At 42.7% G+C, this 144,179-nt stretch overlaps 1 protein-coding gene across 2 annotated transcripts; it reads right to left on the bottom strand.

Moving 5' to 3' along the window:
* Window positions 1-28,419: 28,419 nt before the first annotated feature.
* On the bottom strand, window positions 28,420-129,153 carry PARM1 (prostate androgen-regulated mucin-like protein 1). Of its 2 annotated transcripts, XM_081239121.1 has the most exons (4): window positions 129,026-129,153; window positions 60,690-61,394; window positions 40,396-40,474; window positions 28,420-28,608 (listed from the first exon to the last, which is right to left on the bottom strand). In XM_081239121.1, exons 1-4 carry the CDS (start codon window positions 129,066-129,068, stop codon window positions 28,524-28,526), a joined length of 912 nt encoding a protein of 303 aa, XP_081095247.1. In that variant the 5' UTR covers window positions 129,069-129,153; the 3' UTR covers window positions 28,420-28,523. The 2 variants fall into 2 exon arrangements, with proteins under 2 accessions (XP_081095247.1, XP_081095248.1); XM_081239122.1 differs by lacking the exons at window positions 28,420-28,608; window positions 40,396-40,474 and adding an exon at window positions 43,859-44,177.
* Window positions 129,154-144,179: the final 15,026 nt, after the last annotated feature.

Here is a 144,179-nt window from a genome sequence, read left to right as displayed (position 1 = left end):
TTTTTTTTTTCCCATATCTCCCTCCCTGCCAGGCTTTAGGTTGGTAGTGGTCGAGTTCCCTACCAAGGCCACAGTTCCTGTCAGGTGACTGTCCAATAACTACAGGTCTTACTGCACTCTGCTAACTTCTCCATTTCTTTAGACCTAGGTATGATAGTCAACCTCTTGTTGCTAGCCCTGTGGTTCTTCACCATTCTTGTGCATTACTACCACACTTTTGTCAATAGTGTCTTAACTAAACTCTTCTCCATTACCGTGTTTGAATGTGCCATCTGTATCCTGACAGCACCCTAAATGGATTACATAATTGGTACCAGGAGGGGCCCCTGTAATGAGCTTTTAGAATGGGTTTCTGGAATTGAGAGTCTGACATATTTGATGAATATATGAATAAACTTTTTCCTTGCTTGCGGGGGAATGGGACATTGGTAATCCATAGTATGTGGTGCCATCATGATTACTCAAAGTATCACCAGTAGCAGCATATGATGGAATACAGATGGAGGGCAAGGTACTGGGAGGCCAAGTTATCCAATTCTCCCAACACTATTTATTGAATAACCTATCTTTCTTACTGATTGAAATCGCCTTCTTTACCATAAACTAAATTCTTTTGTGTACTGAGGACTGTTCCTGGGCTGTCTATTTTGTTCCATTTATTTGGGTAAGTCTCACATGATCACTTTATTTTATTGACCCTCTATGTGAGTCAAGGACAGAACACTGATTTGTAATAATAATACCTTCCACTTCGATAGTGCTTGTACCAGGCACTGTTCTAAGTGCTTTAGGTATATTAACTCATTTCATCTTCAGAACAACTCTATGAATAGAAGCTGTTATTATCTATGTTTTGCAGATGGAAAATGAGATACAGAAAAGTTAAGTGACTGGCACCAGATCCCACAGCCTGAAAGCCGAGGAGCTGAGATTTGAGACTAGGAAGTCTGGACTCAGAGCCTGCACTCCTAACAACTATCCTACACTACCTCTAACCATGAGTGAGGGCATCTCTTTTGGGGACTACAAAGATACAGTCCAGGTGCCCTGCTCCTGGTGATTTAAATTAATCAGATAGAACTTAGATAACCTAGAAAAATTGGTAGTTATGATATCTCCTAGACTGTCTCTTTCAATTATCTGTAACCTTCTAGTTACTGTCAGACTTCATCTGCATCAGACTAGCAAATCAAGTCTAAAACATTTTACACTTGCCCATCTTCCCTGCTGTTCATATCACTGAGTTAGCCAAATAAATTCAACTTTTTTCTACGGCAGGTTTCTCACAAATTGTGACTGGCATCTGTATATTTATGAAGTTTCTATTGCATTGTTAGTTTCTCATTGTATTATTATAATAGATCACAGATTGCCAGGATGAGACAGTCCATTTTTGATGGGGTAAAGTTCTCTTTAATTTTCCTGGTCTATAAAACAAGGATTAGAAACAACTGACTCATAGTGTTGGGCTGCATATTAGAAGATCATGTATGTGAGTGCAATTAATAGTGTCTGGTGTATGGTAGGTATTCAAGTAATGTTGGTAGAGTCTGAATCGTCAGAGGCTACAGTTATTATAGGGCTCAAGCTAAAAGCAGAGAGGAGACGTGGAGTGAATCATACTTATTGAGCATTTTCCATAGTCCAGGCACTATGCTTGGTGGTTTATATGCATATAGTCTGATATGGTGGAATTGGTAGGTGCTTTTATAAGATGACATCCCCACGTAGTACAAAATTATGGTCCAAATATTATGTGCTACTTTGACATCTGGTGAAAGAAGAATGCAAGGGGGGCCCTCAAATATCCTAACCACAAGTTCCCTTCAACTCCTCAGGTAAGCTTCCCAAGCCAAACAACCCTCTTTAATAGCAAATAGACTAAGTACAGTTCCCATTTATCCCCAAGTAGCAGGTTTCAGTTCCTGGTCAGCCCACAGAATTGTTCAAACAAGCCAATTGCATCTTTCAATGGGAAACAGAGGGTGCATCACTCTCTTGATACTAAAAGCTTATCTCCCAGAGCCCCTGGTTATTCATTCTGTCACTGAGTACAACCCCCATGTGGTCTGTGAGGCATGTGATGTCTTCCTGCATCTGAGCTCTGAGTGTATGTGACTAACAAACTGCTGTGATTCATCTGTCCAGTGTTGGGTGTTGGCCATCCCCATAGCCTTAGGACCAGAATTCCTCTTTCACCCACAGAGTGAATAGGAGGTGGTCAAAAACCCTAGAAGAAACTAAACTGAATGAGTTCTACTGATTGCCCTAGATCATTGCTTCTCAAACTTTAGTGTGGAAACAATGACCTGGAGATCTTTTTAAAATATCCATTCTGACTTAGTAGGTCTAGAGAAGGTCTTACATGGGGCCTGAGATTTTGCCTTTCTAAAAATCTCCCAGGTGATGCAGCTGCCCCTTAGACCACATAGTAAATAATAAAGCCCCAAGGGAAAGAGACTCCAGGCCAGGGAGACCTGGAATGTTCACTGCATCGCTCATCAATGACCTTGCAATCATCTGGGAATCTGGCACATCAAGGAATGATGGATAGTACCTTCTAGGAACTGGGATATTCAGCCTGAGGGATTGGAAACTGACTAAGATCTGTGTAAGATGGAACAATCCACTGGAACCAGAAGAAAGAAACTTCTTAGAGGTCACATGGCCAAGAGACCCACATGTAGCTGCGAGAAAGGGACTTATCAGTCTCTGCCTTGCTCTGGCCACTCTGTGATCCAATACTATTGCTATTTTAAAGATGGAAATACTGGTCTCCGTAAAGCTTATCACTGGACTTTTTAGTTCTTTAGGATTAAAGAACTTTGCTTATTTCTATTAGTTTTTTTTTTTTTTTTTAGTAAGTTTCATTGGGAAAATGTCTGATTCAGCGAAAGGGGGAAAGGAGACAAAGGATTTGTTGCAAAGGGCCCTACTAACAAGCAAGACAGATACTTGTCATTGAGAAGGACAGGAGGAGAAGGAGAGAAGCAGAAGAAGAAGGGCTGGATGAAATCAAGTCATGTTTTCTCCAGGAAGCCTGACCTCAGTGAAAATCCAAAAACAGAGGCTCCCAAGGAGTCCTTCTGCTCCCAGGAGACAGTGCAGATTAGATTGGTTTTATGCTTAGCAGACAGGCCTTGATGCTAATTTCTCTTGACCTTCTCATGTGATTCTTGTCAGCCTGGCCCTCATTTGTTAAGCTTGCTTTAATTATGTGCATAATGGCTCATTATTTTTTATAAAGGAAACAGCAAAGGGAACAATTATGCAAATGAATGAGGTTTGTTGTTTATCCTAAAGTTGTGGGCTAATTGGGCACTGGTACAAAAACACCATTGTCAAACACAGTGCCAGAAATAATCCCACTAATCTCTACCTCTGAGATCTGTTCCAGCACATCAGTACCTACAAGATAAACTTAATGTCCAAGAACAAATATGAAATGCCAGAAGAACTCATCTAGTGTAGTCAGATAGGTCAGGGGGGTCCCCAGAAAAAGAGAACCAGACATAGCTTTCTTGACATAAGAGAAGCCATTTTGGCCTAGGCCATTTTGGGATCTAAGCCTGGCTACAACACCTTCCCTTGAACAGGTCTCAGTAATTAATGACCTTGGGGAACAAAGGAATGCAGGAACAGAGAAAAGGCAGTCAAACAGGAGTGCAGTGATAAAGCAGAGTCCTAGTTCCTCCTCAAGGAGGAGCACATATATATAATAACAGAATGATGATATTGACCCTCCTGACTTCAGTCAACTAAAGCTTGGACTCTGTTGACCTTTGTCCTAATTCCATGCTGAATTCTCCTCTGCTCAAGCCCCTTCATGAATATGCATGTTCCCTTAGCTTGAAACGTCCCCAGTTTTGCTGTTTGGGGAGGCACTGCTTCGGGAAGGATCCCTGGTGTTCTTCTTACTTGCTGCAAATAATAAATCCTTCCTTCTTCTGATCTTCGGCTTCATTGTGTCTATTGGCCTGACACCCACCAAGAGGCAAACCCGGTTCTGGGGTAACACTAGGGCAGGGGCTTTAATCAGAACAGCTACCCTTCCTTGCTAAGGCTGAAGGCTTACCAAGCTGTCCAAGATCACGCTTCTTCAACTAGCACCTCCTGTTTGGTTTGGTCTTCGATTGTTGTCAAACAGAAAAGATTTGTGTGTTTGGACCTAGTATTCTTTCTTCTGGTCTCTGCTTTGGAATGTCTCATTCAGTCACTCATTCATTCATTCATTTTGCCTGTTTTAGTTCCACCTAGTTAAATCTTTACCTGAAGACCCCTGCATTTGGCTTCTTCTTGTCTTATCCAATGTCACTTCTTTTTGACACAGCTCACTCATTACAGGTGGCCTTCTTTCAGCCTTAAATATTCCAACCTTCTTTGATCTTTGGTCTTTTACCTATAATGGATTAATTTCCCTCCACCCTCATGTAACCCCTAATTCTGATTTATTAGATTAGATCGGGAATAGATGTCATATGTTCCATGTTACCCTGTATTTCTCCCTTAGAGCATTTATAACATTTGAAATTAATTGCTGTTGTAAAATGACTTGGGCTGACTTGGTCATTTACAATTATTATATCTTCTCCAGAACTCACAACCAGCAGGGATAGTACACTGAAGGCAAGTCCTCAAATGGATTCTGCACAACAAATATCATCGAGCAGGCACAAAACACATCACACAGCCTGTTCTGTAAGCTCAATGAAATCTTAGCACTCTGTCTTTTCATGCACCCAGATAAGCTCTTAATTAAAAGGTTCATTTGAGGCAAATGTGAAAATATTCTAGCAGCAGGACTCAGCTAAATTTCTACTCAGTATCAAATACTGCCTAAATGGTAGGATATGGAACCAGAAGAAATACCAAGGCCTAGGGCATCATTTCAAAAGATATAAGGCTACTAGATTTGCTAGATTCCTAGGTTTTTTAATGTAATGGTGGTAGAGTCTATACAATATTCTTAGCCATTTCCTAAAACTGGAAGATCATTTATTTCACCAAAGAAAAATTATCTCCAACATCCGTTATACCAAGTAACATTTTCCGCTGTTGATAAAATATTAAGGTAACTGTAGTTTTATAGTAGCTGTCCTCGGAGGGTGGATTTTGATTAGAGTCTTTCAAATACCACCCCTGGAATGTGTATTTCTGATTAGAGTTGTTCAGATATTAACCAACCACCCCCAGAATATAAATTAAAATGTCCATCTATATATCACACAGTATAAGTAATACAAAGTAAATTGCAGACAATATAGCAGTTGTTAAATTTGCAGGTTCAGGGCTTCCCTGGTGGCACAGTGGTTGAGAGTCTGCCTGCCGATGCAGGGGACGCAGGTTTGTGCCCCGGTCCGGGAGGATCCTACATGCCGCGGAGCGGCTGGGCCCGTGAGCCATGGCCGCTGAGCCACGGCAGTGACAGGTCGGCATACCCCACCCCCCCAAAATTTGCAGGTTCATGTCTGGTTTGCTTACTGGAATATAAGTTCCATGGGGGAGGGGGGTGACATTCATATCATATACCCAGAGTCTGTGCACTTCTAGACCCAGAGCAGGCGACCAAGAAATGTAGTTGGAATAAATGGAGCTCATTTGCCAAACTTTCCCCCTTCCCTCCCAATTCTGCCTTTTTACTTCTCATTTTCTTCTATCATTCTCTCCTTCCTTCCTTCCTTCCTTCCTTCCTTCCTTCCTTCCTTCCTTCCTTCCTTCCTCCTTTCCTTCCTTCCTTCCTTCCTTTCTTCCTTCCCTCCCTTCCTCCTTCCCTCATTTCCTTATCTCTCTCCCTTTCTTTCTTCTTCTCTCTCTTTTTTCTCCCTTTGGGTCTCTCTCATCATCTTCCCCTCTCCCTTTCTCTTTTTATTTGTGTGGGAAAGTCACGTGGCTTCTTCAGAATTCTGACTAAATATTCTGCCATTGAAGAACTAGTGTTTGAAGACTGGCTTTAGCTTGATTTAGTTGCTCTGAGGCTTTGTACTTTCTTTGTTTCCTAATCTGTAAAAGGAGAATAGCAGTGATGCCTCAGTCAGGATGTTGTTTTGAGAATTGGTGGAGTATTGCCAGCACACTTAATTCTCTCCCGCCACCCGCCTCTAATTTAGACTTAGCCCCTCCTTTCTCATTAATGATTAGATTACTTTAATTTCCTTATCCATGATGTCATTCACTTCTTTCTCCAACTGGCCTTGAAAAGGTGAAAGTGTACCATCTTTGCTGGCTGTGTTCGTGCGTGAGGTGTGTGGGGCAGGGCTGGCAGTCAAGGAGAAATGTTTTGCTCCACTCTTCTTTCTTTCCAAGCTGAGTTCTCTTAGATGCGTCAGTTAATCCCTTTCAGCTTTTGTTCTCCTATCTGTGAGAGGGAGTTATGATGCCCATCTCACATAGATGTCATGAGGATAGAATGAGATTAGTACACGTGAAGACAGCTGGTCCAGATAGATGCTCAGCAAAGGTGAATAGAACTGAAACAATCCTTTCTAACCAATTGTAATATCAGGGTTCAACCAGGAAGCTGACTTCTCTGAGCTATGGGTAAGGAATAATTACAAGAAGCGGACCCTATAAGTTGTGGGAGGCTGGGGAAGTGAAGGTGTGCAGGGTGAGTTGGAGGATCACAGGAGACATCAGTCAGTCAATCTGAGAGCTAGGCATATCCAGCTGCCAAAGTGAGACTGAAAGGGGAGCTGATGGGAGGGCTGTAGGGAACTATTCTCTCTGGATCCACAACCACGCACCTTTTGAGGAAGATGAGATCTCTGTTAAACAGAGGTGAGCAGTCAGGTGGAAGAGCTTGACCTTGAGCGGAGGAGAGTGACAATAATGTGGAGCCCACTGGTACCTGCCTCTGTCTGTCACTCATGTCTAAACTTGATGACCTTAGAGATAATGGCTGATGCTCTATTTCCATCTTCCAAATCTCATGTAAATCCCAATTTTGACCAACTCTAACTCTGTATAATACCCAGAATTCTGGGAAATATAGTTTCAGCTTTACCAAGTTGACCTGGAAAAACCACCATACCAGTGTTTTCCATTTTACAGCTAACTCCTTTTGGCTTTGATGTAAATTACTTTTTGGGGGGGGGGGAAATGCTAAAAATACTCCTTAACCATGATCTTAAGTTTATGGAGATACATAAAGTAATATTCTAATTGGGTCAGGCCTTCTACTTTGCACTTGAAATGCAATGTCACATAGGAGAAGGATTTTTAATGTAACCTGTATTAGTTTCCTTACAGATGGGAAAGGGAGATTTTTATTGAGTATAATTTGGGTTTAAATTTCAAATATACACTAGTAATGACCATATCTAGGGTCTGTAAATTTTATTCATTTGTTTGTTATTTGACAAATTTAAGTTTTAAGTTAAATTTAACTTAAAACTTAAGATTTTAAGTTTCATTGTCTTAAGATTTTAAGTTTCATTGTCTATCTTGCCATCTCTTCTCTGAGCCTCTTGGGACTGTGACATGAGAAACCTGGTCTCTTTCAAACCTGTTCTTTTATACCTCCAGTGGGCCCAGAACACTGGTATGTAAAGACTAAAATAATAAATATCACCTCTAATTTGTTGAAGAGAAATAATTGTTAAGGCTCTTAAGTACTTAAGGTTAGGTCCTTAAAATTTTCTTAATATAATTTTCTTCCCTTTCTCGAGGCTAATAGCACACCTGTGAGGCTACTTAGTTCAATGTAGTTTAAAGCATTTATCATCTTCCTTGTTAAGCAATGGAGACTGGAAAGAGGAATAAGATGCTGGCACTGTCTCAAGGGATTTAAACTCTGGTGTGTTTGGAGGGAGGGGGAACAAAAATGATAAGAAAACTTTATGAGTGAGGTACTCTGGAGGAACACATGGCCAGTTCTTAGGGAGGAGGGGGCAGAAATCAGGGGCAGCAAACCAGTTGTCATTCCTCTAAGATTTCATTAAGCATTAAGCACACTAAAGAAAGTAGGCAGGGTGTTTATTTCCAGTAGAGGAAACTTAAGGAGAGCTGAACATTTAATTAACCTTTTAACAGCCCTGGTTGAGTGAACTGAGACGTTTCATTCTTATTTTAACAACTTAAAGTCTGACAAGCATGGATATGGTAAAAGAGAGAGAGAAAGCAAAATAGAATGAGTAAATGGTTAAGGGAATGAAGTTTATTTCTAGCATCACCATTTATCTCCCCCTTTGCACTGGGGTCTCAGTGACCTTCTGCTGTCTCTGGTCACTCCCCCTGCTTTGATGACATTCCTTTGACTCACCAGGACCCTTTCCACCATTAAACCTTACTTTACCTTGTCAATTGCATTATTATGAACTTTCATCAAATCTTTAACCGTGGTCATTTTTAAGTCTTTTGTCATTTACAGACAGTTCTGGGTGTACTCTGATGCTTATGCAAAAATGTTCCTATAAAAGGGTTTCATCTTCAAGGAATTCATGGAAAAAACTCGGACAAGTACAGGTTTCTGGTAACTGACTATACTGCTGAACTGAATGAAGCATTTTCAGAACTCTAATGGAAAACTGATGAATTCATGAAAGTGCTAACAAAAGATCAAGATGAAAAAAATTAATTACATGGGACTGAGTGAACTGATGAGGATGATTATAATTTTTGTGACTTTCTGTTTGAATAAAAAAAAAATCCCACAAGGACTCAGAGGCAAAAAATACACAAATCAATTTTCACTGCAAAGTAAAGGAGCTGTTACAGTGGAGGATTACTGGACTGACTGTCAATATTATGACATAGTATGAGTGTGTTTCATGTTTGGTAATTGCAGTCATTGCTGCTTTTGTTGTGGTCATCCATTTACAATGCTTGGTGTCAGTTTATTTATCTCTTGTAAAAATAAAATACAGTATGTGTTTGTGAAAAAAAACAAAAACAAAAATAAAAAACCTTACTTTACCTGTCTTCATCTTATTCTTTTGAAGCTCTGTTTATTAGAGTACCTCTTTACCAGGCACTCACTATCATCATTCAAATACCTTACATTCGTAGAGTTCCTTAAAGTATTCTAAGTGTTTTTAAGTATATTACATCATTTAATCAACTTATTTGAATGGATTAATATATTAACAAATAGGTCTCCCTAGGTAACATATTGATATGTTAACACGGGACTACTGGAAAGAGTACCATACTCTCCCAGGTCCCTTAGATTTGCATAGTTTTTTATACTTTGTAAAGTGTTTTCCATCTGTTTTTGATAAGGCTCTGTGGTAGTGGGAATGGGGCACTGGGGAGATTGGAAGAGAAGGTTCTTAAGGCAGAGGGTCCTTTGGGGCCAGAGCCACCGCATTGCACAACCCCAGGGCGTGCCATTGATGCTGTTGACCCTGGGATGGCACCCTTGCAGCTGTGCAGGGAACTACCTGTGAGTAGCCAGACACAGCAGCTCTGTTTGTGGTCTTCAATTCACTCCCCTGGTGCCTCTGCCCATGCCCCAAAATGTTGGCTTACACCTACCAGCCGGTAATGACTAGGAAGGGGCTGGATGGAGGGAATCCTAACCCTATACTTCCCAGGATGGAATAACTAAAGCCCCCATAGTATGCCCTTCTTCCAGGGACAGTCATAAAACTATGCTTGGCAGAGACATTTTTCTCTCAATGCTCATAGTAAACTTTCCTGGAGTTACAATTAGAGCAGAGGCCAGACATATAAATCCATATAAAGCACAACATGATTTTTTTCCTTTTAAAATACAATCCCATCTCTTAGGCAGCTGTTGTTTACAGCCCAGCTACTACGCTCATGTTGCCAAGGACCTGCACACAGGCTGCTGCGATTTTCAGTTTTCCTGATGAATTCAGAAGGTACCTGCGCTTTAGAACTAGTTTGTTTGAGTGCTATGTACTGGCTATCAGAGTCCCTTCTTATCAATCTTTCACACCAAAGTAGTATTTTCAGGGCTTCTTGGTTCTTCTGCTATAAACTTTCTCACTGTAACATTTCTGCTTCATAGGGTCGGGAGGTCTGAATGGGCTCCCCAGACCACTGGTTGGCCCAGCAGTTTATCAAGAAGTCTTCAGAAAGTGTGACACCTTTACAGGAAAAAGCAATAAACATTTTGTCCATATCTATTTCACATATTTGCAATGTAAGATTAATTATAGGCTTCCGAGAGATCCTGTTATATTCCTAGCAAACCAAAATAGTCTAAAAGCATTGCTTGTGTCAAAAGGTCATGTGAGTCAGCTGTCCCTGCTAACGTTTGGTTCATCTTCATTACTGTGTTTGTGCTGGGTGTGAATTTCACAAAGTTTGCAAGCACTGCTTCACACACAGACAGATCTTGACCCAGACCACAAAAGGACCAAAAATAAATGGCAGAAGCAAGAGTTCTTTAAACATTTAGGCATCCCCTCCTTCCCACACCTCTCTTTGCCAGGGTAGAGGATATAGAGGCATGTGACCTTTTCTTAATCTAGGCTGGAAGCATGGAGACCCACGGAGATAATGTGATAGAGCTATGAGGGGCTTATAACAAGTGGATACAGCAGATGCTCCTCACGTATACTTAAGTGGAAAGTATCCATAATGCCACTTGATTTGAGGGTGGTTTTGAGAGTTTGAAGGGAGGAGGGCCTGTGGTTGTAGGATCCTGACCTGTAGTCCCGGGTGCCATAGCCTTGGCCAGAATGGAGATTCCATCCTCCTCTATCTGTTCACAACTGTTTTCTTTGAACTGTACTCTAACATTCAATTCCTGTGAACACTTAAATGGTTTTTACTTAATATTACAGATTGAAAAGTATGTAGATATTATCTTAGTCATCAACTTCTGATCAACATTCTAATTACTGTCATTCTTTGTCATCATCTTAGGTAGTTTACAGAGGTGAGCTTATATTACACACATGTGCATACCTTTGTGCACTCACACCAAGAACTTCTTACTTTACACTTGTCACACTCACAAGCTCTCTATCCACCTTAAACCTAAACTGGACGGGAGACCATTACAAACTATTATGCATAGAAAACATGGCAAGTTGAATGTTTTTCCCCAACCCCTCTTCACAATTGCATTTTATTTGGTGTTATTGATCATGTTTGTTATTTTTGATTTTCCAACCTCTCTTTACAATTGCATTTTATTTGGTGTTATCGTCCACGTTTGTTATTTTTGATTTTGGCTGTTGCATGATATCTTGATTTGACCAAAATAGTGCAAAGGCTTAAAAAGACTTATCAAAGTATAAATATAATGATAACAATAGCCACATCGATGCTGTAACTCAGAATATATGAACAGAACTTCTCAACAGAGACAGTGAATATCACGAACATACACTGTGAACTTCTATCAACCAGGACAAGAAAATCCATGGGAACAATGAATTTTCACACACATAAAAATGTATTGTTAGAAAGCATAACAATAATTATCTGAAATTGGAGTGCTACTGGCCTGACAATTTCCTCTAGTACTTAGTGTATTATATATTGAAAAACATCAAATAGAGACATGAAGACATAGTAGCCTTTGCATCTTTTTAAAACAAAGTATTATAATATATCCACTAGGAATAATTTCAGCTGGATTTAAGAAATTAACCCCAAAATAACAGTAGCTTGAATGGAAGGATATTAATTCCTTTTTCTCAAAGAAGTCAGAGGGCAAGCAGTCTAGGGTTTGTATAACAATCACATGGTGTCATCAGAGCCCCAGGCTCTTTTCTCTTTATTCTACCATCTGAGTGCCTAGCTCCTGTTCTTACTGTTACTTCATGGTCAAAGATAGCTGCTGTAGTTCCAGACATCACAATCCTACTCTAGCCAGCAAAAAAATGTAAGGATAGGCACACCTGTTCTCTTTCAAGGAGACTTCCCAAAAGTCCTACACAAACACACCTATTTATATTTCACTGAGTGGAACTTAGTCACATGACCATCCTGGCTGCAAGGGAAGTGGGCAGGTAGTCCTCCATCTGAGCAGCATAGCGTCCATCTAAAATGTGAGGTTCTGATACTAAGGAGGAAGGGGAAAATTGGCATCGTATAGCAGTTTCTTCCACAAATGACCTCCAAAGCAAATTAATACATTTTCCAAGGATAAGCACACAATGATGCTTTCTAGTATAATATCAACAAATTTTGTTGCTAAAGGCAAAGAAGAGACCAAAAAGGAAGAAGAATATTTAAAGTAGTACTACTCATGACAAAAATGAGCATTTATTGTACAAATCACAGGAATTTGTAAAACTAGTCACAAAGTTAATAAGTATTATGTTTGAGGGTTATTAGTAAAATTCCTTTATGACATGGTTCTGTTGTGTATTGCTCAATATCAATAAAATGTAATGTGAAGGTGCAATTACTATCACAAGTGCACAATAATAATAAATATCTTGCTTTGCAGCTCTATAAACCACTGATTTCAGAGTTTTAAAAAGCCCCTGACATTTGTCACATTAAGGGACAAGTGAGGGAAAATTGCTTGACAAGTTTTCGTTCTCTTTATTCCTGAAAACCTATGATGTAGGGAGGATTTTGTTCCTTTAATTAGTAATAACTTTGTAAGTCATGATGTAGGGAGGAAAATATACATTGAGATTAGTTCTGAAGGAGGACTAGTCATGTTTATAGCTAGTAAAAGGGATGCCATTGAAACATGAAAACACTTACTGTTTTATTCACCTGGAATAGTTGGCCGTGAAGTAGGCCACAGGTTCTAATTTTAAAAAGTAAAGTGAAAGTCGTAAATACAAATAGTGGCTACTTAGTGCATTAAGTTCGGTGTATTACGCAAAAAATTGGGCAGCAAGTAAAACCTACTGATGGTAGGCAGAACACAGAGAGCCTGTTGCGTGTGGTGGCAGAAGTATTGTTCAATGTGTTAACAGTGGTGATATGGGATGCTACGTAGCTGACACCATGACTTTGGCCCCCAAGCAGAGAATCCAACTGGGTCTGCCTGTCTTCTGACCTATAGAACTGGGTGTTGTTTTAAGCTGTTAAATTTATGGTAATTTTTTACAACAATAGAAAATGAATACAAATGAATACAATTTGTTCCAGAGGGTTGGAGATAAACCCTAAGGAGATTCAGGGGCCCACAGCATCAATGTAATTATTAGTCTAATGGTCTGAAACACTCTGGAACATTCCCTCTAGTTGTGGGCAGATTATTGCCTCTTGCACTTCCCACCACCATGAAAGAAGACAATGCCTGATAGGTGTCTCTGATATCTGGGTGCAGCACACTGGGAATGCTGATTCAATCCATTTATGGGGTGACATGGAAGATGGCCAGCTCTGTGTGGGTCTCAGAGCAGACAAGGGATCTGCAGTTGGTCCAGGCTCACGGGCCCTTTCACACTGGGTTTGGCACCTATTCCAAACATGGGTTTGCCTTTTCTGCTGGCAAGGCCTCGGCCAGCACCACTGACCGAGGCTTACGAAGTGCTTGATCCATAAACGTGGGGTCCCACATAAAATTACATTGGCTCAAGAGACCAACACTATGCAGTAAAGGAGGTGAATGGTGGGCATGTGACCATGGTGTCTACAGTCCTATCACATACCCCACCCCCACACAGGCTGCTGGACCAACAGCACACCGGCACAGTCTGTTGGAGGTCCAGCTGAGGTGCCATCTTGGAGAGAACACTCTGTGCATATGGGACGCTATCCTCTAAGATGGAGCAGATGCCTCAAGTCATTACATATTATATGGTGCTGTGTTTGCAAGATGTGGAATGTATGGATCCTGGAAGCAAAAGGTGAAAATAGTAGTGACTTTGCTAACATCAGCCCCAGTGGCCCCTTTGGGGGGTTTGTGCTTCCCTTCTCCGCAACTTTGGATTCTAACGTTTCATTGTCTTCGTTCTTAAAGGGATAATGGGTCCATCAAGGAACACAGCAAGACCATATTAAGGTCCTTAACAGGATTAAGCTCCTGCTCAGTTACTTAAAGATCTTTCTCCAAGAGACCAGCAGGCAAAGACAGTAGTCACCATACTGGCAGGAGTAATTGACCCTGACCATCAGGCAGAGGTAGGGCAGCTAGTGGCAGGAAGAATATATCTGACACTCAGGTGATCCACTTGGGATGCTCTTGGTAACTGTTTGCCCAATTTTGATGGTAAATGTAGCAGCAAACACAGCCTGGGAAGGTCATGGTGACCAGTGGCCCATGGCCACTCTCTTTTTAAAAAATGTATTTTATTGAAATATAGTTGAATTACAATGTTGTGTTAATTTCTGCTGTATAGCAAAGTGATTCAGTTATACATATATATACATTCTTTTTCATAGTCTTTTCCATTATGGTTTATCACAGGATATTGAATGTAGTTCCCTGTGCTATACAGTAGGACTTTGTTGTTTATTCACCCTATATTTAATAGTTTGAATCTGCTAATCCCAAACTCTCAATCCATCTCTTCTCCCCGTCCCTCCTCGGCAACCACAAATCTGGTCTCTATGTCTGTGAGTCTGTTTCTGTTTTGTAGATAAGTTCATTTGTGTCGTATTTTAGATTCCACATATAAGTCATATCATATGGTATTAGTCTTTCTCTTTCTGACTTCAATTAGTATGATAATCTCTAGGTCCATCCATGTTGACGCAAATGGCATTATTTCATTCTTTTTTATGGCTGAGTAGTACTCCATTGTATATATGTACCACATCTTCTTTATCCATTCATCTTTCGATGGACATTTGGGTTGTTTCCATGTCTTGGCTATTGTGAATAGTGCTGCTATGAATATAGGGGTGCATGTATCTCTTTGAATTGTAGTTTTGTACAGATATATGCCAAGGAGTGGGATTTTTTGGATCATATGGCAACCCTATTTTTAGTTTTTTGAGGAACCTCCATACTGTTTTTCATAGTACTGTAGCTGCACCAATTTATATTCCCACCAACAGTGTAGGAAGACTCCCTTTTCTCCACACCCTCTCCAGCATTTGTTATTTGTAGATTTTTTAACGGTGGCCATTCTGACTGGTGTGAAGTGATACCTCACTGTAGTTCTGATTTGCATTTCTCTAATAATTAGTGATGTTGAGCATATTTTCATGTGCCTGTTGGTCATGGCCAGTCTTATCCAGAGATAGGTGTCTGTGTCATCTCTGTAACCTAGCCACCTAGACCAGCAGAGGTGCTAGTTGAGGGCAGAGAGATTCTAGTATAGGTGGTAGAGGACAGGCAGAATGAGTGTCTGTTACTGCCTGTTCAATGGCAGGGATGGAAGTTTTTCTTACTAACCTTCCTCTTGTAAGATTCTCCTAGGAAAAGAAGCCAAACAGAATACTGGAAGATTTTCTTCCAGAATTTATTATATGAAGCAAGTGGATCCAAGGGGAGCAAGGAGTTGTCTACACAGGATGCCACGGTGTGCCACCCAGATCCCCCTCCAGCTTGTTTCATTCATTCCTCCAGCTGGTAAGAGTGTTGGTGGCAGGTAACTCTCAGAGAGTTTCCTTTCTGGGACTTTCTATAGGATGGAGAGAGCTGCCTTGTGCAAAGTTATGCAGAGGAGAGCCTGTAATTAATACCTCAATTTGAGACAACTTTGGAGGATCACCTCAGCCCCAGAGCTTCCTGTGGGATTGACTGAGACCTTTGTTGCCATGGTATTGCAATTCCAATTCACCTCTCCCCATCCCCAATAAGCCTCCTGCACACAAATCTGTATCTGGGAGTATGATTCTTGGATTTCTGACCTGTGACAGAAGGATTGTGCCAAATTATATCCTACTAGAAATACATGAAATAATAGTTTCATTGCAGAATTTCTGGTATTGGATACCTTGGTTTTTAAAGTTGAGGATTTTTTTATTGTGTTTATCTAAACTTATGATGCAATATGGTGCACTAGTTTTATTTAGAATTTAAAAAATTATTAGCAAGGTTGAAAATATTCTTACACGTTCATTTGTAAAATGTTTGTAGGCATGACTACTATTGGACCTGGTCTTTATACGTCATCTGGGTCAATGGCCATTTCTTTGTCACTTTCCTACTTCTTTCACATGGCATACAGCAGAAGATTTTGATGCATACTGGTCTTGTTTACCATCAAATAAGACACTACTTTGTCCTCCAACTTCGCAAATTCCTAGAAGGGCAAATCCATGAAATTGGCTTGGGAATATGCTCAATATAAATAAGTTATTTATTAAAGGGCTGTAAACATACCTCATGGCTTCTCTTTGTTTAAGCTTTTCAAGCTTGTGACTTCAACTCTTCCAAGGCTAGGCTATTTTCTCTGGATTCAGGGCTACATATTTTAGGGCTAAATGTGCAGAAATGTCACTCAGCATCCATGGCTCTGTACTGGGATCCCCTTCAGACTGACAAAAACTTCAGCTTTTATCTAATTTCATTAGGAAAGATTAAACAATATTAGGATATTTAGAAGCCTTTTCAAAAGTAAGAAATACTTTAATAACCCTCCAAACTGTACTGACATTTAAAAACTTGATTATGCAAAGAACTTCGTCTCTGGGACATAGGATTACTGACTGCCAAAAATAATTCAGTTGAGACCTGGAATCTTTTTTCTAGCTCCAAGAGAAGCGCTGCTAGTAGGATTAGTTAACAGACCTGAATCCCCATTTTGAGCAAAGACATCATATGTGATTAATGTAATATTTGGAAACAGATACCCCATAACTTAGGATGGCTTAACTTGAGAAGTTCAAATCTTTACAGGCTTATCATAAATAGCACTTTAACCATAATGAACAAACTTTGTATTTATGAATACCTAATAGCTGAAGCTGACGTGCTTTTCGAATAGACTTAAGTCAATGCAAATAATCAGTGACAACACAATGTGGTGTGTTGATTTTTTTTTTTTTTTTTTGCGGTACGCGGGCCTCTCACTGTTGTGGCCTCTCCCGTTGCGGAGCACAGGCTCTGGACGTGCAGGCTCAGCGGCCATGGCTCACGGGCCCAGCAGCTCCGCGGCATGTGGGATCCTCCTGGACTGGGGCACGAACCCATGTCCCCTGCATCGGCAGGTGGACTCTCAGCCACTGCGCCACCAGGGAAGCCCGTGGCGTGTTGATTTGAAAGGTGAAAACAACTTTTGATTATATGAATTCATGATTGGCTAAAGAGCATGCATGCTCTGAACTGAGCTATAAATTCTTAGCTTATCAATAAGGCATTGGTTGTCACTTTAAAAAAATCTTAGAACAGAGCTTGGGAAACCAAGAGGAAAAGGTGGTAAGTGGAGTAAAGGATGGGTTAGTCATTCAGAAAGATACCTGGCTGGCAAATTTCAGATTTCAGGGGAAGCTGAATGGGCTCATATAAAGACAGGGAAGGCTTCTCTGGAGAAGTGAGCTGATGTCTTCAAAGATGAAGGGTATTGTTAAGATAGGTGCTTCATGCTTTTGAAAAAGGAGCAGGATGATCTCTGTAAGAGAAGTCACCTTTGAAACTCCTCCCTTAGAGTTGACCATTCACACTCATTCACTCATCAGTGGAAAATTTTTCCCCAAGAGAACCAAATATTGAACACTTCCAGGGTCCCTAGAGCAGTGAAAACTGGTGATTCTGATTACTAAGAAAATTACCAGGAAAAGACAACATCTTCAGTCCAATTTTCAGGAACCAAACAGCCTATGCCCACCCTCACTCACCCTCAAGATATTTTAAAATATAGATTTATATTCTGTGTTTGTTTTTACATATTAAATATGTTTGTCAAAGTGTGTATCCAAAGCGAGGGTTTTTCCCCATGATTATTTTATATTTTAATGATATGGAATGGATTTTATGGAGTGAAAGTCCAATTCAAGAGTCAACTCTGGGACTCTTCTAGCTGTCATCCACAAACTTTATTGTATATCATGGGTCAATAATATTTGCATTTCTAATTCCAGTTTGTCATACCTTCTGAGGCACGGAGAAAGGAAAAGAAGAAATGAGGGTTAACAGCCATTGAGCAGTGCTCAGTTTGCAGACAATATGCATAAAGGATCTTACTTAGTCTTTATAAGCACCATTGCCAAGTAAGTAATATCATCTACGTTTTTTTAGGTGAGGAATCTGAGGCTCAGGGAGATTAAGCAGTGTGTCCAGGGTCATCGAAGTTCGTAATTGCAGAACTGAGACCTAACTGCAGGTTTATTTTTGGAGGCTGCTTTTACCAATAATCTATCCTATAAGAAGATAAAGATATGGCATTACATCATTAATTTGAAAGTGACCTTTGTGACTTTTACTTCTTTTTATCCAAAATATGCCTAGCTCCGTGCTGGGTACACAGTAGAAGACCAACGGGGGTAGGTGAGGAAATGGATAAAGTATGACATTTGGAACTGTAGCTCTCAGGCTCCAGAGCCAACCCCCGGGCTCAATTCCTGGATTCACCACTAAACAAATACGTACCCTGTGGCAAGTCTGTTTATTCATATGGCAAAATGGGGATAATAATACTTATCTTTCAGGGTGGTTGTAAGGATTAATTGAGTTGATGCTACTAAATTACTTAAAATAGTGTCTGGTACATAATCAGTTCTCAGTGAATATTAGTTTTTATTATGATTGATCAGATAGATTCTGTCAGATTGTAGGTACGTGAACTTGGGTAAGCCTCAGTTTCCTCATTTGTAAAATATGGAAAAATAATTTGTCTTGCATGGCTATTTTATTTAGCAAGCATAGCTTTTGTCTGCATTCAGCAGGTATTAATTCACTTAACTTTTATAGCAGCCTAAAGAGGCAGGTACCCTTCTGATCCCCATTTCACAGATGAAGAAACTGAGGCACTGAGAGGGTAAATGTTTTTTTCAAGGTAATACAACTGGTAATTAGTTGAATTGAGATTCAAACCCAGACACTCCAGCTCAGAGTTTGAGTTTGTAATGATGACTCAATGCTACAGATGCAATGAAATAATATTTGTAAAGCACCTGTCCAGTTCCTGACACATAGCAGAAGCTTAGTAGGTATCAGCTCTTCTCCCATCTTCTCAATAAATACCTTTTGAAATTCTCATGGAATGCAAAATGATGTGAATTTATCAGCTGGTCTACTTGCTTTCCTAACATGTCCAAGCTTGTGTGATAGCAACATCTCTGTGCTCTTTGGGGGTACCCAGAAATATGTGAACATATTTCTTTCAGATTAGGCCCATCTTAGATCATCTATTCTGTTAACGCGTTGGAGTTCCAGGAAGAAAGACATCAACGTGCACTCATGCGTGTGCAGTGATATCCTGGAGAGCAGCTGTCAGCGATGACAGTTTGCAGCAGAACAGCTGGAGGGCAGAGCTGATGTTTCTAATGACTGAGAACAAGTAATGGAAGTAAGGCAGCCAAAGAGATGGTGCCCGCAGCAGTGCACACCGCCCCACGCTACTGTTCAGAGTTCCCTGATGAGGAAGCCGTAAGAATTCCAGGTGGGACAATTCTGTGCCATGCAGGACTGTCCTTAGAAAATCAACCTGGATTATTTCACACGTTGTCGGATTTGTAGAATTCTTCACTCTCAGATACGAAATGCCAGTAACTCCACTGTCATACCAACGACTAAAAATCAAAACTAATCTATGCTTCCACACATTGCTTCCCTGCTGTTAAGAGGTGGTGTGTCACCTCTGTTGAGAACTGCTTCTGGTCAGGCCCATGGGGTTCACCTGGGATTATGAGTAGAAGGCTTCATTTTATATTGCCTTGCAGCTTACAGTCAGGGGGCAGCCTGGAAACCTTAGCATCAGCGCCCCCTGGGAGCTTATTACAAATGCAGAATTTATGCCCCACCCCCAAACTATGACTCAAAATCTGCATTTTAACAAGATCCCCTGTGATTTGCATGCACATTAAAGTTTGAGAAGCATTATCATACTAAATAGAAGCTGGGCTTTGGCGTAAGAAGGACGGGATTGAAATCGAGACTGCCTCTTACTAGCTCTGTGACCATGGGAGGGTCACTTAACCTTTCTGGGCCTCAGTTTCTCCATTCTGGAAAAGAAGAGGCTGGCTAACAGCCAGGTGACGCTGGGAACCCTTGAAAGGCAACGGAAGTCTCAAAACTGTGCCCCCATGAGGAGGGCTGCTCAGTGAGCTTTTCAGAAATGGGTGTTCAGGAGGAGACAGCACAACCGCTCAGATAGCCTCTGGGTCTCAGGACCTGAGGTTCCATCACCGTTGGGGGTTACTTATCCCGTATTTCACCGATCACTTGTCAGCTCCAGAGCTTGTTTTCGTGGCTCAGTAAACCCATCTGCAGCCTGGAGTTTCCTCATCGGTGGGAGGTCGATTGGAGGGATGCGGAGGGCAGTGTGGCTGTTGGAACTGCCACGGTGAAAGTGAATAAATTAAAGGAAACCCTGCTCATCCCAGCAGGTCTCTTTATCATGCTCCAGCTTTCGGAAATCTGCATCCTTCTCCTCACAAGACCCCAAGCAGAGGCAGGGAGCTGGGAGCCATCGGTGGGTGGTTGCGGGCAGGGATGGCCATGTCTCTGCCTGCAGCAAGCAAAATGCTGAGGGGGGTTTTGAACCCTTTGTCTATCTTCTCCCCCCACCTTTTTTTTTTTTTTTTTTTTTTTTTTTTTGGCGGTACGCGGGCCTCTCACCGCTGTGGCCTCTCCCGCTGCGGAGCACAGGCTCCGGACGCGCAGGCCCAGCGGTCATGGCTCACGGGCCCCGCCGCTCCCCCCACCTTTTTTTTCTATTTGTTGGGAGTGGATGAGTGGGCTGGAGGGCTAGTGGGAGGGGAGAGGGAAGGGCAATGAAAGTAGGGAGGAGAGAGGATCTGGTACATTATATGCAATGTGAGCTGTTCTCTCTCTCTCTCTCTCTTCCGTGTTCATTTAAAATTTAGGTCAAGATAAAAATATATGCATTTTGTGGGTTCATAAAACTTCATTTACTGTATCTTTAAAGAAAACAGAAGTAACAGCAATGTATATAAAAGTAATGACTTAATGACTATAAGCAAGACAAAGCAATAGCATTATAAAAACAGCGTCCAGTTCAGTAGCTCCCTTTCTTTTCTCCAGTCCCCAAGGTGTACTCACATTTTGACAGAACATTTGCGTTGCCACGTAAAGAACCACGATCAGAGGAGATGGTGGCTGAGGATAAAAGGAGCCTGCGAGTGGGAGAAGAAAGCTATGGACAGCAACGTGTCACGTGACTAGCTGCAGAAAGGAAGTTATTTGTACCTATGCGTATTCTCCTCCTTGCTTTGATAGGGATATAGGTATATATATTAATCAGTTCCTTTTCTCTGCTTTCTCATGCCCCCTCTAGCCAATATAAAGCAGCTAACCCTATACTTTGGCATTTAAGTCACAGGAAAGCAAAGGAATATTGCATCTGAACTAGGAATGAATATTCTCGGAGATAAGGGGACATATGGGAGGCAGTGTCTTTCTTTTTCAGGAGCAGGTGAGTGCATCCTCAGTTGTGTAAGGGACAATTGTATCACATTAGGGATAACATGATGTTATGTCTTCTGGGGGAAGTTCTAATCTGGGGAAAGACGAATGGACTGTACTGTCTGTGTTCAGCTCAGCATCGTTACCACCCTGTGCTCTGCAATACAGAGGAGAGGGCAGGAACCACGCTTCTTGCAATTCCCTTTCCTGAAAGGTTCTGGCTAGAACTCGTCCGTAAGAGGTTCTCAGGTACAATATGGAAAAGGCAAGGCCATTCTCCAGAAACTGTCACCAGCAGGTGTGTGGGCAGCTGCGGCTCTCCCGTGAGCTCCTGAGAATGACCTGCTTCACTGCTGCAGCCTGAGACATTGCAGCCTCCCAGAGACCCAAGAATGTCAGCAGTTATCTGGCACGGCTTCCCTCACCTCTTCTCTTCCCGCTCTCGCAAAGCCTGTGTAAGACTCTCATTTCTATCTGAAATCCTTAACTTCATATTAAGATTTTAATATACATCCCAGAAATTCAAGGAAAAGTGTTTTTTGTTTTTTTTCCCCTGGTGAACCCTAGTTACAGGGCTGAATGTCCTGGCACAGGGGTTGAGCTGTGGGCGTTTGTGTCTCACACCACCGGACAACATCTGGCTTCTGACTGACTGGAACTTTTCAACACTCTGCCCAGCAGTGTTTGTTGCGGTGGTTTCTGTCCAAGTGTCAAGGGAGACATGGTCAGTGGGAGAATAGGAGGGCGGTCTGGACCATCTCACCATAGCTGCTGTGTGGTCTGGGGCCTGGGAAGGGTCAGCCTGGAGTCCCCTGCTGTTGATTACAGTGGTTGTCAGGTGAGTGACCTTGGCTGGCAGTGCCAGAATCTACACAGAGGCAGCTTAGAGTCTGGTCGGCTGGGTGCCCTATGAGTGGCCCCCTGGCTACTCTAGAAACCTTCCTATAGGTAGGGATCTTGCTTCTGCAGTGGTACCCAGCCTTGGCCTTGGGTTGTCCCACTGGGTTCACTGGGATGGCTGGGCCAGTGTACGTGCCAGGAACCTCTGGCACAGAGTGAGGGCTCTGTGGAAGTGGTCAAGAGCATGGACTCTGGAGGTCCACCGGTGACATTTGAATTCTGCCCCACCACTTACCAGCTGTACGACCTGGGGCAAGCTTCTAAACCTTTTGGCCCTTAGTCTTCTCATCTGTACCGATGGGGATATTCACAATAGCTCCTTCACAGGGATGTTAATCCATGTAAAATGCTTAGTATCTTTGACACAGTTAGTCTATGTGAGAATAAGCATTATTATGACGACACCAAGGAAAAGACGAGTTAGCGCAACGATGGAGCCTTCGGACAAGAGGGGGCAGTGACACCAAAGGCAGCGTCCCTAGTCCAGGCTGCTGTGGACTCACATCCGACTCCTGGGGAGAGCAGGGAGGCTGCAAGGGGACAATAAGGGAGAGGTTTTCACGAAAACGCTGGGTGACAGCGGGGGCCTGTGTTCTTGCAGAACTGGGGGGAGGGGAGGCAGTCTCCCCCTTGGCAGAGAACACAGCCCAGAAGGGCAGCAGGAGTCAGCAGAAAGGTGACAGTGCCTGGCAGGGGGTATGTGCTCAGGAGCTGACTGGGCTTGCTCTGGGCTGCATACCAGGCACCCTCGAGATGGCCCAAAATAGCTGAGGGGGACTTTGCAAGGGATCTGAGAGTCTTAAGACCTGGGTTATATTTACATCAGATACCAACCAGTCCCGTGGGTGGAAACGGCTCTGCTGACAGACAGACCTGGTTTGAATCCCACCTCTGCCACTTACTAAACTGTAAATGCTTGGGTAGCACGGGGCGTCGCATTCACTGTGGAGCACACAGAAGGATTCAGTCCATGCGTGAATGAATTTAATATCCTGGAACCTCAGTTTCCCCATCTGTAAGATGGCAAGAGTGTAATGACCCCTAAAGCTGATGCAAGGGTTACATTAGACAATTGCCCACAGGCACCTAAAATTCCTAGTGAGTATACATTGCTTCTTTTTTTTTAGCGGTATGCGGGCCTCTCACTGTTGTGGCCTCTCCCGTTGTGGAGCACAGGCTCCGGACGTGCAGGCTCAGCGGCCATGGCTCATGGGCCCAGCCGCTCCGTGGCATGTGGGATCTTCCCGGACCAGGGCACGAACCCGTGTCCCCTGCATCGGCAGGCGGACTCTCAACCACTGCGCCACCAGGGAAGCCCACATTGCTTCTTTTGTTTTTAGTAAATATTCGGTGTCTTGCTTAAATTGAAACACAATACATTTGTTGACTGGAACGGATTAATGCTATCTTAGTGAAGAAAATGTAGTCCATTCTACACTTGCCAAAGACTACATCCTTTAAGAGAAGAGGTCATACCTCTTACAGGTGTTTTCCCAATTTGATCAGTGTTTTTCAGTGTCATTCATGACTCAGTCCTTTCTGACAAAAATCAAAATATAGCTACTAGCTATTGATGCATACTATTGACTATTAGGAGAGTAGAAGATTGAAGATAGGTTACTCAGTGATTGACACAGATTATGACCTGACTTGGAAAAGCTATAATACAGGGAAAAAATTGATCTGGAACCAATAATTCATAATATGTAAACACTATACATTATTATTAGGCTTTTTCTTTCTATACACACTTAATGTGCTTTCCAACCAATCCTGTTCAGGCAAGCTTGGAATAATGGAGTTGTTACTTGCTTTCGTGCCCATGGCAGGTCTTCGAGAAATGACCGAATGGTCAACGGGGAAGGGTCTGTTTCACGTCTGGTTCTCTTTGTTCATCTTGAGTCTTCCCCAGCAATCCTCCATGCTGTGCCACTGGAAGCCAGGTACCTAAACATATTAAATCTGACCTCAATTTTAAATCCATCATCAAATCAACTTGCTCTAGTTTGCAGGTGGATCCACTGCTCTCCTATGTTGCAAGATACATGGGCTTTGTTATTGCTGCCTTCTTCACAATCATTATAGTCTTTGGTTGGCTTCTGGGGGTGGAAATTATATTCTGGATGATTGAAATTGCTTGCTGTTTAACTGTCAGATGGATGGGTATGCCGAATTTTTTGAAGGAGAACAAAGCAAGTATCAAATGTACTGCTACTGCCTTGGTGTGACTTATCATGGATCACTACCTGTTTATTGAATCAAAGTGTTTATTTTTATAACTATTTTATAAGGCATGGTATATGGTTAAGAGTAAAGTCATTGCTTGGAAAGTTTCTTCATTTCTGACATCCTTCAATTCTGTTTCAAGATCAGAGAGAACTTCCCACTCTGCAGAAAGTATTATTTATTGATGTGGGATAAATTTTCTCTAAGAACAAGCCAGGACTACTTAATCTGAGCAGTACTGAGCATAGGAACCGAATGGCTTGAAGAACAAAACATATCAAAATGTGAATCAACACTGTCAGATGCAAGCTTTTAAGAACTTTAATTGATATAATTATCATTAATATGCAATACGTCTTACAACAAATGTAGATACAATGAGATCAAATATCAAAGAAGTTGCAAGTTTTTCCATCTTGAAATGATGTTGGCTAACTCACCCCAAAAAAGCAATCTGGCATTGGTCTCTTGGTTAGCACTATCACCAATATCAACTAGCACTTTAAAATCAAAGTTGAAATGGTACATTCATTTGCCAAAAAGAGATAAAAGGCAAAGAAGGTGAATCAACGTGCAAATTAGCATCTGGCCCAGTTGCAAAATTCATTTCCCAGATGCGAGGGATTGAACCATGCACCCTTGCAAGCAAGATAAAGGGCAAACAGATGACAGTAAACCAAAATCAACTCCACAAGGAACTCAGAAAACTTTGGGATGGTAAAGGCCAGGTCTACTGCTGTTAGCGTTCAGGTATCCATATGTGTTACCCTAACTCAACAGTCTGTGAGACCTATGTCCTGGGCCATCCTTTCATTCAGGGATGGAAACCATCCTTCATGGTCCCAGGAGTCAGGCAGCGGCATTGGGGGTTAGCTTGGAATTGTAACAGCTGTCTGTATCTAGTTACTATACAGCTGTCATTTCATAGATTTAAGTAAAAACAACACATCAGTCAAACAAGAAACTGAGATTACTTATACATTTATGTAATACTTAAAACATCTATAAATATTTTTCTCCAGAAATTGAAAACACTGTGGACATGATTTCATTAATCCTCACAACACATTTGTGAGGTAGCATGGGGTGAGGTCCATAGGACAGCGTCACGCCCGACTAAGAAATGAAGACACAGACGTCCAGGGAGGGCAGGAGACTTCACTGGGGCCACGGTAAAAGAAAACAAACTTGAACCCCACTCTGTCATTTGCAATCTGTGACCTAGAAGAGGCTGCTGGCCTCTCTCCTGCTCTGACATTCTCTCTACTGCATTATGACTAGTCCGGTCCCTGGAGAGTATATGGTTGTTTTAGATCCACCGGAGCCATTTCCCTTAAGTAGGCCTGAACAGACTCGCTCCCTGAGGTAAAGGACGTCAGTTATTGGCATATATTTCAGGGGTGTGTGCGTGTGTGTGTGAGTGTGAGTGCGTTAAGCAATATTTGTTGAATGCAGTTGTTAACATTTTTGGCCAACTCAAAAATAGAAAAATGCGCTTGGCAAAATAAGGTTCAACCCACTGGTATTTTACACTAACACAACAAGGAGTGTTAGAGCGTTTATGGGAAGCTGTCACCTTGCTGAATGCATCTGCTGATCCCTCTCTTTACCCTAAGGATCTGGAAATTAATAAGAGCAACCAACCCATCAAGTGCTCTTGTACATCAGCAGCCTTGGTAGGGAAAGATGCTAGTTGAGTCAGGATTCCCTGGGAAGAGGCTGGTCCCTCTCACCCAGTATTTATGACTGAAGCAACACCCAGAAGACCACCTCTCCAAAGGTGCTTCATGGACGTTTTGTCAACACATCTGTGGCCGAGGGAGTAAAAAAATATATGGAATATCCTGTCATTATCGAATTGTCCTTTGCCGAACCGAAAGCCTATAAAGAGGGTGAGGGTAGGAAAGAGGGATAATTATTCAGGCCAAGCATGGTCAGAAGGGGTACCCTTGGTCATTCCTGGCCATTTTTCTGAGAATGTCCACTTTCTTTGTCCAATTTCTTTCAGAGCGGGGGATTGGCACATCATGGAAAGTGTCACCAGCCCTAATGTCTCTGCCACCAGAGAAGTTTAGCCCAGCACGGTAGCGGCTGTTTTCATGTCAGTACTTTTGCTGGGCCACAGTGAGTGACAGGAGGAGTTGAGGGTCAAGCTTCTGGAAACTAAACAGAGTCATGGCAGCAGGTCCAAGTTTCGAAATAAAATATGATGCAGTTTCAAGTTCTTTATGATAGCATAGGACACTATGACACATTCTGAAACAGAACCCAATGTATATTTTCTATGCTATGAAATCAGGACATAAAATGCCAGCTGCTAATACACAGGTGTTTCAGAAGGACAGGGTTAGAGCCATGAAATAAAACCATCTAGAAAACACACAGAAATAAAAAGGCAACCATGCATAGCAAAAACAACCCATCCGCCAACAAACTAAATACTTTTAAGATAAAAATTGAACGAATCATTTCATTTAGGTAAAAGTAAAAACCATCACTAACCTGGGGCATCTTGTTTTGTCACAACAAGCATCACCATAAATTAGGGTTTCTCACACTCGGCACTATTGACCTTTGGGGCCAGATAACTCTTAGTTGGGGTAGGCTATTCTGTACATCGTGGGATGTTTAGTGCCTCCATGGCCTCTACCCAGTGGTAGCACCCCCAGATTGTGACACTCAGAAAATATCACCAGGCATTTTCAAATGTTCCCTGGATGGGGGAGGGGAAGCAAAATTACCTGCTGCTGAGAAGCACTGCTGGAAATGGATGCCCACAAAGATGATCAGCTCTTTCTCAAAATTCGTGATGCAGGATTTTAAAACTATGTACCCAGGGGTGTCCACTTATCAAACAGCAGAATTAGTAAGATAAATGTTTGGGAAAAATAAACGGATTAATCACCGTGTCTGTACGGAAAAGCCTCACTGAGCAACTGCAGACAAACTAGTGCCTTTAAAAAATTAACAGCAACAAGAACAACACCAAGAACAGCCGGTTTACAGCCTTTATCCAACAGACAGTAAGGCAGTGAACCAGTTGCTTTGTGGGTAGAAAGCAAGGAGTCCACAGGCTCCTTCAGGCAGTGGATGTCTCTGGCAGTTACTGAGGGCTGATCTTACCTTCCCTAATGAGGTACGCGGTGTATGTTACACGCCCCTTCCCTCCCACCCTCCTCAACGCCCCCATTGCACACTCACTTCACACGCCTCTCCCTTTCTTTTCTACAGCTAAACTCATCTCACAGCCTTCTCCCGTGGAACCGCTGAAAGCTTGTGGGCTGGGATCCCAGCTGCGGTTGACTAGAACAGGCATCCTCAGCAGAGACAGGTGTCCTGGAGGGGAGCCAGGTAGCAGGCAGGCTGAGGTCTGACAGCGGCCTGCTACTCTGCCCCTCGGCCAGCTGGCCTCCCCCAGGGCACCTTCTAGGTTCCTCTTTCCTTAATTAGGCAGCTAAGAAACTGGCATCCAGCTAGCAGAGCCAAGCAGGTGTCCTGTGGGACACAACCAGATAAATTGAGATTAAAAAGGAATCTGAGAAACCCCTGCTTCCTTACCTGCAAACTCCTCCCAGCACTCATTGCCTTTCCCCTCATTGAGACTTAATGTAATCTCCTAAAGAAAAGTTTAAGAAATACCACACACTGAAAGTTCCCCTAAAAGTAACCCTTGACAACACAACTTGATCCCTCTTCCTGTTTCTTCTCGCAGTGGGACCGGCGCTGGGTACAGGCACCTCCACCGTGGCGTCCGGCCTGGATGGCTTAGGGTTGGCCCATGTCAGCTGCATGTCAGACTCCACTCACTTTTAAATAATTTTCTTTCTTTCGTTCTTTCTTTCTTTCTTTTTTTTTTTGGTACCAGAAAGGGGAAGTTGTAGCAGCCAGAGGAGAGGGAGGAAAACAAAACAACCAAACCAACAAAACAGGGCTTAGGATTGTCGCTCAATGCACATCAGGTACTTGTTATTAATTCTACTGGATAAGCACTGATAAATAAAGACAGTTATTCCTCATCCCAGGCCACCTTCCTTTGTTAGGAGTCGTCGTACAGAGGATTGTTGTAGTTCCCCCAGGACCCGTAGTCGTGGTCATCCAAGAGCCTTCCATAGGAGGAATGCCTGGTGGGAAGGAGAAGAGGGGTGTGGTTATTTGGAGAAGTTGCCCATCTGCGGACAGCCCGTGCCCTGGGGCCTGAACTGGGGAGAGGAGACACAATTCTTCACTAGGACATCCCTCGGTAGCAGACGCACCAAGCCGGGAGGCCCCAGTCCGCAAACACCTTGTAAGTTATGACTGATCCGCTGGGAGCCCAACTGGCGCCTTCTCTTGGGATCAGCTGGGTCCTTGTCTCTCTCCTTGACCTCCAGTGCTGGAGGAAGAGGCCCCTTTTCCATGGCTATTTAATAAGAAGTAATGGGAAAGGGAAGGTTGCATTCCTGGCATTTTTGGCTTAGGTCCTGGACTTCATTTTCCCTGAAATGATAACGACACAACCAGAACCGCTGTTGCTCTCACCACCCCCTCCTGACCTTTATATAATGTTTTATAATCTACAAAGTTCTTCTATGTTCTGTGTTCACTTGATCCTCAGAATAAAACCATGGGCCAGGTATTGTTCATCCTTATTTCTCCAATTAGGAGAATGGGACTCAGAGATGTTAACTGACATGCCCAAAGTCACCCAACTGAGCTATGAGTCGAACCCCCACCTCCGGGATCGGAACCCAGTTCTCTGAGCTCAGCTCCCTGGAGTCTGCTTAGCACCTTAGCTCAATGGCAATATGGGTTTATCCGGCTTTGCTGGCTCATTCTGGCAACCTGTTCCACAATTAATATTATTTCAAAAAGAAACTGAAATCAGATGCTTATCGCTCTTCCGTGTGAAGCCTTTAAGTGGCCCATCATCCCAGAGTCAAAGCCAAAGTCACTACGATGGTTTGCAAAGCCCTGCAGGGTCTGGCTCCTGTTACTTTTCTGAGCAAATCAGCTACTATGCCGGTGCCTTTTGCTCGGTTCCAACCACACTGGCCTCTTTGCTCTTTCCTCTCATGACTGACACACTCTTGCCTCAGGGTCTTTGCACTTACTGTTCCCTCAGCTTGGAGCAATTGTCCTCCAGATCTCCACATAGCTCATTCCCTCATTTCCTTACATCTGCCCAAATGTCACCTTCTCAGGGAAGCCTTCCTTAGGAGCTCTATTTAAACTTGTAACTCCCCGCCCAAAGCACTCCCTGCTTAATTTTTCTCATAGTACTCACCACCTTCTAACATGCGATACAATTTACGTATTTATTTTGTGACTGCCTCTCTCCTCGAATTAGACTATACATATGGATTATTTGCCTGTTTTGTTTGTTCTTGCCTCTATCTCCAGCACCTAGAGGAGTAAGTCCTAGATAAATGTTTGTGGCGGAAACAGTGATAGGAAAAAATACATCCTGAATATCCAATCTGTTCACAAGGTGGGAGCTTCCTGGAAAGGATTATGGCATTTTAAGAATAAAACCAATGAAAGGATTTGGAGAACACCACAAAATGAGCATCTGGTGCCTCTGAGGTTCAGGCTAGCTTGTGAATTGTGACACCTTGCCACTGGAAATCAGGTAGGCTATCTATAGTACAGATGAACATACCCACTTCCCCTAACTTTTTTCTCAGCTAGATATGAAAATTAAGCAAAATGAAAATACAACCCGAGAGGCACAAAAAGCATTTGCTATATACTTACTTCTGTCTGTTGCTAAACTAAGTGCTGTCACTCGTCTAAGCTTATTTACATCTGTCAGGTAGTTGAAAAGAGATGCGTGATGTGCTGGCTTCAGACTCTTAGCTTTCAAAATTCTGATTTCAGTCCCGAGGGCTGGCTCAGTTGACCCAGTCTATACACCTGGAAACTTCCACAATATAGTTTGTTTTCCCTGAAGACCCACACTCATTTCTGTGGGTGTGAGAATGAAAGAGGTCACAAATAACACACCACTGATCTACTAATCCGCAGGAATAGGGGAGGGCAGTGTTGGTAAATGAGGTCCCACCCATCCATCGCCAACGCTTCCCCCACACCTAAAACCTCCAATTCCAATCAAATTCTTTAATAGGAGGGTTGAGAAATGGAAGTTATAGACTGAACAAGTAGAAACCTAGGGATTACAAGACTGGAGCTGGGCCTAAGTTTCAGCATGACTTACTGTGACAAGTCTGGCCAAAAGGGACCCAATAAGCACCTTCTTTTACTGATAGGATACTCTGTCTCACCTTTGTATGCTTTCTCACAGCATTTTTATATCTATCATATAATTTGATTCTCATAAAATGTCAGTTGAGCCTACAGATGTATGTCCTTGAATATATTTTTAACTCCCTGTTTCTTCATCTATAAAACGGAGAAAGAAAAAAATTGCGTTAGGATTGGTGGGTGGGTTAAATGAGGAAATGCACATAAAAGACCTGGCACGTAGTAAATGCACAATAAATGTTGCCCAATATTGCTTTTTAATTTTTATGATAATGAAACTTACACAAGTGCATGACAGATCTGCAAATAAAAAAGGATACTGAGTGAAAAGTGCGCCTCCCTCACTTTCTCCAGGAACTCCTGAAACTATGCCTCAGGCATAGTTATAAAACCAGCTTCTTATATTATAACTTAAAAAAATATATTATCATGCTAGAGTGGGGTTAAAGGATTAAAAATCTTCTGGGCATCAGGTCTTACTGCTTGTGGTTATGGTAGGCAAGACTATTTGATCAGAGCTATACCTGAATCTGCTGTATTATAAGAGATGTCTACTACACACACACTAGTCAAATAAAGGAAAAAGATGGAGCTTTCATTTTTCTTTGTCTTCTCATTTGAATGAACTTGAGTTGAGCAAAATACTGGGAAATGAGGGAAGCAAAGCAAGAAGTAGAGATAAACCATGTTTGGGAGTGTACTGAACCTGTAGGGCATGTTTTAATGTAATAATGAGCCTAAACAAGAAGAATTGGGTGTGCTGGGATTCAAGCCAGGTTTGGATAAATCCTGTAATACTGTGGAAAGAGGAAGACAAACACATTTTGTGTGTGAGTGTGTGTGTGTGAGATAAGAAGAGAATCATTAATGATCACTTTAAACTATCTCTCTTGGTCAGAACCTCTTAAATCATGGCATGTTTTAGATGGAAATGGGGGAATTTTTCAGATTGGCATTTGTCAGGTCTAAAGTAGGGGAAAAATCTCCCACTCTCAGGGCTTCCCTGGTGGCACAGTGGTTAAGAATCTGCCTGCCAATGCAAGGGACACAGGTTCGAGCCCTGGCCTGGGAAGATCCCACATGCCGTGTGGAGCAACTAAGCCCGTGTGCCACAACTACTGAGCCTGAGCTCTAGAGCCCGCAAGCCACAACTACTGAGCCTGAGCTCTAGAGCCCGCAAGCCACAACTACTGAGCCCACGTGCCACAACTACTGACGCCCACGCACCTAGAGCCCGTGCTCTGCAACAAAGAGTAACCCCCGCTCACCGCAACTAGAGAAAAGCCCGTACACAGCAACGAAGACCGAACACAGCCAAAAATAAATAAATAAACAAATAAACAAAAAACCCTCCCACTCTCAAGATTAAGAAGGTGGGGCTTGGCCCAAGGGATCTGGAAGACTGTCACTGTGACATCCTGGGAGAGGTGGTACTAAAACTAAGGCCTGTTGGCTCTGTACTGCAATGCTGCTGCATTTAATTTCCATCTGAAGAGCATTCTGTATGAATGACATCCTCGTCATGTCAAGGCAGTTTCATTTACTCCATTTCTTCATAAAGACCGGCACCCAGCAAGCCAGCATAGATAAGTTTTCCATTTGCTGTAGGTTGGCTTCCTTAGACAGTAAACCTTCCGGGGGCAGACTACATCTTACTTAGCTTCTCATTTTCTGAATGTCTGATATGTTGCTCTTAATGCAATGGTACTTTTATAAATACTTGATAATAACTGCTTACATCCAGTAGCATATAAACAGTACACGGAGTAAATACACAGAGTTTACTTTGTCAGTACCAGCGGGGATTAATATGGCCTGTGGCAATGTGATGACATGGCTTTGAAGCACTCAGTATAGGCTCACAGTCCTTGTAAATCAATGACACTGTGCTTATTGTCACTATTAGCTAAAAGCAGAACCTGAGGGGACAAAATAGGGAATGATTTCTGTGAAGCCCTTGCCTCATTGCTTCCTTCTCAAGTGGTTTTGCTCTAACAAAGCAACACTCCCCACTCCCCGCAGTCACAATTGGTGATGCTTTGTTGGTGACAACTGGTAAATGTGGTAGTGACATTTGTGGTTTGAGGCCTTCTCCACAACTGTGAAAAGGTACCTATAGTATCAATACTTAATGGAACTCAATGCTCTTTGAAAATGAATGAGGTGTTTAACTTTTTTCTGTGTTGAGACAAACATATTTTAGAAAACACCTTCTCCTTTATAAGGGTCAACCCCAGCAGGTCTCCAACTTTGTTTATTACTACTCCTTCCAAAGTCCTCTCTTCTCTAGTAAAGTGAGTCTTGCCATTCAATCACTGGTGCTTATTATGTGCTAAGAAGGAGAGTTATAAAGATGAATAAATATGGCTTAGCGCTGGGAAAACACAACTGAACTTGCAGCTCCTTGGTCATTAGCCATTAGGCCTTAGACTCTTAATCATCCATTAGCAAAGCTAGTTTGGTGCAGCTGTCATTGTCTCCTTTGTTTTCGTTGGTGGCTTTCTTTTTCTGATTGTCATTTCCCTGCCTGGCTTCTTTCATTTATTCATTGAAAAGTTATCATCGATCAGTCCTTATGTTGGGATTTGGGGAATACTTCAGTGCAGTAAGAGACAGAAATCCCTGTCCTAAGGGGGCTTACATTCTAATGGGGGAAGACACAATAAATAAGACATGAAAAGTAATACGGCAGATGGTAATAAGTACAATAGAGGAAAATAAAGCAAGGAAGGGGAATGAGGGGTTCCATATGGGAAGTGGGGGCTGTAATTTTGAATATGGTGGTCGGGAAAGTCTCACGAAGATGTCATTTGAGCAGACACATAAAGGAGATGTGGATGACCCATGGGGATGCCTGAGGCAGACCCTACAGACAGAGAGAACAGCATGTGCAAAGGCTCTGGGGCAGAAGCAAACAACACATTTGTGTGGTAGCACTGAACTGTAATTAAAAAAAACTTTCTATATTGGGATGGTTTTAGATTTATAGAAAAATTGCAAAGATAGTACAAAGAATTCCCATGAGCCCTTCACCCAACTTCCCTTGACATTAACATCTGACATAACCATGGCCCATTAGTCAAAACTAAGAAATTAACATTGTGAACTACCAATTTGAAGCTAAGAAATCTGTGACCATTAGTGGTGAATTTATTTGCCCACAGTTAACCACTGCAAGTTAGTGGCAACAGTTCGAGTATCATAATTCAGTATCTTTAAATAATCACCTTTACTTTGAAGGGGCAGGTAAAATTTTATACTTTAAAATCATCTGCCAGTATCATACTGGCAGACACTCATCACAGAAAAGGCCTGCACGTCGGAACACCTGCCTATTTGTCAACAAGTTCAGAGTCACGAGATAACTAGGGGAAGTCTATGGTTTAACAGATTCCCATCGCTTCCCCTTCTCTAAACCTAGTTTCTCCTGATCTGGAATAAACCAACACTGCTGCCGCACCCCAAACTTTCTTACCCAGAATCATTCACTCAGCCACCAAGTATCTATAAAGCAACTCTTATATGTCAGGTATTGCCAGGGGCTCTCTGTCCTTCTAGTGGAGGAGACTGGCAGTGGACGCAATGATTCCAGTACAGGGAAGTGAATGGTACGAAGGAGGCATGGGCAGCATGAAACTCACCGTGGAGAGGGTGAGGGTGGGAGCTTCCCAGAGAAGATCTCTTTTGAGCTAGACAACTTGGAATTAGCTAGATAAAAAAGAGGTGAACCAAACACCTCTGGCCAGGGATCAGCATGTTCAAAAAAAACAAAGGCACGGAACAGCAGAGCATTATACCTGGGAAACTTTAGAGCCAAGTGTGTTTGGAGTGTTGGAGGAAAGGGTAGAGTAGGGTTACTCAAAGTCTGGTCCTTGGACCAGCAGCACTGGCATCACCCATGAGCTGGTGAGAGCTGCCAGTGCATGGGCCCCACCCTGACACACTGAGTCAGAACCTATGGGGCTGAGACCCAGGAAACTGTGTTTTTAACAAGCTCGTCCACTGGTTCTTTTTTTTTTTTTTTTAATAAATTTATTTATTTATTTTTGGCTGCTTTGGTTCTTTTTTGCTGTGCGGGGCTTTCTCTAGTTGTGGCGAGCAGGGGCTACTCTTTGGTGTGGTGCGTGGGCTTCTTATTGCGATGGCTTCTATTGTTGTGCAGCACAGGCTCTAGGCACGTAGGCTCAGCAGTTGTGACTCATGGGCTCTAGAGCACAGGCTCAGTAGTTGTGGCGCACAGGCTTAGTTGCCCCGTGGCATGTAGGATCTTCCCGGACCAGGGCTCGAACCCGTGTCCCCTGCATTGGCAGGTGGATTCTTAACCACCACGCCACCAGGGAGGCCCTCGCCCATTGGTTCTTATGCACATGGAAGTCTTGAGAATCACTGAGGTAGAGAATCAAGTCAACTAGACCTACAGAACGCCAGAAGCTGACCAGAAAAGGTCAACCTGTAGCTAACAAACACTGGAAGATCTTAGACTTCATGGCTGGCTCTTTATGGGCCTAGTTTTTCAACCTAACAACAACCAGGAAGAATCCAGTTGTAGAAAATGTCATCACTAGAAAGACTTAAAGCAAAACAGGTGACTTCTACAAAGATGTCCTAAGGGCCAGGCCCTGTTGTGTCTACAAATCAAGATCACATTTATTTTTGTGAAGGGAACAGCCGTGTTGTCTGTCTGGGTTACCAGCACACCTAATTATAGCAGCATCCACGTTGCTGGCGATAGCAGATATGGTCTCCTGCCCAGGAGATTATCTCGTGACTGAAGAGTTTTGAGCCAACTTAAACAAAACAGAACTGACTTACTTCACTCTTCAATCATCACTAATTAAAGACAACCTTCTGCTAGAGGCAGGCAGGGCTTTTGCTTTCTTTGAAAGTTGCCCTGGAATAAAGATTTCTCAGAGATAGCTTCTATTAATGAATGTATAATGTGGATGCCACTTCACAGGTGTTTAGAAAAAGCACAATTGAAATTGCCAAGATGGAACATGGAAGTCTGCACGTCAACACGTAATTAGAAAACTGAGCTTCTGTGCTGTCTTCCTCCTCCTCCACCTCTCCTCTCTCCTTTGAATCCCTGATGCCTATGGAATGGGGCTGCTGGTGGCTACAGTTTACTGAGCACCTAAGTAGGAAGCGCATGATGACAATTACAACGAGGACAGCAGTTGGCCCTTCCATGGCTCTCACTTCAACCCCGGAACTGCGTGTTTATCTGTATCATAGTTTAATCCTCATAAAAAGCCTGAGTTAGGTATTAGTATTCTAGTCCTATTTTACAAACAAGGAAACTGAGCGCAGAGTGATTAATGAACTTGCCCTAGAGTCCATATTCTTTACCACCATGTTATACGGTCTTTCCAGGTCATCTACATTCATTACTCCCCTTCATCTTCAAGACAACCTTGAAAGATAGGTGTTATCAGCTCTATTTTTGCAGGTGAAGAAATGAAGGATCAGGGAGATTATAATTTGCCCAAAGCCACCTAAATAGTAAGTAGAAGGGTCAGTATCGAACCTGACTGCAAAGCCCACGTTCCTCCCTCCACCCTACACTGTTGCCGGCTACGATGCGGGGGTGGATAGTAGAAAAGAGCCTTGGAAGGTTCTGGGCAGTTCATTTTTATAAATTGCATCCAAAAGTGGCTTAGGGGGCTTCCCTGGTGGCGCAGTGGTTGAGAGTCCGCCTGCCGATGCAGGGGACACGGGTTCGTGCCCCAGTCCGGGAAGAACCCACATGCCGCGGAGCGGCTGGGCCCGTGAGCCATGGCCAATGAGCCTGCGTGTCTGGAGCCTGTGCTCCGCAACGGGAGAGGCCACAGCAGTGAGAGGCCCGCGTACCACACACACACACAAAAAGTGGCTTAGGTTACAGAGAGATGAGGTCCTCCAGGCAGGAGATACTGTGACAAAACTAGGGGTCACGGATCCCTGAAGAGTAGGAGTGTGAAAACGGATGGCTGATCGGTTTTCTGACACCTTCAGAGGGAGCTAGAATTTAGGAAAGTGGTGAAACTCCTGAGCCACTGTTTAGCAGAGCTCACAAGGAGTGCCCTTTTTCTGGTGGTGAGGCTGCCCTTTCAAGTGGATCTTCTTTTGCCTTTGCCAGGACATCGGCTGGGCCTGGGGTGATAGGGCGTGGTTGCAGGCCAGAAGCTAATGGTTCCCTCATGGGCTGTGATTTCAGTCACTTGCTGCTCCAGCCAAGTGAGCTAAAAAAACCACAGACAACATACTTCTGTCATGTTATTGTTCTCAGAAATGTGGGACAATAGGAATGGAGGAAATTTTCAGCCAAGGCAAAACTCAACCTTAGGTACACACACACACCCATGCATGCACATTTGTCAATTGAGCCAAGTGTGTATTTTTGATGAATGATTAGTGGGGCTTTCCAAGAATCTGGCAAAATAACACGTGAAGGGGTTTTAGCACAGCCTTGAGATTCATGAGAGCTATTAACCTCCTTATGTTATCATTTTTCCAAAATAATTACCAGAGCAGCAGAAAGAGGTTTTCCTTAGGGGGTTTCTAAACAGGGGTCTGATCACTTTATCCATCCTTAAGTTTGTAGTGCCAAAGATAAATAACAATCTTATACTTATACCATGGGGGCCTTTCTACATTAAGAGGGAGGAACTACATTACAGGGGAGAGAAACAATGACTAGTTCAATTTAATCATTCACTGAATTTATCTAGTGTTGAGAATGCTTGGAGAAAAAATATAATTTAAAAAATTTTTAAAATCTAAATTAAAAAAATTTATTTAACTTTAAATAAATTTAAAATTTAAATAATTTTTTTATTTTAAAATTAAATTTTATTAATTTAAAAATTTAAATTTAAAAGTTTAAAAAAAATTTTAAGTAAAATGTTATACAATTTTAATCAGCACTCATTAGAACCAATTTTAATGGTATGTTAACAAAATTTTCCAAATCCAGTAAGTTCTGAGATGGCAGAACTGTGTCTTATGACTGATGTGACCCCATTGCTTGGAAGAGTTCCTGGCACATGGCTAATGCTCAGTAACTATCTATTGATCAGCTGTCCTACTGGCGTTCCTTCCAGCTGACCACTTTGATGATGATGATGATGATGATGATGATGGCAGTGCTATGTACTTGGGAAGCAGCATCCATTAATCCTTCCAACGATGCTACCAAGTAGTTAAAATTACGGCCCTCATCTTACAGAGGAGGGAAGTGAGGGATCTTGAAGCTCTGTTACATGCCCAGGTGATGGTAGAACCTGCTAGAAAGTGGTAGGGCTAAGATTGGAACTGAGATCTCCCTGCTCCTGGAGTCTGAATTCTTAGTCACTGTTCTAGTCTGCCTGTCTTATCATCAGTGGTAGGCTTCAGGTGGTGAAATTGAATTCTTGCCTGGAGTCAAGAAGAAGAGTCCTGAGGTTATTTTAACATCATTTCTGGCAAGTGTGTGGCGAGAGGGAAGTGTTTCTATTTTGTTCCATACTCTAAGAAGGCATTTTTGGTGACATAGCCCTTTGGAACTCACCACTGGTGATTCCAGAATGTCTCTAAAATTTCTCTGTAAGTTCCTTTCTTTGAGCCCCACCCCAAATCTCCCAAACACAAAGAGAAACTCTGTTACAAAGTGGGAATGAGGTACCCAGACTAGTTCATAAAAGCCAATTTAACTAATAATTAAAATACAGTGTATCTACCATGATAAACTAGTAATTAAGCCAGATGGAAAAGGGTAGCATTCAGTAAGCTATAATTCATAAAACTGTTTGATGCTCAAGGAAATATAGACTTAATGAAGAGAAAGATTGTTTTTTTAATTTGAAGACCTCTGGATCCTTTCATAAAGGCTTTTAGACACAGGTGATGCTGGCACTTTAATTCCGATTTCTCTTTGAAACCTGGCTTTCTTGTTCTTTGTACCCTAGATAGGGGTGATATTACAAGGCACTCTCATACTTGACACCAGTCATTAGATTGATTTTGTTCATTTGTAGAACAAAAGATGGAGGGAGATAAAAGGGAAGGGGGAGGGGAGGGTTCCCCAGTGGGCGCTGGTCTGGGCTGGGATGACAGGAGGAGATGAGAGGGGGCAGCAGAGGGGACGTGTGTGTAGAGATGAGAAACTAAATACATGAGCTCCACGTGGGGAACCAGGACACGCCTCTTAAGGGAGAAGCACAGCTATGATGAGAAAAAGTCAAGAGTGTGCATGTGTGCACAACCGTGCCTGTGTGATTGTGTGTTGTTACGTTCAGTTGTGCATTTATTCAATTTATCGAGCATCTTCTTTATGCCAGCCCTGTGCTCACAGATAAAGTCTGGGTCCTCAGGCAGTTTACATTTTTGTGGGGAAAAGAGACAATAGACAAGCAAACAAACATATTAAAAAAACAAATAAAATCACATACAGTGAAAACAGCCAGGATGAAACTAATTGAGGCACTAGGAGAATAAATAACAAAGGCACCAAACTGAAGGGAAATCTCCTGGAGAATGTGACTTGAAAGCCATGTGTGAGGAAGAACTAGAAGAAAAACATTTCAGGGAGAGGGACCAACAAGAACCAAGGGCCTGAAGAGACAAAGTACCTGGTGTGTTCTAAGAACTGGATGGAAAGCGTGTGACTGCAGCTCAGTGGTTAACAGGGAGAGAAATGTGTGATGAGCAAGAAGATGTGGCAGGGTGGGTCCATGAAGGAACTCACGCCAAGCTGAAGGGCCAGTTTAATTCTAAGGGCAGGGGGAAAGCCACTGGGGGCGTTTGAGGGAGGGAGTGACAGGTCGAAGCGAAGGAGCTTCCACAGAGATGGGCCTGGCTGTTGGGAGGAGAACGCATTGGGGGGTCAGGGACCAGTTGTGCTCATCATGGTGGCATGCGTCCTCCTGTCCCTGTTATAGGCACTGGGCAGACTGGGGAACCAGACAGCCACTTGCCTTTTGGCATTTTACAGCTGGAAGCACACTCAGTGTGAGTAACGTGGTTCTTGAGAGTTTTGATTTTACAGACGGTAGACGACAAAAGTGGAGGACTCACAGAGTACTGCAACTTTCTCTTTGGGTAAAGAAAGTAAAAACTCAACTACCATCTGTGACCACATTCTTTTCATAAGAGAAAGGATATTTTAAAACCCAAACTATAAGGATATAATCTCGGGGGGAAAAACCCAATTTTGTAGAAAACACTACACTTTCCTTGTATTTTCAACATTTTGCTTTAGAAGCGGTGAGAACCTCCTTCCAGGCTGGGTACACACTCCCACATCAGTGTTCAGAACATCAGTGTTTTGGAACCATTGAGCCTGCCTATCTCGCCCATTTCACAGGTGAGACAAGGTGAGGCTCAGGATGCATGTGGCTTTCTCAGGGTGATGATGTGAGTTAAGGGCAGAGGGCCAAGGCCCCAGTCCCCTCACTCCAGGTTCATTCTCCTTCCATTACATCATCACGCTGTATAGTCCGGATGATTTCTTCTGCTTTGCCAACTTTCAGATACTGCCCCATCTATTCCTGTCCAGGGTGCAGTATGCTGGCCATTTTCACTGCCCTGCCAAGATTTCTGAGAGCTGAGATACTTATCAAGAAACAAGAACTCAGCAAAACAGCTCACAGCCCAGAGCCTGATAAAAAGGAATTCCATTCTTTATAAAGAAGAGGAAGGTGCTGTCTTACCTGATCTTTAGATAGGCTGCAACTCCAAACACCAGCAATACCACAGCAATGACTGTCACCGTAATGGCGGCGATGCTGCCTGGGAAGGAGAAAAGGCACAGAAAGAAGATGAAGGAAAGGTGTTCATTCCAGATCATTCTGCAATGCGAAACCCAGGAGCTTAATTCTGTTATCAAAATGTTTCTCAGGGGCTTCCCTGGTGGTGCAGTGGTTGAGAGTCCGCCTGCCGATGCAGGGGACGTGGGTTTGTGCCCCGATCCGGGAAGATCCCACATGCCGCGGAGCGGCTGGGCCCGTGAGCCATGGCTGCTGAGCCTGGGGACCGGAGCCTGTGCTCCGCAACGGGAGAGGCCACAACAGTGAGAGGCCCGTGTACCGCAAAAAAAATAAAAATAAAAAATGCTTCTCAGGCTAGGCTAAGTTCGGTAAATGGTCAATATTTATTAAGACCGTTTGGCTGGCCTTGAGTTCAGAAAACAGTTCACAGTAATATTTGATAATTTTTTTAAGAATGCCACCAATCTGTTGCTGCTGCTGCTGCCGTCTGCAGGGGTAGTGGATTTAAAATCTCCTGAAGTATTATTTTCTTCTTTCATGTGCTTTAGCTTGTCTTTCTAGCATTTGCAAAATATTGGAAGACCTAGGATGCTTAGTCAAGGGTCATGACAAAATAATGCTGTTGATTTTTTAATAAAGCAGAACCACAGCGTTATGTCAGTAGTGTCCACTTCAAAAGGGTCATCTTGGTAGGAGATGCACTAATTTTAATGATGCCATCAAATCAAAGCATTTTAAAAAAACACCTCTTTGGGTCATGTGTCCAGTTTTCAGCCCTGAAAGGTGAATCTGATTTTGTAGAGGATAAAGTCAAGTTTGGTGTAGAAAATAAGGTCAAGTCTGGTAGGTAACGCTATGTTTTGTTTGTAGAAATAACCAGGTACAATTATAAAGTAACATGAATGTTTTATCGTGTAGTTTAAAATCTGTTTCCAAAGGCAACTATTAATGGGCAGTTAAAAAAAAAAACAAACAAAAAACCCTTTGAGCACATAGCCTTGTAAGAATAACCATACTGCTTCCAGAGATTACTACTTTGGGGCACAATGCTCTTTTTGTGTGAGTTGGTGGCTAATAATGTATATATTTCAGTTTTATTTCACCTCAGAAATACCAAGAATCAATTGGGCTTTTGTCTCCTCATTGTTAAAGTGACTTTTTGGCATTAAAGTTGGTACTAGGGACCCCATTTGCTCGTTCAGGCCACTGAGAAATTATTTTCTACTTCAACAAATGAATGGGGACTCTTAAACACATTGGAAAGAGCATCAGATCTGGAGTCCGAATATGCGGATTCAAGTGTGGTTCTCTCATTAGCTGTCTGACTATGGGCTAACTACTAAACCCTGTGGACCCATACACCACTCACCTGCTGTGACAGAGAAGGAAGAGCTGTTCTACCCACCCACATAAGTTGAAGAAAATTAAATGAGGTGCCCTGTGCACCAAGCCAAAGTCCGATCCAGATATACCTTCCTGGACCAGTGCCCATCTTTCATGAACTACATCGCAAAGGTGATGGATCTGTCCCACATGTTTGGAAATTTACTATTTGTGGATGATTTTGCCACTTCTCCTTCTATTTTTTCCCCCTCTCTTATGAATGGCTTTTGTATATTGTCCTTCTCATTAGCCCTTCCACCACAGGAATTAAAGCAGAGCTAAGAAGCAAATGAATCTACTCGTTAACTCTTCAGTAACTCCCGCAAAGGTCTGGGTGAAAGAAGGCTACAGGAGACATGCATGCCCCCGCCGGTTATAATGTCTAAAAGGCCAAGGAGGTATTGCTAACATTGAGACTAAGACCACAGTTGGATGTGTCTACACAGACCGACCATAATGTACCATTTTAGAGCTTCCACACTTCTGGACACTCACACGCCCATCTCTTTGCTCCTAGAGTCCTTTAGGGCCAGATTGGTATAATTATCAGTACAGTTCTCTTTCGTTTTTTACTATTGTCAAGGTAGAATTAAGGCACCGAACACTCAAATATGCAGACTGGATCACGTAGAGAAAGTTTGAGGTCAGTCCCCTTACGGATAACCTCTACTCTGCACTTAGCTTCTCAGCCTCCAAACTGCGCTGAAACTAGAACAATTCAAAGTTCACTGAAGCCTCTTAACAGCTCTTTTAAGAGCTTGTGAAATGAGGATTATTACTGCAAGGTAAGGTGATGGGGGTATTTCAAGATTCAAAAAGATACACTGATTGCAATTAGGAGCTTTGAAAACTGACCTTTAAATTTAATTTCCTCCTTTCAAAAAAATGGGAGGAGAGAAAAAATATAGTTGATTTCTCTATAAGACCCTTCTTTCTTGCCCCAGGATACATTTAATTTAGGAAATCATAGGTTTGTCCTTCAAAGTTTCTTCCCTAACTCTAGGCAGTTGGATCTCCTCCAACTCTGCGATTTACTGGATATATTTAAATACCACCTCTACTGAAGATAAAACAGGCAGTTCCCCAACTCCAGTGCTGTTTTTTTTTTTGAAACAGCAAGTAGTAGAATGACCGTCTTCCTCTCCATGTGACTGGTGGCTGTCTGGCTCTCGGTGTAGACCAGTCTTCAAACAGGGCTGTTCAAGGCCACCCTTCTTGTTCACAAAAGACAGCCGTGCAACAAGAGCTGGAATTAGCGGGTGATTCCCCCCATGGGCCCTTGAGGGCAGCTGAGCGAAGGGGCGTTTCTGAGGGTTCATATTGCCCAAAAGGAGGCCAAAACGTGTGAGGTGAAATAGATGGTACTTAAATATTCGGGCCACCTCCTTAACTATTCTGCCACCCACCAGCTCTTCTCAGAGGGTGCCATCACGGGGGCAAGGGTCTTCTGGAACTAGATGGGCTTCATCAGGCCCCCAGCCTGGGAGGGCTTGTGTCCTAAGCTCGCTTTCACCTCCACGGCAGCTGCCCCTCTCCGAAGCAGCCGGGAAGTTCATGCTGGGAAGTTCCACGCCTCAGGCCATCGCGGTTTGAGCATCTGAGGGGTTTGCTGAGCTGACGGTAGCCGAGGGTAGCAGGACTTTACGCAGGAACCGAAAAGGCCTGATTTCCTCCTTGTGAAAACAAATGCCATTTCCCCCTGAGTTCTGTTTAAAGTAAACTGGATACTTCATGAGCTTTTTTGTTTTCTCTTAGATTCCATATATATGTGTTAGCATACGGTCTTTGTTTTTCTCTGGGATACGGAGGGTGGGAGGGAGGGGGACGCAAGACGGAAGAGATATGGGGACAGATGTATACGTATAACTGATTCACTTTGCTATAAAGCAGAAACGAACACACCATTGTAAAGCAATTATACTCCAAGAAAGATGTTAAAAAAACAACAACAACACGGTATTGCTTTTATCTGTATTTTCATTAGCATTCAGTCAACTCAAAAAAGGTATTAATTAATTAATGACTGCATTTTGTATGTGTCAGTCATAGGATGGGTTATTACTAAAATAGTAGAAATTAAAATACCACTTATAAGGAAAAAAAAATAAAGTAAACTGGAATTCCCCTTCTTGTACTTCTTCTTTTGAGGCAGGGCAGGGAGAGGAAAGATGAGGAAGGTGTGGCCAGGGCAGGGAAGCTCTGCCCTATGAGGAAGGTGTGTACACTGGGTGGGCAGTGCCCTGGGGATGGGGGATGGGGAGGTGGCTGGCATTTCTGTCTTCCTCATCTTCCCTGTTGGCACGTGTGAGTTTCAGAATGGGTGTGATTCACGCTGTGAAGCCCTGGAACCAGAAGAAATTAAGAGAGAACCGGAGGAAATTTATATATTTTCTAAGCCGAGATGCCAGAATATTCCACTGTGCCAACACGTTCTGCCTGACCAGAGGGCTGTTGAAGAGCCACGAGCCAAAGCCTCCTTGAAGTCTGGGTCTCTCTGATGGGGTTTCTCAGGGGGTCATTTCCCCCACTTTCATAACAACTCAGAACCAAAAAACAGAACAGGCTAAAGAATGATCTGTTCTACACTTGTGGGTGGTTACTTCGGTCTGGTGCTGGGCCAAGAACGTTACAGCTCCCATCTCATTGAATTCTCTTTATGAGATGAAGAGAATGATTCCCATGTGATGGATGAGCAAGTTAAGAGAGATTTAAGAACTTGATTCAGGTTTTATAAGCTGGTAAATGATTAAGCTATCATTTGAACCCAGGACTATTTCTTAGGCTTTGCATGTTTAATCATTAATATACTGGTGACATCCCTGGCCCTTTTCTCAGCTTGGCCAGCTCCTACACTTTCTTTATGACAACTAAATATCAACCCTTCTGGGAAGCTTTCCTGACACCCCCAAGCAAGTTGTAGTGTTGTTGTGTGTTCTCAGCTCTTTGTGCCTGCTTCTCTTAAACACTCTGTGTTGTATTTATGAGCTTCCCCAGACAGATTCTAATCATATTCATCTTGCATCTTATCCCCCTTCTCCCTGAACTCTCCGCACTGGGCACAGTCTCTAGCCCATAGTGGGTATTTAAATTATTTTTTAAAATGTTGAATGATTAAATGTAATACTTGTAAAAAAAAATAAAAAAGATAACTGGCAGTTTTTGAGACCAGTCACTGTGCTAAGAAGGTCCCCAAGCAGCAGTCTCTCCACCTGTCCATCGTAGAACCCCTGCTGCAGGTCTTACCTCAGCATCTATTCCAATGACTCTACAGCTATGGTCCAACCACCCCAGTGTGGGCTCGCGAGTCCCCATGGACGACTGAGCTGGAGGAGAGTTATTATAGGACTCTCTGTCTGAATAAAGTCAGAAAATATCCTTGAAGTAACCAGAACAAAATCCCAGAAGCTCACGCTTCTGGTTGGACCTGGTCAGACTACCCGAGGGAGAGGGTTTCCCTGGAGGGTATCACTTGCCCTGCTTTGACTCTGTTCTGTGCCCGTGCAGTCCTGGAATAAACTATGACATCATTTACAGGCTCTCTCTGCCGCCCCCAACACCTGCCTCTGTTTACTACGCTTCGGCTAGTCCTTCGCAGACACAGGGCGTCCTCCACACTCAGAGGGGACCCTGCTCCTGTCCAGACTGCCTCCCCGTCACTTGTCCTAAAGGTGCCCTCCTGTCTTCCTGGGCTTAGCAATGTTCCCAAACCTCAAATGTTCCCCTGGGGACTCTTCTCATTGAGGGATTTTCCCCCCAGTTTAAACATCTGACCTCTTTGGCAGGATACTTGCCAATCATATCCAAAAATGAGAATGTTAGGATGTGATAGGATGAACCCGAACGACCTCCGAAAGAAAGAGCTTTCTTAGGCTCTTTAAAAAAGCTGTTATCGGGCTTCCCTGGTGGCGCAGTGGTTGCGCGTCCGCCTGCCGATGTAGGGGACGCGGGTTCGTGCCCCGGTCCGGGAAGATCCCACATGCCGCGGAGCTGCTGGGCCCGTGAGCCATGGCCGCTGAGCCTGCGCGTCCGGAGCCTGTGCTCCGCAACGGGAGAGGCCACAACAGTGAGAAGCCCGCGTACCGCAAAAAAAAAAAAAAAAAAAAAGCATGTGTCTGCGCATGTGCCAGAGGACAGAAGTGGGTGACTGGTGAGGAAAGGGGCTAGAGGGTTGACACCTGTATGTGCCCCAAATCCCTCTTTATTACACTAAGGAAAGGCTCTTCCCTCTTTACAGCAAGTCTCACATCACAACTCCTTTCTCCAAACAACAATGTAATAAACAACAACAAGAATAAAAATGATAGCAACCGACACTTTACTTGCTCTGTGCCAGGGACTGTTCTATGAACTTCACCTATTTCAATTCAAGTAATCCTCATGAGAGCTCTGTTAGGTGGGTCCTCTTATTATGTCCATTTTACAGATGAGGAAACTGAGGCACAGAGAAACTAAGGACCCAGAGCCCATGCTATTACCTGCTGGGCTCTCCGGCTGCCTGGACCCTAGTGTTAGATCCGAGTCCACTTGCAGATAAAACCCGCCACTCTGGCACATCCCGTCTGCCTTCCGCTGACTGTCCAGGAATCAGGGCCCAACTTGGGGCCGTGTGGGGTTTTGGGTCCTCATATGGGTGCTGGTGAAGGTGGGTCAAAGCTCAATGATTCTGGTTAACTGGGAGAAGGACTAGTTAGAAGCAGAAAACAGTCAGTACAGCCACCTAAGAAGGGCCATGTCATTGGTTTCTAGCGTGTGTTGTGGTCCAAAACACTGCTGGGAGTGTCACCTAAAGCTTACCTCGCAGCATATGCAATAGCACAGGATACATGGGGACTGCGATTTGCTTTGGGGCGTGTGTCTGTTGGCGTGTGCACGCATGCATGTGCATGTAGGCTGTGATATGGGGGAGAAAAAGTGAAAATGAAAGTCTCCATTTTTGAATACTGTCACCTAAGTGGATCCTAATTTTACCATTATGGAAGGTCGCTTTGACTTCTGGCCTTGAGTGCTGCTTTGATTTTACTCCTGTTTTTCCTCCCACTCTATCCCACACCAGAGGAAACTAAGCTTATCTCCCTTTGACCTCAAATCAATATCACAAGCCTCTCCTGACTGAGCTCCCCGGGCTCCTTTTGAGCTAGGATGGTGCAGGTGGAGAGAAGCAACAGGCAGGGCTCTGAGGTTTCACTACCCAGTGGCGGAGACAAGAGTCAGGCCTGGGGACCACACAGGGGAGTGTAGCATTGAATGGACAGATAGGTGGGTACTTAAGGTGGGAGGTGGGTGGTACCAAACTCTGTATTTCTGCCTCTAACTTGGGGGAGGATGTGTGTCTATAAAAGCCAGAGTAGGGGGCTTCCCTGGTGGCGCAGTGGTTGAGAGTCCGCCTGCCGATGCAGGGGACACAGGTTCGTGCCCCGGTCCGGGAAGATCCCACATGCCGCGGAGTGGCTAGGCCCGTGAGCCATGGCCGCTGAGCCTGCACGTCCGGAGCCTGTGCTCCGCAATGGGAGCGGCCACAGCAGTGAGAGGCCCGTGTACCGCAAAAAAAAAAAAAAAAAAAAAAAAAAAGCCAGAGTAGGGAAGAGGTGGGAATGAAGATGTTCTCTAAAGGATGGGCTGAACTTGGACAGAGAGCAATGAAATTTTAAGGCAAGAACCAGCTAGATGGAGGTACATATATACAATGGGATATTACTCAGCCATAAAAAGAATGAAATTGGGCCATTTGTAGAGACCTGGATGGACCTAGAGACTGTCATACAGAGTGAAGTAAGTCAGAAAGAGAAAAACAAATGCCATATCCTAACACATGTATATGGAATCTAAAAAAGAAAAAAAAGGTTATGAAGAACCTAGGGACAGGGCAGGAATAATAAAGACACAGATGTAGAGAATGGACTTGAGGACACGGGTTGGGGGGAAGGGTAAGCTGGGACGAAGTGAGAGAGTGACATGGATATATATATACACTACCAAATGTAAAATAGATAGCTAGTGGGAAGTAGCTGCATAGCACAGGGAGATCAGCTGGGTGCTTTGTGACCACCTAGAGGGGTGGGATAGGGAGGGTGGGAGGGAGGGAGATGCAAGAGGGAGGAGATATGGGGATCTATGTATATGTATAGCTGATTCACTTTGTTTTACTGGAAAAACTAACACACCATTGTAAAGCAATTATACTCCAGTAAAGGTGTTAAAAGAAATTAAAAAATAAAGGACATTAAAAAGAAAAAAAAATAAAAGAACTGATTCTTCTGAAAGTGTAGCTATTTATTAAATTGAACTTTATAAGTAGTTATGATGCAAAATTGAAACTCCTTTATAAGGCATACAGCTTGCATGCAAATATGATACAGAACTGTTTTTTTTTTTTTTTTTTTTTTTTTTTTTTTTGCGGTACACGGGCTTCTCACTGGTGTGGCCTCTCCCGTGGTGGAGCACAGGCTCCGGACGCACAGGCTCAGCGGCCATGGCTCACGGGCCCAGCAGCTCCGCGGCATGTGGGATCTTCCCGGACCGGGGCACGAACCCGTGTCCCCTGCATCGGCAGGCGGACTCTCAACCACTAGCGCCACCAGGGAAGCCCCCACCTGGAATTTTTTATAACTACCTGTTTAGGTCGCCCAACCCCAGCTCTCCTTTGACACCTGTAATGTAAACTAGGCTGGGTTTCTAAGACTAGCAAACAGTGCCCCTCATCCCCTTTCCCTATAGCATCCTGACAAGCTGATGGCCACACAGCAGCTTCCCATCAACATCACGTCAGGGAGCATTCCTCTCATTCAGTGCTCTCCAGACCAAAAGGAGCCCACGGGGAGTAAGAATTCTTCCCGAAACAGGGGTGACCCCTACATCTGTATGCTATTAACAGACTCTCCTTAAAGACTGAATTCAGTCTTGGCTCAACATCATTTCTCAGGGGACATCGCTAGTATTGTGCCAAGAACTGTAATAAAAGCATTAAGAAAAACAATCATGGTCATAGAAGTCTCAGTAGCCGTCCTTTACTGCAGTTCCCTGTGCCAGGCACTGAGCTAGGCAGAGTGGGGTAGGTATCTCCACTTAGGAGTTTAGCAAAAGCAGTTAACAAAAATCTATTCAACTGGTTAGTATGCAGAAATGGGATTCAACCTCTGAGGCTGGATTCCCCAAACGTATGCTTCTCTACTTTCTGTGACCAGAAGACCTGGCGTGAAGACTGGCTTTATACACGCACTAGCTGAATAGTCTTGGGCAAGTCGCTTTACTCCTTCGCGCCTCTATGGCCTCATTTGTGTCCCTATCTCTACCTGTAAAGTGAGAATTCGTTCAATCATTCACACAACTGATGTTTATTGTTTACTACGTGCCCAACTTTGATGAATCACTTGCTTCCTCTCAGAGTGCTTTTACAAATTAAACAGTGTATTTAAAATGCTTTGTCCATCATGAAGTGCATTACAAAAGTCTCAGTCTCTGGGCATCTCTTACCCATAAAAACTCCGAAGCCAGGAAGAAACTTGAATCCAGAAAAGATCTGAGCCAACCCTAGTATTCGAAATGATTGCAGATCTCAAGCTCAAGTTTTGCTTCCAGCCTGATCATGACCAATGGAATAATGTAATTTTACTGTTGAAAGGAAATTAAGAAGGTTCATTGCCTCTAACCCCTTCATTTTACAGATGATAACAAAGAAATTAAGAGATTTGGTTGAGATCAGACTGCATCAGTGGCAGAGCTGGGACTAGATACCTTTGAATTCCTGGTTTGTCTTCTTTTATATTTTCTACCCCTTGGTCTTATCCCAAGTAAAAGCCTTAAGGCACTGACAGCTGAGGCAATAAACAAAGACAAGACCTCATCCTCTATGTCACGACAATGTTTTCAAAATTCAAACATCTCTATATCACTCTCATGATTTTTGCCATGTCCACATCACTGATACTATTATTTTCTTAATATCTGTCTTTAAATTATTTTCTTTAGATACTGACTACATATAGCCACACCCTAAGCAATGATAGCTGTGAAATCATGAGTTTGATGTGCTATTTTAGTTTTTTTTTTAAATTCATATTGAAACAAAAGCATAGATTTATTAGAATGAAAAAAGGTTCATCCTCTTGCATACTACCTGTGTAGGGACTTAAATCATACTTTTGGGAACACTGCTCCCACGAACCAAATTTTCACAAAGAAACTCGGGGTGAGATGCTGGATTGGGGGTAGATCACAGCCCTCAGATCCCCTGGAGGAGGCCACGAAGAATGGAGGGCAGAGAGTCGGGGTCATCAGGGCCAGTGTCAACACCTGTCACTACTTTAGGGAATGTGGAAGCTTCATGAATACTGCTTCTTGGTGGAGGCCAAAACAGGGGAAATGTGGCACAGAAGGGACAGCTGTCCTGACTTACCCAACCCCCGGGGTAGCAGTGCAATGAACAGAGACTGTATTTCTAAGACCATGACGCTAACTAAGCCCTGATGATTGTCCCTAAACATGCTTCGTGTCAGTCTCTGCTGCTCATTCTTTCCTGAAGGGCAGATTCACAGTGCCTGGCTTTATAAGCTTATAATAACTCTTTCAAAATTACCTTATATAATAAATGTAATTCAGCCTGGGATGAATTATAACCTGTTCTGGGCTGAAAGAACCACACCTTGGCATGAGTGGGGATCTCAGCTCTGAGTCAGACCTACCCTAGACCTCTTGAGGGATGGAGGGACAGTGTTGGAGAGATTTCTGGGGAATAATTAAAAAAAAAGATTAGAGAATCCCCTCTACTGTTTGTCCTGGATGAGGAGAAGTCTCCTTCTCCTCTTGTGAAAATTCTGATCTATAGTGTGAGTGGATGAGCAGTATCATGTTAGGTCATCAAATCCTTTGACTGAAGGACAAAGATATTTCTATTCAGGAGTCAAATCAGAAAGAGGAAAAGAAATCCTGACATCTCTCTGCTATCGGAGTATCTTTAATGCAATTAGCCTTGAGAGTATCAAAAAGATACTGGAAACCCTGAAAACCTGGGGGTTTTCCAGTTGGGGACAACTAGCTGTGTGGCAGTGGGAAGGAGGAGGTATGTGTAGGCTGAGAAGTCAGCCTTTTGTAGCCTCTGACTTTCAACTTAAGGGGCCAAGTTGGGGATCTCAACTCTGAGGTCATCCCTTTGCAAATTTCCCCACAGAGAGGGGAGAATTATGTATCGCAGGTGCCATTTACCTCCATGAAGACAGAAAAAGAAGGTGTTTTGGTTGTTCTCTTTAGTATTTCCTCTATCTCTTCAGTATTCCAGTGATGAAAATGAGACATGACCACAGATAAAACAATACTGAAGGGGAAAATAAACCAGAAAAATTCGTATATGCCCTTTTTGAGACTCATCTAGTCTGCAGGTGAAGGCTCAGGCCCCTTTGAGGCTTATCAGCCTTGGCAAGTAAGGTCTTCCATGCTGGCATTTTCTTGGTTCCAAGGACACGGCAAGAAGGAAGGGAGGAACTTCTTAGGGCCCAAGACAGAGTCCTAACCCTGTTTGCAATGATAAACTTGCAGTGTGCAAGTTTATCATTTTTTAGTCATGGAAAAATGACTCTCGCTGGGGAGCAGAAAGTCAGTTTCAGGTCACCTGTCTCAACATCTTGACAAAGGGCAGTGACACTGTAATTCCTGCAGCCCGAGGACTCGGGGATCTCTGCAGAACCATTAGTTAATTTAGCTTTGCCTCCATGTAATTAATCACCTAGGCAAGGTAGGAACCTGCTTTTGGAGACTGTATTTTACCAAGCTTTAATCCCAGACTCAGGATCCCAAGGTTTTAGAGTTAAAAACTTTGGAAAGAAAATAATTTCCAAACTTTGATGCCAGTTAGGGGAAGAAGGCAACCTCCAGCTCTTAATCCCCCACCCTCAGGTGCAAGTGGAGCCTCGGCAAAATCCTGTAAGCTCAGCTTTTGTATCCTCCCTCCTCCATGATTTATTTTCTCCCAGCTAGAAATCTCTAGTTGTATGCACTCTTTAACCCGTATCTTTGGATTTTCCAAGTTTCATGAAAGTGCTACTATTTCCAATGTGAACATAGTTACTTTTCTCTTTCACACTTTTTGTATTATCCTTTTCTGTATTGTGTTATAGGCAGGTGCTAAAATGGATCTTGATTACCTAATACTTACAGTAATAATCCTTTTGGGAGTCTTGAAGTGTTGTCACCAACATTTTATTTTTTCAAGTTAAAAAAACCCAAAGTCTAGAAGAGTCAAATTCTTGTTGGTAACCACACTGAGAATTAGGGACCCAACTGTAATAATAAGAGCAGCCAACATTTATTTAGTGCTAACTATGTAAGGGACTCTTTATATACTTGTCTCATTTAATTCTAAAAAGAATCCTATAAGGCAATTATAGTACTATTATTACCCTCATTTTACAGATGAGGAAAATGTGACACTCACTGATGAATAAACTTGCCAGGTCATCCATCTAGTAAATGGCATTGGTGAGATCTGAACCAGGCAGTCTGATGCCAAAGTTCGTACTACAAGTAACATTCTTACCCTCCTAGAGCCTGGCTTTGAAATGACCCCATAATTCCACCAAACAGAAATATGGCAAAGTGTTTTTGATGGCCCACTTCATGGACTTACTGAGATTTTATGACTTTAACCTAAGTTCACCTTGAATTTTGAGCCTGTGTTCTATCCCTGAAGGCCTGTGGGTCTGATGATAAAAGCAAGATACTGTTAAATAAAACTCTGTCTCTTACTGGCCGATAATTTTCTTTCCCAGGACCGGAGGACAAGGCATACTGAGGACAATATCAACTTAGTATCCATTATGTGTTCTCCTCATGCAATACTCCTGACTCAACCCACTTCAGGGGGGGAGTTCTAGAACCTTTTCTGAGGAAGACAGTGGGTTAGTGCTGATCTGGTCTCACTTTCCTGTTATTGTTTTGAACAAAAAAGACATGCTCTTCTGAGTCAGAAGATTACAGTAAGTTCAGTCTGGATATGGAATCGGGAATATTCCAACCAGTTTTCCCAGTGAGCCAAAAAGCCATAGATTCATTTATGATATCAGCAGCTGTGCTTACAAGCTAAATTCCACTTTCTCAGTGAAGTATTTCCAAAATCACTTTAGTCATATGTGACTAGTGAAAATATTTGAAGCAGGAAAAAAAGAAAGTGTTCCATGGAGACAAATTCTCTAAATGTAATGAAAGGTGAGACAAAGTATCTGATGGAGTTGCATTGCTAGTAGATAACAATACCAGTGGTAACTAGCTGATTTTATTACCTTGCCATATATTTTTCAAAGGATATTTTGGAAATATTTTAAAACCAGATTAAGATTTAGGCAGTAAAAGTAAACCAAAGGAGAAATAAAAGTAGTAGAGACAAGAAGTTAGAATTATTTTTTACCTGAAATATTATCTGACCGTTGGAGCTCCTCATGGGAGTTTAGTTGGTGTAAGCAAGCTTAGAGGTTTAGTTTAAGTTTAAAGAATTGGGCACAAAAGAAAAAATGTGAGTGAGGATTTATAATCCATACGCTTGTCAGCCTTGCAGTCCATGTGGACCAAAGACAGGAGCCAGCACGAGGGGAAAAGAGAGATGTGGTGGGATATGGGAGCTTTGACATGAGAACAAGAGTGAAGAGAAGTGGGTGAATTTGGGACCTACTAAGAGTTCAAACCAACAGCTCTCAGTGATGGAAAAAACACAGAGAGGGAAGGAGGATTGGACTAAAAGATGTTGGAACCATTCACTGTTAGAGGCCACGCCTGGGCATGTCATGATTTAATATTTGTAAAACTGAGTCTAGGATAGATACAATATTTTTTAGGATTATTGCTTTCTGATATATTTTGGGCGATCTGGAAGAATATGATCAATAAACGTTTAATGTTCTTTTACGTTTTTTTGTTAAATCCTCATTTCCCCCTTTAATATATTTTGAATATATCATCAAAATATAATGGTCATTAACTTACTATTGTATTACTTACAATACATATATATATTTTTTATTCCTAAAATCTTTCTCTGTATACTTTAAAAATGATTCTTCCCCCTTTTCTAGGAGTTAATTCATTTTTCAAATCTATATCTATCCTAAGAGTTGGTCTGGAATAAGGAGGTGTTTTGACAGCTGAAAGTCCCTTGCAGGTATGGATGCAGAGAGGATTAGATATCTGTGCCTGCCTGGTGTCCTTTCTTTCAGGGTATTTATTAGCACAGTTCATACTGAATAAATCTGGAGTCAGACTAGCAAATTAAAGTTCAAAGGCCTTCACCCATTTTCACAATTATGAGTCCTCCTCTTTGTAATGGAAAGCATAGGACAGTATAAGACCAGGGGCCACTTGGATTTTACAGACAAAAGAGAATACCCGGTCTGCAACAAGCCGAGTGACTATAATTTTAAAGTTTGCATATGTAGGAATTGGGGACGATTCGAGTATAATTTGGTGTGCAGTATCAGTTCATCCTTTAAGCATTCACACGGCACCATTCAGTTCAGTTCAGGACGTCACAAACATACTGTAGTCATAGCTTCCACCCTTGAAGAGCGCCGATTTAATAACCCAGACGATCCATATTTAACACATCACATCTCTCTCTCTTTTCCTTTAAAAGCAAAACAAAAACTGAAAAATGAAAATGAAAACTCGTCTCTTCTGCACAGCTGCTTTTGGATGGCTGTGGCTACCACCTGCTTCTCGTCGCATCGGGAAGCTCCACCCCTCAGGCCCAGCTGGCAGCCCTGGGCGTTTGACAACATCCCATGCGGCTCATGACCACAGCAGGTCTGGAGGCCGTAGGTCCTTCCCAACTTTTCATTTCTACGAATTCAGCTATAACGGGTACAGTGGAAGGAAGACCTGACTTAGGGTCACTCAGGAGAACTGAATTTGAATCCTGGCCTGGTCACTCAAGGGAGGACTTAAGTCACTAAACCTCTCTGTGCCTGTTTTGTCACCTACAGCAGAGATACACCATCCAGCTCACCTTGCTGGAATATTCTGAAGATTAGATGGAGGGCTACCTGTGTGAGTCACGAGCCCAGTTCTTAGAACATGTATATTCTCAGTAAGCCTCATATGAATGTGAATCTCATTCCTTCTGCCTTGGATAATTCTAATAAACAATTTTTGTGGTATGATAAGCCAACAACAACAACAAAACCCCTGGAAGATTGTCTCTCTTGTGTTCAGTTTATAGTGAAGAGAGCTTAAAGTCAGAGTAGCTAAATGACATGGTCTGTCAGTGACAATGGCCAACTGGAAACCAGGTATAAACCGGTCTACGTGTTACCAGTCCTGAACTCCCTGCAGTTTACATCCATGTATTCCTGCCAGTTGAATATTCTTAAGTATAATTCTGAACACGTTCTGCCTCTGATCAGAAGCCTTTGGTGACTATCGATGGCTTGTCAAGTAAAGTAAGTTGTCTCATCCTGTTACTCAGGGTCCTCTAACACTTGTCCTGAAATCTTCCTTCTGGCTTCTTCTGCAATGTCCTCCTCCACACATCCTGGGATCCAGCCTGGGATCCACAGGCTACTTGCCATGCTGTGTACACACGACACTGTAAACTCCACAAGGGTGGTGACTGTCTCATTCATGGCCAAATCCCCACTGTCTAGCCAGATGCCTGACTCACAGTGAAAGCTCAATAAGAGTTTGTTGAAGATGATGGGCAGTCTTCATTATGATAAACACAGTAACAATGATAACAGCAATCACAATAGCAAAATAATAACAATAATGATGATGCCGATGATAGCGGTAAATAATAGTAAAATAACAAGCATAGACATCAACAGAGTCATTGCTCAACAGCCATTATGCTGTACATAGACCCTCACCGGGTCTCTCCGGTGAGGGTGTGGTGAGTCGTGAGATCAGTTACAGGGGTATTTAGTTTCTTATCTCAACTAAACTTTTTAATAACCCCATCATTTGGAGACTACCCTTATCCCACTTTATTGGTGAGAAGACCAAGGCCCAGAGAGATTAAATAGCTTCCCTGGTACTGGCTGATTGCCTCTTTCATACATTTATCCAGCAAGTGTTCTTTCAAGTCTACCGTGTGTCGGGCTCTGTCTCAGGGGTTGGGGATGTAACCTACATCTTCCCGTTCGTGAGCAACGTCCTTGCTTTCATGGAGCTGACAGTCTAGTGGCAGAAAGCAGACACCTACTCACCAAATAAATGAGAGAATGTCAGAAAGTTGTAAGTGATTACAACGAAAGTAAAGCAGGATTAAGGGATCCATGGTGATGCGGTTACTGTTTCAGAGAGGGGTATGAGGAAAGGCTCCTGAGGAGATGACAGCTGAACAAAGTCCTTCCTGATGAAAAGGAGCGAGCCACTGAAGACCCAGCAGGAAAATGTTTCAGGCAGAGGGAATGGTAAGTGCAAAGGCCCTGGGGCAAGAGTGTCTGCGGTCTGTTCAAGAAGCGGTAAGATTGCAATGTGTTTGCTGGTGAAAGTGGAAGCAGGTGAGAGCATTGCGGCAGGGCGGGTTCCGAGGGTGCTGAGCACCGCAGGCATGACACAGACTTGAGCTTTTGCTCTGATTCAGAAGGGCAAGCAAATGGAGTGTTAGAGCTGAGGAGGGACAGGATCTGTCCTGGGTTTTGAAGAGGGTCTCTCCGGCAAGGGTGCGGTGAGTAGTGAGATCAGTTACAGGGGTATTAAAGTCCCACATGTGAGAGAGGACCGAGGGGTGAGAGGAAATTGGGTTCTGAGGGACCAGATGCAGTGTATATGAGAGATGAAAGGAGTCTAGGATTATCCCACAGTTTCTGAGGGAGGACTGGACGGAGGTGTGAGGAAATCAGTAATTCATCTGATCCCTATGACATCTGAAATGCCTAAGAGCCACCCAAGTGGAGACCATGAGTTAGCTGACAGCTGGGTGTCGACATGTCTTTAGTTCAATGAAACAAAACAGGGATAGAATTTTACATCTCCGGGCTATCAGCATGTGGATGGCATTTTAAGTCACGAGACGTGATGAGGTCATCTCAGGAGTGAGTGTGGGGAGAAGAGGAGAGCGTGCGTGTGGAGAGCTGGGGGAGAGGAAGACAGTGTGGGCCCTGGGGTGCTCCAGTGTAGGAAGGTGAGGGGGTGAAGTAAGGCGACAGACACTGAGAAGGAGCAGTGTGACGAACCAAGAGAGACTGTCCTGGAGGTCAAGTGGAAACACTGCTTCAAAATGAGGGCAGTGACCATCCGTGTCAAATGCTGCTGCTAAGTCGGGTATGCCAGGACTAAGAATTAACCCTCAGAGCTGGCAGTGTGGAGGGTACCAGATACCCCGACCAGAGCAATTTCCGTGCTTGCAACTGCGGGCTGGATTCTGCACCCAGGTATGTGCAGCATACAGGTGCCTGAATCTCCCCTACCCTGTCTTCTCCTCGGGCCGCAATTCCCTTCATCTCCTACAACTCAGTTCATGTGCTCCCTCTATCATGAAACCTTCCCTAATCTCGCCAGTCAAATCTAACTCCCGTAACATTTACCTTGTTTTTGAATTATTTATTGGTGACTACGTCTGGATATTTGTTGAATGGATAAGTCCTTGGATTATAGAAATATGCTATGTGAACTCATACAGAATAAGACAATATGCTCAACAAAAGTGCAGTATGATTACTGCCACTATTAAGGCAGCACAAGAGTCTCTAAAACAAAAACATCTGCAGATAGTCACCTATGAGCACAGTGTCACAGGGTGCTGCCTAGTCTGCTGGGCTGATGGTGGAGCAGTGTGGCAATGCTGGTGCTTAAAGAAGACCCAGTGGTGGTTTAAAGGATTTGGGCTCTGGGCCCAGCTTTACCACTGGGCGGTGTAACCTTGGGTGAGTCACTCCAAACTTCTGGGATGCAATTTCTTCACCCTTGAAATGAATCGATTGTATCACATCTGCTCAAAGATCCTCCCACCCACTTTGGTTCATTCTCAGATCAGAAACTGAGTGGTGTTAAGAGTTACTTGTGTCCTTTCTTTTTACTTAAACTGTAAAATCTCAGAGGACAGGTCTTACGCTTATTAATACTTCTTTGCATCAAACACTGGGTCCTGGTGGATGCACAATAAATATTCTTCGATTTAACAGATCGTAAGGGATGAATCCCCTTGGGTCTATGAAATGTACACTGGCCATACTCAGTGATCTCCCTCTGACCTGTCACATCTTCCTCTCAAGTCAATCAACCTTTCCTTCATTCATTTACCCTGGAGTTCTTACTGGGGGCCATATTCCCTAGAACTATACAGTTCTGGTTCATGACCCAGCTCTGTCACTAATTTTGTGTCTCTTAGCCCTGCTGGCTTTGAGTTGAGGAAATCAAGACACATGGTCTAAAACACAAGCCAGAACAGTGAGTGGAACAGGGCTGTCTTGGATAATCTAGCCCATGAAACTGAGGGACTTGGAAAGAGTAGTAGGTTATGCCATATTAGGGAGTCTCTTGCATGCCAAGCTCAGAATTTGTGCTCAGTATATATTTTTTAAATTTTTTAAAATTTTTTTTATTAGTTTCTGCTTTATAACAAAGTGAATCAGTCATACATATACATCTGTTCCCACATCCCTTCCCTCATGCATCTCCCTCCCTCCCACCCTCCCCATCCCACCCCTCCAGGCGGTCACAATGTGCTCAGTATATTGATCCACCATGTCTACGGTAACCTGGAGGGGGCAGAGGCTGGAGGAAGGGAAACCAGTTAGAAAACTGAAAAAAGTAGTGCAGGTGGTGGTGAGGTCTGAACTAGGAAAGGGAAGAGATGGGGCCACTGCCTCAAGCCTGTTCTTGGATGGCACCTTTGTTAGTTAGGGACAGACCTGAGGACACTGAGTCAACACTCACTCTCCTCCAGGTACCGTGTCCATTCTTGAGATACTCCCTGCATGCTGGCAGCATGGAAAGTATCAGACAGAAAGTGGGGATGTGGCAGAAAGTAAAGACAGAAAGTACACATCTAAACACAGCGTGCTAAGTACTGGTCGGAGGCACAAAACAGGGCGCTAATTGGGGACGGGGCTACGCAGAGAAAGCTATGTTTGGACTGCGAGTGCCGGATTCCCTCCTTTTGCCTCCCCAGATCCACTCTCCACCTTTCTCCACTTTGCTCTCTGACTTGCCCTCCAGGAGGCTGAACTGTATGCACCACAACGGGCTTCCTTGTCCTTGGCTTCGGGCTGCATATCAGAGTAGGGGGGGAGAGGGAGGGCAGAGTATAGATTCCCTTCACTTCCAGAGGTTAACCTTGAGTTAGTTGTGTCCCTCCCCCAAGAGTCCCTACTCCTCCCAAGGTGGTCTATTCTACAAGACCCTCCTTCTGGGTTCTGGTTACTGTACTCTCCTCCTAGGTCTGACTCATGACAGCTCTGCAATTATGATCCCCTGTGGTTTTCTTATACACCAGCTGTACCTTTGTAATTCATTCCTTTATCCCAGTTTGATTGCGTCTGTCTCTCTTGTTGGGACTCTCCCTGATACACACTGGGCCTTTGAAATAATAATTTGCAATTCTTTGGGACCTTCTCCCTTAGTAAACTGTGGGGAGTTATGTCTTGTTAATCTGAGCTCTGTTTCTCCCCACCTCCACTGTTTACCAGAGTTTCCGGTTCATAATGGTTGTTTATCAATTATTTGTTAACAGATGTTAATTTCTCCTCAGTCACAGCCATTTCTTTGACCCCAGCTGGTGCTGTATGGCTCAGTCCCAAATACTCCCCTCTGAGTCCATGGCCCCTGGCAAGATGACTCAGGCGAGGGCCTAAAGCTCCATTTTCCCCTTCACCTGCTGGCTGCTCTCACTGTTTCTTTTTTTTTTTTTTTTGCGGTACGCGGGCCTCTCACTGTTGTGGCCTCTCCCATTGCGGAGCACAGGCTCTGGACGCGCAGGCTCAGCGGCCATGGCTCACGGGCCCAGCTGCTCCGCGGCATGTGGGATCCTCCCGGACCGGGGCACGAACCCATGTCCCCTGCATCGGCAGGCGGACTCGCAACCATTGCGCCACCAGGGAAGCCCTCACCTCACTGTTTCTTAATCAAGAGGCCAAATGTTCCTACTAAGGCCTTTTCCTGCCCAATGCCCTAAAGTTTCCAGACTTCACCTCAATGTCAGATGGATGTGACCTCAGAAAAGACCCTAAATCTCTCTCTATCATAATTTCCAAGACTGCAAAATCAAGATAAAAATAATACTAACTTTACAGGGCTGCTGGGAGAATAAAAACAAACGTGACATTCCACAAAAGTTGTTGTCTTTCCCATGATATATATCAGTGACTCTAAAGAATAAGCACATTCTCTCCACCCCCGCCCTACTTTCTTTGACTGTTTCCATGAGGTAAACACGCATTAATACATCGAGCAAAATCATAATAACAACTGACATTTCCTGAGTACTTACTCTCTGCCAGGAACTATTCTAAGCGCTTTATATGTCATTTCATTTAATCTCCACAAGAACCATGTATGATACAGCTTTCTTTATCCCTATTTTACAGATGAGGAAAAATAAGGACACCCTGATGAAGTAATTTGCCCAAGGTCAGAAGCCAGAACTGAAACCTAGGAAGCTCAACCCAAAGCCTTTGTTTAACCAGTCTCATTGGTTTACATACATGAAGACGTACGTGAAGACAAATTATAAAGATTGGCCACAATTAATGAACTATCATGGGGAAATTATTAAGAGACTAAAAGTAAAGTTTGCACTTGTGGAAATTCTTAGGAATTATAATTCAGCTAGGTGTTGCACTCCACAATTCAAACTTAATCCACTGTGTTTGGTTAACTGGAGGGCATTCTTAGCACCCCAGTGTCATCAAGGCCACGTGCTCTAGCCAGAGACTCACCTGAACTTAGCGCATGCTCCACTTCCTGCATGATCACCCCGGCGGGGGCAGTGGTGGTCTCCGTGTCTATCAGCATACAGGTCACTCTGGGGGGCACAGTTGCTTGGGCCGTGGTCTCGGTGGGCACTGGCTCGGCGGGGGCATGTGAAGTGGCTATGTGGCCAGAGCTGTGCTCCTCTGCTGGGGGCTCTGATGTGGTTAGAGCTCCTGTGGGCTTGGCGCTGGTCTCAGCGGAGTTATGGCTGGTGCTCACAGAGGCAGAGGGAACCTCCTCTGGTGGTGAGGTTGAAGGGGGTGAAGGTGATGAGGCTGGCGCTTGAGGGGAGGTGAGTGTGGGAGACTCAGCGGGGGGCTGCGACCCTGTAGCTGGCACCCTGGCCTCGGGAGTGTCTGAAGTGTGTTCCTCGAGCGTCGGTGTTAAGTGGACCCCACCACTTGTTGGTGAGGCGTCTGTGTCTGTGCCCTCCCAGTTGGAGGCTGGGCTGGCGGGTTCCTCTTCTCTGGGCTCTGTGGAGACGTTCTTGGCGGATGGAGATGTCCGGGCCGATGCTGTATCTGGGAGGACCGAGTTGCTGGGTGTTCCACCGGTAGGGGAAGCGGAAGGGCTTTGCGGAGAGCTGGTCCAGAAGGCTGTAGGTGGGCTGCTCTTTGCCGGAAGAGAAACAGGGGAGAGGGTTGATGCAGACGCGCTCTGTAGCCTCAGTCCTGTAGAAGAGCCAGTACAAAGGTGGTTAATGTGTGAAAACCTGCGCGGCGAGGCCGTTTTACAGTATTTTCACGTCTCTCTCATTTTACACTGTGCCTCTGTAATTGTGAAGGTGACTTTAAAAATATTTTCTTCCCACTGTTGCTCTCTCCTCCCTTGGTGACTATCAGTAGGAACCAGCCTGAGGCTCTGCAGGAGCAATTAGTGGATCAGTCAACACAAGTCCAGCCAGTACACAGCATGAACTATAACCTTGTCTTCTGCTTGCTGAAAACCATGCTCTTAAAAACCGAGACACTCTGCGGAACTGATTTTATGAGAAATGGTCTGGACGGTCGAGGGAGCTGCTGCACAACGCTTGCGGGGATGCCCAGCCTATGTGATGGGTGTGGGGAAGGCATGGTTGGTGAGTGCAAAGCCAACCACTCACTGATTGGCTCGTCCCTGTCAGAGGAGCTCATTGATTGGCTGTTCCCTGCTGTAGGAGCTCACTGATTGGTTGCTCCCTGTTACAGTTGTGAGCTCCGCGACCTTGCACAGGGATGCAAGGGTTATGGGCTTGTCCACCGCGGTGAATAAAGCTGTGAGCAGATTTCCTGTGGAGGAGTAAAGGGGGAGGTCCCAAATGAAAAGCTGAGAGGAAGAAGGAATCTGAAGTTTGGAAATACTTTCTTAGACTCGAACCTAGTTCTCCCAAATTCTAGCCCGGTGTCTTTACCATCATGTCATTTCACCAAATATTCTCTTTCATATTTTGTAAAATTTAGAGTTAGTTTCCCTTCTTCATTCCTCCCTACCTCCGTTTACCCATTCAGTTTCATTCATTCATTTTTTCATCCATTTATTCATTCAAGTATTTAATATAATAAATGGCTTCTATGTACTAGCACTCTGCTAGACCCTGAGTTTATGATTTCACTTTTTATGTAACACATCTCTTGATTGCCTCTCCACAGCCCTTACCATTCCCCAACTAGCTTTTCCTCTAGTCATTTGGATGGCAAGACCTATCAGTTACTCAGTTAAAAACCCAGATATCATCCTTAATGCATCTCTTTCCCTCACTGCCCCTCCTCCATCCAATCCATCAGCAAATCATGATGACTCTGCCTTAAAAAGATATCCCGATCCAATCTCTGCTCATCACCTCCCTTATTATCTCAACATCACCTGAGCCACCAGTCACTTGTCTAGACAACTGCCACAGTCTCTTAATTGGTCTTCTAGCTTCCAGATTTCTTCCTTTCCGTCTACTTTTCACATGGCAGCCGGTATAATATTTTAAAGTGGCAAATCAGATTAACTGACCGAAACCTTCCCAAGGTTGTGCTTAGAACAAAATCCAAAACTACTCCCCTATGTCATCATCCCATGTTCTCCTCATCATTCTAGTTGACCTCTACTCAAATGTCAGCTCCTCCTCAGAGGAGCCTTCCCCAGACAGTCCTAACCAAAGTCATTCCTACTCCTTCCCCTTGCTTATTTTTTAAAAGATTTTTTTGATTTTTTATTGTTAAAATATACATAACATTTTAACCATTTTTAAGTGTACAGTTCATTGGCCCTAAGTACATTTTCACTATTGTTCAACCATCACCACCATCCATCTACAGAACTTTTTCATCTTCCCAAACTGAAATCCTGTACCCATTAAACAATAACTCTCTATTCTTCCCTTTCCCCAGCTCCTGGAAACCACTATTCTACTTTCTATCTCTACGAATTTGACTGCTTTAGGTACCTCATATAAATAGAATCATGTAATATTTGTCCTTTTGTTTCTGACTTATTTCACTTATTAGCAAAATATTGTCAAGGTTCATCCATGTTATAGCACATGCCAGAATTTCCTTCCTTTCTAAGGCAAAATAATATTCCATTGTATGTATACACCACATTTTGTTTATCCATTCATCCACTGATGGCCACTTGGGTTTCTTCCACCTTTTGGCTATTGTGAATTATGCTGCTCTGAATATGAGTGCACAAATATCTGTTTGAGACCATGCTTTCAATTGTTTGGGGTCTATATACTCAAAAGTGGCATTAGTGGTTCATATGGTAATTTTATGTTTAATTTTTTGAGGAACTGTCGCACCCTTTGCTCATTTTTATTTTTCATAAAATAAATAAAATAGTTTCTTCTTGAAACTACATATTATTTATTTGCCTATTTTACCTCTCTTCTACCAGAATGTAAGCTCCATGAGGGTACAGGGACCTGGTCTTATTCATTGCTGTTTCCTCCAAGCCTAGAAGAGTGCCTAGGTCATCATAATTGCTCAATAAGTACTTGAGGAAAGGAGGAAGGAAGGGGGGGAAGGAAGGAAGGAAGAGAGGGAGGGAGGGAGGAAGGAAGGAGAGAGGAAAGGAGAGAGTAAGGGAGATAAGGAGGGAGGTAAAGAGGGAGGGTGGAAAAATGAATTAACCTAAGAACTTTATTTAAAACAATACCCCAGTATTTCTCTACTCCCTTCTACACATCCATCATAGCTGCCTGGGGGCTGGCTGCCTACCTGGTGTTATTTGAAGGCAGGAAACTTGCTTAAAGTGTCAACCTCTGTCCTTCCACCACAACATGCACTGATGCCTGATGTCTTGTTAGGTCTTCAACTATTTAACTCTCCAAACTCTGAGGAGATTTCCTGGGGGGTAGCATATAGGTAACAGCCAAACATGATCAAGATTCATAAGGGAAAAAAAAATGGGCCAGATTTTAGCACAAAGGAAGGGAGAAAAGAGGAATGCAGAGGGATGTAAGCATTTGGGATAAGATCTGCTCACTTCTTCATTCAGCTGCATGACACACTCAGTAGCTGATGGAAAATTGTGCTATAGAATTTAACCTGAAAACAGAGTTTTCTCAATATTTAACTGAATTTAACGCTTGGATTGTTATCAAAATGATTGGTTTAATTTTTTTTTTCTGAGAGGAAGTTACATTTTAATCAGTAAGTATCACGACAGAGGGACTTTTGTTAGCTAATTCATGATATCTGTGTATAAAGCAACAGTTTCCATCCATCCATGGGATCCTGAAAAGTTCTCTGTGTACTGACTGTATTTTCCAGTGGCTTATCATTTTAGCAATGTTGCGTGTTCATTTCTGATGGGCTTTCACCTGACCCCTGCCAAGCTTATTGGTTTAATTTTATTTAAAGGTGTTGGTCAAGACCGTAAACTACAGGAAAGTTACTCTCCTAGCAAACTGGGGGCACACCTCCCAAATTAGGCCACATAATAGTCCATGTTTCTGTGGTTGACTTTTGGCAGCTGTGAAGTGTCAACAATTTCAGGATGAATACAGGTCAAGAGGTCTTTGAAATATGGACAAAACAATAGTTGGGACAAATATTATGAAAACATCAAATCTTCATATGTGACCTTAGAGCATACTGGCTTTGCATCCTGGTAGCTCTCATAACTCATTAAAGATTCTGAGGCCAAAAAAAAAAAAAAAAAAAGACAATGTTTAACTACTGTTTATAGTACCATATAATAGGTGGGCAGATGGAGGTAGAGAGAGCCTTAGTCTGGCAGCTGAGTCAGAGTCTTTGGAATTCTGGGATGAATGAAGAATGAGTCATATGCAAAGGAGCAAGACTTCATTCATTCATTCAAGCTTTTATTGAGTAACTTCTATGTCCATGGCCTTACCCTCAAAGAGTTCACCATCTAACAGGACAGAAAGGACACACAACCTTCTGTAATATGATGTGATAAGCACCTTATGGAATTACAAGCAAGTTGTAATGGGAGCCCCAAGGAAAGATGAATAAATATTGTATGGGGACTGTGGAATGCAAAAATATACAAAGTCATTTTCAAATGACATTTAGAAAAGTCACAGAAGAGATGACATTTGAGTTGGTTCTGAAAGGATGAGACTACACAAGATGCCATTAAAGTGTATGATATTCAGGGCGACACCTGCATTGTCATTTCCAGTGGAGCTAAAAGCTGTACTATGGAAATCATTATAGTGCTGAAAATGACATGCTGCAAGAATTAGTTTTGTGGCTGGAGACATCCATTTTCTTGTTTAATTCTGACTTGTATACTTTTATAACTCCTACCCTTCCTGCTTCCAAAGAGGACTGAGGTGGTCATTCCCGTAGCTACCTATTTAGTACTTATTTAAAGTACTTTGCAGTCTCGTTCAGATAATTCCGACTCCTAACAAACAACAATGCATAGAAATTGTGGGACAACGCTGCTCATCTTCCCTTGAACAAGGCATTAAAAGCCTCTGCTTTGCCTGTTTGATAATACATTCCATATTGCTCTGAGTACATGAGGGTTGGTCTTCATGAAGATATCCAAGGCTCAGGCACCATGACTTTCTTCATGAAGATATCCAAGGCTCATGCGCCATGAAGATATCCGAGGCTCAGGCGCCATGACTTTCATCATGAAGATATCCAAGGCTCAGGCACCATGACTTTCATCATGAAGATATCCAAAGCTCAGGCACCATGAAGATATCCAAGGCTCAGGAGCCATGACTATACTAGAGAATGCTTGCTGTTCTAGTTGGCTCAGGCTGCCAGAACAAAGTACCACAGACTAGTTGGCTTTAACAATGGAAATTTGCTTCTCACAGTCTGGAGGCTGAGAAGTCCAATCAAGGTGTGGGCCAATTCAGGTTCTTGTGAGAGCTCTCTGTTCCTGGCTTGTAAGTGGCAACCTTCTAGCTGTGACCTCACATGGCCTTTCCTTGGTATGTGTTGGGGGAGGGGGTGGTGAAGAAAGCCCTCTGGTGCCTCTTCTAATAAGAACACTAATCTCATGATGTGGGCCCCACCCTCATCTAACCCTAATTACTTCCCAAAAGCTCCATCTCCAAATGCCATCCCATTGGCTTCAACATTGAGAATCACTGAGATAGCCTGAGGAAATATCATTTCTGCTTTATCATAGGTAGGACCCGTGTTTCCATAGGACTACCAAATTGATTAAGTCAAACAGCTAAGGATGTATCCCAGGATTTCAAAAAATTTTTTAGAGCTAGAGAGGGTCTAAGTGATGCATGATTACAGCCCCTCATTTGATAAATGAGGGAACAGACACGGGGAGGGGAAGTGGTATAACTGACCTTACACATCTAAGAGAAGAAGCTGGGCAGTGTTGCCTGGAACGAATCATGTAGAGACAAGGTCAGAGTTAGAATTCCCCACCAGCACAGTGTGCCCAGCCTCAAAAAGGCCGGTAGAACGTACTTTAGCAACCACCATTATAGAATAAGAAAGGAGGAGCCCATGTGAGACTGCACAGCTAAAGAAGTTGAAATAATGCACCAACAAGGACCTACTGTATAGCACAGGGAACTATACTCAACATTTTGTAATAACCTATAAGGGAAACGCATCTGAAAAAGAATAGGTATATGTATAACTGAATCACTTAGCTGTACACCTGAAACTAACACAATATTGTAAATCAACTATACTTCAAAAAAGTCATTAAAAGTAAAAATAAACAACCCCCCCCAAAATAATGTAGTGCCCCATACACCTTCCCACCCAAAGCAGAGCTACTGTATGAAGAAAAGAATTAGTTCTAATATTTCCTTGAGAAAATGGCAGAGTAAAGAGAATAAAGAAATTGAACCCATTAACCCCTAAATTAGAGGTGACTTTACCAGACATGGTGTCCCTGCCCAGGCAGTGACAGGCTCATGTGCCTGAAATGGAGTGACTCAAAGAAGGAAATCTCTCCGACTTGGCCCAAACGAGAGATCTAGGGTTATAAGGGCCAACTTAATCTGAAATTCCTCCTTGTAAATTTACAAATAGAAGTCTTTCCTGAAGTTTGGTCAAATTAAAGCTTTTATGTTGCAAGAATGGCTGACAGATTGTTGCTCAGAAGAAAAGCAGATTCTTAGGTGGCTAGAAAACGATTTGTTTCCATGTGTACTATCCTTTGATATGTGAAAAAAACCAGGTCTGGCTTGAGCCCGGGTTTCTTGCCTTGCTAGGAAGAGAGATTTGGGGGCTGATGGCTGGGACAGGTAGGCGAGTTCTCCCAGTGCTGAGGGGAGTTACAGGATATTCCAGGGTGGAGAGTCTGCGTTCTGTGCACGTGCTCCTGCCTCCTGCCCAACTGGGTGTCAGGAATATAGGTCTGCAACGTTGGCAGCCGGTGGACAATGAGTGCCCTGAACTGTTACGTCTTCCTGGGTTTTGTGAGCAGCAAACTGGGTCAGTGCCAGAGTCCCAGATGGCCTGATTACCTGTGTTGCTCACCTGTTCTCTCCCCCTAATCCCCCACAGCATGTCCTCTCCTGCCCTTGGCTTGTCAAGTGCCTGAGAAAACATGTGACAAAGCTTTGGCAAATTTGGTGAAATTCGATCAAAACACAGTCAAGCGCTCTCCTGGGCGGCCAAGTCAGCCCGAGTGGTGCCTTGGCCTGCGGTCTCGGGGGATCATGCCAGGCCTGCGTCGCAGAGGCCCGACAGCTGCTGAAGGTCTGCACGCTAAGGAACTGCTAACAGTCAAGGCCAACTGGACCATGTCACTCCCCTTTGAGGGTGGAGGGGAGGAAAGGAAGCCTGCACAGACGATAAAACTTCACATCCCCACGGAGGCCTAGAAGGCTCTTTGTGATCCAAGCCTAGTGTTGCCTCTTCAGCCTTGCTCCCCACCAGATCCCAGAACAAACCAGCTTTTTATTGTACTCTAGTCCTTCTGCCTCAACAGCTCTCCCTCTTATGCCTGCCTGAGTTACTCCGATCCATCTTTCCAGTGTTAGCTTAAGGGCCTTTGCTGATTCTTTTGCTAAATCCACCCCCTTCCTCCAGCCTCAACCCTTTATGTGCTCAGAGCACCTTGTATCTTAACTTCATAGCACTGAAATTGGCACGTAGCTAGGTAATCGCTTGTTTAATGCATGCCTCCCCCTGTAGACTCTAAGATTCACATGGAGCGGGGACTGTAGTGGATTTGCTCACCACATATCCTCATTGTCTGATCCATAGTTGGAATGCAAATATATACCTATATATGAATGAGAGAATGAGCTGAGGACTCTATGAAGGGCACGGTGCTGACCACTTTCTATGCATCATCTCATTCAATAGTAATATCTATTGTTATCTTGGTTTCACAGATGACAAAACAGAAGATCAGAAAAGTTAAGTAACTTCCCTAAGGTCACACAGCTAGTACCTTGCACAGCTGAAGCTTGAACCCAAAACTGTGGGGCTCCAGGCTAACCTTATAACCATTCCACTGTATTGTACTGGGAAATGCAAGGGTGTTTTGGAAGTCTGGGCCCCATGTTTGTAAAGTAATCAAGCACCAGTTTTCCTCTGTCTCCGATAATACATTCTCTAGTGTGGGCCAATAGAGTGGGCTTTAAAAAAATTACCCAACCATGTGAATGCTTTTATTCCCATTTATCCTGCTGCAGGCTCCATAATGGCCTCAGGATAAATTCTGAACTCCTTGGTTCAGCACATAACACCTTTTATGACTTCCCAACCCCATCCTTCATGAGCCTTGCGATTCTAGCAATCTGAATCAGCATGCATTCCTGAGCTATCTGTTGTCTCCCTCCCTGCATTTGCATCTGCTGTTTTTCCCACCCTGGCTCCCCTCTCCCCAGCCCAGTTCTGAGAACTCTGGAACCTCACCTCCTCTGTGAAGATTCACCAACTTGAAAGAGCCCTTCTTCTCTGTGTGGCCACAGCACTAATCGTAGCACACATTATCCTGAGCCATTTCTCCCCATGCTTGTCTCCTATCAGGCTGGGAGCCCTAATAACAGGGACTGCAGCTTATTGTTTGTGTCTTAGTGCCTGGCACAGAGAAAGTGCTCCCTAAATATTCATTCAGTAAAAACATGGATTTTTCTACCCTTTGAAAAACAGAAATATTCTCTGGCTTATATGCTGGGTCATGACGGCAGAAATGCATCTTCCCTTTGATATGTCTGTACGTTCCATAAAAACTACCAGCTAATAGGATATTTTGGACCAGTCTCTACACACACTTCTGCTATTTTTGCTCACTTGTTTCCACTTTGGAGACTGCAGGGATTTCTTCTCTCTGTGCATGATATAGACCAGAGTCACCAGCTATCGAAATGCTGGCCATCAATCAATCGGCCTAAACACAGGCAGGCCTTACCATCCCTGCACTGAATGGACTAAACTTCAGCAAGTATTTAAGAGAGGGAGAGAGTACAAAATAATCTTAAAATGATATGTATACTTGAACATAAAAGCTAGGTCTTAATGTTGTTTAGGTTGAGTGAAGCCACTGTTTGGGACCCTCACACTTACCAAAATTCCCCATGTTGCATTTGGTTGGGCTGCTAAGGGCACTCCAGAAGGTTCATCTAACATCTGCAAACCCATTACTAATCAGAGTCTGGTCCAACCATATGGCATTTGAAAGCCCTCACAGGTCTAGACAGAATGTGCATGCCCCGAAGCCATCAAACTGTGTTTAAGAAGACACTTGTTCAAAGCAGAAGAGCCATATCCTCCGGAGTGTTTTGTTGATGGAAATGAGATCTAATTCTAGTCCAAAAAGAGGAAAAGACCTTCTGTTTTCCAGCCATCGAATCAGAACGGGCAGAACTGGTGTACGGCTCAATTTCTCTATGGGTGAAATCAGGACTCATGATATCATCAGGCTCCCTGTGGAGGCTGTGAGTGCTAATGAGAAAATAACATTTGTGAAGAATGTTGTGCTTCCTGGGGAAAGGAAATACACCATTTTTTTTCTTTTCGCCAGAAGCAGCATCTGTCTTTGTCAGTCAGATGCCCCCCCCCAAACTCATTATCTTTAAGTTGGAGGCTGACTGTGGTGGCCGGCCTCCGGAGGAGGCTTTGCTGAGCAAGGATGCCAGCAGATACCCGAAATTCTGGAGGACCCACACTGGGGCTTCTCTGGGTGGGGCAGCGAAGAGAAAGAGGACATAGGGAGGGTGAGTACCTTCTCTTCGGCTGCTTTGAGGTTAAGGTGGATATGGGCGTAAGCCATAGGTAGTGAGATGGGAGAAGAAGATGACCTAACGCCTCCTTCAGGTTGCAGGGGATCTTCTGAGCCAGTGTTAGGTTTTGCAGTGGGCCCAGTCCTAACGTGTATGGGATCCAGGGCAAGAGTGTACACAAAGGCCCACAATGAGGATGTGTAACTGTTACAGATTCACAGCCTGTGCTCCATCTAGAGGCCTGCAGCCTTCGGAAGAGGGGGATCCCTCTGGTGACTGGAGACTAAGGGGACCAGGGCAGTGCTGGGGCAGCGCAGGCCAAAGCCGGGCCTGGGACCACCTGAACCCAGGATGGAGACTGATCCGGTTGAAAAGGAAAAAAAAAGGCTTTGTGTTCGGGTGTCATAAAATGCAGCAGTCTCTTGCCTGGTCGAAGGTCACACCCCTTCCTTACGCTCCACCTCCCACAGGCCCAAATCACAATCAAGTCATTTCTTATACCCTGAAGCCCTGGAAAGTACCAGAACTTAAGAAAGTCTATAGTATCAGGCCCAAATCACAATCAAGTCATTTCTTATACCCTGAAGCCCTGGAAAGTACCAGAACTTAAGAAAGTCTATAGTATCAGTCTGCTTTGATTCTGAACCGTTTCCTTCAGAGGACCTTTTTGAAGCTTAGAATTGCCCAAAGGGCTGAGGCAGCCCTGGTGCCTTCTCAGCCCCACTGCCTTGTCAGCCTAAATGCCCTTGTCCATTTCTTGCCTCACTTTGTCTCCAGCTTAGTGGGTGCACCATCCATGCCTTCTTGTTCCATGAAGAGCCGGAGCTCTTTAGGTGGTCAGCTCCATAGAAATCTGCCTTTGGCAGGACAGTTCTTGGGGGCATTCCCAGCCTGATGCATCCTGGCATTCTGACTGGTGAATCTGTAGGCAATTTGACTACAAACAGGATAACACCCATGAAATGCAGAGAGATGTTGTATTCCTGTTTGCCTCACCACCAAGTCCACCACTGATCACCTAGGAGTCAGGCAAGAGGGCAGGGATGGCTCCAGTGCAAACACATCTCCAAGACTGGGAATATGATACAGAGGAGATTTCCTGTGCTGCAGGAGAGGGCCGTGGGGGCTTTCTGAGAGAAGAGGAATGACGCATGATATTCGTGGGCCTCCTTTCCCTTCCTGCCAACATTTTCTTCTGAGGGTTTTCTGCAAAGGTGTCAGTCAGCATGAATGGTTATGGTTATGCTTCCTAGTTTCTTTTTTAAATTTTTGTGTCCTTTTAAGATAGAAGTATAACTTATATACAATAAAATGCATACATCGGGCTTCCCTGGTGGTGCAGTGGTTGAGAATCTGCCTGCTAATGCAGGGGACGCGGGTTCGCGCCCTGGTCTGGGAGGATCCCACATGCCACGGAGCAACTAGGCCCGTGAGCCACACTACTGAGCCTGCGCGTCTGGAGCCTGTGCTCCGCAACAAGAGAGGCCGTGATAGTGAGAGGCCCGCGGACCGCGATGAAGAGTGGCCCCCACTTGCCACAACTAGAGATAGCCCTCGCACAGAAACGAAGACCCAACACAGCAAAAATAAATAAAATAAAATTAATAAACTCCTACCCCCACATCTTCTAAAAAAAAAAAAAGTTCAAATGTCCATTGAATTGAGCTACTAACATCTTTAAAGAAAATGCATACATCTTACGTGCACAAATCAATGAATCAATGAATTTTTACATGTGTATATACCTGCATAACCACGACTCAGATCAAGATAGAGAACTTTGGGGACTGACATGTATACACTGATGTGTATAAAATGGGTGACTAATAAGAACCTGCTGTATAAAAAAATAAAGAAAAAAAAAGATATGGAACTTTTCCAGCACCCCGGAAAGTTCCCTCGTACCTTCTCACAGACATAATCCTCTGAAGGAAACTCATTCTGACTTTCATCACTACAGATTAGCTTTGCCTGTTTTTGAACTTCAAATAAATGGAGTCATATGGTGTGTACTCTTTCATGTCTGGATTATGAGACTCACTCACTGTGAGACTCTCTTATGTTGTTGTGTATTTTAATAACTCATCATTACTCATTGCTGGATAGCATTCAACTGCATGAATATACCACAGTTTATTAACCCATTTTACCAATGGTGCACAGGTAGGCTATTTCCACTTTAGGGTTATTATAAATGAAGCTGCTTGCTTCATAGCTTCTTAGTTAACACTTTTCCAACGCTTATTAAAAGCCAAATCCTGTAATACTTTTCAAGAATTAGGTCACTTAATCTTTACAATAAACCTAGGATAATTATTATTATTATCCCCATTTGACAAGTGAGCAAACTGAGGCAGAACGAGGTTAAATAACTTCCCAGGATATATAACTAGAAAGTAGTACAACTTGGATTCAAACTCTAGAAGGTAGTCTATCTCAATAACCTGTCTTCTTAACCATCTTGCTAGATAGCTGCCTGTTATAGTTAAAGCTATTAGCCAGACCACTTATTTGCTGCATGACCTTGGGCAAGTCTCTTAATTATTATCTCCTCGTTGGCCAACTTAGGATAACAACAGTACTTCCATTCATAGAGTTATTGAGACGATTAAATAAATAATCCATATAAGGCCGACACTGTTGCTTGACTAACCCAATAGTCATTCCCAATCCCCTCTTGCTAGTCTACCTACAGAAGCTATAAAAGCTAAATGCTCCTTTTCTAGCCTCCTTTGCACTTAGAGGTGTCTATGTGCCCCAGTTCTGCAAAATGAGGTTGATGGGATATAGGCTAAGGGGTTTCTGGAAAAATTTTGCTTCCATATAAAAATAATATATAAGGAAGAGAAATTCTCTTAGTGCCTACTTGTCCCTCCTCCTTCCTACCTTTAATGCAGATGTGATGTCTGGCACAGTGGCAGCCATCTCGTGAAGCTAAGGATGAAAGTCAACCCACTAGGGGTGATGGAAGTGAAAGGGAGAAAGAACCTTTCTCCTTGATGATACCATTGATCTTGCCAAGCCAGGACTAGAATGCCTGACTTCAGACTTCCTATTAAAGCAACAACAAATGCCTTTGGGGATTAAGGTATTGTTCAGGTTTTCCATTACTTGCAGTATAGATGACAGACCATGTAGAATGCTTATCACAATGCCTGGTACAAAGTAAGAGCTCAGTAAATACTAGGCTATTATGTGGATCTCTGTCTAATTGGAACCTGGGCCCAAATGCCTTCACCTTCTTTAATTTGCTAATGATTTGTAAAAGGCACTTTTCAGGCATCATTAAAGAGGAACTATTCCTCCTCCCGGCGTCAGCTGTGAGCCTCCAGGATGGAGCGCTCTCCACATCCTTCGACAAAGCCATAGGCAGCTGGACCCATCAGTGTTCCTGGCGGTATATTCTCTAGGCTGATGCCTACAAAAGCTGAGCCTCCTCCCACACCCACAGAATGCATCAGAAAGGAAAAAAAACAAAATAAAACACCACACAGCTAAATAGGATTTGTATTTCTCCACCTTATTAAAAAAATGTTCAGAAACATCGTGGGGCAGTTTTCACCACAAGTCTTGTTAAGAACATGCGTGGGGCTAGGTGGCTGCAGCAGGCTGAGGGAGGAGAGCAAAGAGCCCTCAACAATAATCAGGGACCAGGGCCTTGGTACTGTTAGACAAGCTGGCCTGCCGTCAGAGCCATGAGGTGTAAGTCATGAGACACACTCACTAGAATGGCATCCTACTCTCGTTTTTAAACTTTAAGCATCACTTAGCAGCTTACTTTTAAAATATTTGATTAGACTTTTGTTTGTCTAGATCCAGTTCAACAAATACGTATTGAGTGCCTGCTCTGACCAAGGCACCCAGGTATCTAAGTGATTATGGAGGAAGGCGGACTGGAAGAGAAAGAAATTTGTTTTATATTTCACATAGCCTTTCCGTGGACAGCTGCAATTTGACTCTGTTTTCCCCTCGTGTATGTTGATGCTTAGGGCCTTTTGCACCTGACCCTTCCAGATAAAGACTTCTGATATTGGCACTGTCATGTTCCTCCTCTACCACCTCTTCTCCACGCAGATTGTCTGTTTTGTCAAGTATGCTGAAAGGCCGGTGCTGTGGTCTGAATGTTTATGTCTCCCGCCTAACTTCATATGTTGAAATCCTAATGCCCAGTGTGTTGGTATTAGGAGGTGAGGCCTTTGGGAGGTGCTTACCTCATAAGTGTGGAGCCCCCAGGAATGGGATTAGTGGCCTTATGAAAGGGACCCCACAGGACTCCTAGCCTCTTCTACCATGTGAGGACACAGAGAGAGGTTGTCGGCTAGGAAACAGGAAGAAGACCTTCTCTGGAATGCGACCATGTTAGTGCCTTGGTTTTTGGACTTCTAGCCTCCAGAACTGTGAAAAGTAAATTTCTGTTGTTTATAAGCCACCTAGTTTGTGGAATTTTGTTACAGCAGCCCCAATGGACTAAAGACAGAAGGGAATAAACTATTAGGTGAAAGGGATTAGTAGGCTATTAAGTAAGACTCTAAAGTAACATACTCATTAATTATCATTTCTTCCCTTTAATCCTCTTTCTGCATTTTTTTTTTTTTTTTGCGGTACGCAGGCCTCTCACTGTTGTGGCCTCTCCCGTTGCGGAGCACAGGCTCCGGACGTGCAGGCTCAGCCGCCATGGCTCACGGGCCCAGCCGCTCCGTGGCATGTGGGATCCTTCCGGACCGGGGCACGAACCCATGTCCCCTGCATTGGCAGGTGGACCCCCAACCACTGAGCCACCAGGGAAGCCTCCTCTTTCTGCTTTTTAAGCTATCTCCTAAACAACAAAAACTACACTAAAATTGTAAGTTTACAAACTCATGTGTCAGGGCAAAATTCCTAGAATCTGAAGATCATTGTCCCCTAAGACGTGGAAATGAGAATGAAGTTGTTACTCACTTGAGTCAAGTTCTAGGCTGGAAGTGCAGAGGTAGAATCTGCAGCCCTGAAGCTACCTGGTTTTGTGGGTGTCGAGGCCTTCGTTCCTTGGACAAGCTGCTTCTCTTTAAGACCCAGTTTCCCTGATTATTAACCCACTTCCCCATAAGGGACCCTCAGTGCTGTGCTTGGCCTCTCCGCCAAGAGGGGTCATTTTCAGAACTAGAACTGGGTGGAAGATGACAGCTGTGGATGGAACCATGCACAGCAAGACCCGACTCATCACCAGAGACTCCAGGAGGGACCTTGTGTTTTACTGTCTCCCGGAATGTGGTCCAAGTCCTGATATGCGGTCAAAGATAGATGGACCATCCCTGGAGACTGGGAACTAGGTGCCCATTTGTTCCCGAATAAAGAGAAGGGGCCAGGAGAACAGGAATCAGTCATTAGGAAGTTCCAGGTATACGTGCAAGCTAAGAGCTCACATGAAGATACGAAGAGCACAAGCTAAGGGCAGACAAATCTTGTTTCCAGTTTATGTGTGATAAGGGTAATCTATTAACTTTGTAGGAGGGAATTTTCTCTGCAGAAATGTTCCTCATAATGAACAGAATCCATTGAAATCAATACGAGGAACCATGCTTTATGTAAGAGATGTTGTGGGTAATGAATTTTAATCAAGTACGTTAAGTGACGAGGGGATCTGGCTGTTTGAAGGAATTCCATGGTGAATCCTCATTTAATGTGATTAATTACCACCTGATTTGTCACCTGTGTAAAGCATTCTGTTGCCTAAAAGTCCGGACCCTATTATGCTCTTGTTCCCTAAGACATTCACGACTCCAGAAGGCAGCAGCTCGCTCTCCTTTTTCACAGAATTTGCATCTCAGCTTAAAATAACATAAATCACTACTCTACATACAGCCACATACACATCATCTTCAGGGTTTCACTTGTTAACCAACCTCCAATTGCTGGACCCTCAGTATCTCTTAAATGCCTGCAGGGCAGCCTCCTCTGCTAGGAAAAGTGTCAGCAATGCCAACTGGGGAGCTGCCACTGGCGTTGTTATTGGTGTACAGCAGCTCTTGATGAAAATCTTTGGGACCCATTAAAATACTACTCCATAGCCACTGCTGACAGATGCTATTAAGCACATCAATCTGGAAGGACAGACTCTGGTGACGCAAGCTGAGTTGGGTGAATTGCAGAAGCTGGATAAAAATTGGCTCTGCTGGTAGCTCAGCTTGAAGAATGATTTTGCTTTGGGTCTACTTATTTAGAATAAATTTATAAGTGTTGCTGCTTAGAAAAGAATTATTCAAAAAGTAAAGGTGCCCAACCTATACCTCATGAACCACATCTTCCATCTACTCCTAGGTTCCCTCTGGCCATGTTGGGATTAGACAGGGACCCTCTAAATGTACACATGCTGAATTTGAGGTAGAGGCAGCTCTACCTCATGGCTTTATTTCAAAAGTAATTTCCAGGTCTAAATAACCAGCCTGGCGTTCCCTCCTGTGTTCCAGTCCTCTGGCTCCAATTGCCTTTTGGGTTTTGCCCTCAAAATCAGTAAGTCTACCAACTGTTTTTTCTTTCCCCATCCAACCAGTTCCTCTGGGTTTATTTCTGTCATCAGTCTTCCCCTTATCCAAGTTCTTTTTATTTTTACAATAAAACTTGCATATATGTAAGGTGTACAAAATGATGATTTGATAGACATATACACAATGACATGATTAGTACAGTTAAGCTAATTAACAGGTCATCTCCTCACATAGTTACCATATTTTGTGTGTGATGAGAACACCTGAAATCTACTCAGATTTTAGCAAATCTCTCTTAGCAAATTTCCAAGATTCAATACAGTATTACTAACTATAGTCATCATGCTGTACATGAGCTGTCTAGACTTATTCGTCCTATAGAATGGATCCTAGAGAACTTTGTACCCGTTGATCAGTATCTCCCCATTTCCCCCACCTCCCCACCCCAGTAACCACCATTCTACTCTCTACTTCTACTTTTTTAGATTCCACATATAAGTGAGATCATGTAATTTTTTTCTTTTTATGTCTGGCTTTTTTCACTTAGCATAATGTCCTCGAGTTTCATCCAGGTTGCTGTAAACAGCAACATTTTCTTTATCCATTCATCCAAAGCCACACAAAGCAAACCTGGTGTTTGGGCCTGGGTATGTCTTTCCAGTAATCCTTCGGGTCCTTTTGTAAGGAGGATCTTATTCCTGTAGATATGGAGGCTACTAAGGGAAGTACTTTGTTTGCATTGTGGTGAAACATTAAGCTACACGTTAACACATACAGACACACACACACAGACCCCTGCACCACTACCACACCCTTCTAAATGATCCATCAGAAAGGAAGAATTTTTTCTGCCTAGCCAAACATACAAACTCCTCACATATCTAACCAAAAGAAAATGGGTGGGCCGTTCCTTAGTCCATAGGACAGATGCCCTCATGTCCTTCGGCAGGGGCTATCTGCCCGCCGGACTATGGGGACACCTCTCTCTAGCTCAGAGGCTGCTTTTAGCAAACAGATTCACATCTCACCCTAAAAGCACTTATCAACTGTTAGTCAGGTCTCTGAAGGCTGGAGCAGAAGCACTTCGCCTTGGTAAGATTATGGGGCTGTAACTGCATTCACAAGTCTTCATCCAGAAAATTTACTTTTTATTAAGTCCTTCTCAAATAGTATATAGAAAAGCCAAACTTATTCTTCATAGGATCAGGAATATCATTTCTATTTGCTGTGTAATTAAATCCAGAGCATTTCAGCTTTAGCTTCTCTCTCTGAAATCTACCCTTTCATTCACAACCTAAGCAAGCAACAGCAGAATAAAAAAGATACAAGCAAACTTTCTCAACAGTAGAGAGAAAAATAATTATCCTTTCTATGTTATGACTGTATACACAACCTAGAAAGGAATACGCCAGGTATTAATTTTGATTTCTGGTTTCCCCAGAATAAAGCCACAATCAGTCTAGCTAAATGCTACTGAGCAAAGTGAGGAAAGCAAAATTCTCTTTAAAAAAGTGGTAAAATTCGCAAGTCTGAATCTTCCAGCCTCACAAATGAGCCCCGATTCCATCATTCCAGCTGCACACAGGTTGTTTCTTCTTCGATAATATTTTATCACCAAATTCAACAGGTCCCAATCTAAACTGAGCAACTTCAAAATAATTCTCTTAAATGCTCCCTTGATGCTTCCAATGGCACTAGTTACGTTTAATGTATTAAAAGAAAGTTTGACATAGATACAGTGGGTACAGAGTAGTGGTTACCAGAGGCAAAGGGATGGGGGTGGAGGGCTGGGTGAAATGGGTAAAGGGGAACAACTGTGTGGAGAGAGACAGAAACTAAGTTTTTGGTGGTGACCATGTTGTGTGGTATACAGAAGTAGCAATATGATGTTGTACACATGAAACTTATATAATGATATAAATCTATGTGACCTCAATAAAAAATTGTCTTTTCCAAAAAAAAAGTTTGATTTTTAACATCCTATCAAACTCATTCCTTGTTTATCCTTCAATTAAAAAAATTATCTGGAGTCCACTATGTATTTGATACCATGCTAAGTGTTGGGGAGAAAAGAATGAACAAGGTCATTGACTTCACGGAACTTACTATTCAGTGGAGTAAGCCAATGAGTGATGGTACAGGGCAAGGTCCAAGCACGTCAGAGAGGGCCTAAGGCACATGTGGTTCAGGGTGTTAGAGCACTTCTGAGCGAAGTGATCTCTCAGATTGGATGTGAGGGGTGAGCAGAAGTTAGTCCATGAAGAACAGGGAGGAAGGTGGAAAGGATGGGAAACATTTTATTATTATTATTTTTATTTTTTTTTATATTTATTTTTTTTTGCAGTACGTGGACCTCTCACTGTTGCGGCCTCTCCCGTTGCGGAGCACAGGCTCCGGACGCGCAGGCTCAGCGGCCATGACTCACGGGTCCAGCCACTCCGCGGCATGTGGGATCTTCCCGGACCGGGGCACAAACCCGTGTCCCCTGCATCGGCAGGCGGACTCTCAACCACTGCGCCACCAGGGAAGCCCGGGAAAAGGGAAAGAGCATCATCTACAAAATCCCAGAATGAGAGAGTATGAAGTCTTATGTCTGGAACCTAGAATGCAAAATGATCCGGAACCAGATTATGTTGGGCCTCAGAAGGCACGTAGTAGTTCTGGACTTTATCCCAGTGATTTTGAACAGAAGGGTGATGGGATCAGCTCTGGGCTTTTGGTAGATCACCCAGGTGAGGGGACAGCATTGATTGGAGGCTGGCAAGTGTGGAGCCAGGGAAAGCAGCCAGAGGCTGTTTCAGAGAAGAGGAGTCACTGTCCTGGACTCGGGTAGTGGCCACGGAGACGAAGAGAAAGGAGGGACTTGGAATGTGTCTTGGACTGGGCTCCTGTAATGTCACTCTCAGTACCATCATGTGGCCTGCACAGAGTCAGTGCTTGAGGATCTGCAGAGCATACAGAGAAATCTGGGGCCAGATGGCTCTGTTCAAACCCTGACTGTGTTCCGCATTAGCTTTGTGACCATGGGTAAGTTATTTAACTTCTTGGGGCCTCAAATGTAAAATAGGGATAATAATAGGGTATATTCCATAGTAAATAAACATTAAATGCATAGTTAATACATGTACCCATTTAGAATGGTGCCAGGAACATATGAAGCACTCAACAAATATTAATTATTATTATTATTAATGTGTTTGGTATTGTTATTTCCTTTATTCACAATCTCATCAAACTTTACCCAGTCTACTCCAAAATGGCATCTAAAATAGCCTTCTCACCTTATTCTTCCCTTACCTAATTCTACTCTGTACATGACTTCTAGATTAATCTTCAAGACATCTTTCACCATGTCATTCCCTTTTCCAGATTTTATAAGCCTCCCAGGTAAGTCCAAAATCCTTAATCTAATGATTAAAACTCTTTCTTATCCTGGTTTTATTTATTCTTTTCTAAGCTTATTTCCCATTATAGTGATACTCCAGGGTATGCCATTTTGGCTTACGATAATCTAAATTTGCAAGGGATTTCATGTAATATCTGCTCTGGCTTATGACGATGCATTCATTTATGTTTATGAGAACTGCTTTGGATGATGTGCACCTCCCAAGAAGCTGAGAGCCAGGAAACAAGAGCCCCTATGAGGTCATCTTTCCAGCAGTGAAATATTTCCAGTATTTTTGGTTTGCAAGTCTATAGCAGTGACAGTCTTATGCACCATTTGCATTGCTTTTATTGATTTATTTTGTCTTTTGTGGGCTAAAAAAGACAGTAAAGGTTTAAGGGTATGGTATAGAATAGTTATAAATGAACTGGATAAAGGCATTCAGCCTTATCACAGGGTAATTAATGAAGGGAAATTGCCTTGGAAGGCCATGCCATGACAACAAATGTCATCTACTGAAGTGAGAGTGTTCATCTTAAGGGGATTTGGTGTTGTTTTAATATAAGTGGCTTAATTTCAGGGCTCAGGAAGTATCAACATCTCTTGAAATTAACAGTAATTATGTTTTAGACTTTATAGGAATTTGCCTTATGGAGGTTTTCTGGAAGAAATTACCCTGGAAAGATAGAGGAAGACTGTTTTCTTCAAAAGTCACACTCTGCTTAATGTTGGGCATTGACTTCTTCTCCTCCACACACATTACCAATTCCTGCTTCCTGGCCCTGCTGGTATCTCCCCTCTGCCTCAGGTCCTCCCCATCTTTCTTCTACCATTTTACCAAAGCCTGATTATTGCTAGGTCCTCTGTCCTCTGTGAAGTCTCTTGTAACAATTACAACTCACATTGATGTTTCTCTTCTCTAAACTTTTATTGTCTGTTCTTTACACCTTTATTTATATCTTTTTTGAGTATATACTGTATAATTAATGTGCAATAAACAGTTTATATTTAGAATGTACAAAACTGAGATGTGACATACATATACTCCTCTGAAACCATCACTACAAATTAAGATAATGAACATATCCATCACCCCCCAAAGTTTCCTTTGTACCCTTCTGTAAGCCCACTCTTCTTCATACCCTGCCTTGTCCCCAGTCCACTAAAAATATAAAATTGCCATACAGTTCATTTTTTTATCTGTTATAAAGTCAAAATCCATTGTTGATATTCTTGCCTTAAACACTCAATTATCTTGTAAGGACATGTAAAAAAAATAAGGGGAAAAGTATTTTATATTTATCCCCATATATATTCCACTTCCTGTCTCCTGATGTATCAGCTACACATCGTGGCATAACAAACTACCCCCAAACTGAGTAGCTTAAAACAACATGTATTATTTCACAGTTTCTGGGGGTCAGAAATTAGGGTGCAGCTTAGTCAGGTGCTCTGTGTCACCTCACAAAGCTACAAACAAAGTGTCCAGAGCTTCAGTCAAAACAAGGCTCAAGTGGGGAAGGCTCTGCTTCTACATTCATGCATTTGCTGGTTGGCATGATTCTGGTGAGCTTTTGGACTGAAGACCTCAATGTCTTCACGGCTGTTGGCCAGAGGCCAGCCTCAGTTCTTTACCACATGGGCCTCTCTATAGTGTAGCACACAACATGGTAGACTACACAATCTGAGGGAGCAAGAAGAAACAGAGGAAGAGTGTGAGCAAGAGGGAAGTCACAGTCTTTTACAGTCTCCTTGGAAGTGATGTCCTAGCACCCTTGTTGCATTGCATTCGTTAGAAGCAAGTCTCTAGGTCCATTTCATACACAGGTAAGGGAGATTATACCAGAAAGTGGGGATCATTGGGAACTACTATAGAGGCTTCCTATTACATTTGGGGAGGGTATATATTATACAGGGCACAACATACTGCTATAATTTTTGTTTCAAAAAGACAATTCCTGGAGCTCTTCACTCCTTTGTTTAGATCCAGTTTCCATCTGGCATTATTTTCCTTCTGCCTGAAGGAGTTCCTTTAACATTTCTTGCATTGCTTGTCTCTTGACAGCACATTCTTTAAGCTTTTGTGTCTGAAGAAATCTTTACTTTGGCTTCGTTTTTGAAAGTTATTTTTGCTGGGTACAGAATTCTAGGGTGATTGATCATTTTTTTCTTTCAGTACTTTAAAGCTGTTGCTTCACTTTCTTCTCATTTGTGTTGTTTCCAATGATAAGTCTGCTGTAATTTTTATCTGTTTTTTTATTAATTGTGTCTTTTTTTCTGGCTGCTTTAAATTCATTCTCCTTTTCATTAATCTTAAACATTTCATTAAGATGTGGCTTGATACAGTTTTCTTCATTTTTCTTTTGTGTGGGGTTTGTTAAACCTCTTGGATTTCTAAGTGTATAGTTTTAATCAAATTTGGCAAAATTTCAGCCATTAGGTTTTCAAGTATTTTTTCTGTACTCCTCATTTCCTTCAAGGACATGTATATTAGGCCACCTGAACTTGTCCCACAACTCATTACTGCTTTGTTCATTTATTTTTAAAGTCTTTTTTCTCACTCTGTCATTTTGGAGAATTTCTATTGCTTTGTCTTCAAATTTACTAATTTTTCTTAGGCTGTGTCTAGGTTCTGTTAGTCCCATTCAGTGTATTTTTCATACTAGACATTGCAATCTTTTGTTTTTTTTTGCGCGTTACGTAGGCTTCTCACTGTTGTGGCCTCTCCTGCTGCGGAGCACAGGCTCCGGACGCGCAGGCCCAGCGGCCATGGCTCATGGGCCCAGCCACTCCGTGGCACTCGGGATCCTCCCGGACCGGGGCATGAACCCGCGTCCCCTGAATCGGCAGGTGGACTCTCAATCACTGCGCCACGAGGGAAGCCCTGCAATCTTTTTCTATCGGTTTGATTTGGCTCTTTTAAAAAATCTTGCACATCTCTCCTTAAAATGCTCATTTTTCCTCTATCTTGAACATACCGAGTATATTTATTATAATTATTTTAATGTTATTTTCCATTAATTCTATCACCTGTATCATTTCTAGGTCTGGATCTATTGATCACATTTTCTCCTCATTATGAGTAGTATTTTATTGCTTCTGTATATGCCTGATAAGTTTTGATTAGATGACAGACACTGTGTCTTTTTTTTGGGCTGGCCAAGAAGTTCCTTTGTTTTTTTAAGTAAAAATAAAAGACACATTTTTCATTTTCACCAAAAACTTTATTGAACAATGTAGTCACCCTTTTGTTCCATTACCTTCTGCCATTTTTCAGGCAACTTCATAATTCCACCTTCCCAAAACTTTTTATCTTTTTGAGCAGAGAACTGCTCCAGGTGCCTTTTACAGTCTTCCATGGAATTGAAATTTTTTCCATTAAGAGATTTTTGTAAAGACTGAAATAAATGGAAATCCTAAGGTGCAATGTCTGGTGAATACAGTGGATGAATCAGAACTTCCCAGCCAAACTATAACAGTTTTTGCTTGGTCATCAAGGAAACATGCGGTCTTGAGTTATTCTGATGGAAGATTATGCGTTTTTTTGACTAATTCCAGGCGCTTTTCATCGAGTGCTGCTTTCAGTTGGTCTAACTGGGAACAGTACTTACTGGAATTAATCGTTTGGTTTTCTGGAAGGAGCTCATAGTAGAGGACTCCCTTCCAATCCCACCACATACACAACATCACCTTCTTTGGATGAAGACCGGCCTTTGGTGTGGTTGGTGTTGGTTCATTTCACTTGCCCCACGATCTCTTCCATTTCACATTACTGTACAGTATCCACTTTTCATCACCTGTCACAATTTGTTTTAAAAAAGGAATGTTTTTGTTACACTTAAGTAGAGAATTTCATGCGAAATATGGTCGAGGGTATTTTTTCCCTGCTTAATTTATGTGGAACCCAAACATCAAAGCGATTAACATAACCAAGCTGGTGCAAATGATTTTCAATGCTTGATTTGGATATTTTGAATATGTCAGCTATCTCCTGCGTGGTATAACGTTGATTGTTCTCAATTAATGTCTCGATTTGATTGCTATCAACTTCAACTGGTCTACCCGACCGTGGAGCATCGTCCAGCGAGAAATCTCCAGCATGAAACTTTGCAAACCACTTCTGACATGTTCAGTCAGTCACAGCACCTTCTCCATACATTGCACAAATCTTTTTTTGCATTTCAGTTGCATTTTACCTTTCTTGAAATAATAAAGCATAATATGCTGAAAATGTTGTTTTTCTTCCATCTTCAATATTAAAATGGCTACACAAAAATTCACCAATTTTGGTAAGTTTTTTAAAAAAAATCAACGCTGATATGACAGTTGTCACAATACAATCTAACAAGATTGTTTAGATGAAGTTAAAGACAACTAAGCACTACTAGAGCCAGCATAAGGAAAAAACGAATGAACTTTTTGGCCAGGCCAAAAAATCTGGTCTCTGTTCCTTCATCATGTTCAGAAGTAGAAATCTGTTTCATATCCTTTAGTAACCTATAACACAGGTTACCCTCCCAGCCCCAATTTTCATATATCCTTTGTGCTCATAAAAAACGTGCTCCTGGAGGGCAGAATCCATATCACCTGACTTCTTTTGCACCATGAACAGTGCTGTGCACGTGTTGAAAATATAGATTTCTCTTTACATAGTCTCTTGGAAGGATGGCTGTGAAGTATCTTCCCTTTGATTTTATAATAGTGCATCCTTGTGGTCCTTCTCTTATTTCTGTCTTCTCCATATTTAGTCCTCTTTCCACTCTGTAAATACAGGAGCTCTCCTTCACAACGTCACCCCATCTGATGGCTTCAGCTATTATCTTTGTCAAATACTTAGTGGCAACTTTACAACACCAGAAGGTTTTAAACTGGAATTTATGTGCCAAATATTTTAAAGGTGAACAGAGGTGAAAAACTGCCATCTGGCAAAATTAGTCTGATTATTCTAATTACTATGCTTGGTTGACCCCCATTACTTAGGCCAACTCCCCACCTTCTGATCCTAAGCTCACACTCTCTACTGTGATTTTCAGTGTCTGCCCAACTCAGCTGGTAGTAACCTCTGACTTTCCAAGACTTTCCCTGGATGGCCCTAAGTCCCTGTCTCTTGCATCACAGACAGAGCCTGAGGTCCATTTGCTGTTTCTAGTACTGTTCCTGCATAGCTAAGTCTCATCTCTGGCTAGATCTGTATTGTGCTGAGGCCACCATTATTCCCGAGGCACTCGCTAATCCCTACTTATGCTGCAGTTGCAAAACTCTTCCTCCTTCCAGCAGGAAAAACTGGTTTTGTAGATGAAGATATCAATGAAATTACTACCTTATAGGTGAAAGTCACTCCCTTAAGGACCTATTGCAGTGACTTCCAGACCTTACATGCTTGTATTAAAAACCCTACCAGTGGATGTGCTACACATTTCCACGTGGGTACTCTGCTCTCACCTCAAGTCTAGTATATCCACCCCTCCCTGCTAATCTGATCCTTCCACTGTGGTTGCCATTGTCATTAATGGTGCCTCCAACCTGCTAAGCTCAGGAGTCATCTTTGACATCTTGGTCTTTTAATAGTTTTACTTGACCTGTTTTCTAGTTCCAACAGTTTTACACTTACGATGTCTCCTGTATGTTCGTTTCTCTTATTCATTTGTTTTCTATACATCCCCATTTTCACTCATCCCTGATGCCCCCGCCTCTAGCATCACCAATCCATCCAAAACAGCATTTCCAGGTAAATCAATCCCCTTCAAGGACAGCTTGCTTATGTGAATTTCCTTTTCAACTTTCAACAGCTCTTTACTGTCTACAAAGCAAAGCCCAAACGACTCCTCCAGCACTGAAGGCCCTTTCCTCAGTGATTTTGGCTTATATTACTTTGTAATCTTGGCCATTGTGCCTTCCCCCACCCAATGCTGTCAACTCCAGTTTAATTGGACTTGTAGCTTCTCTTGGAATTCTCTCAGGCCCACTGATGCCTGTTGAAACCCATGAATGTGAACTTCAAGGTTCAGTACACATGCCAACTCCTTCATGTCATTTTCTCAACGTTTCTATTCAGAAGTAATAGCAATGTGCTTATGCTCAGAATAGTGCCTGGCACACAGTGGGCACACAAGAAGTATTTATTTGATTAGTGAACCACCCTTTCTCTTTTATACTTTCATAACATTTTGTACTTGTTCAATAGCACTTTTATCATGCTGCCTTGATGCACTGACTAGTTCATTCATTCAAAAAGAAATGACTGAGCACCTGGGATGTGCAAGGTTCCACGCTACAGAGCTAACTGAATAATGGCTGTCTCTTTCACAGCAGTGTGAACTTGCCTACTGTACACACGAGCATCTCTCTCAAGGTGGTGTGAGTGTGTCCACTGTACACACGGCCGTCTCTCCCACACTGACATCCCCAAAGGAACAGACCACATCCTACTCCTCTTGGCTTCATGCATGCACCCTAGCGCTGGGCCTTGTATGACACACAGTAAACGCTGAATTGAAAAGAAATGCATTCTCTTCTGAATTAATAAAATAAACACAGCTCATACAAGAGTCCGGATGCTGACATTCTGTTTATGTCTTAAATAATTGAAAGGAGGACAAAGATGATTTAATATCCCAGGAGGAAGTAGGTGCTGACTTGCTTCTTTGTATTTGACTTTATTCCTTTCAAAACAGAACAGTCTGTCCTTATTGATCAGTCATAAGAGAAAACCACAAACAACACAAAATCTGTCAAGTTCAGTTTCTTCAAAAGGTGATCAAGCTAATTGAATGGCAAACTTTAAAACTTTACCATCTCCTGACCTTGATGTAACCTGGTTAGATAACACCTCAAATATTTTAATTTTTAATATACAAAATGAATATTCTTGTAGCTATTATTTCAAATTTAAAAATAGTCTTTACAAATAACTTTAGTGCATGATATTCTTATGTACTATTTAAGATAAGGCTTGATTTACACACCTTTCCTTAATATAATTACTGTTTTTAGATAGGACTACTAGAACATTCATTGTCTTTCAATGGTAACTATTAGTATTTATAGTGGATGTGAAAGTGTTATGAAAATGCTATGTCTCTTCTCTTCTAAGAATGAATGCCCCCACCTAACAAAGGAGGGGTCCCTGCAGTCTCACCCCAACACCGTGGTCCTGTTTTCCAATCACAGCTGACCCAATGGGGTTGCAACTTGACTCAAGTTAGACCAAGCAGATTCCATCCTCCAGGAAATTGTATTTGAGACGGACACATTAGGTAGTCTGCCAGAACTACTGTTTAAATTGGGAGGGCATCTTCCCATGTGCATAAAGAAGAAGGGGAAGCCAATCTGCAGATGCAAAATAATGTAGCAAACATGAAAGAGAAGCACAAATGACACTGAGCATTTAGTATGTGTCAGGTACTCTCTTATTTAATTCTTACAGAACTTAACTAAACTCAAGTGTTTGCAGTTGAGGAAACTGAGGCAAAGAGGGATGAATGGAAGTGGCAGAGCTGGGATGTGAATCGAAGAGTCTGACTTCAGAGCACAGCTGGTTAGCGTGACATTCTCCTGCCTTGGAGCAGCAGAGTAAGATGAATGACCTCGAGACTCCGGAGAGCAGAGCCAGCTGGCTTCCTTATCGAGAGGTTTACTGGTCTGGCCTGCGACTTGTCTGAATGGTCTGCCTTTGGCTATAAGGAAGACCAATTTCTTTCATTAAGTTCTCCCCCTTTGCTTGAACAATTTCAGAGGTTTCAGTTACCTACAATCCCAAAGTCACATACTAGAGCTCTGCCCCCTTCATTTACACTCATTGTCAGACCCAGCGTTGTCACTGTCATTGAAGTTCACGTGCACATGCTCACATTCCCATTTCCAGCAACCTCCTCTGCTGTTTGTGTTCCTTTTCCACACACAGGCACACATGCGCAGCATGTCTCTGCACCTGCTTCTATGTTGTACATACAAATCAGTTACTTGCTTGTGGAAATGTAGGGAGGATAATGCAAAGGGTGAGGAAGATATCTGGCACTTTGTTTAATTGATGGGCCTGGTGAAATTATGAGGGAATATTTTATTGTGAGTCGCTGTTCGTAATATCTGCAATTAATGCTTTTAGGTAATTAAGCAGTTTGAACATTAGGGAGAGAAGGGTAATTAAATCTGTGTTTTGTCTTTCATAGTGCAAAGGAAACCTTTCAAAACAACTGGGAAAGGTAAAACCTAGCCAAATCCATTTTTTACCAGGAAAGTTTCTGGCAAACTTTTGCTGGCATCTAAACATATGTAATCTTCAAATGGGTTGTGTATTGCAGGTCCCATGCATTGTAAAAATGCCAATTTTCAGCATTATTGTTATTAAGGGAAGAATTCAGGTATGTAATTTCAGTCTAGTCCTTGTGGTTCTTGGCTTCTTGCCAAATAAAATGAGGCAATTTTATGTCATTTGGGCTCTGCATTCAGACAAATCAGGGTTAAATCATTGGGTTAAATCAGATCAGGCTTAAATCAGATCAGGGTTCTGTCACTGCTTACCACCTATGAGCTATGCAACCTGGGGCAAGTCACTTTTGAACTTGGGCAAGTTACTTTTGACCTTGGGCAAGTTAATTTGCTACTTTCTGTCCTCTGAACCTCAGTTTCTTCATCTGTAAAATGGGATAAGAGTTGTGTCTCCTTCACAGGATTGCGGTGAGGATGAAAGGGACAATCCATTGTTGGGAAAGCAGCCTGCCAAGGGCCCAAACACCTGTGCATTTCTTTGCTGAGTGTGCCGAACTACAAGCCATCATGGCCGTCTGACACTGAGCCATTTCTGTAGCTAGTCACCTGGCCAATTAAGTAGGTCAAAGTGACACAGAGTGACTACCATCTGACTACTGGCTCCTTGGCTCGTTCACTACTTGCTATAAAAGGTGAGCCCTAGGTCCTGGATTCCTCAGCTGCAGCATAATTGCCTGCATTGGCGCCATCTGGGCCCACTGTGCCACGTGGGATTTAGTGGCAGAGGAACGGGCCCAGCCATGAGATGCTCCTGCTATTTGCTGTGCCGTAAATAAAAACTGTCTTGCTCTTATTCACTGAGTCTCATTGTCGACTCTCAGCCACTTGGAGTTTTGGCGAGCCAGTCTTCTTGCTTGCTGACTCATGTCCTTTGGATCTTTTCTGGAGGCTTGTTACCCCTTGCCATCCTCTCTGACAGAAGTTGGCAAGCTTTCTGTAAGGACCAGATAGTAAATATTTTAGGCTTCGGGGCCACAGATCATCTCTATTGTGTATTTTCCTTTGTGTACTTCTGTCTTTAACAACCTTTTAAAAATGTAAAAAACTGTTTGTAATTCACAGGTTAAACAAAAATAGGCTGAGGGCAGGATATAATTCCACTCTCACGAGGCTGGTCTTCTTCCCTGATATCCACACAAAGCACTTAACACAGCATGTTCTAGATTAGTGAAAAGTCAAGAAATGTTAGCTATTCTTACACTAATACTTTCTATTTGTTAATCTCTAAACCTGAGGCAATCCTGTTAGTACTCAAAATAATGTTCCCAGATAGTAGAGAAATTTGTTACGCATACAATGCACAATTACTAGTTCTTTCCATTCTTACAAGTGAGTTCTGCTTCTCTGGTAACAGGACAATTCTTTATATCAGGCTTCCCAACGTGGTACCAAGAACAGGTTACAGGTGTATATGTAGACACTGAGCCCCTTAAACTTCAGAGCATCTGGGCAACTGGTCCTGGGCACTCTCCTCTGTTTAACCTAATGTGCTGTGCAAATGTTATCATTTTCTATATGTTCCAAGGCCTGCCAAAGGTTGTTAAGCCCTGCTACAAGTCATTAAGTTATTGTTTCACAAAGTACGGCTTTGGTGTATAATATAAGGAGGTTTTACATTTTGCGAGCACTCTTTCAACCAGAGTGTAAGAGGCATGGCACTCGGAGAGGCTCACGGGTCCTTTTACCAATTCCAGGTGACTGCAGAATGGTCTCTCCAACTGGCAAGGTGATAAAAATAAGTCACACTAACTGGTTAACCCTTAATGGTCCAGACAGCCTCTGAGGAGAAAGATGAACAAAAACCAGCCAGGAAGACATCAGTGACATCAAGAAAAAAGACAACGAGATAGGTCTTGAAGGCTTGCTGGACTGAAAGGTGAACGGTTAAGGGGAAAGGGTAACCAAAGGGAACTAATAGTTCACCGTTTCCACAAATTTCCAGGCACTAGTTCTGGTTAAAAAGGCAAACTCTCTAGACAACAAACCTAAGGAAAAATGAAGACAGGAAAAGTAGTGGAAGAAAGAAGGAACAGGAGGGGAGGAGGGAAGGAAGCTGAAGGTAAGGGGCTATGGGCTGCAGAGGCTGCACAGGGGACTGGAGGCATTCACAGGGTGACATAGATCAGGGCCAGGCATGGCACCCAGCAGAGCCAGGCTTCAGGACAGGGTGATAAATTCCTACTGGTGTCTAATGGCTGGACCACACCAGCATCCCATGACATCACTGCGTCACGGAAGTTCTGTAACAGTGACCTTGAGTAACCCAGAGATGCAAGGATAATGCACAGTCCGCTTTGCTTTCTGAGTCAGGAAAGCATACATTTCAGGAAGATTTCCCTCAACAAATAGTCATGAGTCAAGACTTCAAAAACTCCCTCCGTACAAAGATAGAGATATTAGTTTTCTGTAAAACCTCATCCCCAGACCATATTTGGGAAGGAAAACCACACTCTACTACGAATCTCATAGTGTGTGAGGGGTGGGGTGCAGGTCAGCGTTTTTTTGTTTTTTTTTTCCTACGATACGCAGGCCTCTCACTGTTGCGGCCTCTCCCGTTGTGGAGCACAGGCTCTGGACGCGCAGGCTCAGCGGCCATGGCTCACGGGCCCAGCCACTCCGCGGCATGTGGGATCTTTCCGGACCGGGGCACGAACCCGTGTCCCCTGCATCGGCAGGCGGACTCTCAACCACTGCGCCACCAGGGAAGCCCCAGGTCAGCGTTCTTAATGAGCCTTTCCTGGTCCTGAACGTAGTCAATTCCTCTAGTTTTCCCTCTGACTTGAGTGTAAGATTCTGAGTTATCCTTGCACATACATGACAGTATCTGATGCCTGGAACAATTTTGTGTGTGTGTGTAATGTTGAGGGTGAGAGGGTGGTGAAAATCTGATTTTTTTCTGTTACAGTGTTAATGGAAAAGTAGGGGAAGGTTCATAAGGCTAACAAGCATGTTTTACAGGGTCAGAGACCAGAATCCGCTGAATAGTGAGCTGATGGACCCGGGGTGATAACGACTGCCTGCATGAAAAGAGTTAGAATGAAAACTCTATGTGTCTTCGAATAATGGCAACTTAGTTCAGGCATATCATTGGGGAAACTGCTTTAGAATTTCTTTTCTCTTAAAGCTTGACTGAACTTCTCAGAAAATGTCCCTGAAGGAAGTGTTTCTGAAAGTTGTCCCGGAAATGGAAGGCCATTGTCTCTGGAGTAGGTCCACATTCACCAACAGTGGCCATATTTCTAGCCTTATTCCGAGGCATCAGCAACTTTATTTGAAAGATACACTCATGCACTAAGGGTGACCAGCGGTGATCTTTGGATGGCTGGAAGAGGAAGCTGTTATTTTTTTTTTAAGTTTGCTTGCTGGAAGTTTCTAATTTTCTACAGTACATATATATCACAACTGTAATAATGCAAAGCTCGTAAAAAAAAAAAAAAAGAACTATATCCAAGCCATTGTGGGAGGGTCCATTACATAGAGGTTGGTGTACAAGTTGCTTGCTTTCTCTGATCATATTAATCTAATTAATACAATGAATGGAGTCAAAGGTAATGCAATACCAGTGCGTTACCAACTTCTCTGGTATGTAGGTGGCTGTAAAACGTCTGGGAAATGTCAAAACCTAGTAAGGAATATCCCTTCCCTTATTCCCAGACACACTACTGTCTTTCAACTATCCCAAAGTTCATAAAGTGGATCAAGGAAACAGAGATCACTAAACTACTGCTGGTTGGAGCTTTATGTCCCATGTTTTTTGTTTTATTTTGTTTTGTTTTCCAGAAACAAAACCAAAATCACAACCTAACATGACTGGGAAATCCAAAACGCTCATTAATTATGCTGTCTGGTTATGTCTAAGAAGAGCTCATTTATCGCTAAAGCTAGGCAAAAGATGGTTTTTAAAACAATGATATATCAGAATTTAACGCATCTAATAGGGGCTGCAATCTTTCAAAAATTGGATGCCATGATTTACCTGTCTTAGTGCTCAGAGACTGCACTGACATTTAAAGCCTGGGGTGGCGGGGAGGGAGGAGAAATGTGCAAACTGTCTCTTGAGGAACATGCAATGGTAGCTTCAGCTTTCAGAGCGGGGCAGGGCTGGGCATAATCTGACTGGCACAGTAGAGTGGGGTGGCAGGGCAGCGGCAGTGTCCAGTGTTGCCCCTGAAAGTCGTCCCCTCAAATTGTAAGAGGTCACAATAATGTTTGTCTCCACATTCACCTTTCTCTACTGTGGTTGCGACCACTTCCGCATTCTATGCTAATAAACCAGAATGAGGAATGCAAATATTCTGGCAGGCAGGTATGGCCAATAAAAGACCTACATGTCTCCATGTCTCCTGACCTTGAATGGGCAGAGCCAGATTGAAAGAACTCCTCTGGAAACCAGCTCATCACGTGTGACGGTCTTCTGTGGTCCCCTATCCTAGGGGCAGCTACTGCAGAGAGCTTATTTATGGTCAACTTAGGAAAAGTTAAAGCAGGAGTCAGATGCTTTTCCTGTGATCTCTTTCAAGCTTCAACTTAACTACATTTCTCTGTATGATGTTATCTCTTCTACAGGCTCCTAGAACACCAAAGATGAATCATAAATCTGTATATGTGAGAGCTGCTAATTAAAGTATCTTTATTAAAGTTATCTTTTTGTAAGAATGTTGTTATTGCTAAAATAAATGCCATTTAAAAATGCACACACACACAAAAGACTAAGGACATTTGTAAATACTGGTATCGAGTCACTTTTGACCCCATTCATTGTATTAATTAGATTAATCTGGTTAGGAGAGACAAGCAAATTGTACACCAAACTCTGTGTAATGAACCCTCCCACAATGACTTGCATATAGTTTTTTCTTTTTTCTTATAGCTTTGCATTATTACAGTTGATATATTTATATGCATACATGGTAGAAAATTAGAAAATTCAGACAAGAAAACTTAGAAAAAAATAACGACTTCCTCTTAAATAAATATGGAAGTCTAAAAATCTGGACAAGTCCTGTTGGTGTGATTCAACAATTTCCAGTAGCCCATCCCCCAGCGTCATATCTTTGCTATGTCAGGAGGGAGCCGTGGGTCCAAGTGTCCTGAAATCTGAGGGAGGTGGCCTGAGTTCCCTTGGTCAACACCTCAGGAACTTGTGTCAGGAAGGAAGAGACAGCCAGAATCTACAAAGTATGGACAGTATAGGTTTTTCACATCTGAGAAATGTATATTTAACTTAATGGCCAGCTAGAGGCTTGTGCCACTGTAAGAGGGTTCAGGGGGAGAATCTGAGGTTACCCAGACCTTCAGGGCAGGATTTGGTCTTCAACTTGTACTCCCTTCCAAGACTCAGATGCAGATAAGGAGACCTGACTCTCCAGTGGTCCAGAAGAGATCATGTCCCCAGCTCGACCCTGGGATGATGATTTAACACTGGGGAAGTGCCCAGTGTTAAAGTTTTCAAGATGCTGAGATCTTTAGGGGGCAATAGAAGTATTTTATATGCTGAGGTCATTTATTCTTTTAAACTCTTTAAAATCTGTTCATAGTTATTGGAAAAAAAATGTTACTCTCTTCCACATATATTTTTCCAGCATCATCTAATTGGTAGGTTTTGCTAATTTTTCTCTTTCAAGTTTAAGCTGCATACAACGTGTACCACCCTGAAAAGACCCAGGTTTTACACTTTGCTGACTGAAAAACAAAAACAAAAATCAAAATTCAAACCAGCAAAATCATAAACAAGGCTTCTAAGAGCAATGGGGAAGTGGGAGGAAGAGGTAAGTTTAAATACTACTGCGTAATGGGGATTGTAGAAGGTACATTCGTATATTATTTTGTTTAATCTTCAGAATAACCCTGTGGGGTATTATTGTCTCCTCATTTACAAATGAGAAAATGAGGCTCAGAGAAATAAAATTCACATAGCAGAAAAGGGTCAGAGCCGATGGTTTCAACTGCCACCTGCCTGAAACAAAACCCATGCCTTCCCCTCTGTACTGGACCAGCTTCCAGACGCCCTCAACCCTCCTATGCCCAAACGGTAAATTTCATTTCATCTCGCTGCCTGGAAACATCAAGATGACATCATTAAGGACTTCCCACTGGAAATAACATAATCCAGAGAACACAGAGAGTCAGCGGTTAATAGGCTCAGATCGATCTGTTACTTTCTTAGGGTCTCTGCCCATCAGAATAAGAAATCATGGAGTACTACTTTGTGTATTTACCAGAAGAGTTTTCACAAGGATGTGAAATTAAAGACAAGTCCCCTAAATGGAACTATTGATTCTAGAACCTATTTACAGCAGAATGTGTCAGAACTCACACGATGCAACTAGAAAGCTGCGCTACAAACATGTTGAGAACATTCAGATTCAGCTGGGATGTTTACAAAGGCAGAGATTTCAGAAAGGTTTTAACTTAGATTTTTGTGTTTCTCTCTGAAGTTATCTTGTTGTTATGAAACAGACACACACACACAACTCGATGCTAAACGGACTAAATGGAGCGTTCTGAAAGAAACACACAGAGAGGTTTCAAAACCAAGTAAGCAAATGTGGTTGAAAGGAAGTGTTGTCACAGGCTTTAAAAATAATCTTTTTTACACTGTAAAAAACAAAACAAAACAAATCCAATGTTTAGGGCAAAAAAGCAGGGATCCCTAATGGTGGAATGAGGTCTTGCATAGGATGGGGAGGTTCCAGGGCCACGCAGCCCTGCCTCTAGCTCAACCTCCCTCCATCTCTGGAGATGCTCAGGGAGCTGGTGCAGACAGCGCTGCTCCTCCAGGCGTGATTCGGGATCTTCAGGGTTTTCACCCCATGTCCCACTCAGAGCCAGGGACACGCATGTTATCAGTACCCTGGCTCACCCGTGCACAGCCCCAGCCAGACCCCCACTGCCGGTCACCTCGAGGAGCTGTATGTGAATAAAGAAGCATCCCTGATATCAAATCCTGGTGCTCGTGGCTGTCTTCTGGTCCTGGTGGGGACTGGCACCATCCTGCTAATCGGCGCTGCAGAAAGAATGTGTCCCTATACCTTGGACGTCTCAGAAACCTTCAGGACTTTCTCCTGGAAAGAGTAGACTAGACCAGGCTGGGAGAAGGTGGGATAAGGTCATTAAAAAGTTAAGCCAGGGCCTCATTAACCTCACTGGTGGAGAAAGGCCCCGGAAGGGACAATTCAGGAAAGCAGCACTCGGAACCTCAGAGCTCACCTTGCCCAGCTGCTACATTGTCAGATGAGCAAGCCCAGCACAGAAACACGACCTCAAAGGTAGTAATTCTCAGCCGCACTGTTATTTCATGCACCATTAAGAGAGATGAAATGCTGCCGATAAACTAAGATAGGCCGTCGGCCGTGAGATGCATCCCAGTTTCAGAGGTGGTAAATGTAAAGAAAAACAAGTGGGTGTCTTAGAATGGTTGAGATGTACTAAGCCGCTTGCCCCCAAATGCTCAGAGCTCAGTCCTTAGGGTTTTTTTTTTTTCCTCTGCTACAATCTGTAGCTGCATTCACGGACAAAAAACCCAAAGCTCAGAGCTTAAGTGACTTAGGCAAAGTCAGTGAGCTAATAAGGAGAGAGGCAGGACTCGAACTAGACCCGGAACTCCTTCAAGATGGCTCCCATGACTCTATGTGGCCTTTGCTCCAAGGTATTGATCTCTGGCTCTGGAAAACTAAACTGAATTCCTCGGCAGAACATTTGTCTCCTAATTAGGTTTTGCATATGATAATGTAAAAATTAATAAACTGCTTCCGTGAACACATGCAGACAGGTTGAGAGCAACCAGAGTAGGCATTTGCCAGTGGGGAGGACATCGCCTCTGGATTTACAATGTGCTCAGGGAAATCTATGAAGTAGATAATCCGCAGGCCTGGCAATGAAAGAGCTACTTGTGGCAGTTAGAGTTGATGTTTTATTAGATCTTACTGGAATACAGGAGAGGGGTGAGAACAATTTTATTTTCCATAGGCCTAGCCCTTCCCTTCACCCCAAAGCTCGTGCTAAGATTCCTCCACAACTCCTGTGCCCACGAGTAAATGACGAAAGTTTACCCTGCTTGTCACTAAATGCTCCAGGGGCTGACGTATGGACTCCCCAGCCCCAGGTGACCCAGAACCCCCTCAGACTTGAGAAGAGGGGCAAGGCCACACAAGAGGACAGCTCCCTCTGCAGTGTCATCTCTGGCCAGGCTGGCATCAAGGCACGAATTAGGCTTGGAAGAGAATGATGTGGAATGTCTCACCTGGCTGGCTCCCCAGGAACCCCGGATACCGTGTACCTCCTGTACACACACTGTCACTTCGAAGTTTAGCTTAGGGAGGCACGGCCTCTGATTCCTCGTATGGGGAAAAGCTTCCTTTAACTCGGAGTGTTCCATCATCTGGATTACAGGGGAACCTAGTCCCTGGGCTGGTGTGAACTGCCTTGATTTTGATTCTTATTTATTGATTTTTTTAACATCTTTATTGGATGGCGTGTTAGTTTCTCCTTACAATGGTGTGTTAGTTTACAATGGTGTGTTAGTTTCTGCTTTATAACAAAGTGAATCAGTTATACATATACATATGTTCCCATATCTCTTCCCGCTTGCGTCTCCCTCCCTCCCACAATTTTGATTCTTATTGATATTGGATCTTGAGTACTCCAATGACTTGGACAATAAAAAAGGGTGCATCCGGACTCACTTGGCCCCTGTAAGGTGCCCTGCCAGCTCGGCCCACAGATTATCTCAAGATGAGGGTGCAGTGCACTGTGATCTCAAAAACAGTGGGAAACCAAACCCCGAGGCTCCCTGGCCACTCTTGCTGCCGGCCTGGTAGCAAGGTGTTGGGGAATGCCCCAAAGAGAAGGAGCTGGGGAAGGAACAAAGGTATGGCCTTCTCAGGAGGTGTTTGGTTCCACTGCCCCACCGCCCAGGCTTTTGGCCTTTATCTTCTTTGCTTTCCCTGCCTTGTGAAGAAATGCAACACTCTCAGAACTGCACCTTCAAACAAGCTGCTTGAGAAAATGTATCACTGCTCTTGAGACACTGTTTGCACCAGCAAGATGGGCACTTTAGCTCTTGTGATGAAATGGGAGCCCGCCTGCCCTCTCTGTCCTCTTCTGGCTCTGGAGGACCACTGTGTGGGTCTGGAAGGCAACACCTGGGTGCTGGCGCTGGAGAAGATGTGGTGGCCGCTGCACGCAGATCCGGTGTCTGCTTGCCAGCAACCTGGACGATACAGCCTTCTGGGTGCCGGGCTGTATGCCCTGCCTCTGAGTGCCTTCTTGTATGTATGTTAAGCAAGAGTTATGGTTTGTGCCTTCCCTCTGAATGCCTGCAAATGCTCTTTAAGTGACCTAACACAGCCAGGAAGGCGCCCTGGACCCTCCAGCACGACCACCAGGGCCCGTGAGCTTGGTTTCTCTGGGCACTCCTGAAAGTGAGATGGAGCAGCTGGAGAATGTCAGCTGCCCCTCCTCACGCCCTTCCTTGTCGTCAGGAGAAGCCCTATGTACACACACCATGGCGACCTTGACAACATCAACCTGTGAGGAGAGACGGGCAGCCAAAACACAGTTTACTGCATATGCGTACACAGTCGAGTCTGGGTCTCTGGGAGGTTATTTCTAGTTGTGAACATGAACAGCTTTGAAGACCAGCTCATCCTAGACTATTATTGTCTTCCACAGCCTTTCTTTCTTTCTCCCTTTCTCTTTCTTTCTTTCTTTCTTTCTTTTCCTTTCTCTTCCTTCCTTCCTCTCTCTCTTTCTTTCTTTTTCTATCTTTCTCTCTCTCCTCCCTCCCTCCCTTCCCTCCTTTTTTCCTTTCTTTCTCTTTCTTTCCTTTTACAAAGAAATATTTTTTACAACTGTGGTTTTCACCCCTGAGCTGTACATTACAGTGATGTTACAAAATTACCAGCGTTCAAGCTCATCCCCAGTTTCAGGTTAAATGCTCTGGTGTGGGGCAGTGACACTGGAATGGCACAGTGTCAAACCTCAAGACACGAATCATGCAGTTGGAGACATTCTCGATTCCTCACAGCCTTTCTTAAACATAGGACAGCACCACGACTCTTGGAATGAGCAGAAACCAAAAATCCTACAGAACTGCCTGTATTTCTAGGATACGATTTTAACCTTCCCAAACTTAAGCTTGGTTTCATTCTCTCCAATGAAATTACACCATGTACTTTGTTGCCTTTGAGTAAGGAGGAGACAGAAGTACGTGATCAAAAGGAAAAGTTCTTTCTCTTGTTCTGGGAAAAAAATTGGATGCAAAATTGGCAAAAGAAAACACAGCAGACAACTGATCCTAAAGTACCTTTTCTCTCTGTAGTCAGCAGGACCGTGGCAGGGGGTGGAGGCTGGTTCCACAATTAATTAGTTTCAGTTAATTTAAGTGCCAGTATTATTCCCCCCTCCTTTTCTTCTTCCATATACACTGACGAATAATCAGGGTATGACATGTAAAAATTTCAAAACTCATTTGAAGTTGAGGTATAGGAAGCACAGAAGTCTAATTACAGAATACAGTACCCACACAAAGGATGAGGCATAAAACCAGAATAAATCGAATTTCTTATTTCCTGACCTGTACAAACTAAATTATCCAGACCTGATATTTTAGTAATCTGATTTCCAAACGATGCAATGTTTTTTTCCTTAATTTTTCTTGAGACAAATGCTCTAATTTTATATGTAGTATTTGGGGGAAAGTCAAGTTCAGTGTCTAATTTTTTCTGATCTATTTAGAGCTATTTTCCTCTGCTTTCTAGGAGACAAAATAGAGAGACAGAAATGGGATCAAATTCTATAAATAAATTATGGTTGGCTTGTCCTTAAATATTATAAACTGCTGAAAAGCAATGAAGTCATAGACATATATTAATTTTATTTTGAAAGCTGGCTAAGAGATGGCATTAAAATTAAAGAGCTTTGCAAGAACGAAAATGAAAGGAGGGTGAAAAAAACCCTGTGAAGACTTCAGAAATAATGGAACAGTTACATTTCCTTGCCAGCCTTTTCCAAGACATCAGGATCCTATGTTTGCTGCTTTATCCACTGTGCTGGTGTGATACTTAAGTAACCACCAAAGTTGGGGTAAAACCTGACAACCTGTCAGTGTGTTGCTTAATAATGGTTACATTTTGCCCAATATTCTAGCCACTATTTCACCTTCTCCATAGATTAAAATATCCGCTAAGGAAAAAACCACAAGTTCAATAACAGCAGAACAAGAGGACCTACAGGTAGACATGGATTTGCTTGGATTTTATGAACTTCTTTCATCTCCTTTCAGAATTTAAGAGTTAGGAGAGTCAGAATGTGTTAGCTTATGAAATTTATTTTGGAACTGTAACCAAAAAAAAAAAAAAAAAAAAAGAACAACTTTAAACTTAAGTTTTCACCAGCTCAGCCCATGTGCCAGTGTCAGCCTCCATCAGCCCTCCCCACAAGCTCTCCCCATGACACAGTCTATCTCTCTACAGACCAAGCTCTAAGCTGCCCCGCAGCCAAAGCCAGGTGGAGAAATGGGGCTATGTGAAGATAATTTTAGGTCAGAATACAGGCCAAAAACCAAAACTGGTTCTGCTTGATATTGCCTGGCTGTCCTCATTTCATCACTTGGCTTTACATGGAAACACAGTGCTCCCAAACTTACCCAAATTACAAACCACCATGACATTTTACACCAAGAGTAATGCAAAGGGGGACTGAGCTTATCAATTTTTGCAGACCTGGATATGTTAATGCGAATGAATGTGCTGGACCAGCCCAGAGGGAAAGAAAGCCCTCCTATAGTTCATCCCTTGACCTCAACTGGCAGATGTATGGGATTTGCGTTTGCACTATAAGTAAAGTTCTTACATCTGCATAAGGATATTTTGACTGGAAAAATGACTTCTGCTCTGGGAAAGAACTGCCCAGTGGATTCTAGGTGCCAAACCATCTGTAAAATTAGATGCCAAATCCTCAAAGTTTGCTGTCTCCAGACACACAAACCAATCAATTTCGGAGGAAACTGGCTCATATAGCATTAACCCGGTAATGCCAGTGGCCAAGATCCAAATGCTGAATGTGAAATCACAGGTGGAATCTGCTCCCAGGCTGCACCATGTCAAGACTATGGATGCAACCAAATCATCTGGATAGGAGTCAAGCAGGGTGAACGCTGGTAGTATAGGCGCCACTCAAATGGGAATCAGATGATATTGGCATGACTGATGATGACAAAGCCTCTCTCCACTTCAGTCAAGTTCCTCTGAGCCCTCTTGTCTGGACCTCAACCTTGGGGCCCCCTCATGCCCCTCCCCATCCTGTCTTTGGCCTGCCTAGCCCAGTCTGAGCAAGAATCCTGCTAAGTAAGTTTAGTGAGAATCCCCCCACCTTTGATTTCTGATCACCTTTGATATCTGACCAAGTTCCTCATCCCTCACCTTTGATGTAAAAGTCCTTGGCCTGCTTTGAGCAAGATTCCTGCTAAGTTGGTTTACCCAGAATCACCCACCCCTTGATATCTCCTCTTAGTGATTTTCCATCCACTGACCCTTTCACCCTGCTCCTTGGGGGATGCCCACTTGAAATTGTCGTGTTCAGAGGTGAGCTCCATCTCTCTCCTCTATTGCGATAGCCTTGACTCCTATTTCAATAGTCTCAAATAAGTCTTCCTCACCATTTTAACAAGTGTCAGAATATTTTTTTTTCTTTAACAGTGATGACTGTACTGCGTTAGGGGCCGAAACCTTGACCTTTGGCGACAGTGACAGTGACAACAAATGTCACGGTCTGCTTAGCAGGGAGTTTTCCTTTTTGTGATTACTTTGTTTAAATAAACTTCTTTTTAAAACTTTAGTCATTTATTTTACTGCCTTCCCCTACTAGTTTAACAAAGAGCCAATACGGACTATTTTAGTTTTGAGGCTTTATCTTTAAATAAACTGCTTATTTTGGAATAATTTTAGATTTACAGAAAACAGTGGCTATTTTAGTTATGAGGCTTTACCTTTAAATAAACTGTTCATTTTGGAGTAATTTTAGCTTCACAGAAAAGTTGCAGAAATGTTACAGAGAACTGCCATTTACCCTTCACCCAGTTTCCCCACTGTTAATATCCTACTAAGAAATTGTCATTGATATAGTACTATTAATTAAACGTTTAAATTTAATTAAAACCAATATTAATTAGACTTTATTTGGATTTCATCCATTTTTCCATTCATGTCCTCTTTCTGTTCCAGGATCCAATCCAGGTACCACATTGCGTTCAGTTTTCCTGTCACCCTAGTCTCATCTGGTCTGTGACAGTTTCTCAGTCTTTGTTTTCATCACCTTGACAGTCCTGAGGAATACTGATCAGGTGTCCAGAAGAATATTTCCCAATTTGTGTTGGTCTGATGTTTTTCTCATTAGACTGGGGCTATGAGTTTTTGGAAAGAATATCACAGAAGTGTCCTTTTCATCACATGATCAGGTTTTTGTGACTGTTTTGCTTGTTCAGAGTATTGCAAATGTGGCCCCTTTTGCTGGTTGACCTTAAAGCAAGACTGTTCGCATTCCACAGCTATCCAAAGGGAAATCCACTATCCAAGGTATCAGTGAGGAATTTTACTGAAGATTTTTCATGGTGGAAGGTGGGGGAAGGTAAGGAGAAAGTAGCATGGCGTATAACACAGCTCAAGTTAATGAAAATCCCCACTAATACCAACGGTTCCCCTTTTTGCACAGGAAGTTCAGCCCATGTGGCCTCTACTTGCCTGGAAGCCCCCCCAGCTCCAGCCCATCCACACCCCAGATCCCTCCAGCTCCCATCTCATGCATCTTTACACCCATCATCTTATTCAGCAAAGGCCCTACTGAAGACCCATCTGCACAGAAGGCACCTGGAGATAGTAAATAAGAAAAAAAATTTTTCAGTCACAAATAGCTTTTTTTTCTTTTACATAAAAGAAAGTTTTAGGGCTTCCCTAATGGCGCAGTGGTTGAGAGTCCACCTGCCGATGCAGGGGACACGGGTTTGTGCCCCGGTCCGGGAGGATCCCACATGCCGCGGAGCGGCTGGGCCCGTGAGCCATGGCCGCTGGGCCTGCGCGTCCGGAACCTGTGCTCTGCAACGGGAGAGGCCGCAACAGTGAGAGGCCCGCGTACAGCACAAAAAAAAAAAAAAAAAAAAAAAAAAAAGAAAGTTTTAAAAAAAACTTTTCTACCTACTCTCTATCAGACAAGAAATGACTTCAACACAATGTCCCCTCATGCAAGATGAACTGGAGAATTGAGGAAATTGTCTTGGCCCTGGTATCTGTGGGATGGGATGAGTGAGTAGGAGCTGATTTTGCCTAAATGTTCAATATTGCCTTTCTTCAAAGTCACATTTACAAGGCGACCGCAAATTCACTCATTACTTTGCTTTCATTGTCACTCACTCTCGGCTATGTCCCAACTAGTTTTGAGGCAAGACTACCCCTAAACCTTCCAGGGAACGAGAAACTAACAGAGACAATTATTCTTTGTGGTAGTTGCTAAATCAGCTAGTGCCTACCCATAATGCAATTTTTCTTTCATTTATTTATTTTTTAATTAATTTTTATTGGAGTATGGTTGCTTTACAATGTTCTTTCATTTTTTTATGTTTTAATTCAACAGATATTTTCTAAGCTCCTACATAGTATCTAGGACTGGGCTAGAGCCTAGGAGTGGGTAGTAAGTAAAACAGACACAATCCCTACCCTCATGGAATCTATAGTCTTACTAAACAAAAAATCATAAACATGATGTGTCATTTCAAGCTATGAATGAATCATAGCTTGGTTGTGCACAGTCTGGCTGTGCGGCCCCCACCTGCTCCTGCTACTCGGGTGCTGCCTTCACCTGCCAGGTCCTTCGGCCCTAGCTTGGGGCGAGCAGAGCTGCACCCAGTAGAACTAAAGCCGTTCCACGATTATCGAAAACTGAACAGCAACCTTGGGGGACCTGGGTCATCATGTACTCCTCCAGCTGGAAGCTCTTTCTCTGGCCTCAACTCCCGTCTCAAGGCCCCACCTTCCACCTACAACGGTGTCTTCCGCATCCACCGCATCGACCTCTACCAGCAGGCCTCCCCACCAGGTGCCCTGCGCTGGACGCCGAAGCCTTGGGAGTGGACGGGGTCACCTTCTCAAGAAGGGCCGTCCCGAAGGGCAGAGGAGCCTGGGTCCCGAGGGGACAAGGAGCCTGGATTGCCCCCACCCCGCTGAGGGAGTGCCCTTTGCCCCCCCCAGGGGGGGCTTGTATGTAGATTATAAATATATAAGGGGGAAAGGGGCGGGTGGGGAGGAGTTGCAGGGTTGGGGCCTCGCTTCCTCTCCTCCGCCCTCCCCTGGTCTCCTATCCCTGGGGCCGTTTGTTAAAAAAGAATAATAAAAGGATTAAAAAAAAATCATAAAGAAAACATCAAGGAAGGATGCAATGAGACCTACTTTGAGTATGTGTGTGTGTGTGTGTGTGTGTGCATGCGCGCATTGTGTGTGTGTGTGTGAGAGAGAGAGGGAGATTTGCAGGGTGTGGGGAGGAGCTGACTTGTTTTTTTGAGAGTGGGGTGTCAGGGAATGCTCATCTGAGGACTAGCTTTTGCAGGAGGACTAAGGGATGAGTAAGAATGAGCTAAGCTGACTGAAAAGCACAGTTCAGGCTGAAAGGAGAGCCTGCAGGAATGTTCTAGGAATTGCAGATGACAGTGTGTCTGGAGCACAGAGATGCGTATGACCTCAGCACTCACCCCAGGCCAGGTTAAGACCACGTTCAAGATGGTGAACACCGTCCTCCACGCAGGGCACGAAGGCAAGTGCTCAGGAGGGCAAGAGTTAAGTACCTTGCTTACTTCACAGAAGAGAATGGTGACAACTGAGAATAAATAAATGCTGGCTGACCTGCCCATGCCTCCCTCAGTTATGCCCCCTGCCCCTCCCACGCCCCACCCACTGCTCAGGAAGGAGGAGAATGAGGCAGCAAACACGCAGGTCAGCTCCCCGACACCATGTGCCATTCCTTCCCAGGGTCTGCTACAGAGAAGGGCTAACGTTTCTCTTTGCAGAGGAAGGAAAGAGCTATTGTAGACCGGGTAGCACAACAGTCTCCCGCAGATCTGCCTCTGAGGTCAAGGATAACTAACTACACGGGCTGTTGCAAAGACTTGTGTCTTCATCTGACCATCCCTACTTAATGAATGATTCAGCTAAGTGAGTCATTCAATCACCTCACAGTCCAAGGATAAAGAATTTGGGCTCATACTTTGTGAACAGTAAAAGAAGGTCTGTATTTTTGTTGACACTTTGGTTTAACCACCAGGCAAAGTAACAAAAACAACAACAAAAATACTCCAGTATAACAACAACAAAAAAGTACTAGCTATGAAAACAGTGTTCTGGGCATTTTGTACTCAATGAGCTGTTGCCAATATATAATGTTTTCCATTAGCATTTGTCAAAATCAGGGACTAAAATATCTGTCCGTGAGTTATGGATTATTGGGGATTTACTGGGTGCAGCATTTATATTAGAAAAAAAGGGCCAGAAATGTACATGGTAGGGAAAAGAGAGGTGGCTGACAGTGACAACAGAAACCATGAAGCTTAGGCAAGATGCTTTCTAAAGTAGAGAGGATAATCCAACCAAACTTCAGGATAATAAGAGCCCAGGCCAGGAAGCCAAAAGACCTGCTGGGTTCTAGTGTTACGTCTATCATATCCGTGTGGCCCTAGGAAAGTCAGTTTCCCTCTCTGAGCCTCCATTTCCACAACTGTAAAATGGTAGTGCATGGGGGGAGGGGAGAATGAGGAAAGTTTATATCAATCTCTAAGGTCCCTTGTATTCTAAACATTTTGTGATTCCACGACTCTACACCTCCACTGTCTAATAGAGTAGCCATTAGGTACGTGTAGTCATTTAAATTTAATAAAATTAAATAGGATAAAAGTGCAGTTTCTCAGTTGCACTGGTCACATTTCAAATACTCAATAGCCAGATACAGCTAACGGATAGTGAACTGGCTGGTGCAGAAAGAGAACATTTCCGTTATCACAGAAAGTTTTATTGGAGAACCCTGTCTTTCTTTATAAAAGACACTTGAGAAGTCTAATAGGAACACTGTTCATGTTTTCAGTTCTTGATTTTATTGTAAAATTAATGATTGCTATGACGAATACCACTACTAAGAGTTGACATTTATTGAGCACTACTATTGCTGGAATTGTAGCAATTAGTCTATTTTGATTTAATCCTCACAACAACCCTCTGATAGGTACCATTATTTTCTGCATTTTATAAATGAGGAAAACAAGATTCAGAGTGACAATGTGCGTTGTTCAGAGCCACATCTGAGAAGTGCCAGAGGTAGGCCTTGAGCCCTTTGACTGTTTGTAATCCATACCCCCAGTGTTTCACCCTGGCCCCAAGTTTGGTCTCTGGTCTTGTTGTCTCATGGCCAAGCCTCATGGATTCCTCACAATCCCCCTATTGTGGACACTGGGTCTTTGTACCTGCTTTGTCTATGATGCCTTCTCTTTCCTCCTTTCCTTTGTTTGGGAACTTCCTATTTATCTTCTTAAAATAACTAAATATTACTTCTCCATCTGGCAAAATAGTTACCCTGTCTGCTTTAGGTTTCTATAACACTCCATTCATACCTCAAACATGGAGCCCACCAGGCTGCATTATAGTATCTGTTTGCAAGTCTGGTCTTCCACTAGACTTAGTGCATTCAAGATGAAGTGTGTGCCCAGTACTTACAGTTTAAAAAAGGTGCCGAGTCAATGTTTGCTAAATGAAAATGTCAAAATCTCCTTCTAAGATTAGGTCACCACTTTTTCCAACCATTCCAGCTTATCTAGATGCTTTCCACTTTCCCTGGAATTTGCAGTTTAGATGCATTCGTTATCTGCAAGCAGAGGGCTCTAGGGCCTTCAGGCAGGGAGCAAAGTTAAATACATACATACATACATAATCATTTTGCAGACATGTAATTCTTCCCAAGTCTTTCTGCAAGCAGGCTGTCATCTACAAGCAAGGAAATCTGACACTTCCTACCAATTCTGGTGACATTTTGCCCACATTTTCTACCACGTACCAGGCCTCGGCAGTGCACTGGGCTACCTGCTTATAGCGACAGAGGCCATTCAGAAATATTGCAGGCCAACAGGGTGTAGCTTGGCTGCTGTCTTGCTTCAACCCTTCCCCAAAGCAACAGGACCGCAGCAGCTTTATAAAATGATGTTAAAATTACTCACAAGGGTCTTGATGCACAGTTAAAAAGACACCTGGTCACTTCACACATTCTCTCTGGGACCAGACGGCACCAGCCCACTCCCTGCCCTGTAGCTATTCACCCCAGACAGAAGAGGGAAGAAAAAAAAAGTTATTCCTGCCTTTCCTGTCCTCTAAAATCATACAGGTACCTCTAGAGTCATCTTTTTGCTTCTGCATTTTAAAAACAGCTGAGGTAGGTCAAAACCTAAAGTAAAAAAAAAAAAAAGGAAAAGAAAAGAAAAGCCTAATTAACTGACCAAACAAAGTCAGAATTATTACCAGAACAAAGTGTGGGAAGAGAAATACTATTTATCGAAGACCTTCTGTATATCAGGATTGTTCTGGGTAAATTAATCTCTTAAAATGCAACAACCCTAAAAGATATCTTTAATGATCACATTTTACAGATGGAGACATGGAAGCCCAGAAAAGAGGTGCTGAATCATTGAAAGAGCACGGGTTTAATGGCTGAGAGATCTGGGTTCAAATTTGGAATCCATTAGCTCTGTGGCTTTGGAAGAATTACTGGACCTCCTCAAGCCTCTGTTTTCTCATTCAGAAGTAGAAACCAATAGCACCAACCTTCCAGGGCTGTTGTAGAGTCGGAAAAGAAAATGCCTATAACGTGCCTAAACACAATGGCGGGCATCTTACTAGGTTTCATGTTAATTTCCCTTCCCCCCTGCTTGTCTGCTAAATGGCAGAGCTGGAATTCAAAAGCAGGATCATGGGCACCAAACCAAGGTCTTTGCAAATCTGTAATGAGAACTATTTTGAGCTGCTCCTCTACCACTGTGGTGACAGAATCAAACTAGCTGAAGCTGAGCCATTCTTACCTTTGTCCTGGCAAAACACTCTCTATTGTTTTATATATCTATGCCCAGATGTAAATCTTTCAGAAGTTAAAATCAAAACAAATAAATCATGTATCTCCCAGTGCATTATAATGCCCTTTCAGCACAGCCTGATCACAAAAATATCTCTTCCAGCCACTTAATGTCATATAACTACTTAGGAAAAAGGTTTAACGTTGGCAAAAGATAATAGAATAATTATTGGGTTTCAGTTCCTATGGAATTTGCAAAAAGCCAGTAAGACATAGGGAGAAATAATAGCCTTTTTTCTCCTCAATCTTCCTCATAGTCCCCCAACTTTGAAGTAGGCTATGTATGCTTCTGGAAAAAAAAAAAGTAAGTCCACAGAAAAAGTTCTTGTAAAAAGGTGTAGGCTGCATTTAGAACTGGGAGGAGTTCCGTCTTGGTATTTTCTTGCTGGTCAGAGATATATTTGTCCTTTGCTTGGTATGGAGAAAGATTCTGAACTTGTAGAAAATTCTTCAAATCTACACTCCAGGGAATGCACTGTTTGTTACCGCAGAATTTATTTTGCAGACAGCTTTCTCGCCAATGCACAAGTCTATGAAAATCGTCTGACCTGACAACATATGTCCCAGTCTGTGCACCCCTCGCCTACCCCCAATGCCCTGAGAACACTGTAGAGACAGCTGTGCTGCCATGAACAGGTGCAAAGTTGGAGTCGTGAGATCAGCCTGGAGTCTGACTCTGCCCCTTTCTCTGTGGCTTTGGGTTGTGTCACCTCACTTCTATGAGTCTCGGTTTTTCTCATCTATATAATGGGCGTGCTGGCTGGCTGCCAAGAGCTTGTGAGTATTGAGTGTCAGTTTGCGCCTGAAAGCTCTGTGGAAACCATAAGATGCTATGTGAATGTTTTTATTAGAATTTAAGGATCAGGAGCCTAAAGAACTGTAGGCTCAGGGCAGTATTTTCCATTTTTAGATTGAAATTCATACTCGCCACTAGTCCAATTAATCTTGGATCATTTTGGGGGGGGCCTAGAGTTTGGAGACCTTAAGTAATAAAAGTGGCTTCCAAAATACTGAGCTGCGTGCAGGAGTATGTAGCTTTTATGACATTCTATATAACACACTGTAATGGAAAGAAAACCAGTCTGGGAAGTCAAAACACCCATGGCTGACTCCCCAGGCTCTCACTGACTGCCTCAGTGACACATCTCTGAGCCACTTTGCTATTCCCCTCCCCACTTCTATAGCCTTAATTTGAAAGGACAATCTCCACCTTTGTGGGTGACCCAAGGCGAGGTGAATGCATGTAATAATAATCTGTACTTTGAAAGCCACAGCCCAAATAAACATAAGCCAGCACTACTGCAGTGTAAGGGTGCCCTCAAGCACCACACCACCCCTAGGTACCTCATGAATTGTCAAAGAAAGAGTAAATCCTTTAAGGGTTAAATGAATCACAGAATGAATATTAGATGCTCTTAAATTTATTGGAGAGCCAGAGTTCAAGTACTGGATACAATCTATGGAACGTCTCCCAAGAAAAAGAAGGCACAGAAGTTCATTCATGCAATGTTGGATACGATGTTCTGTGAACTTCCTGGAACTCATTTATGGATCGCTAAATTTGGTAGGTCTCAGGTTAAGAATCTGTTTTAGATCATACAGAGTAGATGCTAAAGCTCATCTCATTTAAACCTCTTATTTAACAGATGACAAATGGAGGCACGGAACTTATCAGTGACCTTACCATAAATGTTAGATATGGTTTTAAATATGCTGGTTTTTTTTCCAATTAAAAAAATCAGCAACCCACATAAGAGTACAGAGAAAGCTCAGTTATTTGGACTATTTCATTTACCAGAATATTTACTTCATCATCTCTGTTAAATCAAGACCAACTTATGCATATCTTATCCATTTTCCATACCGTAAATTGAATTTATACCTTGAAATGATGCCGTGTAGCAAGGAAGCACAGACTGAATTAATCCAATGTCCCACTGAAAGCCAAACTGCTAATGCTTTTAGAAGGATACTTTATCCACTAGGGCTTAAATCTAAATTCTTAGATGAATTCGGATCTAACTGCTAATCAGGTTTCCTGAATTTACACAGCTTCTGGCTAATTGCCTATGTTCTGCCAGATTCCTCATCAAAAATAAAAATCGGGCTTCTCTGGTGGCGCAGTGGTTGAGAGTCCGCCTGCCAATGCAGGGGACATGGGTTCGTGCCCCGGTACGGGAAGATCCCACATGCCTCGGAGCGGCTGGGCCCGTGAGCCATGACCGCTGAGCCTGCGCGACCGGAGCCTGTGCTCCGCAACGGGAGAGGCCACAGCAGTGAGAGGTCCACGTACCGCAAAAAAAAAAAAAATAAGAAAAAATAAAATAAATAAAAATAAAAATCAAGTGTTACTTAAGTCTGATGCTAAGAAAAGTGCATTTTTATAAAAATAAAATCAAGAAAATGCGTGAACAATATAATTTGCACATTTAGGAATCTGGGTAATGAGGGCCAACATTCCCTTTGCAGATTGGGATTTGGTGCCTATTTTTTATTCACTGTCAGCACAACCAGTGGGAATGGCTCTTTTGCAGGTACAGCAGGGTTGGCTGTGTCTTCTGAACACAGTGTTGGGACAGGCCATCAGCATCACAAGTGAAAAGAAAATGGGCAGGTAGGACCCTTGCGTTTACAGCAAGGTCCGATCGCCACATTGTGCATTGTAATTGCAACACTGCAGCATTTCTTTTGTTGGACATTTTGAGTCAAACAAGGTCATATTTGGGTTGTTAAACACCCAGCAGTAAGTGCTCGGCAAAAAACACAGGTGCCTTTTCACATCCAGCAGTAAAGTTTCATCAGTACGGCTTAGCACAGCTGTATGGAAGACAAATGATGTCACTTTGGCTAGAGAAGACCTGACAAAGTACAACTGGCACACGCCAATAACCCGTCTCTCTAATTCAAGTTTTATGTGCCTTCCTAGAAAGCCAACCCTGATTAAGTCAAAGGGAAATTGAGTCTTTTCCCTAGAATTCCTGTCCCTTCATACATCACCTCAGAAGGCTTTGCGTTTTTCCTGGGTAGTTCTTGTTTTTATTATTTTTTTTTACTGAAGTATACTTGATTTACAATGTTGTATTAATTACTGTTGTACAGCAAAGTGATTCAGTTATACATCTAAATATATATTTTCTTTTTTTATGTATTCTTTTCCATTATGGTTTATCATAGGATACTGAATATAGTTCCCTGAGCTGTACAGTAGGACCTTGTTGTTCATCCATATATAATGGCTTACATCTGCTAACCCCAGCCTCCCACTCCATCCCCCCCCAAATCCCCTTCCCCTTGGCAACCACCAGTCTGTTCTCTATGTCCGTGAATCTGTTTCTGTTTCATAGATAGGTTCACTTCATATTTTAGATTCCACATATAAGTGGTATCACATGGTATTTGTCTTTCTGACTTACTTCACTTAGTATGATAATCTCCAGTTGCATCCATGTTGCTGCAAATGGCATTATTTCATTCTTTTTTTATGGCTGAATAGTATTCCTGGGTAGTTCTTGATTAAATAGTGAATGATCTCTTCTCAGTGATTTTGAGAAGAATTTATTGTGGGTATTGATCCTTAGCGCTTCACAAGGTATATTCCAGATCTACTCCTAGTTTCTGCCTCAAGTGCCATGGACTCTCAAGCAGCAGCCATGCTACCCTCAGAGAGGAGGTTTCTAGGTGGCCAGGCCAGCTACCATACAATTGGTGGCCCCCAAATCGGCCAGCTTGACTTGTCAAGGGAAACAAGCTGTTTCACCAGACGTGACCCACTTTCCTTCTTCCTCCTGTCAGGTCCCTTTGGGGTTCGAGCCCCAGCTGGCTCATCTGCTTTCCTCAGTCAAATGTCTCTGGAGAGGCCAGGATGCTCTCAGATGTCAGTAACGGTGGGGATCACTTTTCAAACTTTCATGTTTCTTGTCACTTCTTTCATTCTGGAAGAATTATCCTAAAGTCCAATCTCCCATGGAAAAGTTTGGTCATTCCAAGCATGTGCCCCAAACCAGATACATGAGCTGGTTGACCTGCTCACCATTATATAACCTCAGATTTCCTGATTAACTCCTTTAATCTTAATTGTTTTAGAAAAAAATTCAAAGCTTCTAAAGCTCTTTACTCCTAGTCTCTTGGGCACTGACATTGGGTCCCAGGCTGTCTTACCACATTGCTTTGGCGAAACAATGGCTCTCCCTGGGATTTTAAAAATATAATGAGGCTGTTCTCTTGCTTTGTAACTTTTTATCTCAGCATGAACTCAGCTCTCATCAAGGAGCTGTGTTTATAGTGTCAGAGCTTAAAACTTTTTTTTTTATTCTTTTAAGAATAACCCAAATCAATAAAGGCTTCAGTAGACCTCTCAGTTTTCTTAGAATATTTCTCTTGCCTATATAGGCAAAACTATCTGAATAATTAAATCTCCTATAAGTGAAATTATATTTTTTCCAAGGGAAAGACTTGCCAGTGTTGATTTTCACTCTGATTTATAAGGAAAGCTATGATTCCAAAAACCCATTGAATAGGCAGCTACAGAACAAAATATATGCCCATGTTCTACCTAATTAATATCCTAGTTACTAATCAGAAGACATGGATGCACATGATTATGGCTGTTCCACGTGTAGGATAACCTGTTATTTTATGGGGAGGAAGTGTTGAATTTTACATATTACAGAAAAAGCATGAATCCACTGAATATCAATTTTCCCAGAAAAAGACATTCTTTCTATGCTACTTGGTCTCCTCCTTTAAAAATTCTTCTAAATATTTTAGTAAGGAAGGAAGCAGGTAAGAAAGGAGGGAAACACACATCCTACCCACAAATACACACACAAACACACACCGCCACACACTTTTCATGTTGGCAGGCAGAAATCCACTGTTCTACAATGTCACAATTTCGACATTTTTCCACGAAAGATTCCTGTGACCTCCTGTGTCCCACATCCAATAATACATTACTCACAACTGAGGAAAAGAGACTTTTTAGGGAGTCGATCATGCCCTCTCTGCACAGAGGGGAAAGGTATGGTATCTGTAAGCAATGAGCTCCACCGCCGAGGAGCAGAAACTATTTTCATCTCCTGGCACTTTTTGCTTTTTCTATTCTCTTCCTGAGTCTACCTCATCCCCAAGGCTGCACACAATATAGTATTAAGCATGGCAGAGGAAAAAGTGACACTGTGTCCTCCAAATAGTACACATGCTACTAGCCATGTCCAAATCAGAATGTTCCTGAATCATCTAGAGGCCTCTCACAGTTGGCAGACTGGCTGAGTAAGTTCTGAGTAGGAGAACTGCTATTGCTTAGGACAACCCATTCTGTGTGGGTCTCTAAGGAGGGCCATTAAAAATCTCATTAATGTAGACCTTTGGTTTTCAGTGAGCCTGATAAGTTTAGAAACGTGTGAAGTCATTTCCTCCCTCCTTCCTTTCTTACCTTCTTTTTTTTCTCTATTTTTCTCTTATTTTGCTTGTCAATTCCTGTAAGGTACTACTGTGATTTAGCCAAGGGCCAAGGGATGCTATCCACGTGTTATATCCCCTCCAAATGCCCAGAACATTCTGGTTGAGAAATACTTGATTTAAACAGTCTCAACCAAACTTCTACCATCAAGAGCAATAAATAAATAGATAAGTAAACAAGTAAATAAAAAATAATTTTATTTTTATTAAAATTTTTATTAAAATTATTTTAATAAAATAATTTTATTTTTAAATAAAATATTTAAGACAGCAGCTGCTATCTTGAATAAAAGTAACTCATAATTGATTAGGTTATTAACTGCTCCTTTTATCAGTGGAGGAGGGTCTTTCATGAACATGGCTTAGATGTGAAAATAATATAGTGGGTAGTTGAAGTGTGTCCCTGCAAAAAGACCTGTTGAACCCCTAACTAGGGGGTACTTAGTACCTGTGAATGTGACCTTAGTTGGGAATCCGGTCTTGGCAGATGTAATCAAGTTAAGATGACGGCATACTGAGTAAGGGTGGGCCCTAATCCAATCAAGACTAAATGACTAATATCCTTATGAGAAGGGAATTGAAACAGACTCAGAGGGAAAAAGGCCATGTGAAGAGGCAGAGATCAGAGTTAACACTGTCACAAGCCAACGAACACCCGGGGCTACCAGCAACTGGTAGAAGCAAAGAAGGATCCTCCCCTTGAGGCTTTGAAGGGAGCATGGTCCTGCTGAAACCTTGATTTTAAACTTCTAGTTTCCAAAACGGTGAGAGAATCAATTTCTGTTGTTTTAAGCCATCCCAGTTTGTGGTAATTTGTTATGGCAACCCTAAGACAATAATAACTAATCTATATTTGTCCCAAGCTTGGAAGGTTGGCATAGTTCAAGGAAGCAAGGAGTTCGCAGCAAACTGGGGCAAGTAATGTTTGGGGACAGACACTTACTAACCGGCAACCTCTGCTGGATAACTGAGAAGCCAGGAGAAGGTTTCCCTTTCTATCCAGGAAGGTACACTACCTCTTAAATTCCTCTACCTGTGAATCCTTTAAAGACAATCTTCACTGGATTCACTTAGCCAGAGTGAAATTTTATTTCATAAAGACATGCAGGTAAGGGTGGTCCCCCAAAGGTAGCAAGCTTGTCTGGAAGTTGACTCTCATTCCTTTCCAGATTTCCTGTGCTGATGTGTGATGGTGTGAAGCAGGCTAACTGGATCTCCTCTCCTTTCTGTGCTACCCCTAGGGCCTTTCGGTGTTCAGTGCATTCACCATGCCTCGCACTGTGCAACTCCTCATCCAGGTGATGTCTCAGCTTCCAGGCCACTTTCCACTATCTCAAGGTATCTGTCCTCTAGGCCACCCCCTCAGGCTCCATGCTCATCTACACGCCAGCGCATGGCAGGCAATATGGTGACCTTCTATTTCCACTATGCCGTCTTCGTTAGCTGGAATACTTGTATGGAGACAGTCAGTTATCCCATCATCTAATATTTGGTCACCCAGTGTACACCTCATAAAATAAATGCATAAGATCAATCAATCAATTGAGACAATTCTTTCATCTATTATTTTTCAAAATAATGTGTTGGTTAATTAGCATCCTCTAATGGAGATCAGTGAAGTTTTGTGTAATCACTGATTTGTTTTTGGTACCATTATGAACTCATGAGCTTAAACAATGTGATTCAGACCTTTGAAATTATCCTTATGGATGCTCCAACTGTTCTATCTTTGGCCAGTAGGAGCCTCAGTAAGTGGTTCTGAGTCCTTTTGACAGGAGGCTCGTAGTCTTTTTTTTTTTTTTTGCGGTACGCGGGCGTCTCACTGTTGTGGCCTCTCCCGTTGTGGAGCACAGGCTCCGGACGCGCAGGCCCAGCGGCCATGGCTCACGGGCCCAGCCGCTCGGCGGCATGTGGGATCCTCCCGTACCGGGGCACGAACCCATGTCCCCTGCATCGGCAGGCGGACTCTCAACCACTGCGCCGCCAGGGAAGCCCTCGTAGTCTTTGATAACATCCCTGCTGTCTGGTATAACAAGATCCCCCAGGCTCATCTTATACATTTCCTAACCCCGACCTGGAGTTAGCCATTTCTCCTGGAGCCTTCATTCCTTATATTGGAAATAAAATTTAGCAACCACCATCTGAGCACCTGGATGACTCTTAGGCAGATCCGAGTCTGCTTCTCCTTCTTTGGAGGGAAGCAAGCAATTTGGCCTGGCTTGAATGAGTCCTCACAGACTGTGAGAAGATAAAGCGTGACAAGCGACCATTTGGAGTTACTGTAACAGTCCAGGATGAGATGATAAGGTTCTCAACCAAGGCTGTAGCTGTGGGGATGGCGAAGAGGATCAGGGTTGGGAGAGATCCTAGAGACTAAATTTACACAAGAGGATTTATCAACTCACTTGGCAGTTCAAGGCAAAAGACAGCAGACCTGGGTTCAAAGCCTAGCTCTGTCACTCACCGACTGTGAGATCTGCATCTCATTACTCAACTTCTGAGACTTAAAAACCTGAACTACAAAATGGGAATAGACTGCCTATCTCTTGGGGTGGTTGGGAGGATTAGATGAAGTTGCAGATGAAATGAACATAGTATAAAGTGTGTTAACCAGGACAGCTAAAAATTAAACATGTGAATTTCCCCTCTTCCCAACAGGCCTAGATTTTTCTACAAAATGAAGGGGCTGGCCCAGATCACACCAAAGCCTCTTCCAGCCCTGTCTGCTCCAGCCCCTTCTCTCTAGTATTGTTCTCTGATAATGCCATGGAGTATTAATAATGGATCTCCCAGCATTTTCCTAAACCACATTTGATTGATTATTTTATTGAAAAGATGATATAACAGATTTAATGTTGCCAAAAGGGAAATAAATCGTATATTCTTCTGAGGGCTGTTTTTCTTATTTGACATCAAAGTTGACAAATTTCATTTCAGAAAAACTTAAAGTGATGTTTTAATTTAAAATTGCTTCCATAAGAGACCAACACGGAAGATATTAAAAACTAACAAAGTACCTAAAACACTGATCAGTTAGCTCAGAGCCTCTTAAAATACTTTCCAAGATGGCTGTCCTGATCAATGATTTATGCAGCACTCTGGCTTTAGAAAATATAATATTACTTTGTCAATTCCTCCCCAGAACCTTCCTTGCCCATTAAGTCAGTGATATCCTGTAAACCTTTCTGAAGTTGTTTGTTTTTCTAAGATCTTATTTTTGAGGACTCTGTTGGAAGGATTTTTGAATCAAGATTTTGAGGACAGTAGTAGTAGCCATCTAGCAGTTACTAGAGCCACATTGACTGTTGATAAAGAGGGATTAAAATATTGATTACAACTTTACTTTTTAAATTGTGAAGGCAATACAAACATTAAAATAAACTTCAGGCCAAACAAATGAGCATTAAAAGTGAGACTGACCCAAATCTCATTTGATGGCAATAACCAGTGTAAACTTCTAAACTCTTTTCTCCACAGGCACACACATGACATTTTAACTATTTTATCATGAGGTACATTTTATCCCTTTGCTTGCCCTTTTTTTTTTTTTTAAGGCTTTTCTTTTCTGTTTTTTTTTTAACCCCACATTTGTTTATTTATTTATTTTTGGCTGTGTTGGGTCTTCGTTTCTGTGCAAGGGCTTTCTCTAGTTGTGGCAAGCGGGGGCCACTCTTCATCGCAGTGCGCGGGCCTCTCACTGTCGCGGCCTCTCTTGTTGCGGAGCACAGGCTCCAGACGCGCAGGCTCAGTAGTTGTGGCTCACGGGCCCAGTTGCTCCGTGGCATGTGGGATCTTCCCAGACCAGGGCTCGAACCCTTTTCCCCTGCATTAGCAGGCAGATTCTCAACCACTGCGCCACCAGGGAAGCCCTGCTTGCCCTTTTGATATGTTGTGAAATATAAAGTTGCAATATAGTAGTTCAATATATTGTCACCATTTCTACCTGTCAGTACGTAAATGAGCCACCTCATTCTTTTAAGCAATTGCTGAATATTGCCCAGTTGAATAAACATGGAACTGTTCATTATGATCTGACTCGTACTTTATAATTACATATTTACATTGCTCCCAATTTATTAATATTTTTAAAAAGTTCTTTTGAGATTGACATATATACACTAATATGTATAACACGGATAACTAATAAAAAAAAAAGTTCTTAACCAAGAGAAACAAATAAGACTTAATCGGGTCTGGAGAGGGGATGAATACATTCCTGTCAATTTCTGTGTATTTTATAGTCTCCATAATAAAAAATGAAAAACAAGTCAGTGCTTGAGTGCAACTTTGAAAAACTGTTATAAAATGAGAGAGAACTGTCACTTACGGACATTCAACTTTTTTTAAACAAAGACTTGGCTGTAAATTTCTGAATGTCAAAACCCCATCTCCCCTCTGCCTGATAACTCTATCCTCGGTGATGCAGTAATTTTTGCTCTTTCAGCAGCCACACTTGGCTTTGAGATTTTGGGTGTCACAAGCCTCCTCTTGTCAATGTCTGTTCCTTTTCCTTCCAGTGGCACTCACGACCCCAGACACAGTTCCCGGTCGGTCCTGCAGCACAAGGGCCAGCCTCCCCTCCTTGCCCCTCCTCTGTTCACGGTCCATTCTGCTCTTCAAGATGGTGGAGCGTCTTCCCACCTCAAGAATGGACAAGTGACCTCACTGAACAAGCAAGGAGCATGTTTTTCATATAAAGAATCATCTTTTCCCTTCTTTGGTTGGTTTATAGGTTGCTCTTCAAGTTAATATCATCTTAAATTTTACTATTATCCGTTAGGCTTCAAGACCAGTATGTTGTTCTTTTTCAAGATCATGTTCTCTTTGGCAGCTGCTAAATGAGTAGATGTTTTTATTTAAGGCAGAAAGTAACATGAGTCTTTGTTGGGTGATGAAGTTGGGGGATATGCTAGCCTGGGTGACTTTAACACCAGCCACGCCAAGGGGTGTCAGCCCTGCAGGGTGGGGAACAAGTGCATACAGGATACAGGTCTGATTTTAGTAAGGACTTCCCATCACTTCTATCTATCACTTGGACTAAAACACAATTCACATTTCAGAATCACCAATGAAGAGAGAAAGAGTCTGTAAGGCCAGGAAATCTCCTATTCTGTCCTTCAGCTTATTTGTGACTAACTTACACCCTCAACACTCAGCATTTGAATTGACTTAACTTCCTCAGACGTTACTGGGACATTGCCAGTCATGCCTCCCTTTGACTTAAATCACTTTCATCACCAGGCTCTTTTTAGCTATTCAGAAAATCCTCAAAAATGTTCAAATAGTAGAAGTATCTTTATCTTCTCTAGCTGAGCTCAAAGTTGACTTTTTTTTAATTGGCCAGAGAGTTTAAGAAGTTTCAGCTATTTTCAAGTGATAGCCATGATAAAAAATAAAAGGCTTACATTTTTAAAAGAAGTGTTTTATATGTGCATAGCTTTAAAAAAGCTGATTTTCATGTTTAGCTTTTGTAACCCTCAATGAAAACGAAAAGTCTGACTCTTTTTTAAAAACAGTTATTTGGAAACACCAGACACAAGCACTTGATAGTAAGCAAGTTTGCCAATGTCTCCTTTTGGGGGGAATCTAAGGTGAAATTTAAATTAAGTCTTCATTGAGCCAGCCCTCAAAAATGTATTTTAATCCTTCACTTCAACAAATATTTTGAGTACCCCCTTTGTTCCACACAGCGCTGGGGATACCACAGCAAACAAGAGGGACAAAAATCCCAGGATGGGGGGACTAGGGACGGAGGAAGAGAGACATTAAAGGAAAAAGTAGAGGCAAGAGGCAGATGAGGGGCAATGGGAATACGGTGTCGGCAGGCAGAACAGACTGCAAATTTAAAAATGTTGGCCAAGGGCTTCCCTGGTGGCGCAGTGGTTGAGAGTCCGCCTGCCGATGCAGGGGACACGGGTTTGTGCCCCGGTCTGGGAAGATGCCACGTGCCGCAGAGCGGCTAGGCCCGTGAGCCATGGCCGCTGAGCCTGCGCGTCCGGAGCCTGTGCTCCGCAACGGGAGAGGCCACAACAGTGAGAGGCCCGCGTACCGCCAAAAAAAAAAAAAAAAAAAAAAAAAATGTTGGTCAAGAAGAATAAAAGAAATCAAAGAGCAAAAATTGCGTGTTCTATGAGGTCCAGATTAAGAAGCATTGATGAAATTGACCAAAGCAAGGCTTGCTAATTTTAGTATGTATTACACATTTTCTTAATAAGACTGTCCACATGATTAATCTCTGGTGGCTTCTGAGCAGAAATTCAGGATAAAGATCAGGTTTCCAGGACTGACTGTAAATACGTTCATCCTTTGGGAACACAGGAAAGGAAATCTAATGATGCAGAAATAATCATAGAGCAGCCAGGAAAGAAAGAGACCAGAAGGGGAAGTGCGAACTGGACGCTACAGCCAAAGAGCCTGAAGTCAGTAATCAAACACCTCCTCAAAGTATGCTTCACAATTTCAAGGGGTGGGGGAAATAAAAGAGTAACTGACCAAAAAAAAAAATGTTGGTAAGGTAAGTCTCACTGAGAAGGTGACATCTGAGTAAAGGTTTTAGGAAGGTGAGGGAATTAACCACATGTATATTTAGAGAAAATATGTTCCAGAGAGAGGAAACAGCCATGGCGTGCAATAAGCAAACCAGTGTGGCTGGTGCCAGGGAAGCAGAGGAGAGGTAGAAGCCCTGGTCCAAGATGAAGGGGAAGCAGCTCAAGTGGGTCTGGATGGCTGCCTTAAGGACCTGGGCTGAGATTTCACTCTGAGCACAACAGAAAGCCACTGCAGAGCTGTGAACAGAGCAATGTCATCACCTGATCCATTTCCACTGGATCGACAGCTGCTCTGTAGAGACTAGACCTTAGGAGGGAAAGGGTAAAAGCTGAGAGGCCCGAGAGGAGGCCCCTGCAGGATTCCGGGGGCTCACACCACAGACAGCAACGGAGGTGGCAGAAAGTGTCTGACTTTATGTATTTTAAAGGTAGGGCGAACAGATTTTCTTGAAGCGTTGGATGAGGGGTGTTGAGAGACTCAAAGATGACTCACGATTTTCAGCCTAAGCAACTGGAAAGTTGGAGTTGCCATTAAGTGAGATGGGGAAGGCTTCTGCTGGGGACTATTCTGGGAGATCCAAGAGTTCGTATTTGGACGTGTTGCGTTTAAGATGACTGTGAGATGGTCAGCTACTGATTTTCTTCTGACCAAGTCAATAGCCCTCAAAGAACATGAGTTCCCTGAGGGTAGACTTCTATTTTGTTCATTGCTGTATCTCCAGAGCCTTAGACAACACATGAAGATCCTCCATTAAAAATTAATTTAACAGGGACTTCCCTGGTGGTCCAGTGGTTAAGCATCTGCCTTCCAATGAAGGGAACATGGGTTCGATCCCTGGCTGGGGAACTAAGATCCCACGTGCCCCAATGAAGATCCCGCAGGCCGCAACTAAGACCCGGCACAACCAAATAAGTAAGTAAATAAATAAATATATTAAAAAATTAATTTAACAAATATTTGCTAAGCACTCATTACATGTCTTGCTCCATTCTCCATGCTGGGGACACAGCTGGGACAAAACAGCTAAAATTCTCATGCATCTTATACTCTAGGAGTGTGAGGCGGACGTGCAAATGAAGTAAAATAAAATCTTCTATGCATTGTTTACTCAACTTTTGTTGAATGTTTACTCACATGGCACTTGATGTGTATTATCATAACTCTACAAGGAGGAGGCTGAGACCCCAGACTTGGCATCACACCAGCCTGTCTTCCTCCAAAGCCTCTTGCACCATACGATGTAGCCTCTCAGAGAAAGTAACACAAATCCCATCCTCATCGGGTAAATACCAGGGGTGTGTTTCTCTTCAAATAAGCATTGAACGGGGGATCTGCTCAAAATAGGACTCTACGTGAAGAGCGGTCTAGGAGGCCAGCCCGGAAGCGGGCAACCCCAGGTCACTCAGCCCTCCGTCATGCAACCAAACCACGCAGCTGAATTCCTCTTGACAGTTCAGGGCATTTTCTTCTTCTTCTGCCCCTTTCACAATGCTGACGGTACCTGAATTACGCCATTAAGGGCTGTCACATCGTTTCCTCTGAAAGGCTCAATTTGCAACCTTTCACGAAACTAGAAAGGTGTACTAGAAGAGGCTTGACGGGCATACACATTTGAGGAGGAATCTCTTATCTCCTTCACCTAAAAATGAAACTTGATGAATTTTCCATTCCCAGTAGCAGCATCAAGGAGGTGGTTTGGTCTTTAGTAGCCCCCAGTCATTTCAACAATCACTTCCCCCTCGTTCAGCCACCTGACATTCTCTCCATCTCATGCAACAGACCACTCCCAGCCTCTTCCACGTATCCTACGCAGAAATTCTGAAACAGCCATGGCCCCTGCCCTCTGTCCATTTCTTATCCAGTTTCCACATGGAATGTGATATCACACTTCCTTCCCCTCCTACATTTCCTAGAAGGTAAATGATGAATGATCATTTATCCTCAAAAACTGATAATTCTCTCTCATGCTCAGACCTGTCTGAACGGTTCTTCAAAAAGGACAGTTCCACGGCTCTCTCCTCTGGAACGCCATCTCTGACAACATTGTAATTTTTAAGACCACACATGCTGAGTTCTCTTTGGTTGGGTGATGGCCGTATTCAGCTTGATGTTACCTCTCATGCAGCTGACCCATCAACAGCAAGAATTTCCATGACCAGCCGAGTGTGTGATCCACCAATAACTTGCCTCTTTTCCCAAACCAACAAACAGGTGTTCAAGTCCACCAGATTTCTTTAGGACCCTCTCATGGACAGACAGGCTTTGAGACTCCCTCATGTAATTCTGAGATGTACTCAGTCATCTCCTAATGTGACACATTACCTTAGCTCAATAGAATGACCAGAGTCTTAAACATTTCCCTAAACACACATAGCTTTTGCATGGTGAATAAAGAGGACATCCTTTTATCTTTACAATAATTATTACTGTTCTCCCTAAAGAATCTAAATTACAGTACAAAGCAAGAATCATATAGTGTGGAGGGTTTAACAATGAAATAACTGTTCAACGCCAGCATAATGGTAGCTGCCTGTCGTCTACCTGTGGATCACAAAAGCTTTTCCAATGGAAAATGAAAAGATTTTATAAGGGGCAGACAACCCCAGTAACAACCCATCGTGGATAAAACAGTGGGTGAAAAAACTCTCTCAGGAATGAGGTTATGCTTCTGGACTACACAAGCTGGAAAGAGTATCATAATTTTAAAGGTAACATATATTTTAATAACCCCATACAGGGAAATATAATATGTTCTATCCAGTGAGAAGCTTGAATGATAGCTTTAAGTTTACAACCATGGCCAAAAAAATGAAAAATGAATTAAACCTTCTCTCCTCCAATTCTTCTCATGTGCAACACCTGCCCTAAAGTTCCTGTGCCCTCATTTCCTCCTTGATGGAGAAGAAAATCAGGTGTCAGAATTTGGACTGTAACTGGAAGATATTATCATCAACGCTGTATTCTATCATGCGTCTTATTTTGTATTGAATAGAAGACGTGTTTTCTAAATATCACACCTGGTAACTTTCCACATTTTTTTTTCCACTTAACATTTACCTCGTCACAGATTTGGCCTTAAGTATAAAGGTGCAAATTTCCACCACAGTCTAATTGCTGAAAGGATTTTTTCCCCCCAATCTGCCTTGAAATTCTGTCTAATATGCTGCTTCAGGCTCCATATAGCCACAGATTTCAAGTGATACCTATAGACCTCTCCTGCAGGAATTATGCAAACCTTATATAATAATTGTGATATGTGTTAAGATCCTGGCACAGAAGACAGCATTGAAATCCAAAGCTGTTCTATTAACTTTCTTTTTTAATCAGCTGCCAGCTGGATTCTGGAAGGCTCTTAGTGCCAGCTCCTATGCAAGAACACTGTTACCATTTCAAATAGTATACTGTTTTTTTTTTTTTAAAGGAAAGGTCACAAAAGGGTAAAGTAATGTAGCCTCAGGGAGGCTACAGAAATCCCACCGGTTGTTCAGAAAAACACAACAGTGCACAGTAAATGGATATGCAATCCGATTCAAAATGTTCCATCGGAGAGCTGCCTCTGAATCCTAACGTTGTAAGTTGCTCTCAGAGAGACAGAGTTGCTTTGAAATCTCCGAGTCGTCTTCCCATGAACAGATTGTGATGAATGAATGAAATGGAGCGGGATGGCTAAAGCTGGGTGGGGCAGGGTTCAAAATAAAGCCAATCCTATGTCAAACCCATTGCACTGATGAACCACACATGGAAGGTCAAAGGTAGGGTTGCTAGAATACAGGATGATCAGTGACATTTGAATTCAAGATAAACAACGAAGAATTATTCAGCTTAAGTGTGTCCCAAGTACTATGTGGGATAGACTTAGAATTCACTATTTATTTGAAATTCAAATTGGACTGGGCAACCTGTATTTTTTTTTTTTTTTTTTTTTTTTTTTTTTGCGGTACACGGGCCTCTCACTGTTGTGGCCTCTCCCGTTGCGGAGCACAGGCTCCGGACACGCAGGCTCAGCGGCCATGGTTCACGGGCTCAGTAGCTCCGCGGCATGTGGGATCTTCCCGGACCGGGTCACGAACCCGTGTCCCCTGCATCAGCAGGCGGACTCCCAACCACTATGCCACCAGGGAAGCCCGTAACCTGTATTTTTAATTGCTAAATCTGGCAACACTAGCCAAAGGAAAATTAAAACAGCTTATTTTCAGTTGACATTATGCCATCTTGCACCAATGAAAAACACAGATGAAAATAATTATATAATCGCCTATTTTGTTGTAATGGTTTCTATTACTTATAAAATGGCGGAAGTCTCAAGGTTTATAAACGATATTAAAACAGGTAAAAGAAATGGGCTATGCTGCTTTAAAGGATCATGCAGACTATTTAAAGATTCACACATCAGAAAATCTGATGTTACATCAATCCCCGTCCTTTAAATAATTTAAGTTGTGACTACGAAATGTAATGCCATGAACTACATACACAAATCTGTCTTATTTTATAGTAACCCTACTTGCACATTAACTGGATGATAACCTATTAGCCCTGCATTTCCAACTAAAAAGCAACCGTTGCATCAGGCAGGTACCCACCATTTGCCTACCTCTTTTCATAACCACTCTGTCTTCTAAATGAAACATTAATTTTTTCTAGGCAACTGTTTTATTCAATACCTTGCTAGCAAAGCAAAGACAGCCATCTCTCTGTATCTGTGGGATCTGCATCAACCTGGGGCCGAAAATTTTGGGAAAAAAATTCCAGAATCCAAAAAGCAAAACTTGAACTTGCTGCATGCTGGCAATTATTTACACAGCATTTACATTGCGTTAGGTATTATAAGCAACCTAGAGATGATTTAGAGTATACAGGAGGATGTGCGTAGGTTATATGCAAATACTATACCATTTTATATAAGAAACTTGAGCATCTGAGGATTTTGGTATGGGGGCCAGGTTCTGGATACTTAGGGATGACTATATTTGATTCCTAAACTAACGTATCCAATTTCAGTAACAGATAACTTCTAAAAGGGAGAAAACCATCGTAAATGTTAGAGCAGGATTCCTTTCATTGGGTGTTAAAACAGTCAATCCACTTTGAAAATATTTTTTAAATGTCCCTCTTCGTTGTTTCCAGTGGATGCTGTACCCCCCAGCCCCACCCCTGTCCCCCCAAAAATTGTAGTTTAAGAAAATCTGCTCAAACAGTGTAAATATTTGGCCAATATTTTTCTTATAAAAGCACAAGCACAATGAAAGCACCACTAGACCAGGCCCAAATGATCAAGTTAAATTAGAGATCTGGCCATTATTGATGTTTTTGGATTCTGGAGAGAGCCATTCTGGATCATTCATATGCCATGAAATGCCTTTTCCTAAGTTGTTTGATCTGAATTATCCAAAATATGTGGCTCTGGGAACCTGACCTTAAGGTTTAGCTGAGTTGGGCTTTTGAAACACACCAGTCTGCAAAAGACTTTGTGGAAGAAATAACATCTTCTGTGAGACTTCACTTCTGTTTGTTACTGAGTGTTTTTTGGACTTTTGTGCTCAGTTTGAGCTGGCACATTATTAACCTTTTCAAATTAGGCATTTAGTAGGCTCAGCTGAATCTTTTCTTAATTTGCACATGAGTGTTTGCCAGAACAGCTGGCATTGTGCTGGAATATTAGTTTAAATCTTCAATTTACATAGTCTAAGCACAAACACATAAACTTTGGAGAGGATGACCTAACTGGTGCCAAAGACAGTTAACTTTATTAATAAGAATAATAGCAACAACAATCGCTAATAGTTATTGAGTGCTTACTATGTCCCAGGCATTATAGGTATATTCAGTTATTTACCACTTTTAACAGTCTGAAGAAGTTTTATTTCCCCATTTTTGTAGATAAGAAAACTTGAGAGGTTAGGTTACATGCCCTAAATTATACAATTAGTAAGTAGTAAAACTTTGCTTTGTACTGAGGCAATCTAGCTGCAGAATCTGCAGCCGTGCTTCACCACTTTGCAACACTGTCTCAGTAAATCTATCCCATAATAATGGAGAACTTCCACCTTCTCAGGTAGGTTTCACAGCAAAGGAGGTGTCACTTTGTGACACAGACTTCAGGGGAATAGGAGGTAACCAGGCTAAAGGGATGCAAGCCACCCTTCACCTCCACTCCCAACCAACCACAGGCGACCTTGCCATTCCCATAAATGTGTGTGCATTTTTTGGTTTATTTTTTAACATGTTTATGATGAGATTTACGATATGGCTTTAATATGCTTATGATAAAGCCCTGCCATATATCAGGACCTATACTGAGAACAGAGCCATAAATGTGTAGGGTGGGGTCTTCCTTTGAGGATAAGGACATTCGAGATGTTAGTCACTTGGAGAAGAGCTAGCTGACAGGCCTGGGACACAAACAGGCTCTCTAGCTGGGTGGCCGACTGGAATCTAGCTCTGCTGGTCTTGATCACCAAGGGGCCAATAAGTCAGCTTGGGTAATGGGGTAGAATGCAGTACTCTCCCTGGGGTGGGGCAGACAGGGCAGAAACTAAGGCAAGAAAAACTGGGTCAAGGGACTTTTGCCTCTCTTACCTATGTTTGTTTCCCCTTGAACTCCTTGAATGTTTGGAAAAGGACTCTGGGAAGTTCCAGTATACCTCAGATGTCTCAGTGAGGGGATTTTTTAATATATTGAGCCATAGAGCACTGGAGAGCAGCAACGACGGTGGTGGGAATGAAAGAATTGAATCTAGAGAGGACAGGGAGTGGGATGAAGATGGAAGCTTCCTGTGGCCTGCCTTCCTCCCTCCATTCTAGGTTCTGCTGCCTGCCCTTGGAGGTTCTGGCTTGTAATTTAGAGGCAGTACTCCTGTATGCCTAGAGTACTGGCCTTAAAGGTGTTTGGGAATGGTTTGTAAAATAGCCATGCTAGTTTTCTACCACAATCAACTCTGAGAGAACTGAAGACAGCCCAAGGTTTCTCTCTTCCTTCTTTTTAAAATACAAGTGAATAAGTGTAGAGATCTACTTTTGCTGTGTTGTTGACAATGCACAGGTATTTACAAGTGTCCATTATACAGGCTGGAGAAAACACTATGTATATGTATTGAGTAGATTTATTAAGCTAAAAGCGTCCCCTGCTAAACCCCATTCCTGGCTCAAGAAAGTATCACCTCAAGAGTTTTACGGAAAATTTCCTGAATCCTCTAAAGATGGGGGTGGGGGGGAAATGCAACTGCCTGATGAAACTATCTAGAGCTTTGCCAAGGGAGCCCCAGGATGATCCACTGAAACACGCATGCCATTTTCATTTCAATAACACTTGTCCCTCTCTCCTTTACAACTTTTTCTAGAAAAGTTATATTTTAGTCTCTCAAAACACCTTACTTTGGGATGTAAACAACCTTGTACGGTATTTATGCCTATTTTTATATTATTTTCCTGATAACTTATTGCAAGTAGCTCTAACAACACACTGACCCCCGAAGAGATTCCTTCAGAGGCACAAACTCAGAGGAAAGGACACTTCATCAGTTTGTTAGGGAGATGTACTCAGAAACATAACTATGTCTTCCGGGGTCAGGGGAACCCCAGAACTGGGAGGCTGTGATCTTCTTGGCTCTGACTTCAACACATGTGTGCAGGGATGAGTGAGGCTGCGCAGTGGGTCCCCAGCTACCAGCCTCCTCAGTCTGGGCCATGAACAAGGTCAAGATTCTTGCCGCAGCAATAGCGAGGCTAAACTCTAAAACTGGCCAAGGAAAAAAAAATTTATATATATATATATATATATATATATATATATATATATATCTTGAGCTCCTTAGGGAGAAAAAAACCCCACAATACACTGCCTTAGTAGGGTTAATCCCGGCGTTGCCAACTGCCAGAGTTGTTAAAAAAATAAAAATTAAAGACAAGCCACTAAATAAAATTAGCCAACAAACCTACCTACCAGCTGTACTGGCTCACTGAAGGTTTTCTGAGCCTCAAGCCTCATGAAAGGATTTCTAGAGAGGAGAAAGGAAGGCACCTGTCCTGTCACTTCGTAAACGTCTCTTGGCAATCCCGGGGCTAGGAAGTCGGCTGTCACACTTGGGGATACAGGCGCTCCCAGCCTGGTCCAAGGCTGCGCAACCAAAGCGGCAGGAGACCGGGAACCCTCTGCGGACGCGCCTCCAAACCTTGCAGACACCAGAGAGAAAAGGGAGCTTTCTCAGGCGTTCAGCAAGTAGAGGAAAAAGACCCGCTCTAGCCTCAAGTTGGGAAACTTTTCCTCAAAACTGCATTATCCTTTGTGAGCTGCCTGGAAGCCCCTAGCTTCTTTTCAAGGGATTGTAACGACTTGTGTCCACAATTATAGGAACCCAAGCAATTCAGGAGGAAAAAAAATACACATAGGGACTACAAGCATGAGTCAAATGGCTTGTGTATGTGGCTTTGGAACATTCTTATCTAAACACGCCGGTGTCCCCGCACTCGGGCTGCTTTTTCCACCAGTGCCTCATCCGTAGTCAGTTGTCCCTTGTCTGCCTACATTTTCTGGAAAAACTGGATACCACCCTCAGACGTAAAGCGCTGTTCTCAATCTCTCCTCTGCGCCCACCAAGCCGAGCTCAGTGCTCCGGCTCCTCTCTCCCCAGGCCCTGCTTGGAGGCCGCTGCCATCCGTGGTCCTGAGGCCAGCGATGCGCGCGTGGGGAAGCCGTCCCGAGGGTGAGTGTGTGTAGGGGAGTGGGTGGAACGAGGAGGATGCTAGTTTTAGCCAAGTTAACAGTTTCTGCCAGGGCACATATTTTGGGGGAGTTTCCGGGCCATAGGGTAGAATTGCAAATCCCCAGGGGTGATCACGAGCTCAAGCCGGGTCGGAGCAGCTGCCGTGAGACTGTTAAGGCCGCATCACCCCCACGCGTCACTAGGAAGGGTCGCCGGAGATCGGAGACCACCAAATCTCGGGGAACGCAAACCAGCCCCGCCGGGTGCGCGGCCACGGCTTAAAGCTTTCCCAGATGCGACCCCCCCTGCTTCTCCTTCTTATCCCTCCCTGAGTCCAGCCGCGTCAAGAGGTCTGGTGCCCAACTCCGGCAGGGTGTGCTCGGAGACCCGAGAAGCCTCTAGTCTCAGTCAGTGTCGCCAACCCGGGTTTCAGACGCATCGTGCAGCCACCTGTTTCACAAAGCCCGGAGTTTGTGCGGGCGCGGGCTGCGGCCGGAAGAACCCTGTCATCCCCTCGGTCCGGCTCGGCCCAGGATCTCCAAAAACGCACATCGCTCTAAATCCAAGTGCGCACGCAGCTCTGCGAAACGCTGGAGGCTCGCACCACTCCGGCCCTCAGCGCGCGGCGACTTATTTCCCGGTCTCCCCGGTTCAGCCCCCGCCCCCAGCGCTGGTCGCCGGGCCAGCCCTCCGCCAGATCGGCGCCCCAAAATACCTGCCGTGAAGATGCAGAGAGCGAAGAGAGTCTTGTAGACCATGGTACCCTGGTGCTTGGTGCCGAACCCGGCGCGGGCAGCGGGAGAGTTTGCCGGGACTGACCGAGCGCCCAGAGCGCGGGCAGCTCCTCCTCTGTCCGCCGGCTGCGGTGGGAGCGGGCGACCGGGCGGCTCGGGCGGCGGTAGGGCAAGCTAGGCGAGCGCCGCGCGGCTCCGTCAGCTGCTTGTACTCCGGCGCCCGGCGCGCTTCTGCTCCATCCCAGCCGCCCGGGCTGCCTCCGCCGCCGCGACTGCCGCCGCCAAACCCCTCCCACCCGGGTCCCGCGGAGATGACAAGGCCACCCCTGGCCTTTCCTCTCCCAGCCCTCGTGTCCCGGGAGTCGCGGCCCAGGGCGGCCTCTGCTGGACAGTCAGGGCGCGAGACCCGAGTTTTGACCCGGTTCAACAAATGTTTGGGGCGGCTAGCACTGTGCTGGGAACTAAGGGGAGGCAAAGAAGTGGGAGCAGATTTCTGCCCTCAGGAATTTATCTCAGCTTTTCTTACAGGAGAAACAACCTTTAATCACGTGACCGTGTGCCATCTTAGGTGTCACCTCGAAGAGCCAAGACCCCACTACTGTAAGAGAACACACACTTCTTTCCGAGTATGAGAACCTTTTCCTTTTCTTTCATTTCTCCAGTCGTTCCTGCGTGTACATTAAACCCTCACACACATTCAACCCCACTGCATTTCCTGGTGCCTGAGCCAGGATGTCTGCCATCCTACTCAGCTGCTTACGAGAAGAAACAGTACTAATGTCAGGCAACAGTGATCATGCGGTAATTATGAGCCAAGCACCCTACTGGGTGTTGTATCATGATGCTTCTAATAACCCTACGACATAAGAATTATTATTTCGGGCTTCCCTGGTGGCGCAGTGGTTGAGAGTCCGCCTGCCGATGCATGGGACACGGGTTCGTGCCCCGGTCCGCAAAGATCCCACATGCCGTGGAGTGGCTGGGCCCGTGAGCCATGGCCGCTGAGCCTGCGCGTTCGGAGCCTGTGCTCCGCAATGGGAGAGACCACAACAGTGAGAGGCCTGCGTACCGAAAAAAAAAAAAAAAAAAAAGAATTATTCTTTCATTTTAAAGATCAAAAAACTAAGGCACAGAGAAGTTAGGTAATGTGCTCAAGGTCACATAGCTGGTAAGGGCTGGATCCCGTAACTGAAGAGTTTGTGTACCAGGGCATAATAACAAAGGCTGACATTTCCTGAGAATTGCTGTGTGCTAGACAACTGTGCTGTACAGGTATTAACCAGGTCAAATTCTCAGAACAATTCTTTGAAGTGGGCACTATGATAGCTTCATTTTCAGGGGAGAAAATGAAAGCATGGAGAGGTTTAAGTACTTGCCCAAGATCACACAACTAGCTAATGGTACAGATAAGATGCCTGCCTAGGGACCTGGGGTCATCTCTGTACTATACTCTCTCTTCAAAGCCCAAGGTTTCTGTGTGTTCACACAGATCGAAGCTGATCCTTCACTTAATCCTCTCCACCACCTTAGACTTGCTTATTTTCTACACCTCTATCAGACTAGATGCTAGATCATCTTCCGATATCTATGTTATTATGAGCCTGGTGGTCCCCTAGTCACTAGAGCTGGGATTAAGGAGCCTTCCTAAAGAACTGATTTGCTCAGGACCTAGCAGTGCTGGAGAACAGCTTTCTTTCTTTTTTTATTTTTATTTTACTGAAGTATAGTTGATTTACAATGTTGTGTTAATTTCTACTGTACAGCAAAGTGATTCAGTTATATATATATGTTTATATGTGTGTATATCTATCTATATATTTTCATATTCTTTTCCATTATGGTTTATTAAAGGATATTGAATATAGTCCCCTGTGCTATTCAGTAGAACCTTGTTGTTTATCCATTCTATAGAACAGCTTTCTTGTTCTGTGACTTCTTTCTCATATACCAGACAGAGCCTCAAGTTGTATTTTCTCACTCCCTCGGGCCTCATGACTTTATCTGTGATGATGTCAGTTCCTCTTCCTGACCCCACCATCACCACTTGTAGAGCTTGTCACGCTTCCACAACCAGATTAAACTGAGCTCACGTTTTCTCTTTTGTCTTGGTAAATTTATTGATTCTCGTTGAAATGAGAAGTCAAAGATATTACAACCAAATGCCCAACCCCCTTTCCTCCTCCCTGGCCAAAGAAACTGCAAATTTATTTTATTAAACAAACTCTCTTAATGCTTTTGACCTTCAGGTCCTTCTGGTTTCTAGGGTAATCTATGTGATGCTGAAGAATTACTGCATCTGTGTGGTGACTGCCGTGGAGGCAGGGACCACACACAGATGGAAGTTTGCAATCACGTTCTGTAAGGCACTGGTGCTTTTAGATAGGGCCATTTAATTAAGTGACCCTATGACAGAAATAAAGATTTTCAAAAACACTTCACAGAAAAAAATTGTTCAGTTGAAATTCAACAGACATTAATGGAGTCCCTTAGTAGTGTAAAGCATGTGTGACAGGCTTTGATATCTAAGATGATAGTTTTGTACCCAAAGGATTGAGATTCCCACGTATGAATCAGTTAAAATCTCCAAAGTTTTCGTTGTATACAGAATAGAGTTGAAAATAATTCCTTTAACTAAAATAATTCATTTTTATTAACAATTAAAACTTTTGATTTATTAATTTAGTGAAAACATATTTGATCACTTACTAGGTGCCAGACCTTATACTAGGCTGTGGGAATGAGACAGGTTGTAATAGTCAAGGTAAGTAGGTTATGCTGCTGTAATAAACCACCCCGAAGTCTCAGAGGCTTAAGCAATAAAGGTTTACTTCTCGCTTATCATCATCTGCTTTGGATCCAGGCTACTTCCCAGAGTAGATATCTTCTACATCAGGATTCGGTGGTATACTCCATATCAGAAACTGCTTCTATACTCAGGAAAGAAAGAGGAGGAGAGTTATGTGCAGCATTTATGTCTTCCATCTGGAAGTGACGATTCTTTTCTTTTTAAAATTAATTAACTAATTTTATTTTTGGCTGTGCTGGGCCTTTGCTACTACACACGGGCTTTCTCTAGTTGTGTCGAGTAGGGGCTACTCTTCGTTGTGGTGCGCAGGCTTCTCATTGCAGTGTCTTCTCTTGTTGCAGAGCATGGGCTCTAGGTGTGCGGGCTTCAGTAGTTGTGGCATGCGTGTTCCATAGTTGTGTCTAGCAGGCTCGAGAGCGCAGGCTCAGTAGTTGTGGCGCATGGGCTTAGTTGCTCCGCGGCATGTGGGATCTTCCCGGACCAGGGCTTGAACCCGTGTCCCCTGCATTGGCAGGCTGATTCTTAAACGCTGTGCCACGAGGGAAGTCCAGAAGTGATGATTCTGCTCATATTTCACTGGTTAAAGGAAGTCAGTGGCCATGCTTAACTTCAAGAAAGCAAGGAAGCACATTCTTCATGGTTGTGATGTATGCCACAGTGGTTAATTGTCCCTGCCATCAGGAAGCTTATATTCTAGTAGTGAGGAGTCAAACATTGAATGATCCCAAAAATATATGCAATAATTTATTATATTAAAGTGGTGGGGGATGGGAGAAACAGGTGAACTGTTTTATAGTTGTTTGTTAAAATAAATTGAATAAAAAAGAGTTCAAAATATATGCAATACTTTATTATGTGAAATGCTATAAATAATAATACCCACTAACATGTATTGAGCTTCTGCTCTATGTTCTGTTAGGGATTGTTTCAAGCATTTTGTGTAATCTGTAAACTTCACACTCTGTAAGTTTATCCCAATTTTGCAAATAAAGAGACTGAGAGATACTTAACAAAAGTTTAAGTATGAAGGAAACCAAAAGATGCTAAAGATATTATGGCAGGGGGACTTGCGCTCCTCATTGGGGTCAGGGATGGAATTTGCATGTAACCTTTTAGTCATGCCTTATAGCGAAAGCCAGTTTCTTCAGAGATTTCTTGGTTCTTTCATAATGCTCCACTGGGATAAAATCTAAGATAAACCTGCCTTTTACTGACTCCCACTCTTTTTTTGATCACTGATTAAATTAATTGCTAGGGTTGTAGACATTCAATATTTTTTAAAAAATTGCCCTTGGTTGACTTAGCTTTCGACATCCTGAATTTATCATAATTTATAGACAAAGTCGGGTAATACATTTTAGTTAATATGGAAGTGTTAGCTCTGGACTTTTGGATTCATCATGGCCTAGGAGAGACAGAATAACTCAGTTGAGAGAGCTGGGTAAGTAAGGCAGTCTGTGCAGTGGTTAGAGGCTGAGTTCTGATGTCTATTCCATGGTCCCCATAGGCTGGGTTCCAATCCCCCCTCTTCCATCTACTAACTGACTTATTACTTGGTATCTCTATGCCTCAGTTTCTTCCTGGCTTCATTGGGAAGATTAAATGGATTACATATGTGAAAGGCTTGGCATGTTCTAGGTGCCAGTAAATGTTAGCTATTATTAGAGGAGAAACTTTGATGTACATTTAAAACTCATTTGGGGGGGCTTCCCTGGTGGCGCAGTGGTTGGGAGTCCGCCTGCCGATGCAGGGGGTGCGGGTTCGTGCCCCTGTCCGGGGGGATCCCGTGTGCCGCGGAGCGGCTGGGCCCATGGGCCATGGCCACTGGGCCTGTGCGTCCGGAGCCTGTGCTCCGCGGCAGGGGAGGCCATGGCAGTGAGAGGCCCGCGTACCGCAAAACAAACAAACAAACAAACAAACAAACTCATTTGGGGATCTAAAGTACAAGGAGAAAACATTAATGCTGGCTGTAGCTATTCATATAAAAGGTTACGAAACTTGGATTCTCCCCTGGGCATTTCCACTCCTGCTACATCTGAGTCGCAGGGGAAAGCTCTAAACTGTCTCTGACAGCTCCTCCCCCAGCCCCTCATCTCCAAAGGCAGGAGTGCAGCAGTCTCAAGACCCTGATATATTTTGTCTTGGTTTCATTTCTCTTCCCAAGTTGCACTGCAAAAATATCTCCGTAGCTTTTGCTATATACTTAATTACATAACTTTGCTTCTCTCTTAACTCCAATTTCCTTTTAAAAATATTAATGGTAAAAAAGATTAAAGGCAGTGATGCAATATGAGAAAAAGAGGAAATTTGGAACTTTGCCAAGAAATATCTGCTTGAACAAAGGCAGTTTTAAAAGCGCATGATGAAACATAATTGTTTCCCTGATTTAAATAAACTCGTTTGGAGCACTTTGAGGACACTAAACCACATGTCACTAATTTTTATATTAATTAAGGAGGAAACCCTTAAAATATTTCAGGAAGGAAGAAACTGGCCTCTTGGAGGTGACGCACATAATGAAACCTCTTTTTAAACTTGATTGAGTTGATACTGTAGATTTGCATTGTCCAATAGAAGTAAAATACAAGTCATATATGTAATTTTAAAATTTCTAAAAGTCATATTTTGAAAAAGGAGAAAGAAACAAGTGAATTTAATTTTAATGCTATGATTTATTTAACTTGATATATCTAAAATATTTATCATTTCAGCATGTAATGAATAGCAAAATATTAATAGGATATTTTACATTCTTTTTCTCATTGTAAGTCTTCAAAATCCAATGTTTATTCTGCATTTATACAACATCTCAATTCAGACTAGGTACATTTTGAATACTCAGTAACAAAACATGGCTAGTAGCTATCATAACGGGCAGTATGGCGATAGAGCACTGGGCCCAGTCTCTTGCCTTGCCTCATGGATATCTTCTGTAAAAGTACAGAGGCAGTGCTGGTGGGCCTTTCTTAACTGACAGTGGAGTAGTTGGAAGCCTAAGACTTGCTGATTGCGTGGCCTCTCACCCTCATTAACTTCTCTAAATCTCAGTTTTCCCCTCTATGAAGTGAAGACCATGATAATAATTACACCTTACTTCAGAGGATTACTGTAAGGATTTATAATCCTTATATTATTAATTAATTAATTAATGCATGGAAAACATTTAGAACAGACCCTAGACAGAGCAGAGCCTTAATAAATGTTTACTTGTTGTATTTGGTAAGAATGGTTATGATGATGATTACAAAATGAGTATTAATAGTAAAGTCTTCCCAATTGTCAGTGTAGTATTTGCGATTCCTTACCACTCAGAGGCATTGACAATATTGCTTGTCCCTAGAAGTCTACTTTTACATAGTTTAGAGCAGCATTTATCAAACATTTTGGTCTCAGGACCCCTTTGCACTTCTAAAATTAGAACTCTGAAAACTATTTGTTTAAGGGCCCTTTCAGGTAATTGCGGGTTTTGTTCTTTTATATTGCAACAAAACTCAATAAACAGTAGTTTCTTAAAAGTTAGTAGCAAGGTGGAATCTGAAAGCATCTCAATAAAATTTTCATATTCTGTTACATTAAAATCCATTGGTCTATTTTGCACTTTGGATGTGTCTTTTACCCATGTGTGATTTTGTAACATCATGCATTGATCGTATAGAAAATATTGGTTCACTGAGTTACGCAGACCTTCTGAATTTTAACACATTTCATTATACAACATCAAAAACTATACTTGTTAATATCTCCACTTATATCGTCAAAAAAGTCTTTATTGGGAAGCTATCAAGTTAGTGGTAGAAGATACAAGTTTGGCAAAATTCTAATTTTCACTTGAAAGCTTGGTTGCTTTCCTTGAAGTGACATCTAACATCACAGAAAAAATGCCTGACAAATATCCAAGTCTGAATAACCACAGTTTGTCTTTTAGTTGTTCTTTTAAGTAAAAATTGTGTTCTGCAAAAAAAGTGGTTAGTTAAGCTTGTGACTCAAGTAATCACATAAGTGCATTTCCTTGAGACAATCACCTCCCTTTGGCATGCAGCAAACATGCTTTATGCATACTTCCCATTTATTTACATAAAATATGAAAAAATATACATATTCAAAATCAAGATTTAACAAAGTTAATAATTTTTACTCCTCTTTAAGGGAGTTCTTAAGTGAAACATGCTTTTTTCCCCTTTAAACTAGACATGCATGGTGTTGAAGAATACAATGACTACGAATATAATTCGGAGCCACTGCTTCATTTATGCTGAAGCACCAGACATTTTCCCACAATCGCTTTTGCATCATCAATGCAAAAAATTTTTAAAAGGACTAAAAAATAAAAAAGGTAAATAGCATCTTAGTATTATGAAAATAGTCTTGACTTTGCAGACCTGAAAGGACCTTGGGGACCCCTAGGAGTCTGTGGACCACACTTTGAGAACTGCTGGTTTAGCAAAAACATCTTAGAAGGTTGCTGAGAACATCAACTGTTTTATCTGTCCAGAGCAGCCCTTTCTTCAGAGAAATTCTCTTTTCCCTTCTCCAAGCAAGTGGTTCCAATGGTGGTTGCATCTTCCTGTGGAGGCTGCCTCTTTTTTCACAGTGATTGGTATAGGGTGGACATCAGGCTCTGTTTGTCCTACTCAGTGCACTTCCCCAGGATTTTCAAACTTGGGACCAGAAAATACCACTAATAGTTGCTCTCTGAGATGATGTTATGGGGTTCTGGTATGCTGGTGGACCACTCCAGCATGTGGAAGGAACTGGTCTGAATTAAGATACAGAAACTTGATTCTTGGAGAGAAGTAGAAATGGGAGGAAAGATGCCCAGTGGCATTCTAGTCCCTAGTCCCTAGTCTCTAAGGTTCAACCACATCCTTGCACTTCTCCCCCCCCATCCCCCCACCCCCACTCTGTGAGCATTTTCATGAATTTCCCCTTTTGGTCCAGCTAGTTCAAACTGGGTTTCTGCCACCTGCAACCTAAAGCAATTAGCTAATGCAGAGGGTAGCAAAAACTAATTTCCAAAGTCACTCAGTGTTCAGTAATAGTGACCGAGGATAGCTCTTCCCATTCAGAAAAATTTAATTATCAGCTCTGGGCTAAAAATAATCATAATAAAAACATACCACCGCTACGTTATTGAACTGATGTGTGGCAGAGCAAGTCAGGATATTCAGCTTCTATTTCTGAAAAAAATTCATGTAAATGAAAATGGTTAAGCCCATGAAAGCAAGTGAGGTTCACCATTGATACTAAAGGTTTAATAATACATGATAAATTTGAATAATTTCCACAAATATTTGTAATGAAAAATACAATGAATAACCTGGGCTTTAAACACCTTACTTTTTCACAATGTTTGTGAATTTGTCCAATAAGGCCTTTTTTCTGCCCTACACATATTTTTACCACCATCAATCGTAACACATCTTAGTAGATTCCATTTCAGGTTGTACTGAATTGATGTTTTTTTTAGGTTCCTTGAAAATATTCTTGGATTTCCCTGGTGGCACAGTGGTTAAGAATCTGCCTGCCAATTCAGGGGACATGGGTTAGAGCCCTTGTCTGGGAAGATCCCACATGCCACGGAGCAACTAAGCCCATGTGCCACAACTACTGAGCCTGCACTCTAGCGCCCACGAGCCACAACTACTGAACCCGCGTGCCACAACTACCAAAGCCTGCGAGCCTAGAGCCCATGCTCTGCAACAAAAGAAGCCACTGCAATGAGAAGCCTGCACACTGCAACAAAAAGTATCCCCTGCTTGCTGCACCTAGAGAAAGCCTGTGCACAGCAATGAAGACCCAACACAGCCAAAAATAAATAAATTAATTTAAAAAATATTCTTGACTCTAGTTTTACTCAGAGTATTCATAGGGTGATTTTTTCAGTCATTTCAAACTTGGTATTGAATCCTCAAATAACTACAACAGAACATTGTTATTGGTAACATCTATTGATTCATTAAGAAACAAGGAAAAACATTAGAAATCATTTTTGTTGTTGTTGTTTTTAAGTTGACTATTGATGTTGCTTCTAAAGTTCTCAACTCTTTGAACAACTGTTCTCACAGAGAGCCTAATAGTCCAAACAAGTTTATTTTCTCTGGAAACTCTTTTTGGCCACTGCAAACAAATACAATTTAATTAACTCACAATGGTAAACCATTTTTCTTGCTTAGTTAACAAATGAGCCACTTGGAAAGTTATGTTGATTGTAGCTTCATTTTGGTTTTTAATTTTTGTGGAAAAATTCTGATCTAGGGAGATATTTGTTTTAAATTTTCTAATTGTTCTGACTGTTTTAGGAATGTTGTGCATTGGCAAGAGTGTGACAATTATTCAGTTTGGTAATATTGACCTATATTGTATTCTCTTAGCATAGCAATAGCATAATTCTTTGCAGTTTAGATAAAATATCCATGTTCCATTGTTTCTTAGAAGTGTGATACTTGGAGTCTACATTTCTTTTCATTTTTCTTCTTTGTTTCTTTTGACATGATGGGTACGCAATAAAAAAAATGTGGTGGTAGGGTGTTATGTGTGACACTCAAAATGCTATCAAGCTATGACCGCATCACTGTGATTTGTAGTGCACTGAGCAGCAGTGTGAGGCCATGAGAGTACCACATGCAGCCTCTGTCACAGCTAGTCAACACCACACTGCTGCTGTAGTGTGAAAGTAGTTGTAGGCAATATGAAAAACAAATAAGAGTAGCATGTAGCTGTGTTTCAATAAAACTTTAGTTATAGACACAAATTTGAATTTCATGTAATTTTTATTTGTCATGAAATACTCTTCTTTTGATTCTTTTCAAACATTCTGAGGTCACAGGCAGTACAAAAACAAATTTGGCCTCCTGGCCATAGTTTGCCAACCCCTGCTCTAGAGAAGATTTGCATTTGATTCTGCTAGATATCCTGGATTGGTTCAAACCTATATCAATTTCAGCTTATTAACCTGGGTTTTCCTGAACTGAGTCATGTATATTCAAACTCCATATTCATGTGAGGTTAGGGCTATAGTTCTGACTTATGAGGGAGATTCTTCTTCTTCTTCTTCTTTTTTTTCTTTTTCTTCTGGAGCTGAGCTGAGGCCCTGATAGACAAATCACATTCTGTGTCTCCTTTCACCATCAGACGTATGTATTTTTTCTAGCTTACCTTTTTATTTAGGTTGTAGTCATCCTTCAAGGACCCTTTCTTTATGCAAAAACCCCCTAATCCCATGACTGCTATTTATGCAAGTCAAGCCCTTATCTCTTGTTCCCTATGTGGTCATTAAACCTGGGGCATCTACACCTTCAGAACTGCTGACCACTCTAATAACAGCTTCATTCTCTGTCTCTGTGGGGAAGAGGGACAGGGGATTTCCTTTGCTTTGTTGTGAGTCCAGTTATATATTTACAAATTTTATAGTAGTTTACCCAGCATTTTAAAGTTATTTTGCATCAGGAGGTGGTTTTTAAGAATAACTAGACCTACATATTTACAGATGTAAAAGTTCCTTGTATTTTCTTAGTCTCTTTTCCCTCTTTTTCTTCCCTTTACTTTCTATAACTCTGTTTCTATTTTTTAAAAACATATTTATTGGAGTATAATTGGTTTACAATGGTGTCAGTTTCTATTTTAAGCCTCCCATCTCATTAGGCTGGTGGAAAATTTTAACCCTAGTCATTCTGACTTAACCCCAACTTCCTGCATGTTTTTTTCCCCATAGTTCCAGAATCTTATGCAATGGTAAAGTTTGGAGTGGGGTGAAAGCATCTGGTTCTTGAATTGTCCATCTATTTTCAATCCCAGGTTACAATTGAGAATCAGTCATTCTCTTCGACATGGCTCTTCATATCCAGGGGCTCTCTGCCAGGGTTGGGTGTAGGAAATTTTGCAAGGCTGCCCAGATTCCCACAAAGTTAGTCATTTCATTACTGAAGTCTTTCCACTTCTCCAGTGGCTTTGCCTAGAAAGTCCCCTCTGTATTTAGACCCTCAGACCTCTTTGTTCTTACTATGCAACCTATCCCCTAAAGTCCTGGGAATTTCATTCTTGTTTTAGGGAAATAATTTCCCCTTCACAATTGTGGCCTGGATGCTTTGTGTATACCCTAATCTTCACCCAGCTTTAGGGATTAGGCCTTTGGAAACTAAGGCCTGGAAGATTACAAAGCTACTTCTGATTTTTCTCTGCTACAGTCCTTCCCTTCCTACCAAGCTGACAGTGAAAACTGGATTGACTATTTGTTTGAATGATAGGAGAAGAAAGAAATACAGCAATAATAATAATAAAAGATTAATAGTTTAAAATATTTTCCTGCCATGTGTTTGAAAGGTAATGGTAGTAGTTATGATAAAAGCTGATGGTGGTTGGACTAGAGTAGTGACAGTCAAGATGGAAAGACAAAAACAGAGGTAAGATACATTTTGGTGATAAAAGTAACAGGGCTACTAACTAATATAATGATGTGGGGTTAAGGAAGAGGCTGGAATCAAGTGCAACTTCCAGATTTCTGCTGGACCAACCTGGGGTCCCATTTACTGGGCCGTGGAAATCTGAAGAAATAAAGAATTTAGGAATTTTCTTATATCTATTTTTCTACTTGAATCCATCCTTCTGGATTCTGTCAGTGTGATTTTTGTGGGGTGGATTGTTTTGAATATGAAAATATTATTCCATTTAATTAAGTTACAGATTGTATAAGACAATGAATAAAGATGTAAAGAACTAACCCTCACTGCTATCTTCTACCATTTCTAATCCTCCACAATGTTGTCTTGACAACTCAGTTTATGTTTGAACTGAGGAATATTTTGCAATGGGTAAAAGAGATTACTGAATAAACTTTAATTGGAGGAGCCCCAGGATGTACAATTTTGTTTGTCTTGACTATTTTACAACTTTGTAGAACTGTAAAAACCTATAGAAAACTCAAATAATATAAATAATTTTAGGCCATAGAAATGCAAATTTTGTCCAGTGGAGTGAAATTGACTATCACTTTGTGGATATTGACCAGTTTTGCCAATTTTGCATCCATTTATAAATTCATCTCATCATTTTTTATTTGCTTAAAAGGTATGATATTTTGAATTCTTTGACTCAGTTGTAACATCTTACTGGTCCCCTCATTTTACTAAGGAGTTAAAATCTTTGATACGTATTCATTTGATGAGTCATGATTTTTCCTTTAAACATTTTTTTAAAAGATTAATCATAATTTTTATTTATTTATTTATTTATTTATTTATTTATTGGAGTAAAATTGCCTTATAATGTTGTGTTAGTTTCTGCTGTACAATGAAGTGAATCAGCTGTATGTATACATATATCCCCTCCCTCTTGGACTTCCCTCCCACCCCACCCCCATCCCACCCATCTAGGTCATCACAGAGCACCAAACTGAGCTCCCTGTGCTACACAGCAGGTTCCCACTAGCTATCTATTTTACACATGGTAGTGTATTTATGTCAAACCTAATCTCCCAATTCTTCCCACCCTCCCCTTCCCCTGCTGTGTCCACATGTCCTTTACCTATGTCTACGTCTCTATTCCTGCCCTACAGATAGGTTCATCTGTACCATTTTTCTAGATTCCACATATATGTGCTAATATATGATATTTGTTTTTCTCTTTCTGGCTTACTTCACTCTGTATGGCAGACTCCAGGTCCATCCACATCTCTACAAATGACCCAATTTCATTCCTTTTTATGGCTGAGTAATATTCCATTGTATATATGTACCACATCTTCTTTATATATTCATCTATCGTTGGACATTTAGGTTGTTTCCATGTCCTGGCTATTGTAAATAGTGCTGCAATGAACGTTGGGGTACATGTGTCCTTTTGAATTATGGTTTTCTCTGGGTATATGCCCAGTAGTTGGATTGCTGGGTCATATGGTAGTTCTATTTTTAGTTTTTTAACGAACTTACATACTGTTCTCCATAGTGACTGTATCAATTTACATTCCCACCAACAGTGCAAGAGGGTTCCCTTTTCTCCACACCCTCTCCAGCATTTATTCTTTATAGATTTTTTGATGATGGCCATTCTGACTGGTGTGAGGTGTTACCTCATTGTAGTTTTGATTTTCATTTCTCTAATAATTAGTGATGTTGATCATCTTTTCATGTGCCTTTTGGCCATCTGTATGTCTTCTTTGGTGAAATGTCTATTTAAGTCTTCTATCCGAGATTAATCATAATTTGTGATATTTCATATCTTTATTCTAAATTCTCTTTGAATAATAGAATAGTTATAATAACTATTGATGTAATTAATTAATATAATTAATAATTATATTGAGACTGGGCAAAAACCTTGGAGATACTAGGACCTTAAGGGCATTATTATAGGTGAAATAAGTAAGACAGAGAAAGACAAATACTGTATGGTGTCTCCTATACATGGTATCTAAAAACCTCAAACTAATAGAAACAGATAACAGATTGGTGATTGCCAGATATGGGGTAAGGGTTGGGAATATGGGTAAAGGTAGTCAGAAGGTAAAATCTTCCAGTTATACGATATGTAAGTTCAGAGGATGTAATGTACAGCATGATGACTATGGTAAATAGTACCATAGGCATATTTGAAAGTTGCTGAAAGGAGATCCTAAAAGTTCTCCTCATAAGAAAGAAAAATGTAACTATGTGAGGTGATGGATGTTAACTAGGTTTATTGTGGTGATCATTTGGCAATATATACATATATCAAATCATTGTTTTGTATACATTTGACATGTATTTCAATAAAACTGGAAAAATATAAAAAATAACAGAAAAGGAGATATTTTTGACTTTTAGGTATACATAATAATTTATTTAACAAAATACATCTTTGTTAGTAAATAACTTCAGTATTTTTCTTATCTGAAGTATAACACATTCTGAATTGAAGAAATCATTTAATCATGTTTTATTATATATTTTTGAATTATTTTTGCTTTGGTTACCCCAAGTTTTGGCAAGCATAACAAGAGGTTTAAAAATCAAGAGCTTAATTTAATGAATATCATGTTAGATGAACATGATTACTTATAGTCTTAAAGGCCAACCAGCCTGGTTTTTAGTGGAATAACTAGAAAAGAGCATCTCAAAGATGAAGATCTTTCTGTAAAAAATCCTGTCTTATTCTCACTTTAACTAATGCTCTTAACAAAATGTCCTCTCTGCTTAAATGTTACATCTGTGTGCTATAGACTGCAAGTTTGTGTTCCCCCCATATCATATGTTCAATCCTAATGCCTAATGTTATGGTATTTGGAGTTGGAGCCTTTTGGAAGTGATTAGGCCATCAGGGTGGAGCCCTCATGCTTGGGATTTGTGCTCTTGTAAAAGGGACCCCTCTTCTACCCTGTGAGGACATAGCAAGAAGATGGCCATCTATGAACCAGGACACAAGCCCTCACCAGATATCAAGTCTGCTGGTACTTTAATTTGAACTTCCCAGCCTCCAGAACTCTGAGAAAGAAATTTCTGCTGTTTATAAGCCACCAGTCTATGGTATTCTGTTATAACAGCTTGAACAGACAAAGACACTGTGTAACAATAAATTTTTTTATGAAAGGAAAATAGATACTTTGGCTCCAAGAGAACGAATGTACCAATGACCAATGGCCAGAACACATATGACAACAGAACTCTGACCCACAACCTCTGTAGGAACCAGTCCAGAATGGTCAAGACTTGGTCAATTACTGTCAACTTCCCTATTTTTTCTCTTGTTTCCAACACAAGACCAACCAAAGAAAGCCAACACACTCCCCAAACCAATCATATAAGATGCCTCGCTTCTAGGTAGCCTCCTTCTAGTTCCCCCATCCAGCAACTTCCAACCATATCATACCTGAAGCCATCCCTTTTTTTCCCACTGTAAAACTTTCATATTCCCTTGTGCATCTTTCAGTCTCTCCTAAACACAAGTGATGGTGTTGACTCCCTTGCTATAGCAAACTTTGAACAAATAGCCTATGTTGGTTCTCATTTGGGTGGTCTTTGTTTACTCATGTTTTCTTTGAGATCCCACCAAGATGCAGTGTGCACTGCTCAATGCTGTGAACCCCAGCCTTCAACCTGGTGCGGTACCCACAGAGACCCCTTGTGCTTGCTGCTCATGACTTGTCAGATTCATGCTGACATGGAAAGTCAGCACCTGGTCTGAACTATGCTCTCTTTGTGTTGCATTCCTTGGCTGTTTATTCACAGTTTAATACTCAGGTTTTCTTATTGGTTTCCACTTGTTTGGCATCCTTAGTAGAATCAAGCCATTCCTTTTCATCCTTTTCTGCTCTCTTTGGGCTTCCTTTTTGTGTTATCTAATACTGTTACTTGTCATAA

This window comes from Mesoplodon bidens (assembly GCF_964165515.1).
Source record: "Mesoplodon bidens genome assembly, chromosome: 1".
In the NCBI taxonomy this organism is placed as follows: domain Eukaryota; kingdom Metazoa; phylum Chordata; class Mammalia; order Artiodactyla; family Ziphiidae; genus Mesoplodon; species Mesoplodon bidens.
This window is presented reverse-complemented; position numbering and strand designations above follow the sequence as displayed.

Excerpts from the sequence above, each read along its gene's own strand:
- PARM1 (XM_081239121.1), bottom strand. The coding sequence starts at position 129,068 with ATGGTCTACAAGACTCTCTTCGCTCTCTGCATCTTCACGGCAG. Across the intron at positions 61,395-129,025 it reads TCTCTGCATCTTCACGGCAG|GACTGAGGCTACAGAGCGCG; the intron begins GTATTTTGGGGC and ends GCTCTTCTACAG. Across the intron at positions 40,475-60,689 it reads GGAGCATGCGCTAAGTTCAG|GCAGCATCGCCGCCATTACG; the intron begins GTGAGTCTCTGG and ends TCTCCTTCCCAG.